This window comes from Simochromis diagramma, unplaced genomic scaffold (assembly GCF_900408965.1).
Source record: "Simochromis diagramma unplaced genomic scaffold, fSimDia1.1 OVJJ01000024.1, whole genome shotgun sequence".
NCBI classification, from domain to species: domain Eukaryota; kingdom Metazoa; phylum Chordata; class Actinopteri; order Cichliformes; family Cichlidae; genus Simochromis; species Simochromis diagramma.
In genome coordinates, this window is record NW_024387332.1 from 4,263,965 (window position 1) to 4,374,214 (window position 110,250).

Sequence of the window (110,250 nt, forward strand, 5' to 3'; positions counted from 1 at the left end):
CGTTTATTATTTAGTATCTACTGATATCTACTGCTAGCTAGTTTATTGTGATGGTGCTGTTTTTTTCATTATGTTGCTCTTTGTTGTTTGCTTTCTCTTCTGTTTTTTTTCTCCATACAGGTGACCCAGGTGTTTTGTTTGTTTGTTTGTTTTTTTTCTTTCTTCCCCCCCCTTCTCACCGTCTCTTCTCCCCTTTGGTTTTCTTTCTCTCCCTCTCTTTCTTTCATTCTTTCTCCCTGTCCTATCCCCCAGTCATGTCTGTCCCGTTTGTAGCAACTGAAAATAAAATAAATTCATAATTATAATAAAGGTCAATCAAATGGACCAATATGGCAAGGCCATGATGATCCACTTGGTAAAATAAATCCGCTTGGCATCTATCTTGGCCTTAAGACAACAATTCTGATGGCTAAAGATCCAAACGGGACAAAAAAAAACACCAAAAAAAAACCAGTTGCACAGTTGTTGATATCATACAAAGAAGAACACAAATGATTTGCTTCATTCTAATGTTTTTTTTATGGTGCAGATATATTTATTTCACAAATTCCAACTGGGCGATGGCTGTTTCTCGACTGGCGCTAGACTTCAGTGTACCATCAGAAGAGCTGGAGATTGCGGGTTCCAATATACTCTGCATTGACTGATGCCCCCAGAACTCCAAACCAATGGAACGGGATATATGACTAAGTAACTTGTAAATGGTGAAAACATAATACCAACAACAAGTTGCTAAATGGTCGGACGATAGGCTTTATAAATATATATACATATCAGCATACACACACAGGAGGAAGTGATTGAAAAACATGAATTAGGCTAAACTCATTGGGGTGGGGAAAAGCAATAACACTCTATTTGAGCACTCAGTTATTCCTTATTACAAACTTCATTCACACACACACACACGCCAACAGGAAGCCTCCTCAACCTAAACATGGCAGACTTTAACCTAAAAATGCAGCCTGGTCCCAGTGTAAGGACCTCCAGGACCTCCACAGCAGCCAGCAGTTGGCACTCACATTAAAATAAATAAATAATACATTTAAAAAATGTAGAGTCTAGAAAAGAAAGTGTTTTATCGTCTCTCCCTGGAAAAAGATTTTCACCCCAATGACACCTTTACATAGATATACAAAGGACAACAATAATAAATGTTATCAGCAGCATAATTATTATTATTAGTGTTATTATTATATATCTGGTCCCAATAAAAGTCCTGCTACTGATGATGTACTTAGAACCAAAGAAGGGGGAAAGGCCTCAAAAATGCAAAGGGATGTTGCTGCTGTAAACCACTTCCTGCTAAACTGTCATGCATGAATTACAACTTCACTATTATAATCTGATTTTATAGGAAGTGGAATATAGAAATAATGAATACCATTTTACACAAGAACATCAGAGAATAGCTGTGACTTTAATTATTGATCTTCTATTATTGATAGAATTTTACACGCTATGTTTAGTTTAAGTTTTGTGTCGAGTGTGACACCATTTTTAAAGCCTGTAGTTAGTCTTAACCGCACTGTTTATTGCACTTGGTTTGTTTGTGCGTCACAGATGTTTAAACAAATGTATTTACTTCTGGGCCACTAAACATGTCCAAATATGAATTCTGTTCTGGCTCGATATTTTACACGCTATATCCGTATCGGAATAACACAAGTCGTGTTGTTTTCGAACTTTCTTTTTGTTCATATTCTGCGCATCTGTTTCCCACCTAACCGCTGCACTGGAGCCAAAACTCGAGACGCCTCACGGACTCAAGCATCTGCATGTGTCTTTTCTTCCCTGAAAACCTCAAGGCCAAAGTTCACTTCAGTGTTAAATTCGGGAAGCAACAGTGTACACTTCCTCATTCACGCTGCTCGCAAGTGAACATTTTGGAAAGATCGGAAAGTTTTACAAAACAAAACTTTTATGATGCGCAAAAAACCCAAAACGTTTTACTCTCATGCGTATAACCAAGCCGACGAGCGAGGTCTAAAACTCGCACTGCCTGTTTGTGTTTGCTGCGTTCACCGGGCCTTGCGTAACGGACTAACGGAAGAGCCGTGAGAGCGCAGAAGAGTATTCTTGAGTAATGAGTAAATGAGTCGTATCCGTTTCCCTCAGCATTAATATCCGATTTAACTAGTGGTGTGCGATGCTGCATATTTTGGTATCGATCCGATACCAAGTAAATTCGGGCCAGTATCGCCGATACCAATACCAATACGATACTTTTCAATAAATAAAGTGGATGCCTCATTGAATTGCTAAATCGCAATTAATTTTCATGACCTTAAGTGTTTTTTGTGATGTTTCCTTTGGTATTATTAATTAGTTAAAACCCAGGACATAATTAGGAGAAATAATTTATTTATAATTAAATAAAAAATGTTTTATTATTGTGGTGGCTCGTGGTCTGCGATGCTGCTGCAGGTGAGATGGACTCACCTTCACTGCATCTACAATCATGCCTCACCAGCTTAAAACCTGTGCGCTGCTTGTACTGTTGTTGTTTTTGGTGTTGATGTGTACAGCTGGCAGCAGGAGGGCTGCAGCTGTTGAATGTAGGCTACTGTTACAGCAACCGGGTGATCACTGTAAGGGTGGACAGCTCGGGGCGAGCCGGAGGCTGGCGCGCCAGCGGGACCTGCCAAGCTGGAGATGGAGGTCGAGGTGCGCGAGGTGTGCTGGGGTCCTGCCTGAGGACGGCATGCTGTCCGCTTCGGCACGCAGGCTGCACGATCCTGCCGTCTGCCCAGCTGCCTCTGAGCCCTGGCTCACTTCCACTCCTGCTGCGCTGCCGCTGCTTGGCATATGGGTGGCCATCAGGCCACCTTCCGGGCTTCCGCTGGAGGCGCGGGCTGGTTTACACAGAAGCAATAGAGAATAACATTCTTCCGCCTACGTTTCGGCAGGCATCTATTACACTCTTATTAAAGAAGAATAAGGACCCCCGAGATTGCTCATCCTGTAGACCAATCAGCTTAACAAACTGTGATGGTAAAGTGTTCTCAAAAGCCATTGCACTCCGACTTGAGAAAATTCTTCCTCATATTATTTCAGGGGACCAGACTGGGTTTGTCCAGGGTAGACAATCCTATTTTTTGCAGGCCCCGCCAAGTAGCCACCGGGAGTGAGCTGGTACATACCTGAGCGCCCAGCCCCGGACACCAAGAACCACCAATGCACCGACCCCTGAGGGCATCAGTTACCGGCAGAGAGTGTGGTGAGGGGAGACAGGCCTTGGAGGGCCTGGGAGTTCCCAGAGAGGTGGAGTCTAAGACCCGACCTGACATATAGACACAGACAAACAGGCACACACAGACACAAACATGCATTCCCACCCTCATGCACACATATACAAACACTCAGCACTCACCCAACGTAAGGATTGACATAACTGGACATGTACACACAATCACACTCCTCAAACATACTCTATACCCCGGGTCCAGGTACCCTCGCCCCCAGAGGGGGAAACAGAACCCAGACCCAAGAGATGTTAGCCTTTCCCCCGGGGTGGAGGCAAGCAGACCGTCCCAGGCTCCGCAGCAGCAGGGAGGCCAATCGGACAGCCAACATCTCCTCCCAGCCCCCCCGCCCCGATGGCTAGCAGAGAACGGGGGTGTGTGAAGAAAGAAAGAAAATTCTTCCTCATATTATTTCAGGGGACCAGACTGGGTTTGTCCAGGGTAGACAATCCTATTTTAACCTGAGACGATTGTTTAAACTTTATTTTATAGGTTATTCAAAGGTCACCATCCCCCCAGACTGCTCCAAAATGGACCAAAATGGTCTACGTTTTTAGTCTTTCGTTTGTGCTGATTTGTGCAGGTAAAATTATCGTTTGTGCTGCTACGGTTTCTGACATATATTGATTTTAATTCTTACGGCCTACGCTATATAACAACAATCTCTGTGACAGTGAGTTTCAGCAGCTGTGGCGTTATGCACTTTTATAGAAGACTGTCCAGTTTTTTTTAGGCTTGCTGTGTATTTATGAACGTTTTGTGTGTTTCAGTACATTTTAATAAACCAATTTCGTCAGTGGAAAGGTTGATATTTCTGTTACCAGTGCAGAAACGTACACAAGGTAGGCTAAAGTTTTTATTTTTTTCTGCAGAAAACACTGAGTTACATGTGAAGTGATTCAGTTTGTCTGTATGATTTTGTTTTTAATTATATATGTTCATTATCAGGGGCGGTTCTATATGGCGTTATTTTTGTGCCACTATTCTGAGTGCACATACAAAAAATTTGAGCGCACATAAAAAAGAATTTCAGGTGCAAGTGTTGCTTTTTTTTTTTTCACACTTTATTTGTAGTTTTCCAATTATCATACATGGCATTCTTATTATTTTACAGATAACCACAAAACAACAATCCCCACAGATCGTAAAGACAGATAATACCAAGACAGGAAAAGGGAAACAAACAAACAAAAACACACACACTCACACACACACACACACACAAAGGGCGGTGCACCTCTCAATTGTTTTTACAGGACTGTTCTAGGGCAAACAAAAACATTCAAGGTTCCAGTTCCAGACCACGTAGATTGTTGACGTATGTTAACAGAGGGTCCTATTTTGTGTGGAATTTGCTGATGGATCCGTTTTTCCAGTTTGACATTTTGCATAACATCCCTTATCTAGTGGTGGTGTGATGGAGCAGTAGTAGACTTCCATTTAAATAAAATCAGGCGTCTCGCTAATAATGACAAAAAGGCAATGACCCTCTCTGTAAATGGGCAGAGGGAGCAGAAGTCGCTATACCAGAGAAAAAACCAAAAAATTGCCACCAAGGGGGAAGGCGAGATGTTATAGGCGTAGGCTTTAGAGATGACTTCAAAAAATGATGACCAGAAAGGAGCAATTTTCGGACAGGACCAAAACATATGAAGGGAAGTAGCTGGAGTCTGTGCATCTATCACACGATGGGTCTATGTTCAGAAATATTTTTGCTAGTTTAGCTTTTGAAAAATGAAACCTGTGTAACACTTTGAATTGTATTAGGGAGTGTCTTGGACATATAGAAGACGAATGGATCCTGGTAAGAGCCATATCCCATTCTTCGTCAGACAGCTGGGCACCCAAATCATTCTCCCACTGTTCTTGAATGTATGAAATAGACAGATTACAACTATCCATAATATGAGAGTAGATAAATGATATTCTGCCTTTTTTCATCTCATTGACCCTTAGTATAGAATCCAAACAGGAAGGAGGGGGGAAGTAGGAAAATTAGCAACCTTTTTACGTATAAAATCTCTGATTTGCAAGTATTGCATAAAAATGGTTATTAGTCAGACCAAATTTCCTAGATAGTTGTTCAAAGCTAGCAAACGTATCATTAATATACATATCCTCAATACTGTGAATGCCCCTGTCGTACCAAATTTTGAAGCCATTGTCCATTAGGGATGGTTGAAAAAGATGGTTACGTATTATTGGAGAGTGAATAGAAATACTCTGAATACCCAGATGTTTTTTAAACTGATTTACAATGCGTAGTGATTGAGTAACAATTATGTTATCTTTAACATTATTAACTAGAGGTGGTAGGGGTGCACAGAGTAAAGCTGGGAGTGAATGTGGCCTGCTTGTGACCCTTTCAATCTGTAGCCATGCAGGGATCTGATCATTCCAGTCCTTTAGCCATAGAGAGATGGTATTGAGATTCGCCGCCCAATAATATGTGTGCAGGTTTGGCAGTGAGAGCCGACCTATATTTTTTGGTCTTTCCATAAATTCTTGTCTTATACGAGGCATTTTATTATTCTATATAAATGAAGAAACCATTCAATTGAATGACATGAAAAAAGACTGTGGTATGTAAACAGGTAACGCCTGAAATAAATATAGAAAATATAGAATATAGAAATTTTGGCACAATATTCATCTTTACAGAATTAGCTCTCCCAATGAGAGATAATGGTAAAATAGACCATCTTTTAACATCAATTTTGCACTGTTTCAATAGAGGAGTGAGGTTACTGTTAAACAGACTGTAATAGGATTTGGTGACTTCTACACCCAGATATGTAAAGGACTCGGTAGACAACTTAAATGGCAGATTGGGGTATTCTCCTGCATTATTACTAATGGGGAAGTATTCACTTTTAGCTAAATTTAGTTTGTATCCAGATATGCTTCCAAATTCCTGTAAGACTGAGGATTTCAGGGGTAGAAGTGATTGGATTTGTTACATATAATGTTGGGATTCAGAGATTCTTTTATTGCTACCATATGATTTGCCTTATGAAGAATGTATTAATAACATGTTTCACAGTATCATTTATCAGTAATATTTCCTACAGGGTTTATATTGCATTGAATATGTCTGTCATCACATTGACCTTTCTATTTTTATAGGTTGAGTTCATTTTATACACAATGCATAAACGTGCTTGGTTAGAGTTGATGTTCCATTCTAGAAGGTTTTAAGCTTCACTGGTGAGAGTGTCCAGATGATACATGCTGAGGGGAGATGAGAACATAGCAGGTTAATTGCATGCATGTTTACGATACACATATTAATCTAGTAGCAGGTCTGAGCGAAGGCCTAAGCGTCTTCTGCTTCAGTTTGAGACTGGCTGCAAAGTACTCTACTTAGTGATTAATGACGAGGGTCCATTATTAGCTCTCAGAGATGCTGAGACCTGAAGTTATTAACCTAAAAGGCAAGTAATGAAGAAAGGAGAAGTTATATGTCAGTTTATAGTTATTAAAAGTATATGTGATGAACCCTTGTCTGTACGAGTTGAACCTTTGTCCGTCTGTCACCAAGTATTTTTGAACTGCATTGACGTAGGTGTGATATTTTGTCCTATAAAACCAGAACCCAATGTATTCTTGTCAGAGCAACACATTCTGTATGCTGATGGTTGGTTGTTCTCCTGTGATAATAAAACTCATCGTTTGATTGCACTTTTCCGGAGCCTCCGTAGTTTGTTGTCTGGTCTAAAGTTGATCGATCTCGCAACAAATCGTCCGCATACAGTGAGACAGTGTGAGTTATGCCACCACACGAGATACCTTGTATACTATTATTGCTTCTAAGAGCTATTGCAAGTGGCTCTATAGCTAAAACAAAAAGTAATGGACTCACTGGATCCCCCTGTTTGGTCCCTCTGTGAAGAACAAAAGGTTCTGATGAGGTACCGTTGGTATAGACTGAAGCAGTCCGATTACTGTAAATGAGCTTGGTACAATGATTAAAGTTAGGACCAAAACCAAACCTCCAAAGTGTGTGAAAACGATAATCCCACTCAATCCGATCGAACGTCTTTTTGGCGTTAAGCGATATTACTGCTTCTGGGGATGGAGTATCAGCCTCAGTATAGATGATATTAATATCTCAAAAACCAAAGCAGCACAAATGATAATTGTACCTGCACAAATCTGCAAAAACGAAGCACTAACCGCTCTAATGCCTCTCTAACGCCTATTTGCCTTTACTTTTCATGTTGGTGGGGCGTCAGCTTCACTCTGGCTAAAAAATCCCCTCTTGCCCCCTCCAGGCGGTCTTTATCCTTCAAGTTCAGGTCCGACCGTGGCTCAGGGGGTTGGGAATCGCATCTGTAACCGGAAGGTCGCCGGTTCGATCCCTGGGCTCTCTGTCCTGGTCGTTGTGTCCTTGGGCAAGACACTTTACCCTACTTGCCTACTGGTGTTGGCCAGAGGGGCCGATGGCGCGATATGGCAGCCTCGCTTCTGTCAGTCTGCCCCAGGGCAGCTGTGGCTACAACTGTAGCTTGCCTCCACCAGTGTGTGAATGTGAGAGTGAATGAATAGTGGCATTGTAAAGCGCTTTGGGTGCCTTGAAAAGCGCTATATAAATGCAATCCATTATTATCATTATTATTATTATCTATCAGAGGCCTGGGAGCTTGAAGGTCCTGCGCAATATCTTTTATTTTCCTAGGACTGCGCTCTTCTGGACAGAGATCTGCAATGCTATTCCTGGGATCTGCTGGAGCCACTAGCTTGCGGGTCACTGCACTGAGTACTCAGATTACCACTCGGACCACCGTTACCTTCACCCTCCAGATCTTCTCTTCTCTGAATCCTTAGTACTTCTCCAGCTTCTCGTGCTCCTTCTTCCTGATGTTGCTACGGCCCTCTTCTTCTGCATCTCTACCACCACTATGTCCAGTTGGTAGTGTAGATTCATTTAAAATAAATGTATGGCTATTTTTACAAACACTGTTATAAAATAGTGAACACCAAGTCACTTATCAAAATATCAAGTTTAATGTCTTAAATTGTTCAGACAAAAAGCCTTGAAAGTATCAACAAAAAACAGAAAAATGGAAACAAGAAAAGGAAAACAATCCACCAACAACAGTCTCATACATAAATATAGTACCAACAAAAACATTTTAAAACTCAACCCTTGCACAAACATGTATAAAATACAACGTGCAGTAAAATACTGTATTTACATATATGCATTAGTTCAATTTTCTCATCATAAATTGGGCTTTGCCCTACTGGTGAAACCATTACATACAAACACTTTTGGTGAATGTACAGCCTGAGGAAAGAAAACTCACAAACACAACAGCCATGTCTTGCTCACTAATGCAAATTGCGCAAGGGTGCACTGCCTCTTGTCACAATCTTCCTTATATTATAATGAAAACATTCTTTCTATTACTGTGCTTCCGCTTACTGTTGTCCTATAAGAAGTTAAAGTAGACAGATAACTTTTATCTCTTCTTATATCCCACTGTGGGTGGTATCACTCAGTGGTTTGCCCTCTGATAAATTAATGATGACTAATCAGGTGGCAGTGTGCGACAGCTGCATTCTGTCAAGTGTTGTTGGAGCACTGCAGTGTCTTTCTATCGTGGTTTCGATACCACAACATTCGTCATCTATTCATAACTACTTAGCTATTTCATAGCTTCAGGGAATCTTATAAAATTGCAACAGAAATAAAAAAAGCAAAGTTGTTATTTTGAGGGAATCGCTTTTCCAAGGGTCAGTTCAATCATCTTTATCTTTCATTGTGCCAAAGTAGAACATAAATAGTAACTCATATCTGTCTGTGATATTTATTACTTTGGTAGAGAGGTAAATGATTTCCGTGGTGCCTTTTGCACTACAGTGAACTCAGTCTAGGCAAACACTTTCAGTTTTGGAGATATATTATGAATCAAAGAGGCAGAAATTCCACATTAGAACAGTGGTAGACTGAGAGACTGTTTGAGTCAGACTGTTAATGCTAAAATTATATCTATATTCATATTCTTCAGTGTGTAGAAAATTTGTAAAAAACAAAACAACAACAACAACAACAACAAACAAACAAACCAAAAAGCAATTTCTGCAAAGAGCTGTCGGTTTCTCTCCACTAGATGTCACTAGATTGCAGCCAACTGAATTTTGTTTTCTTCTCTTCCAATTCAAGTACCTAATGGTAGCTATGGTGGCTGCTGTAGGACAATAAACTCTGGAAAAAACTAAATCAACAACTCAAGATTAGAAGAAGATTAGAAGAAATCTGCACTGATGTATTTTATTGGACTAATTCTAAGTTTATGAGACTGCATCATAATTACATAATAATCAATGTATATTTATAAGCACAACACTTTTTCTATTAAGTAACTTAAAAAATTACTGGGTGTATATTGGGAACTGACCCTTTGAAAGTAAACTCTGGTGGAACCCTTGAAGTAAAATGTATTTTAAATTAACTAAGAGCTGAAACCAGCAGCTCTTAGTTAACTATGCAGATAACTCAAACAGCCATGAGACTATGCCTACACTCACATTTAAACATATATAAGAAGAATTACATTCACTGAAGGTTGGGAGTTAGAAATGTGGGGGGAAGTAGGCACACAGGTTAATCAAGGGAAAAGAGATAAAGATGAAAGCAAAGCATTTTTAGACCCAGGTATTATGATGTCACTGTTTTCAGTGGTGTCCGAAATTACTTTCTCATTTACTTATAATCTATAATCTTCATTCATTTCAATTACATTTTGAAAGGGCTTCCAAACTCGTGAGCAGAAGTGACATCCCTGACAGAACTTAAAAGGTTTCATCTGCTGGTTTTCATCTAGAATACAAATTTTGGCTGGTGCATGCATAATATCCGATCTTATAGGAAATCTGTCAGAGCTGCATCTTTCATATCATATTTTCAGTCAATTTAACAAGCTCTCACTGCCTGACTTAGTGATATGCTGATGGCAGTGATGTCTCAAGCATTCATGATTTTCCAGTGTCCTTAACCAAAATAGAAGTGGACCCAGGGGACATACGGGAATGTTGGAAAACAAGTAAGCAAATAGAAAGAAAGGAAACAAGATCATAGATAAAGATGGAAATGCAGGACCCAAAGGAAGCCGTCAGGAGATGAGGCACAACAGGAACAGGCCAAGGTGAATCAGGCAACATCCAGAGAAGAGGAAGTTGAAGACAGAAGAAAAAGAGAAATGCAGTACATTACAGACTGTGATCAACACTATCACGTATCAGAAGAAAAAGTAAAGATAGTGCCTAATTTGCCAAAGTAGAAAAAATGCATTTACTTGATACATTATTCATTCGTTCCTCAAAACAAAACAGTAGTCACATTAAAAACAGTCTAAGTATGTACATATATATCATTTGATCATCAGCAGGCCAGCTTTACATTTTTCACATTTCTTTAAAAAACACTATTTACAGCATTTTTGTTGACTGATGGTGTAATGGTTCCTCTTAGCTTCATAAAATTTCAAATCTTTCTGAAATGAAAATGTAGATTTTGATGAGCAATGACTAAAATAAATAGGTAAACATTTTGAATGTTGATGTTATATAGTGTAGTGGGTTGGTTCACCCAGATTATGAATTTACTGTCACTCCATGACACTTACTCTGTTGTTTTCCAGTGTCCAGGGTGAGAAAGCCTGCGGTTGAGTTTAGGGAGTCTGTCCAGCATGCCTGCTAGCTGGGTGAAAGGTGGCCTGTCATCTGCCGTAAGGGACCAGCAGGCAGACAGGATCTCCTGTTGGGATGGTAGGTAACAGATAGAACATGGTGATTGGTTGGTAATCAAATTTTAATCAATATGAAAATAATAATAATATAATCAATATTAATACTTTTAATACTTTACACGTGTTGCTATCCAGAAGATGCCTTTTAAGAAAAGATTTTGCTTATTTCAAGACAATGCTAAACAAAATTTGTTGAGAACTGAAAACATTTGATGCATGGTGATGAAACTGAAATTTTACAAATTTATGCCTTTGCTTTCTTTCTTTTCTTTTCTTTACTTTTCTTTTTGATGTCCTCCGAAACCCGAGTGGCTGCTTCAGCTACCGCCTGAATCACATTTAGTTTGGCCTTTTGGTACCCATCAGCTTCCTCTGAAGTCCTACAGGCTAATCCAGCCTGATAGGACTCCTTTTTCAGCTTGATGGCCCCATCACCACCACGAAAGCCATCAACCACTTAGGAGCAACAGCTTGAAACAAGTCCTTGGCGGACGAAGTTCGCCATGAGTTCCAAAAGCCTATGGAAGCTGTAGGGCTGTCTTGGTTGACACGGCTCTACAAGCATCGCATAGAATTCTGGGGTGGTGCCTCTATATTGGCAGACTGGGGTGGCGGTTCCTATCTTTAGGATTGGGAACCAGAAGGTGTACTCCAGTTACAGTTACAGCAGTTACACTCCTCAGCCTCCCTGGAAAGGTCAATGCTATGGCACTGGAAAGAAGAGCTTGTCTGTTAGTTAAACCTAGGATACAGGAGGAACAGTGAAGATTTCATCCTGGTTGCAGAACACTGTACAAGCTCTTCAAACTCTTAAATATATTTGGAGGCAGGTGAGAGTTTGCCCAATGAGTCTACGTGTTTTTAGCAGACTTGGAGAAAGCTTTTTCCTGCATCCCTTGGAGTGCTCTCTGAGGGCCGTCTGGTCCGTAACTATGAGCCATTTGGTCTCTGTACAACTGTTGGTCTGCCTTACTGGCAATAAGCCAGAGTTGTTCCCCGTGGGTGTTGAACTCAGCTAGGCCTGAATTAGACCAGACCAGTGGTGAAAGTAACAGCTACATAGCCCATGTGTATCCTAGAACCGGATGTTGATGTAGTGGAGAAGTACAAGTAGCTGGGTGTAACATCAACAACAGTCTAAACTGGGAGACCAGCACAGAAGCTGTATAAATCACACTGAACAACTCTACAATACAACTGTGTGGCAAGGAAAGATGTGTTCGGTGTTTTATTTCTACCATTTGCTCTTACAATACTAGTAATGTCATTATGCTGTGCTGTGTTGATGTTGAAATGCAATACTTATGATTATTATGATGATTATTATTAATACTGCTGTTACATCAACAGCATTTCCCACATTAGGAACAAAGAAAATATATATTGTAAATTGTTGACAGTTACCAACAGGGTCAGTTTTTTCGTAGACATGATCTTCAGACTCACCGTGACCTCCTTGCCCAGATTGGACTCTAACAGCACATTCTTAATGCCTTCATTACGACCCACTAGCCAGATTATAGTTTCCACAGGCTGGTTGGTAATTGGCCAGTCTCGCATCTGCAGCTCATACCAGATTGTGCTGGAAATGACACAAGATCCTTTCATGTACTACATTATTTTACATTTTCTTACATCATGTGCTCAAATATGCAACATGGAGCATGAATAAAATAGAAACAAAGGTTTTAAAAAACTGTGTGCAGTTCTAGCTGAAAGTTGCACATCATGTCTGGATAGCTGAATTTATGATTCTACAAAAACAACTTTACTATGTTAGCTGGCAACAGTAAAAATCCTGATTTAACTTCGAGAAAACCAAACAATTGTTTAACAATTTGGTTATGTACCACAGAAAACACAAAAACAAGCTAATATAAAATTATAACAAAGTAAAGGTTAAGAACCTAAAAGGCAGAACTGCATAATATAAACTATAGCTTCAATATCACATTAATAGTTTCTAGTATAAATGGCACTAGTCAATACCCAAAAGCATAAATATCAGCAGCTTTGGAGAAAGGCAGCTGGTCCTCATCAACCTCTGGGCTCAATTTTCGAACAATTTCTGGAGCCAGGTAGCAGATCCAGCCCTGTGGTATCCGCAGCACATTCTTTCTTCTAAACACAGAAACACAGAGAAGAATAATTAGGAGAAAAAACATGGCTCACCATAAATTTATTGCCTACATGCAGTTTCTTTCACCCTTACCTGCCTTCTTGTACCACACCAGACATTCCAAACAGGCCAAAGTCTGTAATCACCACCTTGTTTGTGTCATAGAACACATTCTTGGACTTCAGATCCTTGTGAACGATGCCTTTAGCATGAAGATAACCCATTCCCTGCAACAAACAAAGATTTTCTGAACAAAAGATATTCCTACATTCACAAAAAGAAAATGAAGATGACCCAACAGTAGATATTTTTAGTTTATATGTTTAAAGCCTCGTTGTGTAGATTTTTATTTTACGTGTGACACTAAACTTTTTCAAATCGTGGCACTGGGGATGAGGGGAAGCACCAAAACATGCTGAAGTGCAGCATATTTCAATCTTGACATTGTATCCAAAACAGTACATTTTCCTACTTGTTATATAATGTACATAGTGTATGTTTGGCATTTCTTGGCTACAATTCCATCTTATTTATCAACCAATAGAATATGCAGGTATTACTTACCTTAACGATTTCCTGTGCAATCTGTCTGGTTTTATTTATGTCCAGCAGGTGACCTCTTTCTCTTACAACAGAATACAGAGTCAGACCCTTACAGAAACTGCAGAGGAAACACATGCAGTATGGTTACAAAATAAACATCACATCACAAAAAGTCAAAAAAGCAGCAAACAACTTTTTGTATAGAACTTTATATACAACAGTGCACATATGCACTTGTGGTTGGAACTGCACTTGAAATGGGGGGAAGCCAGCATGAGTGACAATGCAGTGTGAGCAGTCATGCAGCAGTACCTGGTGATAATAGCAAGATGAGGAGGAGCCATGCATGCACCCATGAACAGGATGACGTTCTCGTGCCTGGTCTGCCTGTAGTTCATAACCTCTTTTTTGAAGACTTTCAGATGATCCTGATTGTTGCCATCAATCTCTAGAAGGCGAATGGCCACCTCACCATGCCAGCGACCTTTATGCACCTTACCCCAGCGACCCTGGACATAAAGCCAAAATTTAAATTAATAATAATGTTTTTTCTTTTCATTTTTTGAACAGGATTTTATATTTCTACGATACAAATCTGCTTTCACCTTTCCAATAAGCTCTCCCAGCTGTAGTTGCTCATACGGGATGTCCCACTCCTGGAGGTAGACACTGGTCTGGCTGACCTTACGAGAGATGGGGACCCCAGAACGGCCAACAGCCTGACGGCGGCATATAGAAGAGGGTAGATCATCCAGACCATCTTCATCATACTCTTCCTTGGAATAACTCTTTTTTGTGTCAGTCTGGTCAGCTTCTTCTTTATCCATAGCTGTGTAATCTTCCTCTCCTTCCTCTCCTTCCTCTTCCTGTAACACATGGCAGAAGAATGAAAGTGAACACTTTGATATCTATTACTGGAAATAGCAGCACTTGGTATACAAATGTGAAATAGGTATTGCAGTCTTGTAATTCTCCATTCAGACCAAAAGTGTTTTGGATAGTTATACAATTCTTGTGGTTGCTGGAAGAAATATTTGATGGAATAAATAACATCCATCAGTATGAAGAGTATGAAAAGATTGCTCCACTGGGATGCTGCTCCCTTTTAGCCTGGAAAGTTCATCGTCATTAGGAGGAAATGTTTACCAATATCTTCAAAGATAATGGCAGGCAGGAAATGAGCTTAAGTTAAATAAAGAAATATAATAAACCCAACTAAACATCCCAGCAAATCCATTACAGGCTAGACCTCAATCCAATAGAGATACTGTGAAATAACCTCATATAGACAGTCACACTGGGTGTTGAATGAATCAGCTGGATCTGAAGCAGTTCTGCGAGGAATAAAAACGTCCCGAACACTGGGTAGGTCTGATGTTAATATAGCCAACACATCATTTAATGTTTCCACCAAAAAAGTACTGCTTAATGGGAATGTTCAATACAGGACCTCTGGTTATGGCTGTAGGATCATTAATGAGAAGACACGAGGATGGGTCTCTAACAAAGTACTAAATACAAGGTCTGAATATTTGGAATAGGATAATAGAAATGGAACAGTTTTTAATACATTAACAAAGCAGCCAAAAACTTGCTTTTGCTGAAGTATTGTGTGTAGATTTGTGAGACAAGAATGAATTGAATCGTTTGAACAAAAGGCTGAAAAATAACAAAATTTGGAACATTTGAAAGAAGCTGAAAAGTTACCAAATGGATATCAGTGCCAGAAAAAAAGGAACATGCTTTAGCACAGTGCATTGGCAAGTACTGTAAACCAAAGGAAAATGACATGAGTAAAATATACATGTAATGGAGACAAACCAGCAAATCACATCCTTTTCCCTTCATCTTTTTAATTTAATACACTGTAATCCAATCCAATCAGATTTTATTTATAAAGCACTTTAAAATACCCAACACAGGACCAAAGTGCTGTACAGAAAATAAGTTATGTGGCTTCTATTACTCACCAATCCCTGTTCTGTGGCTGTGATTTGTGTCTCAGTAATCACCATCCTGAAACCAAAGAAATTAACAAGAATTCACCAAAATTTGTAACAAATTAATTTATCTTTAGAATAACTACATTTGGAAACTTGCTGAGAGCTACTGGCTGCCAAAACAGCTCCTCTTTCTCCTCTTTCCATGTCCCGGCATTGTGCTGGGCAGCAAAACTATTTTGCTCCAAACCCTCCTGGAGCCTTATTTTATAGAGTTTGCACGTGAGGCTTTTATCAAAGTGCTCCAATCCAAAAACACCGGCCCGCATAAAGAACTATATTGTCAGTGGCTGGGTCTCTGACCCAGCATTTTGAGTGTTTTTTGGTAAATTTGTATTTTCTTAGAATAATATGTGTAGTTCTGGTGTTGCATTATTAGTTAGGTTTTAGTTGAGCCTATTCTAGTTTAGGTCCATCTATGTCCTCTTCTGTAAGTCTGTTCTGGTTTCCTTTATGTAGTCTGCCATCTATTTCGTGTCAGCGTATTTCATGTTGTCTAGTTGGTGCTGCCGTTTCTACGTCTGTGTTTCCTGTTGTATTTTGAAGGTCTGGCGTTTCCTCGTTCAATGTGCTTAGTTTTACACTTCCCCTCTGGTGTCACTATGTTCATTTGTGTCAGCCATTTCCCCATGTGATTCCACTTCCCCTGATCACCCCTTGTGTGTATTTAGTCTGCGTGTTCCATTCTCTTTGTCAGAACGTCTGTGTTTCCACGTCTAGTCATAATCATAGAACTCATAGTAATCTTAGTTGTCACCGTTATCATGTTTGATCAGAATTTTCAGTTAGTTTTCCCAGAATGGGTTCCAGTTCAGTTGTCGTTCTTGTTTTGGGCTCTGTTCATGTCTACCAGTCTGAATAAAACAGCTCGCTTTTTGTTCAAGGCTCCGCTCCGTCTCCCCCTGTGTCCGCACCTCATTTTCACACTCTCGCAGTCAGCTCCTGCTGACCGTGACATATATGAACAAATGGCTTACAGTGTAAGTGCCCTAAAGCTAGAAAAATGTGATGTAAGATTCGACTTTATTCTCCTGCAAGGAGGCAGACCCAGGAATGGAGTTTCCTAAAACCACAAATAAAGGTGGTCAGTATTTTGATAGGATGTAATATCAGCAGAAACTCAGATGCCATGGTAGGTTTGTTTCCAACTCATGTTATCTTATGAGTTTTACAAATTCAAGAAAATTTTGTAAATAAACTATTTTTTAGGTTTTAGTTTATGTTTTACAAAAACATTAACAATAATAATTTTGAATATCACCATAAATACTATTTATGTACAGTGTGTGCTCTCTACATAGCAATACTGGATTTTTTAAAAAGAGTTTAAAAGAAAAACCATAATGATATACAGGTCAATCTAACAATACTTTAAAAAAAAATCTTAAAATTTGCGTTGCTCTGGTGGATAAAGAGAGTGACTCACTGTGTCAATATAAAAAGAGGAAGAAGGCTGTAAAACCTTGCAAAAGAGTCCAATGCAAGTCAATGTCATTGAAGCTCACCTCTCTTTAATGACAGATGGTGAGTTGTCGAAGATATCCTCAAATTTTCTGCCAGTTAGTGCTGCCATTTTTGCTGTTGTTAGGTGGTGCTAACTTGTGTTAGTTAAACTTTCTTTTTAGTGGAACAAACACTTCAATCAGCTGTTGTTCACACAGCTCATAGTAAACTGGAAAGGGGAGGGTCGCATGTCTAATCTCGTGACAATAAGCAATTGTGACAATATTGGGGATAAATAAGTATGTTTATGTACACGTAAGCGTTCATGTGTTAGAGACTTCGATTGAGGTAAGGAGGAAGAGGATGAGGGGGAAATAAGGAAGGAGAGAGAGCAGCGGTGGAGGAGGAGAAAGAAAGAGAAAGGAGAAATATCAAACTATACCTACAAATGTTAAATGCTAATATACAGTTTGAAAGAGCCATTTGTGAACTTTAAAGTAATTTAGAAAGTGTAGTATGTAAGTGGACTGTTTGGTAAAGCACTGCTACTGTTTGAATTCCTACCAAATCTGACTTGAACTCATGATAGTAAGTATATGAATGAAATAAAAGTGCATCATTGGATCGCTACATGAATGTTGTATTCTCTTACCCAGACTCATTGTGACTGCCAGAATGCTGAACGCTGCATGTGGAGGCAGGAACATCTGTTGGAAAACTCAGCGTGAGAGCACTGCACTACTACAAAACTACTTATCATCATTCCAAATTGATGCTTGGATACTTGCAGTACATGACATGAGGACAAAGGATGTTAAATCCAACATAGTTTGAAGCTGTCAAACTATCACGTTTGAGCATTTAAAAATGTTTTTAACCAGTTTGACAATAAAACACTTTACAACAATTCTTTGAATGGTTCAAAGACAGATCACGATGCTCACATGCTCAATCATTCACTTGACACTTTTAAACATGAAAAACTGGTTTTGCCATACAGCCCAGTTTTAAAATAAAAGTTGGTTATTCTCAAAAATCTACATAAAAACAGATTACACTGATTTTCATATCATTTTAAACTTATTTGGAATAACTCACCAAATATTTTTTTAATCATATATTTTTTTAATCAATGTTTTTTTTAAACACAAAGGGTGCAGTTTAAGGTATACCTCGAATTCTCCAGCGTTTTTTTTACAACTGAAGAAGCCTCTTTGATGAGAATTGAAACATCTTCATAAATTAAAGATGTCCAGCTGTCATCTTTTTTTCAAGCTCTTAAGACTCACAGGGCTGTAAACATTCCCCTAGTCCCACATCTCAACAAAGTCTTCCTGACAACAAATGAGGCCTTATTTTCCACAAAAACACACTTTTCACTTTTGTTAGAGATGTAATTTCTACAACTGTAATATTTAATTGAATTTATAGTTAAATATATCGTTTCTAAGAGTGAAACAATGCTGTCTTTATTATGTTGCATACCTGGGAAGTTGAAGCGGTTGTCCCAGGAGCTCTGTGGTGATGGGTTAGGTGGGGGGGTGGCACTTACGCTTGGAGGGTTACTCTGCTGGAAATGTGCTGGAGAGGAAGGTGTGGAAGAGGTGGCTGATGACGGGTTACTGCTGGATTCCAGCTGGTTAATACTGGGGACAGGGTCCTCCAAACACACAAGGAGTCCATTATTTCAATTATTTCACATTATTTATTTCTTGCACACTGATCTCAACAATCTTCTCCATTTCAGTATTGAAGAATAGAAAGAGCTAGAGCAGACCTGAATGAGATATAACACATATTAGAAAGCTGCACTTACCCTTTTGGTTAGTGCCTTTGGTAAGGTGCCAAACTGCACTGAGACTTCGGCTGTGTGATCAATCCGATTGTTGATGTCTGATGGTACCGATTCTGCCCTACGCATCCTTGGCACTACCGGTCAGATAAAAATACAAGCTTTGAGCTTAAAATATTTTCAAAACTTTACAATTCCTAAAATAAAATAAACAGGCCCTAACATGTTAGATTCTTGCTGATACTATCCTGCCCATTATAATATCCTTCCTAATATGCTACTAGTGTAACTGTCAAAGCTAAAGGGAGTCCATTACAAAATTAATAGCATTGTTGCCAGTAATCGCTAGACTTGAATCACCTGGATGATTTGTCTACAGACATTACTAAGTACTGTCATGTGCCCTCATCTTCCCTTACTTCCCCAGGCTGGGTTTGCATCTCCTCCCGAGGTCCATGTTGTAGTGTAGAGCGCCACCAGTTGTGACCTGGCATACCCTTTGTTACTGATTTCTAAGAACTACAACTGACCACAAAGAAAAATATAATTTCCATAACAATTTTCCTAAAACTACAAGTTGTAGGATATTTTTCCCACTCATAGAACTGAAAAAAAAAACCTGTATACCCACTTTTATCTAACATATTTTCCCTTACCAAAACCCCCCCACATTTCAATAGAGTTATAAAACAAATCAGTGGTAATCCCAGTATGTTTACAAATTCACTAGATAACAGACTAACACTTTCTTTTTTTTACTCTCCTTTACTCATAGAATTGAGCAAATGATCAAGGACTGCTGGCTTGTAGGTAGCTAAATTTAAGTGGACTGGCTTTTATTTAGCACTATTCTACTGTATCCGAGTACTTAAAGCATTTATACAGCATGCCTCATTCACCCATTCATACATGTACTTTTTTTCTACGCAAGTGATTTCTATCTAACTTTCACACACATTTACACTCGGCTGACTGTATCAGAGAGCAACTTGGGATTAGTATCTTGCCCAGTGATATTTGGCATGTAGACTGGAGTATACAGGGACAGAACCACCAACCTTCTGATTAAGGATGACCTGCTCTACCTCCTGAGCTACAGCCCCACCCATTTCTGAGCTCTGGATAACGGTTTCATCACAGTCAGGACTTTTCATACTGATATATGTGCGGCTGTGAGTAAGCGCATAACTATTTGCCTGCACTGCTGTGCATGTGTTGCACATGCATGAAATGGACCAGGTAGTAAGTGAACATAGGTGAGGATGACCAACCGGTCACTGGTCAGGGCCACGAATGCTGGAAATTGGCCCGTTCCAATCTCTAACCAGTCTAACCAGATTTCTAATGTAGTCTTTAACACCACTAGACCAGTAAAGTCACACATCACTAAATTATTTTAATGTTGCTTACATGTGGCAAATGATATCCGACATGAAGGTGCATCTTTGGTACACTTGTTATGGCACTTTAACCTGTGAGGAGAAGAATACTCTAAATAGTACACTAAAGAAGTCATGACAAGTTGTACTGCAGTCTGACAGAGTGCACCATCTTATCTTTACAGTTCTTACTTGCAGTGTTTACACTTGACACCAAACATCATGCTCTTAGAACAAACTTGACATGTTTGGGAGAGCCAGGACTTAGTCGAAAACCTGCAAAAGAGAAGGAGAACAAATATGACAAATATATTGAGAAATATGTTTAAGAATTTAGTCAGGTGATAATAGATGATGAGTAAAACCCTAGCCTTAAATTTTGTGACTGTATATCTAAATGTAGAATTTTAATTTAATAATAATTTCATTTAGAATGACCGACAGTGTAAAGTCATATAGTAACTTCTGCATGCTGTGAATACAAAGGAATTCAGGAAAGAACAAAAAACATCTTGTTCATCAAGCTGTTCTTAGAGCTTTTTTTTCTTAAGCTAAAAAACGTAAATTTCTCCTGATGAAGCCAAAGGCCTGATCACAGGTTCAAATATCATTTCAGTCTGCTAATAAGAATAACATTTCATATGTAAAAAGGAGTATAGTATTACATGTAGTACAGAGGAGTCCAGTATAGTACAGTATGAAATAAACATACTATATGTTTACATAAAATTTCACTCAAATTGGACTCAAAGGCTATTTCATGGGCATTCATGGGCTATTCCTTCATTCCTTCAGATAAAATCAAGATCAACCTCAACCAGACTGACAGCAAGAAAAAAAGTATGGAGAAGGTGTGAAAGGGCTCATGAACCAAAGCATACCACATTATCTGTAACACGGCGGAGGCCGTGTGATGGCATGTACGTGCATGGCTGCCAGTGGCACTTGGAAACCCGTGTTTATTGATGATGCGACACAGGACAGAAGCAGCCGAATGAATTCTGAGGTGCTCAGAGACATACTGTCTGTTCAAATCCAGCTAGATTAGGCGGCCTTTCATAATACAGATGGACAATGACCCAAAACATATAGCCAAAGCAAGCCAGGGGTTTATTAAAGGAAAGGAGATGAATATTCTTGAATGGCCACCTGATCTTAACCCAATTGAGCATGATTTCGCTTGCTGAAGACAGAAAGGCAACAGCAACTGAAAGCTGCTGCAGTAAAGGCCTGGCAGAGCATTAAAAAGGAGGAAATACAGCATCTGGCGATGTACGTGATTGCCAGCAAAGGGTTTTCAACCAAGTATTAGCCATTGTAAGTAATTTATTCAATTACTTTTAAACCCCTGAAATTAAGGGATTGTTTTAAAAAATGTTCTAGTTCCTCACCTTGTTATGCAATCTTTTTGTTTAACCCACTGAATTAAATCTGAAAGCCTGCACTTCAACTGCATTTGGGTTGTTTCATTTAAAATCCACGGTGGTGATGTACAGAACTAAAACTAGAGAATGGGTTTCCTGAAATAATGCAGAGTGAATACTGACAGCTGAAAGGTTTGAGTTAGATTTTTGTAATTGCTCAATCTTGTACAGCAGTGTGTACACTGAATATGCTGACTCATTCACATGAAAGCCAAACTGCAGAACTGTTGAAAACTGAAGTTCACACAGAAGAAGTTTCAAAGTAGCCAAACGTCTTTACAATGTACACTAGAAAAAGCTAATGACAAAAGAAAATTTAGAATCATCAAATAAATCGGAATGAATATTGAAAGCTGATATTCTTTAAATCACTTGAAAAGTTGTCTTATGTGTTTTAAACATCTAAACCCAAGAATCTTAAAATCTTGAAAGAAAAAGCAGAATATCTGCATGTCTACTCTAATCTGCTGTGTGTGCAGATCAATGACTGCTTCTCAAACAGGAAGTCAGTAAAATAAAGTCAAATGGACAGCAGCATCTTGTCAGAGGACAATGTGACGAACACTTTAATCGAGGGTTCGTCAGCATCTTCTTAGCAGAGGTGGTGACATGCCACATTCTGCTGTTGTTGCTTCCTTTCAAACAGGAAGTCAGTGACCCACCTGAAAGTGGAGCTAAAGTTCACAAAAAGTAGCCTGTCATAAGATCCTGCAGAGTCCAGATTCTCTTTCACAAAAGGGCTTATTCAAATCTTTGGAAAGTCATCAACTGACACTAAATAACCTGCTGAGTGTGTGTGTGTGTGTGTGTGTGTGTGTGTGTGTGTGTGTGTGTGTGTGTGTGTGTGTGTGTGTGTGTGTGTGTGTGTGTGTCTGCAGGTAAAATAGTTTTTAATCTTAAACTGTTTTGTGAGTTTTATTTTCAGACCAGGTCCATGTTAGTGGGGAGATACAGACAGACATTATATTAGGTTAGATGAGTTGAAATGTGGGAGAATCCACTACAGACAGGCAAATGGTTTCAGCTCTAATCATCCAGCCAGAAAAGATGATTCAAAAAGTCATCTACTGACCCCAACTTCCCAGATTTGAACCACCTATCTGCTGAAGACAAATCCACCAATAAAAAATAAGCCTGGAGTTAACTGGCCAATCAGAACGCTTTATCCAGTTACTACTGCCATACTGTTACTCTGTGGCAAATTCCTGTCAGATTTCTCTCGGTGCACTGGTTGAAAAACTGCTTCTAAATCCAAAACCGTAATGCCTAAAAAAAATAAATAATTTTTTTTAAAACTAAAAAAAAAAATACAGAAGATGGAATGATAATAATCATAATAAAGATTAGGATAACAACAATACTGTGAATGGTTATCTGCATTCACACTTGCACAAAGATTATGCAGATGATATCACTGATATCAAGATATCAATTTATTGATAAATGAATGTCAAAAGTTTTATGGTTTTAGTTCACTTTAGCTTCAGTTTTCAGATTTTATGTTTTATGTTTTGAAAATGTGTAATTTTAGTTTAGTTTACATTTCTGTGTTAGCCGTTTGTTTTTATATTCTAAGCGGTATCTCAAAAAAAGCCTAATATAAGAACTACTGTACAGACAGACCACTTCATGTCATGTAAACATCCCAGACTCGACATGCACCAATTCCTCCTGATAGCTGTTGTGTTAACATTTCCTGTTTATTTTATTTGGCTTAAGTTAGATGCTCAAAATATCGTTTCAGTTAGTTTTCGAAACACAATATGTAAAATGCATCACCTGCAGTGGCCATAACATAACATGTGATAACTAGAAGTTTTTTTCAAACTGGTTACTGACCTGTGGGTTACAGCCAGGCCAATGTCTCTTCTTATTGTATGGGGGGAACTTCTCTGCATGGCTAGATCTGTGAAGAATATTAGAAACCAGCATATCAAAAGAAGCGATTTTGTCAAATTGATACAGAGAAGGGCCAAAAGTCTATGTGAACAGAAATCCACTCCGGTAGCTTTTATAGAAACTCACTGTCCAGTAAGATGGGGGCGACGGGCATCATGTATGGAGCTGAGGCTGGGACAGGGCCAGGTGTTTGGGCAGACAGCAGAGGTGATCTTAGACCTGAATCTTCAGAACTGATCCCAGAGCCGTTGATCTGAATAGCAGCCAACACTTTCTTCTTCTTACAGGCCCTGCAAAGACACCGACAAATTTGTAAATTCTACGGTGAAACCTCCTTACACTATAAATGTGATTCATGAATTACACTATAAGGATAGACAAAATGATTTTTTAAATTAGTTTTCACAATTGTGGAGATAAGAAATTGATTCAGGAAAGTACATAGAAATCTCCCTGTCAAAGTAGAGCTGAAAATGTATGACTGCAGAATTCCTTCTAAAACCTACTTGCGTGTCCCAGGATCCTCGTTGCGGTTGGTTGGCTGTGAGTCATGACTCTTGTTTTTCGTCAGTGCAATATTGGGAAGCAGTTGCAACAGTTTGCGAGAGGGTGGTGGTGGTGTGTGGGAGGACTTGAACGTGTGGGTCTTTGAGACCTGTGTTAGCGAAGGGGTGCTTGATTCCAAAGAGAACGGATCACTCATGTTCTCAGCTGGTACAGTTGGTCTCTGGTCATCTGAACAGGGTACCACTGATATAGAGATGGAGCGGCCATGATTGCTGTTGGGTTTTAATGAGGTAAAAGGGCTACCAGAGCTTAAAGAGGGTCTAATAGGAGAAAAGGGACTGCTGTCCTGTTGTGACTCAGAACTGCAGGAGCCTGAGTTATGCCTCAGATCACCTCCTAGAATTAAAGACAGTTTCGATCATTACTTGTGAAATACAATCAGTCTGATCAAACTTTTAACACCTCTGTAGGAGCTGAAAATTATACTGTATTATTTAGTGCCAATCCTCATTTCTTTATATTTTGCTTCCAAGGAATAACACTTTTTTCTGTAATTTTTTAAAGTGGTCATCAGCAATAGTCCTTTCAGATTTCTGTCTAAAGTTTTTCTTTTGACAGTGGCTGTTTCTTCACTCATTGTCAGTTCACTCCCTGTATCTGACCATTTTCCAAGAAGCATTTGTTTTGTTTGTTCAGCAACCTGAGTCTGGCCTGTGAATTACTGAATGGATAAAACAGTTTTTTGTCCAAACATAACAGGCAACCTAGCAAAAGACTTTTTTAAAATTTGAATCTTTTTAATTTTAATGTAATATAATGTAATCTTTCATTCACACATCTTTAGCATGTCACAAAAACACATAATTTGTTCCATTTTCTTTTAGCTTAATCTATGAAAAAATCCAGTTACAAAAACTTTGACACACATAAAATAGTATTTTTGCACCAACAAGTCCCTAAGAGTCTTATATACTATACTTCCATGTATGCACACATTTCAATAAATTGTTTCCCAATTTCCTTGCAAAAATATGAAGATTAGAGGAGAGACTCCTTACTTTTGAACAGTGCTGCATTTTAGTAATAAAACAATTAGTACAACACAAATGACAAGAAGAAATCCAAACAAAACTAGAGACAATGGGTACATTCAAATACTTAATTTTGCTAAAGAAGGCTCTAAGCAGAGTGAAGTGACCCTGAAGTCTCTATGCAGCAACCATAACATAAGCTGTTCAAAGGCTCCAAATGCTTAGGAAAAGAACTTCAATGCTTCACTACCTCCTTAAAAGAGGACACGTCAGCTGTCCTTTATGTGACGGCATCCTTCACAATATTACCCCACAATTCATAGCTGCGCACAATCTGACCATTCATGAAAAAAGTCAACATATGCTAGATTACATCTACCAGGCCACTGACAAAATTCATGGAAATGGAAATATATTAATTTTCTTCAGTGGAATTTAATAAGTGGGGTTGTTTTTTCAGCATCTAAAACAATGTCGTAGCCACCTCAGATGATTAAAGTATGAATTGTAGCACTGCTATTAAAAAAATTCTTGTATATACCCCTCCCGAAATATCCTCTGATGAATTATTCTACAAATGACTCATGAAAAACAAAACATAGAAGGGGAGGTTCTTTGGTCACCTGTTTCATTAACACTCTTTAGACAGGAGAGAGCAGTAGTGAGGCGAGAGCGATCCTCTGAGTTGGAGCTTAGGCGTCTCATCATGTCCTGCAGCTCAGAGCTGGACATCTGCAGCAAGCTGTCCACCGAGAGCTTCCCTGCTGCAGCCTGCATGACACAAGGATGACATATATCACCGACAGCTTAAGTTATCTACTGTTCACTTGCTTTTATTTATATGCCAGATTTTACCCAAAGTGTATTCCCATTGACTTAAAATCCAAGTATACCAAAATATAAGCAATACTGCAACCAGCAAAAATGTGTAAACTAGAAAACGAGAGAAACAAAGAAAAAATGATAACCAAAAAACAAGAAAACCAAAAACAGCTAAACAAGAAATATATATTTTTAAAATTCAATTAACTTGTATTTTGTGGACTTAGAGACATTCATCCCTCTGATCATCCTGTGGGCAGCGGTTCAGGAGTACCAGGTGACTAACGTGTTATTATGGGCCATTTAGTCACTGCAGTAAGTCGGACTCATTCCAGTGAGACCTGGACTCTGTCAAAACTGCCCTTTCTAAATGCTAAATGCTATCCATAACTTTTATGAAAAGAATTTGTGGGCCAAGGTCTATGAGAAAGCCCAGTAGCCTAGGGTTTCTGATTTGGTAGCCTCAGGATCATGTTCCTGGTCTTCACAGATGTTGTTGGCCTCACCAATGAGTGACCTCCAGCTTGCACTAGGGTGGTTTGCAGCTGAAGTGGCTGGGATGAGAATCTACACCTCCAAATCTAAGGTGTAGATTCTCAGCAAGGAAATGGTGGAATGCTCTCTCTGGGCCAGAGATGAATTGTTGGCCTGAGGGAAGGAGTTCGAGTATCTCAGGGTCTAGTTCACAAGTGAGGGGAGAGTGGCGCAGAAGACTGACAGACAGACTGGCACAGCATCTGCAGTACTGCAGATGTTGCACTGGCCTGCTGTGGTAAAGAGGGAGCTGAGCGTGAAAGCAAAGCTGTCAACTAACTGGGTGATCCATGTTCCTACAATCACAATGAACAATGAATAAATGAATGTGCTTCTCCCAAAGCGTGGCTACATCGGCTGAGGGGCTTGATCATTCAGGAGGGGCTTAGCGTACGCATGGAAATTGAGAACCAGTTCTTGTAGAGAACCAGTTCCCAGTAGTTCAATTCCTTGGAATTGTTAGTCTGCTTGCCTATCGATTCTGCTTATTGGTTTCACTTGTACGTATGCTACAATCAGCTAATTTCAGTTTGTATGCGGAAAGAGGCAAATAGTGGTGCAATCTAAAGTGTGGATATGAACATTACTTTTATTTTTATTGCAAAAAAGGACACGAGAACAATGATAAACTGCAAACTGCAACCAAGACAGGAACAATGCCATTTTGCTGCTAACACAACTTCAGCTCTTTGCAAGCATCTGTCTGCATGACTGCAAACATTTTCTTCCTCACCACAGTGATTCTACTTTAGAGTCACTGTGGCGATCACAGTACCTTCAGCTACTGCTCATTTCTGGCCTTTTCTGTATTCAGTTTTATATTTAATGATGAAAAAGCATGTTCCATTTAGTTGAGATCAGGCAACTGACTTGGTATTTGAACAATAATTCATTTCTAAGGAAGAAAGCAACTGGAGGCTTCTAAGAGGCTTCTTCAGTTCCGAAATGAAGAAGCCTCTTGGATGACAGGTGAAATATAAAGAACTTCATTCAGCTTCTTTCCAAGCATCTTAGACTACTACAGTCCCGATCAAAAGTTTATCACTGCTATCACTGCTGAATAATTAAGAATAAAGATCCAACCATGCAAAATATGATTTTTTTTTTCTTCCTATTTTTCAAGTGGTCTTAAACTTTTGACCAGACTGTATAACCTGATGACTTACACAGATAAAGACCTCATTTCATTACGTTGTTAAACTCTTAGGTTAGCTTTGCGGTATGCTTTCAGCCATTATCCTTTTACACTAAACAGTGCTATCTGTCCACTTTTGCAGAATTTGGCTAAATCTGGATGGATAGACAGACGGACGACAGATGCAGCCTGAACTAAACTGAAAAAGCCAATTGGATGACATGTGAAGAGGCTTCTTCAGTTCTGACGTCAAGCATCTGGCTAAATCTGGGCGGACAAACGGAAAAACCAAAAAATTTATTTTTGAGCGCAGGAATTTATAATTATATACAACAGTGATAAAAAAATAAAAAAAAGATTTCTTCTGGATCACTCCACAGTTCCCTGTACTCCAACTCCTGTCAGCCTTAAGACACCCAACCGCTGCAGCGCCATCAGAGAACTTCTGCAGATGGCATGTTTCACTGTTGTACTGGAAATCTGAGGAGTACAAGGTAAACCAGGAATGGAGTCCCCTATTGTGCCACAGTATTACTGACCACCACATCAGACAGCGTGCCCCCCACCCCTTCTCATTCAGCAGAATGAAGCGAGGGTATTATAAATCAAAAAACATGACTCTCACAATGCCACCAGTACCATCTAGGTGACAGTGAGCACACTGCAACAGGTAGGTAAGAGCATCATCCACTGGAAAGAAAACTGAACAGGTTCACCTGCAAGCTAAGACGGGCAAGAACCAGTCTCTTTAGCACCTTCATGACATGACATCAAGGCAACTGGTTTGAAGTTATCAAGATCAGAAGGACTGGCTTAATTTAATACTGGTACTAAACATGATGTCTTTCATAGCACTGGTACTTTTTCGTGCAGCAGACTCAGGTTGAAGAGATTCTGCAGGATGTCAGACAGATGGAACAGACGATTTACATTTTCTTTACCTCACTTTCACTCTCGCTCCAGCCCAGCACCCGTGACGTCTCTAAACACACAGAGCCACTCTCCTCAGCGTGACCCCCCCACCATGAAAAACGTAAGAAAGACTGTGAGACCATAGAAAAAAGGGTGGGGCAAGAGCATGTGACATTATACAAGTGACTGTCGGTGATCACATTGCGACAAGCATGCAAACAAAGAACTATTAGTTTGTAATGGAAAACCAGTGGATCCGAGTCTAGTCGTGTCAATCCTTGGCGAGTCAACTGGACAAGGGGTTTTTGATTGCTGAGGAAGTGTTGAGATTGGTGCTGTGTGAGGACGGGCAAGAGGGACTCCAGTACTGAACCTGTTGAAAAACAGATTCAGCTCATTGGCTCTAACCAGGCTACTCCCCTGCTGTTGTATGTCTTTGATTGAGTCTAGTGATAAGAGGCATCAATCTCCACACCGCTTTGATGTTATTCAGCTGGAGTTTGGTCTCCAGCTTCTCTCGGTATATATCTTTAAACCTGCTCAGTCCCACCATGGTATGTCCTTCTGAACTTGCAGCGGCTTTTTATCCATCCTGCATGTTTGCATACAGAAGGTCCAGAGTTTTATTGCCTCTGCCAACGGGTAGATTGCCGTCCAGACTGATACGGGTAAAATCACCACTAATGGTGATGAAAGCCTCTGGATGTTTGCACCGTAGGTCAGCGACAGTCACTTGTATAATGTCACATGCTGCTGCCCCTGCTGATGTAGTCAAAGACAATTACAGTGGTAAAGAATATGGGCAAATACTCTCAGTTAAAAGTTCAATGTCTAGCGAGCAGAGACATTCCTTCACAGTAACATGTCCTGGATCTTTCATCAACTAACCCTGCAGTCCCTCCACCTTTCTCCTTACTATTCAGCTTGGCGTCTCTGTCGCGTGAAAAGTGAAAAAGCACTATGGTCCAGGTGCAGCCATGTCTCTATGAAGCATAATATACTGCACTCCCAATACTCCCTTTGATGTCTTAACAGCCTACCATCTTATTAGCCAGAGACCTCACTTTTCCCATAGTGACCGATGGAACGGACGATTTATATTTTCTTCACCTCACTTTCAGCCTCTCTCCAGCCCGGCACCTGCGACGTCTCCTCTGATGTTCTTGCGGTATGACCAAGCTGGCTTTAGTCAACAGCGGTGTTTTGGAGATCACTAAAATGTGTATGTAAACACATAGAGCCACTCCGCTCAGTGTGACCCCCCCCCCATGACTGTGAGACCATAAAAACAAGGAAGAAAAGACCATGGTTTATAAAAACTGAAAACTTGGAGAAAAAAAGACTAGATTAGATACAACTATAAATAAAATATATAGAAAAACTAAACTAAACTGAAAAAACTAAGGGAGGCACTGCAACAGATTGCCACTCTCACAGTGAATGAAAAAATGAGGCCATTTATTGGACTGAACCTCTGAAAATAGGGCTATATATATAAAAATGTCTGTAATTTTATAACAGTTCATGCAAAATCTTAGTAAAATCCCTCAAACTAAGCCTGCAGTTTAATCATATTGATTGTTTTCAATTTACAGTCTACTGTGGTGAAGTACGAAGGCAAAAATTATGTCTTTGTCCCACACATTACAAAGGGCACTGTAGCTACAATATTATCAGACATTCCCCGGAATACAGAGTGAAAAACAAATTTAGGGAGAGGCAGAGGCATTTCCTTTGAGATAACAATGAGCCTGCACATTAGAGGATGAAATTAAGATATGAGGAGGCAATGTGATATCACAGGGATGTTCATTACAGTCAAACAGAATGGTTTCTTAAATCACACATATCACAAAGGCCACCAAAAGTAAACTTCAAAATGAAAAATGGTAGGAAGGGATCTTTCAGCCAGTTGTGATGTAGTCTACTTTGTTCTCATCATGGTCCAAAAGGAGACAAAACTTATTTCACATCTAGAAATCTAGAAATAGTTGACCTTCTAGAGCAGGGGTATCAAACGTGTGGTGTGAAGATATATATATTTATGTGAAAAGGTGAATTCAGCCTTTCACCGCCACTTACATTTTTTATTGCAGACTGAAATTTGAGGCAATATTTGCATATTACCATCCATCAAAATTAATAAAAAGTTGTCCTGTAAAATCCCATATTTGAGCAGACTCTAATAAAAACCTTCACATTTCAAAAGACAACTATTAATGCATAGTTATAGGTCACAAAAATCCAGAAGAAAACACGTAGAACATATTTTAATATAAAATCCTTAGTCACAAAAATTAAGAAAATTATATTATATTGTCATTCTACTTTCATGTTGAATTTAACAAATATAACAAGCTATATATTTTTTGTTTTACTGATAAAACAAAATATCAGTATATAACTATTCTGGATTTTCCAGATGGTGCTCTCGTTTTAACTAGGAAAATATTAAATATGTACATATTTTTCATTTTAGAGAGGTGTTGTCCTGGGGGAGTGAGGTACAGTTTTAAGCATACTATGGGGGATTAAAAATTCAAGCAGCAACGTAAAAAAAACCCATGCATAATAATTAATATAGCAAAAGAATTAAACAATTAAAAGTGATGAAAAAGGGATAATTTTACATCAGTACACTTGCCAAGCAAAGCTGCTGTGTCTACGTGACACATTTGGAGTCTCATACAAGATGCTAACCCTTAACGCTTAATCCTAACACCTAACCCAACCCTAATGCCTAAAACCACGACCGCAATCAGTAAGCTGACTGTCTAAATGAATGCAAGAAAAATTGCAATAATTTTTATATATATATATATATATATATATATATATATATATATATATATATATATATATATATATATAGATACAGATATATAGATATGTGTGTGTGTGTGTGTGTGTGTGTGTGTGTGTGTGTGTGTGTGTGTGTGTGTGAGAGAGAATAACAATTTTTCTTGCATTCATTTAGACAGTCAGCTTACTGATTGCTGGCTGTATATAACTGTATATATATATTTAAAAAAAAATTCCTGAAAGTGTTGCACAATTTGCACATTGTTTTGCAGACTCATCTCCACTTCTGAGAAACTGTGATTCTCTTTTTATAAACCACCTGTTTCTTTTAGTAATACTTACTTTTCTAGTCTTTTGTTGCTCCTAGCTTTGAATAAAATACATACACACTTGTGCACCCTGTATGGTTTAAAGTAAAACACAATAACTCTAACAATCTTTGTGAAGCACAAATAAACACATACACACAATATCTATGTGTACGGCAACTAATTCAGTTGCACAGGTTGAGTCAGGTTTCCAAATTCATGGCATGTGTCTGAAACAGGCATCTCCGAAAACGTTAGAGCACTTATGCAAATATGTGATGTCTTGATGAATCGAGCAGGTATTAGAAGTTTACACAGCACCATTCTCGCATGAAAATATCTTAAAAGTTTATTTTGTGACCCAGACAGAGTAATGTTTCAAACTCCGCCACTCTGTGTTCCTCCGCCACTGCCTCGATTGAGTTTTGGACGAAATGGATTCTGGGATATTGCATTTCTTCATTTCGAGCTAATTGGAGACCAGAACAGCCAATCAGATTTTTTTGCATCCAAGTCTGTGATTGGCTGGTTTTGTGGCACAACTATAACAGTGCAGAGAAAGAGTTGAGCGCGCACGGGCAGAAATGTTGAGAGCGCGAGCAACACATTGCGAGTGAGCGCAAATGCAAAAACTGAGTGAGAGGGGCTGCTGTTGTGTGTGTGTGTGGATAATAGCAAACACTGAAATACATTTTTTGCACGCAGCAATGAATTTTGTTCACTCAAATTCAGCTTTTCTTCGCTCAAAATAAATTTCTCCTCAAAATGCAACACTTGCACCTGCAAACTTTCTTTTACGTGCACTCAGAATAGTGGCACAAAAATAACGCCATAGCAGCACAAGAGTCCACATCTGGGTACTCTACAAGATTATTCCAAACAGCTGGAATACCTGGGGAGTAGATACACTGGAGAGGAGGAGAGGTGTGACGCCATGTTCCAGATAACTTGGATATTGAAACTTAGGAGTGATGTCACTCCTGAGTTAGCGTGTTCCCGAAAAAGCACGGAAAAACAGGTTTGTTTTGGTTCTTAAGAAGGTAGAGTCATTCAAATATCACTAACAATATAGTATAATGCTTTTTTGTTTCATTTAACTCTGGGTTGGCTGGGGTTGTTCTGGCATTCTGAGTAGGAAAATTGAGTCGAAAACTTGGAAATTCCAACTTTCAACTTATTCAGGAACACACCGTGAGTCCATAGCAAGTATGGAAGAAAGAAGCACCCAACTTAAAATATAACCATTAATCATTCTGTTTCTTTTTAAATCCACATTGCAGGGTCAGCAGTCTAAACACCTGGACACGTCTTACAGCTCTTTTGATTCAATTCAATTCAATTAAATTCTACTTCATTTATATAGCACCAAATCACAACAACCGTCGCCTCAATGCGCTTGGAGGCACACCAAGCCAGCCAAGAGATATAATCTCTCCAGCTCATCTTGAGTCTACTCCCAAGCCTCCTTCCAGTTGGACAAAATGACTCACTGCCAGAAATCATTCTGGCCAGATGCCCAAACCACCTCAACTGTCTGCGTTTAGTGTGGAGAAGTGCTCTATTCTGACTCCCTCCTGAATGACCAAGCTTCAGCCAGTTTCTAAACAAGAGTCTAAACATAGATTGACCGGTCAATTGACAGCATCAATTTCACAAAATATAAAATGCACCACACAGGTCCATCACTGGTGATGTTACAGCATTCTGTTTGTCAATCTTAAACTCCACTCTCCCCTTACTCATGAAAACTCCTCCACTTAAGGTAGCACCCCTTCACAAACCAGAATGTGCACTCCACCCTTTTGCAGCTGGGAACTATGGCCTTAGACTTGGTGGTGCTTATTCTCATCCAAGCTGCTTCACATGATTGCAAACAAGTCCAGTTTGACTTGGAGTTCATTGGCTTGATGAAGCAGACAGTCTTAGGACAAGATCCTAAGACTACCAAACCTCACACTTTCTAAAAACGGGGCTGTACCTAGATATTCTATTATGAAGAGAATTGGTGAAAGGGCAACCCCAGTCCAACACCCAACAGGAATGTCTGACTTAGCCCATACTTCCAATCTGAACTCTGACAAAACTTTTTAAAGCTCAGTATTCAATGTTATCACCAAAACTTAGGTTCAGAATAGATGTGTCATTTAGAAAGGATGAAGCGCCATACTCACATCTGTTGTTTATGTAAAGCATGTTGCTTAAGCCATTGTACTGCATTTCTGCAATATTACCATCTTTTCCAAACCTTAACCAGAACTCCCAGAGGCTAATCAGAAAACATTTAAACAATGATGCTGCTGCTAAAAACGAACAGAGTTTTACTTTGATGTTTTGGTGTAAAAAACCTGATGTTAGTGCAGTTAGTTGGTGCAGTATTACACTGTTCCAGAGCCTTGGCACCACAGACTGAGAGGCTCTAACATCCCTAGACTTCAGCCTTGTACAGGGGGAACTAATAGATATTAAGCTTGTCAGCGAAGACAGCGAGCAGTAGTCTATTTCACAAGAAGTTGGAATAAATAATCCTGATGTGATGATGTCATTTTGCATCACGAGCCACTTACAGTCCAATTTGACCTTAAGAGGCCTGGACCAGTGAATTTCCCTTCACTGAGATTGATTTTACATGTGATTCAAAGTCCAGAGAGAAATCAAATGTTACACCAGATTATGAACACTGGTCTTCACAAATAAGCAAAAGGAAGCAATCATTTCTAATTCTTGAATACATATCACGAGGAGTTATAATAATAGCGTCAGTCTTGTTAGAGTTTCAAACAAGGCAAACATTCAGCTACTCTGGTCTATCCAGCTGGTGAGACTTCAAAGATTGAATGATGCTGACTAAAGGAAGGGTGTAAAAGGAAAATTACAAAGGACCCAGAATTGAACCTTGTGGAACCCCTTTGGTTAGAGAAGCAGTGCAAGCTGAACTTGGAGAACTTGCTCGCCCTAACAGAGAATATCCTTCCAAATAAGTAGTAGGAAAACCAGTCTAGTCATGATATAGAGATACTAGCCAAAAGCTTGAGGCTGTTTGTGGTCAACAAGATGCATGTCCCATCACCAGCAAAGACTTTATTGTTTAAAACTGTTGCGAGTTCCTCTTTTAATAAACAACACATTACACCTCCCTGAAATTATCCCAACACAGCCACTGGCCTTCAAAGTATTACTGTAATGGTCAAAATAAGTATGCAGTGAAAGAACAACCTATATATTAAATGTTATTTGTGTTCTACACGTCTCATCCAAAAATATGGAAAAAGTTAAAAAGACTGGCGAGACAAGACAACATTTCACACTTCGCAAAACTGATGCATACCGATACCTGGGTACTGCCTGGGCATGCCTAAGCTGACTATGTTTAGGTGATGAAACCCACCCTCCAAAACAGAAAAAAGAAAAAAACAGAAAGAGGTAGAAACACTAACAGAGAGACACTGCAGTTAAAACTTTTCCTTTAACCTTCGATATCCAAATGACACTAATTACTGCTTACTGCCTTTTCGGACATACTTAGTCACACAGAAATACATTTCTGAAGAAAAGCCAGAACACCAAGACTGAATGACAGAGTCAGTACTGACAGGCATGTGGGTATTCATAGTATGTCAAAGGCAAACACAAATCTGTATTGATACCCACCACTGCCAATAACGACACACACACACACACACACACACACAACTGTCCAGAGTACACACGCACATTAAAACTGAGAACACGCAATGTGACTATCTGAAACAGCAACAATAAGGAAATGAAGGAAACACTTTTCCTAAGATCTGTATCACAATACATACGCTGAAAACCAGCAGACAGAAACAGCAGAGCTTTGATTATGTACATTACCATGAGGTTGACAGTATCTTTTAAACATTTGAGCCCCCGCTCTCATAATCCAGGCACTGTACCAGAATAATCCGTAAGCGCAACAGGCTGCTGGGAAACACACAGAGAGCCAACAAATCTTCCCACAGCTGTTATCACACTCCCTCTTTTTCTCCTCCCTCCTTCTAGCACTACCCTCCCCCTCTTTCTTTCTCACTCTCGCTCAACAAGGTTTTTCACACGTCTCCTGACTTGCAAACACGGTACATAAATGATCATTCACTCCCCATGCATACGGTTTCATTTTCATTTTTACTTTTATGCGCTACCCTTAGATTAACATTTGTAATACTGTAATAACTGACAGCAAGTGCTTTATCATTATTATCATTCTTATAGTTATTTTTGTTATATTATTTAATCTACACTGAAATGCACGCTAGACTTACATTCAAAGCAGAGCCCTGATTTTAAGAACCTTTTTTCTGGTAACACTCCATTCAAATGGTTATCTATTTGATAAGCTTTAAAGCATTTGTTATAGTTACATTTCCGAAAGCTACTCTTTTTGAGTGTATGTGTCTAATCAGTGCTAAACCCCACCCTGCCTCAGAAGAAATCCTCCAAATGAATAAGATGTGCATTAGCGCTGTATGGTAATGCTAACTCTGGCTAACTAACTCCTGCTAAATGCAGTTACATGCAAAACACCTGCACTGAAAATGTTACTTAAACTTAATTTACACACATTTGAAGGAAGGTAATAGGAGTTAGGAGTGTGCCACATCATATCATCAGCTATAATACAATTTTTATGGTATAAAAATGTGATATCATGATATAGGCTGGCATAGAAACGCCATGCATTTACATTCCCTGCTCTGTGCAACAATGAGACAAGCTTGGACATGTATAAGAGAGTTGCAAGTGTGACGCTGATTACTACTTCAACAACCTCCTACAAAGTACAGTACTTTGCAAGACAACTGCTCCCGCTGAAGGTGGAAACAACAAACTTGTTTTGCCAGTAGAAGATAAAATATTATCGCATACATATGGGCTAGATAGGAGAAGATGCTTGCAGCTGCTATTGAACAAATGGCTCCACCATTGGCCCACTCACTGACTGCACTCGATATGACAGGAAGAACAAATAGTGGTTACATGATGGAAATACAGGACTTTAAGCAGCTAGTCAAAAAGTTTGACACAAGACACACTACGAAAGTTCGAAAACATTTTTCAGTTTTATTGTGTGACAATATTACGTCACATAGTATTAGTTATTGATTTATGCTGTGTCACTGGATATAATGGTGTCTCACTATTATTGCACTATAATGCTGCTGGGACCTTGTTTCTATATATTCATACTCCAAATTAGGAAAAGTGTTATCAATAGCAATCACTGGAAAAGAAAGGTGGAATATGCCCTTCAATTACTTATAAATGCTGTTGCTTTCAAGCAGTAAGCATCAATAAATCATAATTCAGCATTTATTTTTCTATATATATATTCACAAATATATAATATTATCGCAAATGTTCTTGAAATATTCTGATATACATTTAAGTTACATTGCCAACACCTGATGACAAGCAAATCCTGTTTGTCATTAGCGTGGGCGATAAGTCAACATACAATAGAATACAATCCAAATAGAAAACAAGTAATATATAATTACTATAGATAGTCCAGATAATCCATACATATAATGGACACCTGGGTGAAAATCAAATCTCAGGATGTACCACATTTCACGGATCACATTAACTTGGTGGACCGAGACATCAAATTCACCAGGGAGGATAATGAAAAACGGCAGGTTAGCCTTCTTAGACTGTGAGATTTCCATTAGTAATGGGGACATCTCAAACCTCATGTGTACCAGAAACTTACACATCAGTATTTAAGGTTTGACTCTCATCATCCACTGGAGCATAAACTGGGTGTCATCAGGACGCTACAACACAGAGTGAACACCATCCCCACAGACACAGCGGCCAGGGAAGCAGAAGAACATCACATCAAGAAGGGCAAAGGGAAAGACCATCTCTGAATCGAGGAGGGGGCCTAAGGGTACGACTTTTCGCCATCGTACAATGCTGTGATTGCAGCCATTTCCCAACTTTCTGTGAATGGTACTCATGGCCATTGATCAGTGGGCTTTGATCAGTGGTTGTTGATCAACGGTCATGAGAAATTGCATAATTATGACACTTTTATTGTGTCAGCAGACTATTTGGGGTCATTGTCATGCCAGAAAAATGAGGCCTTTGCCAATCCAACACTTTCCAGATGGTATGGTATGGTGGATCAAAATCTGACAGAAGTTTACTGTTTTCATAATTCCATCAATTACGAATACAGTTTCAAACCATGACAGTTTTTACTTATGGCTGTAGACACTCCTCTCTATACACATTGATAATAACTTGATTCATCACTTCATAAGACCTGTTTTCTTGTACGCTCAAGTAATTTGAAGTGATAATAATTTACTTTTGCTTTGATGTAGAAGGTTCCTGAAAACAGATAAAATCTTTAATTTAATTTACAAGAATAAAAAGTACAATAATTAAATATAAATTAGAGCACAACAGGTAGTTAAATGCTTACAGCACTGAAAGCCTTTCCAGTTATTCAATTAATAAAACAGATCTGTTTTAGTTTAAAGTGAGAATGTAAGTACACCATAAAATAAAAAAATGCTATGTGCTGAATTATTAAAGCTGAGGTTCACTTCCATAGTTCATCAGGTAAAGGAGCCTTATTTTTTTCAATTACTGAATACAACAGAAAAGCTTTAAGTTGTCAGCTTACTAAGTTCTGCCTCCTCATGCATTTTACTAAATTGGCATAGTCCTGTAAGTGTTGTAGGAACATGCCTGATTCCAGCTATACCCCTTGGGGCAGTGCTTATCTCTTACACAGTAATAAATGACAGGAATGCACATGCAAAATGCAAACCCAGAGACAAACACGCACAAATATGGGTGGGTGTGTTATAAATCTTTTCATTAACAGTTTGTTCACATATAGATCAAAGAGCACGCTGCAAATGACAAGTCTAGTGTCCTTGGACCTCTCCCTTTCTAAAAGGAAATAAAAAATATAGAAATAAATAAAATAATATAATATAATAATTAAAAACCTGTAGCAGCTGGATAGCGTAGTGGTTAGACTACACTCCTTTGGAGCAGAGGATCAGAGGACAGCTGGATACTGGAATGCCTAGAATTGTACAAGATCAACAGGACCCTAAGAGCCTTCATCAGGAACTCAATGGGGATGTGACGTACAACACTAGAGGCCAACTCCAAGCCCATAGCACAAGTCACAAGTCAAGTGCGGGATCTGCATAGGCCTGAACCCCCTCAGTGAGATTATTAACAAGACTGGCTACGGATACCGACTACGGAACGGAGCAGTTGTCAGCCACCTCCTGTACATGGATGACATCAAGCTGTATGCCAAGAGTGAACGAGACATCGATTCACTGATCCACACTACCAGGATATACAGGATATATTCGGGCTGGAGAAGTGTAGTTGGATGATAACAAAGAGCGGGAAGGTAGTCAGAACTGAGGGGATCGAACTACCAGAAGGCAACATTGCAGACATAGAAGACAGTTACAAGTACCTGGGGATCCCGCAGGCGAATGGGAACCATGAAGAGGCAGCTAGGAAAGCTGCAACCACCATGTACCTGCAGAGGGTCAGGCAAGTCCTGAGGAGTCAGCTGAACGGTAAGAACAAGATCCGGGCTATCAACACGTACGCCCTACCCGTGATCAGGTACAATAAGTACCCGATCACCATATATATACATATATATATATATATATATATATGCACAGAAAACAGATGGCAGGAGCAAAACAGCACCAACTGGTAGATAGAGCAGTCGCCCGAGACTACAAGACCAGACTGACCAACCTGTGCACTGCCTGGATCGACTAGAAGAAAGCCCACATATGGATCCTGGAATGCCTAGAACTATGCAAGATCAACAGGACCATAAGAGCCGTCACCAGGAACCCAATGGGGATGTGGCGAACAACACTAGAGCCAAACTTCAAGCCAAGTGGCAGAAGTTACTGTCAAGGCAGGATCTACCAAGGAGATGCTCTCTCCCCACTGCTCTTCTGAATAGGCCTGAAGCCCCTCAGTGAGATTATCAACAAGACTGGCTACAGATGCCGACTACGGAATGAAGCAGTCGTCAACCAACTCTTCCACAAGAATGTCGTCAAACTGTCTGCCAGGAGTGAACGAGACATCAATTCACCAGTGATAGATGGCCATGGTGATAGATGTAGATATACTGAGTGATACCAACACAGGGCATACATGTAGCCAAGTGGCTGGCATAATATACAAGAACATCTGTGACCAGTATGGCCTGTAAGTACCAAGGAATCCTTAGCCTCCTGTGAAGACATTTCATTTCTAGAAGAAATGGAAGAAAACGTATGTATGTATATATACATATGGGATTGGCAACTCTCCCCCTTATTTAGAAATGTGTAAGAAAATATGGATTAATTTTTTATCCTTTTATTTCTCACCTTCACTATCTCTACTCCATGCAAGTTCACTTTTCCACTCTCCTTCTCATTCACACACATATATTCTGTCTTGCTTCTATCAACTTTCATTCATTTTTGCTCAGTCTTTCCATTTCTACATTCATCAGTTCCTCAAAGTATTACTGCTATCTTTTCGATAGAGGTACTCCCACTCTTTCATTTGTAGCACATTTCCATTTTCATTTCCTTAATAGCTCAATCTTTCTGCCTAGCCAATTGATACAAGTCCCCTTCTCATTCCTTAGTATCCAGTCTCACATTCACTACAAGCCTTTATCTTCGCCATCTCTCTTTGCTGTATGCCTGGCAATCCAGCACTCCTGTCTACTTTCTTTAACTCCCTGACTATTCTTTGCTAACCCCTTCATTTGAATACTTTCCTTCACTTCCTTATTCCGCAACTTCCACAACAAGTCTCCTTCTCCTTTTTCTCTGTGTGGAGGATGCACCAAATACCAAAAATCAAATCACCTTTTCCAGTGAAACAATATGGTACTCTCTCTGAGCTTTTAATCTGAAAGATCTTAATCCAAAAGTATGCATTAAAGAAATGTTAAACCGCCTGTATATGCTGGCGTCTTGTCCTACCTCAGTGTGCTACGTATGATTCCAGTTTGCTATGCAGCGCCTTCCATGCGGGCTGACTGTCAGCCTGATCGCCTCCTGCTATTAGCTCCTTAGCGCTTCCTTGTCCACCTGTCACTTCCTCCTCAAGCCAATGTCAGGGGAAAAAAACAAAACTGAGTCACCCTGAGGTTTGAACACTACCTTCACTGTTTGTGTGCACTTTTGTTTACAAAGTGCTTTCAACATGTGTATATCCTTGAATCACTGTGTGTGTGTGTTGGTATGTGGCTGTGGCTGGTTTGGGTGTGTATAAATAGCTCACTGGGGAGGGACAGAGGCTTACAAAGCAGCTGACTCAACACATTCTAGTTTGAGTGTGTGCTCATCACACAGAGCAGTATGGCTGGTGCTCTTGAAAACACTGCAAAACTCTGTCCAGCCAATGTACTACATACTTACTAACTATAAAACCTTACCATTCTGTTTAGACACCTGGAACAGTACATTAGAAAAATAAAACATATTCAGTATAATGACGTCAAGCTAAACTGTGAATGACAGTTATACATCTGACTAAACTAAAATAGCAAAACAATGTGAAATGTTAGGAAATACTTTTGTGTTTGTAGCATATCCAATAGCAAAGAAAAACCCACACATATCTCTGACATAGAATAACATCATGTTAGGAAATCTTGCTACCTTTAGGAGTATGTATCATTAGCCTCCATCTCACCCTATCCCAAGCATCTTTCTCTGTCACATCAACCCTTTGCATAGCCTCCTTCACTAAATCCATGAACCTTCTCTGTGGTCTTCCTCTTTTCCTCTTGGTTGGTAGCTCCATATTCAACATCGTTGAGGGCATGAGTTGTTTTTTTATAGCATGTTTAATGACATATCAGAATCTCAGAGATTGACAGAATATACAAAGGGAGATGCAGCAAGATGACAGTTTGACGAAAGACCTTTGGACAAAACTCTGCGAGTTCTTTGCTTCCATTTTGACTTTTTCTCATCCTATACCAGTGCTGATCTGGAGGTTTTTTCTGAGTGGTGACACTTATTGTTCAATGGAAATACTCTGTGCACCCTAAGCGAAGGTGCATGCAGAGCAGTGACGATGTCATTGTTGGCGTATGAAGAGATCAGTGCACTGGGGCCCTTACACCTATCTCCATCTCAGTTACACATATGTGTCGCCAGAAAACCACATCATCTGTAAAACACTGACATTCATTTCACTTATTGAAGACTAAACTTTGGACAGAAAGGCCCACAAAGAAACAGCAACTGAAGCCGCTGCAGTAAAAGCCTGGCAGCACATTAAAAACAGGAAACCCAACATCTGGTGATGTCCATGAAATCAAGACTTCAGGCGCCATTGCCAGCAAAGGGTTTTCAAACAAGTATTAGAAATGAACATTTTGTTTTCAGTTATTTAATTTGTCCAATTACTTTAGAGCCCCTGAAAGAAAGGGATTGTGTTAAAAATGCTTTAGTTCCTCACATTTTTATGCAAGCTTTTTGTTAAACCCACTGGAAAGTCTGCACTTCAACTGCATCTGAGTTGTTTCATTTAAAATTGACAGTGGTGATGTACAGAACCAAAATTAGAAAAAAAGTTGTCTCTGTACAAATATTTATGGACCTGACTGTGTCTTTGGACTATGAGAGGAAGTACCCAGAGGGAATAGGTAGAAATAAGTGCTTGTATGAATTGATGTAAATGAATGGGGCATGTTGTACAGAGCACTTTGCTATATATGAATATGTCCATTTACCACCTATGGTATCAATTTCAAAATCCTACGTTGCCTTGAACTAAGCCTGGAATGGCGCAGCTACATCTGCAGCCTGTCCACAGCATGGACACAAGCATTTCACTACATGTTGTACTGTGTATGTGACAAATAAAATTAGAATTTGATCTTTTAGTTAACCCTAGAACAAGATCATGGACAGAAATGAGCTTTCTCTGAAGGGTGAATGGGCTTTTCCTTAGCAATAAGGTGAGGAGTTCAGCCATTTGGGAGGCACTCAGAGTAGAGTCACTACTCCATATTGAAAGGAGCCAGTTGAGGTGGTCACCTCCAAAGTAAGGTGTACCAGTCAGGGTACATCCTACCGGGAGAAGTGCAGGCTACACTCTGGACACGCTTGAGAGATTACATGCTTCGGCTGCTGACTTGTGACTCAATTTCAGATAAGCAGAAAAAAATATATAGCTGGATAATGTATTTTATTTTAGATTTTAACTTTTATTAACGTGGCTGTCATGAATTTTCAAATAACATACACAACGTGCATGATTTCTAATGCACTGTACAATGCGCCACACTTTTTAGTCAGAATATATTAGTTATTAGTTATTGAAGTAACATGCTTTCATATCATATTTAACATCGGTTTAAGTAGCAAGTTTTTTGTTGTCTGTTTGGAGTATAACCTGTTGCGTTCATAATGCACGACCCGAGGTGCCCCACATAACCGGCATGATTCATTATTGAAGAAAATGCCTTTTTTTGGTTTTTGACATTATCTATGAAATAGTTTAAATTTAACTTAATATCTGACTGTTTCTTAGTTTGAGACTACTCAGATTAATTTTTTTTCTCTAGTTTAGTCGACTTGGAAATTAGTCACCAGCCATTCCTAGTTTAAATCGACCTCTGCTTCGTTTTTCCCCTTGACGCACTCGGGTGTGGACCAAAACAGCCACACCGAGACCCTTTGTAGGAGGTGGCCTAAGGTGTTCATTTATGGAATGAATGTGATCAGAACTGATCCAAACCAACTATCAGATACCCAAATTTGAGATAAAAAAAAAAGAAAAAGAAAAAAAAAAAAGAGATAAAAAAACATCCCGTTGCCACTTAGGCTTTATATTCAATGTTTTTAGAGCACTCTGTAACTATATAATTAATTGCCCATCCTATTTAGAGCATCTTTTCAGTGGAATAAGTTGCCTTATGCAATTAGAGAATTGGCTTCTATTCATAATTTTAAAAATCACCTAAAAGCCTATTTAGGCAGTTTTTAATTTATTTGTAAAAATTGTAGAGGGTAATGTCACTTGTAATGGAAATTGTGTATTTTGTTTGAGTGTTGTTTTTTTTTATAATTTTTAATATTTACATGTTTACATTTTCAGAATTGTAAAACCTTATTGTGGATGTAAGAGCCAAATTATGTGGACATTTTTGCATCTAACTCATTGTGTAACATTTTATTTGGTGGTATTTGATGGTTTGGGCCCCAGGAAGACTAGCAACCACTGTTGTGGAAGCTAATGGGGTTCCTTATAAATAAACAAATAAACAAATGTGGCAAGGTACTATAAATGCGCAAAGGTCATATGCAATGTTGCCTCTAAGCTGCGCGCATGCGCAATTGCGTACTGCTGGCACGGTCTCTGCGCACAGAAAATCTGCATTGCGCACAAAAAAAAAATCTAACCTGAATTGCAATTAAAATTAAAACTTTAATGATTCTGTTTTGCAGTGTTAGTCAGTAAGTGACTGGCTGCTCCCATATGGGATTAGAACGATGCCACCTTATCCCATAGTCCAGCCAATGATGTGATTCACATTCGTATATACGCAGCTAATCAACGTGGTTGACAGGCTACGACAGCGTCCTTATGTGCGACACCGGTGTTTTAGCTAGCAAAGCGGCGTGGCTGATGTGGAGTGAAGCCACGTTAATGACAACGTGTACAACCATTGGAGATGTGAGCAGGACAGACGGAACAATTGACGGAAAAAGTTTATACTTTATACCAGTTTTTAAATTGTGTTGATCGGCCACGTAAAACCAGAGTTATGATAAAAATATCTGCAATGTTTGTTTTTTTCCTGAATACTGTCGTTGTTTATATTTACTGCGGGAAGAAACGGTAAAAACGGCGTTTTATAAGGAAAATGCTTGAAAGCACTCTCCGCCTGTGAGCAAAAACAAAACCAAAAAAACTCCACCCTTTCCTATTGGTGGAAAAATGTACCATGTCGACCAATCATAAAATGATATGGCAACATGGCATTTAGGTGTTTAGGAAGGGGGGAAGTTTTGGAGTGACGGCGGTGGTTTGAGATTTGCAACGTTTAGCGCAAATCTTGTGTAGTTAGTGTGTAGTGTAGTCCAAGGGTGTAGATTTGGTTTTGGCATTGGTGGGGACAGATGATTCAACCACCAAACCCTGCCCTGTTTCTTTTTGTTTTTCCCTTTTTGACTTTGCTCCTTGATAAAAAAAAAAAAAAGGAGAAATATACTTGCCAGCATATGCTATTCTATATGCTTTTAAACCATTTAAAATTACAATTCATCTTTTTATATGTGAATCATATAATGTTAAATTACAAAATACACTCCTAAAATGGCGGCGCGTTAGCTAGACGCACACTTCCCTCCTCCGTGAATCTTTGCCAAGACACCTAACATAATATCAACTTTTGAAGTTAAACTCTAACGGTATCCACGCTTAGGACTCTTTTATGTCGTCTGCACCAGGTAAATCGGGCAGGGGTCGTGGTAAACCCTCACAACCTAAAATTGATTTCGGACCAACTAAACAAAGTGGAAAAGCTAAAGCTAGCGCCATGTCGGAAGAGTCAATTAGCGCTGAAGAGGAAGGACCAAGTCACGCTCCGATTCTTGAAGCTATCAAAGACTTGAAAACCGACTTCTCCAACAGGTTTGACGGAATAATGGCTGCAATTGAGGGAGTGAGAAACGAGGTCGGAGAGTGTAAGGAGCGTATTGTAAATGTCGAGACACGCATTTCCGACACTGAGGACACGGTCGATAGCCTTCAGAGAAAAGTCCAGAGTCTCGAAAAGAAAACCAGAGATATGGAGGACAAAGTAATGGACTTGGAAACAAGGGCCAGGAGGGCTAACCTGAGACTGGTGAATTTACCGGAGAAGGTGGAGGGAACGGATGCTTGCGCATTTCTGGAAACCTGGATCCCGGAGACGCTGGACATCCCTCTGCTGAAATCAAAGCCATTCCTGGAAAGGGCGCATCGAATCGGCCCGAGAAACGACCCAAACGCCCCCCCAAGAACACTGATCATGAAATTCCTGAGCGATAGGGATAAGGCAATGGTGCTGAAAGCGACCAAAATCAAAAAGCAAATACTCTACGAGGACAAACCGGTACGTTTCTACCCGGACATGGCAGCCGGCATACATAAGATGCAGAAAGAGTTCGACTCCGTGAGACGACAGCTCCGCAGCATGGGGATAAGACACGGGATGCTTCTCCCCGCCAGGCTCCTGGTGACCTACAAGGATAAAATACTGACTTTTGGCAAACCGGAGGACGCAGAGACTTTTGTTACGCGGATCCAAGCAGAGCGGGATGAATAGCGATACGGATAGAGTTGGTAAAATAATTGAACGTTTTGCTTGGCAGCTAATTCCTGGGGCTACTGTGAACTGATCATTGAAATATATTCACACTGAACATCTGTACATGCCTCCGTTATATCTGTACGGGGGTTAAAGACGCTGGTGATTACCTGCATTGTGAGTATACCCCCCCCCCCCCTTCTTTTTTTTGGGGGGGGATCGATTACTTTTTGTTTTCCAGGAGGACTCTCTGAGTTATAGTTACATTTAAATAGAGTTAAAGCACAGTAGACCCCTAACATTTAATTTATTTACATGGGTATATTTGGGATAGCAATAAATTCATGGCAAAGCAATTATTATTTGTATGTAAAAGCTAACAATGGAGGGAGTGTTTAAGTTTAGGATAAGTCAATATCAATAATGTTGGATCATTCCTCAATAACTGTGGACTGGTCATTAGCATTACCGGAGTGTGTAGTAAGGAGAAGGGGAAACTGGCCCTCAGGTCAGAGGGGTTGTGTTCAATGGTTGATGCAGTTAGAAGCATCTGTGTTGTCTGCATTGTTTTGGTTGTTTAAAGGTACACTTCTATATACTAGCATGAGAAGATCATCTGAAAATTGCAGCTATGTCCAATGTTTTAGAAATTAAGATGACATCGTGGAACTGTAGAGGGCTGCAAAAACTTAAAAAAGTTAAACAAGTGATGAGAAGGTTAAAAGATATGCATTCCAAAATAATTTTTCTCCAAGAGACTCATCTTACTGGAAAAGAGGACTTAAAGATTAAGCGGAGATGGCAGGGAGAGGTATTTTCAGCACCATTTAACTCCCAAGCGAGAGGGGTTTTGACTCTAATACACAAGTCCGTCCCCTTTAATGTTTGTAAGGTGATTGCAGATAGGATGGGAAGGTATTTGATTGTTCAGGGTACTCTCTATACAGAACCTCTGATTTTAGTTAATATTTATGCCCCAAATAAGGATGAACCATCTTTTTTTAATAACCTGTTCTGCACGCTGTCAGCACTTAGTGGTCAATATATTTTAGCGGGAGACTTCAATTGCACTCTGAACCCAAGTATAGATAAATCATCACATTTAGACAAATCTCATAGCCAGAGTAGGGAAACCATTCTTCAGTTTGCTAAGGAATTAAATCTTATGGATATATGGAGAGACAGGAATCCTGGTGTATCGACATATTCATGTTATTCAAGCACACATAAATCATACTCACGAATAGACTACTTTTTAATCTCAGCAAGTCTGTCCTATAAAGTGAACGGTTGTGATTATGGCAGTGTCCTTATCTCAGACCATGCCCCAGCCAGTCTGGTCTATTTGGATCCAGGGCTAGTACGAGATCCCCCAAAATGGAAATTTCAGCAAAAATGGATAAAGGACAAAGACCTACTGGCGTACCTTGACAAACAAATTACTGATTACTTTGAGCTCAATACTTCTGAAACATCTCCGTGTATTAGATGGGAAGCATTCAAAGCCTTCATTAGAGGCCAAATAATTAGCTTCACAAGCTCAAAATCTAAGAAGGCCAGACAAAAGCTGAAATTATTGGAATCGAAAATTAAAGCTACTGAGGATATGTACTTTAAGAACCCCTGTCCCAAGCTGCACCAAAGTTTGCTGTTATTAAGAACCCAATATAATGAAATCTCAGCTTCAAAAGCTACAGCTAACTTATTAAAACTTAAGCAGTCCGTTTTTGATCAAGGGGAGAAATCAGGTAAAATTCTGGCTTGGCGTATAAAACAATTCCAATTGGAAAGATCAATCACTGCACTTAAAAATGATAAAGGGGAAACGATCTCTGACCCTGCTGCAATAAGTGACTCTTTCAAGGCCTATTATGAAAGGTTATACAGTTCTGACTTAAACCCAGGTGAACCAGACCCCAATTTTTTCTCTTTTCTTGACAATATGAATATCCCCAGAATAGAAGAAGAGGAATCCTTGAGACTGGGGGCTAAATTGACTCTGGACGAAATCTCAGAGGCAATAATGAGTATGAATTCTGGAAAGGCTGCAGGGCCAGACGGTCTGCCAATTGATATCTATAAAAAGTTTGTATCCAAATTAAAGGCACCCCTTTTGGAAATGTTTTCTGAATCTGCTCAAAAGGGGATACTCCCACCCACTCTGAGAGGGGCCTTAATTACACTTCTTCCCAAACCTGGAAAATCGAATGATAAATGTGAAAACCTGCGGCCAATTAGCCTCTTAAACTCAGATTTAAAGATACTCTGTAAAATTCTAGCAAAGAGACTGGAGGGCCTTTTGCCAGACATCATCAAGGAAGATCAAAATGGGTTCATGGTTGGGCGTCAGGGATTCCACAATGTTCGACGAGTGTTAAATATTTTACACGAGCAAGGGGGGTCTTCAGATACAGCTTTCTTGGCACTAGATGCCGAGAAGGCTTTCGATAGGGTGGAATGGCCCTATTTGCTTGAGGTTCTTGGTCGCTTTGGTTTGGGAGTGGGATTCTGTAACTGGGTCAGGCTTCTATATAATAACCCATATGCAGAAATAATTACCAATAATGTTATCTCAAAACCAGTTGAGATTGGAAGAGGTTGTAGACAAGGTTGCCCCCTATCCCCCCTTTTATTTGTAATTGCAATTGAACCACTTGCTATTGCTGTAAGAGAACACGGTGTGATCACGGGTATAGAGATCGGAGGGCTCGACCATCGAATAGCTCTTTATGCTGACGATGTGATCCTCTTTCTTAAAAATCTGGGAAAATCTATTCCAGCCATTTTAGACCTAATTGGAAAATTTGGACATATTTCTGGTTATAAAATCAATAAATCAAAATCTTCTATAATGCTTTTGAACTCAGAAGAAAGGATGAATCCACCTAAATACACCTGCCATTTTAGAAATGTGAATCAGTTTACTTATCTAGGTATTCAGATTGTCCCGAAATTGGAAGAGGTGGTGAACCATAATTATAGTCCAATTATGACTGACGTATACAAATCAGTGGAGAGATGGTCGAGTCTCCAAATTTCACTGATTGGTAGAATAAATATACTAAAGATGAACGTGCTCCCTAAGCTTCTGTATCTGTTTCAGAATATCCCCTTGCCACTCCCCTCAGACTTTTCCTTAAAATAAGAAAACTGTTTAATCAGTTTTTATGGAATAACAAGCGTCCCAGACTTCGCTTATCACTTTTGTACCTGCCCTTTGATGCAGGAGGGCTGCAGTGTCCTAACATGGTTTGGTATTACTGGGCAGCCCAGTTAAGAACTATAATGTTCTATTATGCTGCAAAAAAGCCCCCCGCATGGAGAACTATTGAGTCTCTCTCTCTTAGGCTTCCACTTCCTACATATGTATACTCTGATAAATATAATAAACTCAAAGACATTACGCTTAATCCTATAGTTAAAAACATGATATATATCTTACATGTCACTCAAAGATATTTAAACGCAAAATCTCCCCTCTCCGTTTTTAGCCCGATTTGGGGCAACAATTATTTTGCCCCGGGTAGGGCGGACGGTGGTTTTAAAATGTGGGCAGACTCGGGGCTGGGACTGGTGAAGGATGCTTTCGGGGGTGATGGAAGACTTTTAAGTTTTGAACAACTAATCTCTAAATTTAATATTCCCCGAAAGCACTTTTTCAAATACCTACAGTTTAGGAGTTTTATCAGGTCTTATCATAATGATTTTACACATATTCCCCCGCTGTCCACATTAGAGAAAATCCTAACCAAAAACCCCACTGGTAGAGGGATGATATCTGAATTATATAACTTGATGATGACATCCTCTCCTGATTCATCTGCTGCTAAGCTTGAAGCTTGGAGGTATGACTTACAGGAGGACTTGACAGTGGAACAGTGGAGTAGAGCATGTAAGCTAGCCCAAACACAGACAGGGAACACACGTCTAAAATTGCTACAATTTAATTGGTTGATGAGAGTGTACATAACACCAGAAAAACTTAACAAATTTAATATGCAGATTCCTGATATCTGTAATAGATGTGAAGAAGATAAGGGCACATTGCTCCACTGTTTATGGTCATGTCCAAAAATAAAGGAGTTTTGGGAAGAGGTTGGAGCAATGATAAAGGAGATTTTGTCAATTAAACTTGTGATGGATCCCAAACTTTTCCTACTGGGATTATATCCTGTAGGGTGTAACATAGATCATTTTGAAAAAATCTTCATAAACATGGGAATACTACAAGCAAAGAGAGTGATAGCTCTAACGTGGAGGAGTCTTGGCAAACCAAGTATTTCACATTGGTTCAAAGAATTGTCTTTATGTTTACCATTAGAGAAAATTACATATACTCTAAAAGATAAACAAGAAATTTTCCAGAAAATTTGGGGGCGCTACATCCAGTATATTGGGAATAAAGATCTATCTGGTTTACTGTGTGAGACAGGGACAGCCTAGCTATTCTCTGTACAGGACCACAACCATATGCTGCAATGTGAAAATTATTCTTTAAAATCTGTCAGAGGTCTCATGGACTCAAGTGCTTTCATTGAATGTACCTTGTGTTTCGTTTATTGTGTAAATTTGTTTGTGTATGTACTTTATATATGTATATATGTAAAACTTTAATAAACATAATGTTGAAAAAAAAAATAAAAATTACAAAATACATGCAGTCACACATGTGCACCACCAAGTCATCATTAGGGATGGGTACCGGTATCCGGTGCCATGATGGCACCGGTTTTGACATAAACGATAGTAACCAGACCGAAAAGCAGCGCACATTTCGGTGCTTTCTTTCGGTGCTTTTTTTTCCTGAGATGTCATACACTTTGGATTCCAGCCAATCATTTTACCTTTGCAAGCGTAGTAGGCGGGCCCAGGTACGTACGTTCTTTTAGAGCAGAGCTACAGATTAAAAATGCCCAAGGCGAAGCGGTCAAAAGTCTGGCTGTACTTCACAGCAAAAGATGCAAACTCAGCAGCCTGCAACAAGTGCTTTAAGCTGATACTGTGATACTGTGCAAAGGAGGTAACACCTCAAATCTGATGAAACACCTGGCAACGCATAGCGTTTTTTTTTTAAAAGCCGAGAAATGCGCCGTATTTGATAGCTTGCTGCGAGACCTCACACCGAGCACATCTACTGCGGGTGTGGTGCCTGTTATCGGACCCGGATTTAGCAACATCCCCCAAAAACCCGAAGAGGAAAGTCCTGGCCCCTAGCCCTGCCAGTGTAGCAAAAATGATGACGGATGATGATGCAGCAGCAGCCGTTCTTCTCTGGGTGAGTAGCTTAATGTTGTTCGTGTGTAATTTACGCTGAGTAGGCTAACCACGTTATTACATTAATGCACATAAGGTGAACTAGCAAACACCGTCGTAGTTACATGCGGATGTCTTCTTGTTTGATGGCAGATACTCCCTTCACCCTGGCAAAAAAAACTTAAATGACCAAAGAAAAAGTGAGAAACAGCTACACATGAGAGGTTTTTGGACAAAGTTTGTGTTCTTCATTCTTTAACCACCGGTACCGTTTCAAAAGTACCGGTTTAGTACTGGTATCGGATAAAACCTAAACGATACCCATCCCTAGTCATCATCCAATTTCACCTGTGATCTTGTGTCACCATTCCTCTCTGAGCTTTGTGTTGGTTCTTCTGTCACCTGACAAATAGGACATACATGACAATAAGAATAAAATGTGCAGCTGCTTCAGTGTTTCTGTCAGTTTGTGCAGATCTTGACTCATCAGTAATGTTTGTAGGGTGAGTGCATTTTTAACTACCTCATGATATTTTGTCTCAAAAATTAACCCTATGAATATGTCAGTGCAATTAGGATGAAATTATTGTGTGACCAAAATTTTAACGTTAGACGTATAATTTCAACAGCCTCTGTAAACTAATATCCTGGCTTACTCGATGCTGCCGTTTTCTCTGACAGTTTCAATCAAAATTAGAAATGCTGCTCTGAGACTGAGATAACTAATACTGCTGCCTGTTGTGCAGTTAGTTTCCAAAACACGTTATTCATGGTTACATACAATTTTAGACTGATGTGGGCCAAAGCCTAGCATAGCCTGTAACGTTATTATGACGGACAAATTTTATGAGTGAACTTGACTTTAAGCGACTTACAGGTTTCTTTGAAAAATACTTTCTTATATCCAGGTTCTTCCTTTTTGCTGTCATCCTCCGCTCCTCCTTGCAGGTCCTTGCAGCGCAGGGTTGCTGCTGCTAAAACTAAACAGAGCTCCCTGAAAGGCACAGCCAATCACATTGGCCATATTAGTCACATGAGGTAGGACTCCAGTAGAGAATGTAATTTAACTCTTTCTGCACCGCTGGGTGAATGAGACGTTGACAGATCTTTTTTTTTCCTTTCTATCGGTTTTGTTTTTCTTTACTCAAAGAGACCAAATTATTGGTGGGGACATGTCCCTTCCGTCCATGCCAAATCTACGCCCTTGGTGTAGTCAATAGTTTTGTTGTGTGTGTCAGAACAATGAGGCGACTGCTGAATGTTACAGGAGTGATACATCTCCTGTTGTCAGGTCTGCAGGTATCAGGCTGTTGTTCTCCTTTATCTCATAGTGGACAGAAATTATTTTTTGGAGTGGCACAAATAATTTGTGTGGCATCAAATTTGATGCAGAACAGCTGATTGTTCTGTAAATAGTTTGAAATGTTTATTTAAAAAAACGTCTTGGCTGCATTTTTAGATAAACAGCTGCAAAAAACTTTTGTTGTGGCCATTTTTGTTGAATGTTCATAAAATGCAATTTGTATTCATTTTTGTTTTTTCTTTAAAGGTGTTAGAATATTCTGACCTGGTTTTGTTATGTAAATTTGTAATTAATTTAATGGAGAAGCTTTTGGAAAGTGATTGGTTTATTAGCTTATGGACCCTCCCATTAATCAAGAGATTAAGAGCACCCTGGATGGGTGTGGTAAAGAGGTTTTTCGTTTTTTGTTTGCCAAATGTCAGATGGGAAGATGGGAGGGTTAGAAAATGATTTTTTGACCACTTTTGAAGTTGTTAAAGCAAATTAAGTTAACTTTCGTTTAATTTTAAGTTTTAAGAAGTTATTTGGCTGATTTTTGTTTATAATTTTCCACGAAATAAACGGCATATGATTTTAAACAATGGAGTCAGAAGTGCGTTCTAAAACAAACCTCCCGTTGCCACCCACGGCCTTTTCTTGGACTTTTTTGGTGTTTGGAAAGTAAAAGGCCGCGACATTTAAGTCAAAAAATCATTTTGACTCGCTTGGATGTCAACTTGGAAGATGGAAAAGCTTGCAAGATTGGACTTGGAAGATTGGATCTTCGCAGAATGGACTGAAAAAATAACGCAAAGTTCGTGAGTAAATGCGAAACTTTGTTTGAATCAACCGAGATGCTGAGCTGCAACATGAAACATTTGTATTAAAATATTATCTTTTGGACCTTGTGAAACGAATTTTCTGGTTAAAATGGAGGAACAAGAAAGAGAGCTTTTTAATTTAATTAAAAAACGCAGAGCGAAGCTTGGCGTTCTGACAAGAAAATGAAATGACATTAATGCTCTCATTGATGCTGGAGAATCAAAAGCCTCCATAGATGAACACATGAGAACATTTAACGATTATTTGGGAGAGTTTATGGACTTACAGACTTCAGTTCAAAAATTGCTGAACGATGATGAAAAGGAAACAGATCACAGCGATTGGTATGAACCTAAGCGGATCAGTTTTAAAGACTTTCTGCATGAAATCGACACTTGGATAAATGCAGACCCTGATCCACAAAAGGATGAAGTTGCAGCCTCTAATGTTGAATCAAAGGTAGCATCTCATGACAGTGACATTGCGCCGCATGATAGTGTCTCACAAGTAGCGCAAGAAGCGAGCGACATGATTTCTGAACGAGTTGCTAAACCTGTCAGCAAGGGCTCTAGTAAAGCGCCCAGTAATGTTACTGCAGCCTTAAGTTTAAGGAGTAAAAGCTCGCGTGCAGCTTCAATGGCGCTGATGGAAGCTGAAGTGGAAAGAGCCACTTTAAAACCGGAGGTGGACGCACTGCAAGAAAAACATGCGCTCGAACTGGAAGAAGTTCAATTAAAAGCAAGAAAAGAAGCATCGGCTCTTTGGCTGATGCAAAAAGGCAAATTCTCACCTCTGCTCAGGATCGGCAGAGCCTTGCATCCAGGGCTGAGGTTGAATCAGAAGGCGGGATTACAGCGCCTTCTGGAACATCTACTGAGTTCATACCTGCTGCTACAGCTCGAAAGGCTCCAAGAACAAAGAAAGCCCCTTTAGTTCATTCTCCTTTGCCAATGCCCCTAGAGACACATGCACCTGCTAAGGTCAAACCAGAAGGGGAAAGCCCAAGGCCAATCTCTTCACAGGTTGATGTTCACAGCAGTGCCCTAATAGAGATTATGACAAAGCAAAATGAAATTACTCAGATGCTTGTAAACCAACAGAGGTTGTCACTGCTTCCAGCTATAGACATTCCTGTTTTTGGTGGTGATCCTTTGCGTTTTAGATCCTTTCTTAAGGCTTTTGAGCAAGGAATAGAAACTAAAACTGATAATATGCAGGATAGGCTTTATTATTTAGAACAGTTTACTACAGGACAGCCCAGAATTTTAGTGAGAAGTTGTATGCACATGAGTCCACAGACAGCTTATGTTGAGGCAAAAAGGCAGCTTGAGTGGAACTTTGGTAACAGAGCAAAGATAACGTCTGCATTTATAGACAAGGCTCTTAACTGGTCAGTTTTAAAGTCTGATGATGCTTCAGCATTACTTGCTTACACATTCTTTCTAAGAAGCTGCTTCAACACAATGGATGAAGCTGGGTTTCTTGATGAGCTGGAAAATTCAACCAATATGAGGATTCTTGTTTCAAAGTTGCCTTTTAGACTTCGTGATAAATGGCGACTAATAATCGTTGATATAACAGAAAAGTGCGATCGCAGAGCAGGATTTAAAGATCTTCTTGATTTTCTTGAAAAGCAAACAAGAGCTGCATTAGATCCTGTTTATGGAGAAAGTCAAAACACAAAAGAAAAGATGGCTTCAAAACCATCAAAGACACCGCTTAAAACTAAAAGCAGTAGCTTTGCTACTTCCGTTGCTGTAGTTTCAGAACAGATCAATGACAAACACAAACCGGAACGGACTCAGATAAGCCATGAAGATAAAGGGTTAGATCAAACTCGGTGCTTGTTTTGTGACCAAACTCATTTTTTGGACGTATGTGACTCATTCAAACTAAAAGCCAACAAAGAAAAGGTGACATTCCTTAAGAGTAAAGGTTTATGCTTTGGTTGCTTAAAGAGAGGCCACATGAGTAAAGCTTGTCCACATCGTTTGACGTGCCACACCTGTAACAAAAATCACCCTACTGTTCTCCACATAGACTCAAAAGAACGGCAGTGGCAAGCAGCTAAAGCTGAATGTAAAGAATCATCAGTCTCAAATGCTCTTGTTTCTTTGAACTTTGGTAGCTATACTGGGGCCGGGTCTAATGAATGTGCCTTGTCAGTTGTTCCAGTAAAAGTGAAGTTGGAAAATGGGACGAAGGTTGTGGAGACGTACGCCTTTCTTGATCCCGGCAGCTCTGCAACTTTTTGCACTGAGGCGTTGATGATGCAGTTAAATGCATCTGGAAAAAAAGTGGAAATCATGTTAAAGACTATGGGTCAGGAAAGGCCAGTAAGTAGCTATAAACTTTTTGGTATGGAAGTAGCTGCTTTGAAACAGAATGAGTATTTGAGGTTGCCTGATGTGTACACTCAAAAGTTTATTCCTGTCACTAAAGAAAATATCCCTAAAGAAGAAAACTTAAGAAAATGGCCTTACTTAAAGGATATTGAGTTGACACCGATAAATGCTGGCATTGGGCTGCTTATTGGTGTAAATTCTCCCAAAGCGCTGGAACCTTGGAGAATCATTAACAGTGAGGGTAATGGACCCTATGCTGTGCTAACTCGTCTCGGTTGGGTTGTCAATGGGCCGCTCAATCAGGGTAGTGAAAAGGATGAGTATGATGCTAGTTTTGTCCAGGTAAACCGCATTTCTATAAGTAGTTTAGAGGAAATGCTGGTTAAGCAGTATAATCAAGATTTTGTGGAGAACCAGTGTAATGAGCGTGCAGAAATGTCTGTAGAAGATAAACAGTTCATGAACATAATGTCAAAGTCAGCTGTACTTAAGGATGGCCATTATTACTTGAAATTACCCTTTCGTAAACCTGAAGTAAGAATGCCAAACAACAAGCAGGTGGCTCAGCAGAGGGCGCAATATCTGCTAAAACGGTTTCAGAAGGATCAGTTATTCTTTGAAGAATACAAAGAATTCATGCACAATGTTAGTATGGAGGGACATTCAGAAATCATACCACAAGAACAGTTGAAGAATGAGGAAGGAAAGGTGTGGTATATACCTCATCATGGGGTCTACCACCCCCGCAAGAAAACACTGCGCGTTGTGTATGATTGTGCTTCAACATTTTCTGGAACATCACTGAACAAAGAGCTATTACAAGGCCCAGATCTGACTAGCACTTTATTAGGTGTGCTGATTCGCTTTCGGCATGGTCCAATAGCGCTTATGACAGACATTAAAAGGATGTTTCATCAGGTCAGAGTAGCTGAGGAACACGTAAACTTTTTACGTTTTCTCTGGTGGCCCGATGGTGACATCACAAAACAGCTGGTGGAACATAGAATGCTAGTCCACATTTTTGGTGCAGTATTCCTCCCCCAGCTGTGCCACCTATGCACTACTAAAGACTGCTGATGACAACCAACATCTGTACCCAGAGGAGGTTATACGTACAATCAGGCATAGTTTTTATGTAGATGACTGTCTTAAATCTGCTCAGTCTGTTGAGCAGGCCATCTCACTTTATCAGCAGCTTACTGAAGTGTGTGCCAAAGGGGGATTTAAGCTCAATAAGTGGGTATGTAGTGATCGCTCTGTCCTCTGTCAGATCCCGGAGGAAAATAGAGCCACAGGTGTAAAGATGCTGAACCTTAGTCGGGATCAGCTACCCACAGAAAGAGCTCTCGGTGTGCAATGGGATATTGAACGTGATGTTTTCACATTCAGTATTGTGAACAAGAACAAACCACTTACAAGATGTGGTATTCTGTCCAATGTCAGCTCCATTTATGACCCTTTGGGTTTCTTAGCTCCAGTCATTCTGCCTGCAAAACAAATTCTGCAACATCTATGTAAACTGAGGTTTGGCTGGGATGAGACAATACCAGCAGAAATGGCACAAACCTGGCAAAAATGGGTTGAGGATTTAGTTCTTCTTAACAAGTTTAGTATTAGTAGATGTGTCACACCCAAAGGATTTGGGGAGATAGAAAGTGCACAGCTGCATCACTTTTGTGATGCCAGTGAAATTGGGTATGGTGCCGTATCATATCTTAGGCTATCTAATAGCAAGCAGGAAGTGTGTGTTTCCTTTATTATTGGTAAAGCAAGGGTGGCGCCGTTAAAACAAGTCACCATCCCACGTCTTGAGCTGGCTGCTGCAGTTTTAGCTGTGCGCTTGGACAAAATGCTATCAGTTGAACTCAATCTTAATCTGAGTGAGTCAGTCTTTTGGTCTGACAGCACAACTGTGCTACAGTACATTGCAAACACAACCACACGGTTCAAAACGTATGTAGCTAATAGAGTTTCCACCATTCATGCTTTGACAAAAGTTGAGCAGTGGAGATACATCAGTTCAAAGCTGAATCCAGCTGATGCAGCCTCTCGAGGAATGACAGTTGGCTGTTTCCTGAAATCTTCCACCTGGATCAATGGTCCAGAATTTCTCAGTAAACCTGTTGTTCACTGGCCTGTAGGCATGAATTGTGTATCTGTCCATCTGGAAGCTGACCCAGAAGTAAAAGTGTTGTGTGCAGCTGTGCTGAAAGAAGATGTGTGTCCCACTACTAAGCTGCTGTTGTACTTCTCCAGCTGGACAAAATTAAAAAGGTGTGTGGCATGGATCCTGAAAGTAAAAGAAAGACTTAAACTGCAAACAAGGAAAAGACAGAAGTTGCTGGGCACGCACTGTGGAAGTCAAATATGTGTTAAGCAAGATGATAAATGGAACACTCTGCTCAAAACTGAGGATTTGTCCAAGGCTGAGGAAGCTATAGTGAGCTTTGTGCAAAGAAAACATTTTGCTGATGAAATGACTGCCCTAAACTCTGGCACTGTAAGGAAGTCAAGTCATCTGTATAAGCTTGATCCTGTAGTTGCTAATGGTGTCTTGAGAGTGGGTGGAAGACTGAGCAAAGCGGATTTACCTGAGGAAACAAAACATCCTGCAATTTTGCCAAAAGAAAGCCACGTTTCAAAGCTTATTCTTCAGCATATTCACGAAAAGATTGGTCACAGAGGAAGAAATCACATGCTTTCAACACTTCGCCGTCAGTACTGGATTCCTCATGCTAATTCAGCAGCTAGAAAAATAATCAGAGATTGCATAGTGTGTCAAAGACAACGGCAAAAGCCAGGTGAGCAGAAAATGTCTGATCTTCCTATTGACAGAATCTCAGCTGATCTTCCACCATTTACTTATGTTGGTGTTGATTATTTTGGACCAATAGAAGTAAAGAGAGGCAGGAGTCTTGTTAAGAGGTATGGAGTTCTCTTCACATGCCTAACCTGTCGTGCAGTCCACCTTGAGGTGGCACATTCTCTTGATACAGGCTCCTGCATTAATGCCATCAGGAGATTCATCTGCCGCAGAGGACAGGTCAAAGAAATCTGGTCAGACAATGGAACCAACTTTGTCAGCTCGAATCGTGAGTTAAAACAAGCTATGTTAGAGCTAAACCAAAGTAAAATCCAAAAAGGTTTAGCACAGGATGGTATAAAGTGGACCTTTAACCCGCCCTATGGGGCCCATCATGGTGGAGTATGGGAGCGCTTGGTGCAAGAAATAAAGAGAATATTATGCTCTATCACAAACCAACAAGTACTAGATGATGAAACCTTGCATACAGTTTTTTGTGAAGTGGAGGCTATACTGAATGACCGCCCAATCACACCTTCTTCTGACGATCCCAATGATGTAGAAGCTCTTACTCCAAATCACTAGCTCCAGTTAAAAGGCAAACCTGTGCTGCCACCAGGTTTATTTAAAAAAGAGGATCTGTATCTGCGAAGACGATGGAAACAAGCCCAGTATATTGTGGATCTATTCTGGAAAAGGTGGGTGAAAGAATACCTTCCTATGTTGCAGGAACGACAGAAATGGAACAAGATTCGTAGGAACTTTTGCATTGGTGATGTTGTGCTTGTTGTTGATGGAGCTGCACCAAGAAATTCTTGGCCCATTGGCCGCATCACTGAAACCATGGCCGATGCACACGGAGTAGTTCGCCATGTTAGAGTTAAGACACGAACAAATGAGCTGGAGAGGCCAATCAACAAAATATGTCTCCTGGTGGAGGCCATCTAGAGGAAACAACGAATGTTTGCCTCCAACTGAGCCAAGTTCTGGAACCTCTGGCTCTACATTTACACTGACACTCACTTTGCTCTACACTCCATTATGCAACATACACCTTTTTTGAATACACACAAAGCAAACACATGAACAACAGAGACTTGAAATCATAGAACATTGACCTTTCCTTTTGTTTGGTTTTTAAGACTTATATGGATGGACTACTGAAGAAAATTATTGATATTGCATTTTGTGATGGCCACTTAGACAGATATAATTCATGTTACACAGGAATTAGGGGCCGGAATGTTGTGGCCATTTTTGTTGAATGTTCATAAAATGCAATTTGTATTCATTTTTGTTTTTTCTTTAAAGGTGTTAGAATATTCTGACCTGGTTTTGTTATGTAAATTTGTAATTAATTTAATGGAGAAGCTTTTGGAAAGTGATTGGTTTATTAGCTTATGGACCCTCCCATTAATCAAGAGATTAAGAGCACCCTGGATGGGTGTGGTAAACAGGTTTTTCGTTTTTTGTTTGCCAAATGTCAGATGGGAGGACGGGAGGGTTAGAAAATGATTTTTTGACCACTTTTGAAGTTGTTAAAGCAAATTAAGTTAACTTTCGTTTAATTTTAAGTTTTAAGAAGTTATTTGGCTGATTTTTGTTTATAATTTTCCACGAAATAAACGGCATATGATTTTAAACAATGGAGTCAGAAGTGCGTTCTAAAACAAACCTCCCGTTGCCACCCACGGCCTTTTCTTGGACTTTTTTGGTGTTTGGAAAGTAAAAGGCTGCGACAACTTTTTTGCAAAACTCAGTTACTTTTTTGAAGAAGTAACTATATAATTAATTGCCCAACATTGGTCATTATATACTGTACTTTGCAGACAGAGTTACAGACTCTCTCCCAGACCACAGACTCATACTCAGAATACAAGTCAGAGCTTTATAAAAAAAAAAAAAAAAAAAAGAAAGAAAGTTTTGTTTTCAAAATTGGAGTTCAAGTTATTTTTTACTTCCAATAGTGTTAACATACTACACAGGTCATGAACAAGATTTTTTAAATTTTCATTGTAAGTGGGCTAAAGCAGTTAATTAAAAGTAGTCTAACATAAATGTAAACGCTGTAATTTGATTATTTTAATAAACCATGTAACTTGGATGGATTCGATGCTGGTGTGACCACAGTGCACACGTCTGCTGTCGCTCACAGTGGTCCAAGGGACGCTCAGGGAGTTTGTGTGTTTGCTCAGACACATGAAAAATTAGAGGGAACATTGGTCAAATGGCCTAGCAGCTAGCTGTGAAATGAACATAAATTCTCTGTTTTTCAATAGTGTTATTGGGTAATACCCCAATAACACATCGATCTTTTGTGGCAGAGGGGTAAAAATATCAGTAGGCAGAACAAAATTCTGGAGTTTCCAGATGGTACTCTAATTAGTCTACAGCTGAGAAAAAGATTTTGTGAAATGTATGGATATTTTTTATTTGTGACACCCACGTTGTAGGTATGGAAGTAGGGGTGGGTGATATATCAAATATACTCAATGTATCACAACCTTTTTGACGTATGCTGGTTAAAATGGTTTTATCGTAACCATCCACTATAAATTTCAATGACACTATTAAGCTGTCTGCAGGTAATTCACTATCAGTTTTTTCCCACATGCTGTGAATGCATCATTAATCCTCTCCCAACTGGAAATATTTCTACCTGGCATGCATGTTTATATACTACCAGATAGGGAAAAATATGTAGACAGCGGGAGTTTCAGGGAATGAAACTCGCTGTAATTTGGATTTCACAAAGAGGACGACAAACAAAATGTGGTAATTTGCAAAACATGCTGTAATACTACTGCCACTAAAGGTATAGGTACCACAAATTTATCCCAACAGCTGAAAAGTCATCCACTGTAAAATGAAGAATGTTTTAAAGTCCGCATATCAACCTCTCCCCACACACCAAAGAAAACATTAAATAATTCTAGTAATAGTTCTTTTGTTTCTGTAATTTGAGACATACTGTGACAGTACTGTCATTGTGAAAAACCTCTGTGTGCAACTGATGGTTAAAAAATGGTTAAAATGAAACATTTCAATTCATTCAGATTTTTAGTATTCAAAGTAGGAAAATAATATTGAATTTTTGATTGAGTATACCAATCCATTTTAAGCACTATATGATTGAAAAGAAATAATTATTTTAACATATCGTGTATCATGATATAGCCAAAAAATATTGTGATATTAGATTTTCCTCATATAGCCCAGCCCTATATGGAAGTTTAAAATAAAACAGCATATAAAAATATTTTATATATTTTATTTTCCGTTACTGTGAAATACAGCTAGTATACCATTCAGAAATTGTCCTTGGATATCTATTGCAATGCATTTTTTTTTTTTATTAGTGTTTAAATATGGAACTTTAGATTATGGCTTTTTTAACATATATTTTAATTAGTCAATACACAAGCATTTAGTGTATCTGTCCCAAATTCCAGATCCAGGTTCAATTTTGAAAAATTTCAAACTTATGTTTTTCAGTTTTGTTGAGTTCAATAGATGAAAAAAAGCCTGAAAATAGATGAAAGGCCCATTGTTCAAAGTATTTCATATAGGAAGCTAAAATTTCACAGCAATCGTTATATATGTCCAAATTTTAAACCATAAAATTTACAGGCAAATCAGTGACGGGACCAAGAAAATGTAATGATTTGAGATGGATTGACCCTAGAAATGTGATGCAAGGTGAAAAAGAACCAGCCTTGAATTGTGTATAATAAGATGTGCTCTAGTAGATAAATAATGTGTAATAATAATGTGTGTTTTTCCATATACAAGACAAATTGTGTTCCACAAATATAGTCAGGTCAAAAAACTAAATAAAAATACACATACAGACCTGTATGAACTGTGGCGTAAGGTCAGCTGTGAGGAGCCAGTCCTCCAGTCTTGGGTATTGAGCGAGAGCTTCAGGTCTTTCTCCTTCTGGTATCCTCTGCCTCAGCTGTAGCTGTGTCCACATGTACTTGGTCAGCTTCACCTATAGTGGAAGGCAACAAATACAATGTTTCACTCACTAAGGCACATAAAGAAGAGGATAAAGTCTGATAAGTATTATGCTCCAGTGACATAAGCAGTATAATGGAACAACTTTAACCTCCTAGGACCTGGTGTCCACATATGTGGACGTCACATTTTGGGTTGTCTAGACCAAAATACTAAATTTTGCTCTACAAGGGCCTGATATCCACTTATCCTGCCACTGTTCTATCGAAATTTAAAACGAATGTCCTCATATGTGGATCTCATTTTTCTCAGAAACAAAAATCAGGTAAAAAAATAAAACTCAGGTAATCCTTGTTTTTACATTCATCAGGTCCCAACCAGCCCAAATAGCAAAGAGAAATTAAAATGCATGCCATGAAAGAGTTCGGGTCTAAGGAGGTTAATGTACAGTTGTGTCAGTGTCCAAATATATATGACCTAAGTGTTGTTGTTGTTGTTTTTTTTGTTTTTTTTTTAAACCTGTTTACTGAAAACATATTCCAATTACAGCTAGATAATTCACACTGACATAATGTGTAGACTCTCAGCTTTCATTTAATTGTATCCACATTTAAATTGGATGAAGGGTTTTTAGGAGTTTCAGCTCCTTAACATGTGTCACCCTCTTTTTAAAGGCACCAAATGTAATTGGATAGTTGACTCAAAGGCAATTTCATGGGCACGTGTGGGCAATTCCTTCATTATGTCATTATCAGTTAAGCAGATAAAAGGCCTGGAGTTGATTTGAGGTGTTGTGTATGCACTTGGAAGATTTTGCTGTGAACAGACAACATGCATTTAAAGGAGCTCTCCATGCAGGTGAAACGAGTCACCCTTAAGCTGCAAAAACAGAAAACACATCTGAGAAATTGTTACACTATTAGAAATGGCAAAATCTACAGTTTAGTACATCCTGAGAAAAAATAAGAAGAAAGAGAGAAAGTGTTAGGTTTTGTATTGTTGATTGTCATTTATGCTTAGAAATATTTAACCATATATGCTTAGAGGTGTATAATCAATTGTGTAGTGATAGGATGTGTGATCTTTAGCAGGCTGCAAAGGCCTACATCCTGGGAGCATGGGAAGAGGTCGTACCTTGTTTTATTGTTTTACGGTAGGAACGTAGCTATGTCAGTTTTAGTCTAAGTGCTTTTTTACATATAGATGAACTGTTGGATTTTCCAGACCAGCAGGTTAAGGGAAGTCGTTTATGGGGCCACACTCTGACCCCACACACACACACGCACGCACACACACACACACGCACACAGGCAAGGTACTCTTTGTTTGTATGTAGACGTCATATGTTAATGAACCTATGCATATTCATGTAACCTCAATAAAAGAGCAGTGTTACGGGGGAGCGGACGAGAGCAACTGGGGTCAAGCGAAGGAACGGCGTTTGTCCGGTTCTCTCCCGTGCACGAGAAACATGAAGAACTTTGCCTACTTCGTGTCTTGCTTGCTGTGTAATTATATTGTCTTCAACGTTCCAGCGAATAGGTTCAAGCTACAAACCTATCATTAAGAAAGAAAGAAAGAAAGAAAGAACTGGTAAACTCAGCAACACAAAAAGACAACACCAGTGGATGATCACAGAATCATTTATGGTAATGAGAAACCCCTTCACATCAGCCAGCCAAGTGAACAACACTCTCCAGGGGGTAGGCTTATCAATATCCAAGTCTACCAAAAAGGAAAGACTGCATAAAAGTAAATACAAAGGGTTCACCTCAAGAATAGAAAGGTTAGACTGACTTTTCTTACAAAACAAACAAAAAAAAGCAACATCTAAAAAAGCCAGCACAGATCTGGAAAAACATTCTTTGGACAGATTAAACCAAAATCAACCTCAACCAGAATGATGGCAAGAAAAAAGCATGTTGAAGGTGTGGAACAGCTCATGATCCAAAGCATACCACATCATCTGTAAAACACAGATGGCTTGAGCTTGGTGCTGGCTTGAGCGTAGCACTTGGTGCTCCTCCCAGCCACCATAAATGAACTTGTGTTTATTGATGATGTAACACAGGACAGAAACATCCAAATGAATTCAGGTTGGTGTTCAGACACATACTGTCTGCTCAAATCCAGCTAAATGCAGACAAATTAATTGGGCGGCCTTTCATAATTCAGATGGACAATGACCCAGAACATACAGCCAAAGCAAACCAGGATTTTATTAAAGCAAAGAAGTGGAATATTCCTTCCTTACAAAGAAATATGGAATATTTCATATTCCTTTGTAACTACACCCAATAGCTTGGGTACTCATTTTAATGAAATTAAAATAAGCAGTAACTAAAGGGCAGGTAGGACATATTTTAAATTTAGACCTGTGTATCATATCAACCAGAAATGTCAAGTAACGCACATATGTAAAGCAGTAGTAAGAAATGACACAGACCAGCCTGAGGAAATCCCCCTGACTAGTGGTCCACACCAGACATCTGCTCTTTAACGGTCATATCAACTGTTAAACCGAGTGTGAAGTAACTGATGTCTCTGACATCACTGGCACACAGCTGATGATGCCCACCAGTACTGTTCCATTGGAAGAGACACCTCTTTGGACGCTTACCCTAACCCTTAAATGTTGCTTGTAGTGAAGCAAAACACAAAATATAATAGCAATCAGTGAAGCGAGCAAAAAGCGAGTTTTATTATACTAAGCAAGAAAAACGCAAAGAGTGACAAATAGTAGAAATACAAAATGCAAGAAAAACAGGGAAAAAGTACTGTCTGCTTCAGGCCCAAATAAAAGGGAGAGTTTGATGCACCATTTGATGCACTGATCAAGTACAGGAGAAGCAGGTGATTATGTGACAGAAGGTCTACAAAAAACACGCAGAGGTGGTACAAATGCAAAAAATCCAAAACGTTTGAAGTCCAGTGCGATGTTTCTACAGTCTGTCATCTAACTTGTAGAAGATTTTAGAGCACTTTACGCCTACTGACATCAAAATGCTGACATTCTTTTCCAGCAGGACTTATAAGATCCCACCTTCGCGGTTCCAAAACTATTAGCAAACAGTTTACTGACCCCTTTATTACTGTGCTTAATTGACAAGAATCCCATGAAAAACACCCAATTCAGATTTTAAACAAGCTAAAACCACTATAAGAGAAAATTGGGCTTAAATAGTACATTTCCAGTGGCACAAGCTGATTACCTGCATCCTGGAATATTAGGGGCCACATTAAAAAAAACATATATCGCTCATCTTAGAGATGAAGTCGAAATTCTGAGATTAACGTCTAAATTTTACTTGAGAAAAAAAAGTCAAAATATTATTTCGCGAAAAAAGTCAAAATGTTGCTGAAAAAATGTTGCAGAATCTGCATCTGAGCAGAAGAAGAAAAAAAACAAAGAAGAATTGCAGGGGACACAGAACGATGAAGACAACGATGAATTAACTTTCTTATGAGACCTAGCCTTAATCTAAAGTCTAATCATTTTACGTCAACAGATCTAATACACCTACATTGTTCTAGGATAAATCATCTATGTGGTTTTGTTCACACATCCATCTGTGCACTCTGACATCTGACAATATTCATCTGAAAAGATACACAAAAAAAGAGGGGGGTGTGCAAACGAATCTGTTCAGACAAGATAAAAGAAAAGGTACAAAAAGGTCAGAAGGAGGAGGAAAACTTCTAAAAGGAAACAGAGTGGAGAGAAAAATGACAAAAGAGAAAGCAAGAGACTGCAGTTGGGAAACCACATGGGGCTTTCCGAACTCTAATCAACACTTTACAGACTACCCTATTCAGCCGCAGAGAAGAGCCTTGCTGTGGCTAAATTGTTCCACTATATTAACTGTGTTCAAAGTCCCCTCAAAATCTACCTTTGCAGAATTATTTTAACTGAAATTCCAGCAACAACTGTCAACTGTGATCTGTATATTGGCTTGAACAAACAATAACTTGACTTCAGATAAATAAAAACCTACCAACAATCTTATACACGTTGTATATCTACAATGTAAAGTGCCTTGAGGTAAACGTGTGAATTTATGCTACATAAATAAAATTGAATTGAAATTGAATTCAGTATTCGCCAAAGGAAAGGGAGAAAGAGAATGACCAAAGTGATGAACAGACAGCGTTACATCAACTGTAAACACCTTTGCCCTATAACATGCAAGGCCAGCCAGACGAGGAACACGTCCTTCTTCTCCTCCCACTGTCTTCCAAGTCAGTTGACTTTCTTGCCAAACAGGCCTTGCTCATAATGCGTGGGGAGAGCCACAGCTAAATTTAGCCTCCTGCTACACATACACACAAGAAGCACTTGGTGCTCCTCCCAGCCCCCAAGAGAGTGAGCAGTAACAGCCACTCCTCAGTTGCACCGCATATCAACATGCACACAAAATATACTGAAAAACTCAGACCAGCCCATCTGGTACCATCTTGATCTTGAGCTGGTCAGTTAAGTACCAAAGGGTTTTTTTAATCAGTTTAACTGCTTTGGTGTTAATGAAATCAACAGGTGCACTAGAGGGGCAACAATAATATAACCCAAACCAAAACAGGAATGGATTTACTTTTCTGACTGAAAGGGTCAGTGTCACTACTGCATGAGGCAACACCTGGACCCTACAGAATAGGTAGTCCAGCGGCTCCAGGATGGCACATCAATAGGTCCCAGAAGATTTGCTTTGTCTTCCAGCACAGTCTTAAGAACATGGAGGAGATTCGTGGTAGAAGGTCATTAACCCATCAGCAGGACATCTGCTCTCTTTTATGCAAGGAGGAAGAAGAGAAGCACTGCCAAAGCCTTACAAACATCCATTCTATTCATTTTATATAGCGCCAAATCACAACAGGTGCCTCAAGACACTTTATATTGTAAGGTTAAAAACTTACAATAATTGAGAGAAAAAATTCCCATTTAACAAGAAGCAAACCTCTAGTAGAACCAGGATCAGTGAGGGGCAGCCATCTGCCACAACTGGTTTGGGTGATGGGAGAGAGACAAGACAAGCGGTGTGTTAGCAAATAGACAGTAAGCAAGCAAGCAAACAAGAACCATTCATGGGAAGCCGCCAGCAGCTTACTGTGAGCTGGTTCCACAGACAACGGGTCTAAAAGATGAAGAACCTGCCTCCTAGGAACCACAAACAAGCCAGCAGTCTGAGACCAAAGCACTCTGTTAGGTGTTGAGCCCTATGCACATTAAAAGATGACGGGACCTGGAGGAACGCACTGCGGAGTGGTAGAAGCAGCGCAGAGCTAGCAGGGCCAATGAGAGAAAGTGACTGACTGGTGTAACGACTACTGTAAAGAACTCCCAACAAAGGCTGCCCTATGTGTTGTGCTCGTTCAATAGTAACCCATACATGTTATAGTGGTAGCCACCTGTCTAGCACAAGCCTTGCCGTCAGCGGAGGCATCAACTGGGATGGTGGCTGACCTCACCGCCATGCATGATACAGTGCACCAGTGCTAGCTGGAGAGACTACGATACCAGTCCAAGTGCCAGACAAAAACACTGGAAGGCCTGGTTGCTCGGGCTGGCTCCTCTCCGGCACCTATGCCGCTCCCTCCAGAAGTGACAGGGACACTCCACAGGATGTGGGAGGGAGATGATCCCGAACATTCTGCTAACATTCGCTACACCCGCCGGGACATCGGTGACCAGTACCAGATATCTGTTTCGTGTGTCTTTCATCACATGCATAACATCCCAGATTACATAGCGAGACCACCAGGCTCTCCGTGGATTGATGTTGGATCTAGAAGGCAGCACAGATGGAGGTGGAAGAGGAAGCAAACAGGCGTCGTGCTATGGCTAAGGAAGGAATCACACAAGCCACCTCTTCTGAGCCTATATCTCTCCAATGCCAGATCCCTTGTGCATAAAATGGATGATCTGGAATTGCAAAAAGCGGGAAATCGCTAAATTCATGACTGCTGTGCCTTAATCGTCACGGAAACCTGGTTTCACCCGGGAATACCCAAAAGCTTGTGCAACAATGGGGCAATTATAAACAGACACTGCTCCTCGAACCTCAAGTACATGTCCGTAAGATGCTGGCATTTTTTTTTCTTTTTTTACCAAGAGAACTAACAGTAGTGATTATCACAGCTGTGTACATTCTACCTGATGCCAATGTAAACATCCATCCTGCTGAATACCATTAAGGAACACCAGCGTCCCACCCTGCGGTGATTTTAATAAGGTCGACATGAAGACTGTATTCCCAAAATTCTATCAGCATGTCAAAAGTCCCACCAGGGGAGAGGACACTCTAGATCATGTTTACTCCAACATTAAGCACACTTATAGAGCCAAACCCCTCCCCCAGTCTGCCCAGCTCTCCCTCCTGTTCTCACCAACCTACACCCCTTCAGATGCAGTCCAGGCCTACCACAAAGACTATTACAACCTGTCCTGGCCTGCTTCACAAAGACAGACTAGAACATATTTGAACACCAGGACCTAGAAACATTCACAAAATCAGTACTGGACTATATCAAGCTCTGTATCGGAAATGTGACTGTGGACAAAAACATTTGGGTTTTCCCAAACCAAAAACCATGGATGACCAGCCATGTCCGCACACTACTCAAAGCCAGTACGCTGTCTTCAGGTCGGGCGACAGAGCTTTGTACAGGGCTGCTCAAGCTGATCTGGAAAGGGGAATTAAAAAAGCCAAGACAGACCATAAAAGAAGCATAGAGTCCCACCTGTCCAGCAACAACACATGGGAGGTGTGGCAGGGCATAAACCACAGAGGCTGTGCTGTGAAAACAGAAAACCTGAGTAGCTGGCAGAAGATTAATTGCTTCTTCGACCGCTTTGAAACACCACAACACCAGCCCTCATCTGCTTCAGCCATGCTACCATCCTCACCCGGTTCCTGCACCACTCCACTCACTGTAAAGGAGCAGTGTCCTCAGGACGTACAAACTGGACTCCAACCTGCTGCTGACCTTCTACCGCTCGCCCATTGAGAGCCTGCTGACATACTGCATCACAGTAGCACAGCTGCACTAAAGAAGATAGAGTGAAGCTTCAGAAGTTCACCGGCTGCCCTCTCCCCTCCCTGATAGACATTTATTCCTCCCGCTGCCTCAGCAGAGCAACAAAAATCATCAAGGACAGCTCCCACCCTGGTTTTGACCTGTTCAACCTGCTTCCCTTAGGAAAGCGCTATAGGTGCATCAGCCCAAAGACTGACAGACTTAAGAACAGTTTCTTCCCAAAAGCCACAACCACTCTGAACTCACACACACACTGACAACACGGTTTCACCCCCCAATCCCAATGTCCCCTATACAACTACCATCACCACTTAAGTTGCATGCAATAGCCCACACTGTAAATATATAACACTATTTTTTTCCCAGTTATTTGTATATTTGTACATTTAATATTTTTGATCAATATTTTTGTTCATATGTATATAGTGCTGCAGAACTGTGCACCTGTGCACCCACTTTCTTTCCCACCTGTCTGCACTGAGTAGGAGGATGCTCTGTAATCTTATTGTACATGTGTATAGTGACAATAAAGACATTCTATTCTATTCTATTCTTCTACTCACACCCAGCTGTTGGTGTCAAAATGCCACCAAGAAATGATTTTCCAGACAGCTCAGTACAACCGGATGGCTGACCACATGGGATATGATAAAACTCCAGCATGAATCATAGCCTGATTCTATTGGCCAGGTATCAGGGGGAATGTGCACCCCGGCATATCCTGCCTGACATTAATAGTATCTTTGTGCTTGTTACCATTAACGGAGGTTCCATATTTTTTTAATAAAACAAAAGTTGTAGATTGGCCTATAATTACCTAAGACAGGTGGGTCAAGTGATGGTTTTTTAAGTAACCATCACAGTAATTAAACCATTTGGTTTAATTACTGCAGTGTTAAAGGCCTGTGATATGTAGCCCATTAATAGAAATAGACCGATCATATTTAAGGACTGGTAGGACATCTTTTAGCAGTCTTGTACGAGTGGAGGCCTAATAGACACACTGATTAATTGTAGGAAGTGATTATGAAAGTTACTCAGAGAGATCAATTGGACAAAAAGTCTAAAAAAATATCAAGAGTATCAACAGTAGCTGTACAAAATGATACATCTGTAACACAGTTCTGAATATATTTTACTCTAATGGTTAAAATTTTATTTGTGAAAAAAATTTATGAACTCATTACTAGTTAAAGTTAACCTCCAAGGACCTGGCGTCCACATATGTGGACATCACATTTTGGGTTGGCTAGACCACAATACTAAATTTTGCTCTACAAGGGCCTGATTTGCACATGCGAGGCCATTATACTGCCACTGTTCTATCGAAATTTTAAACGAATATCCTCATATGTGGATCTCATTTTTCTCAGAAACAAGAATCAGGTAAAAAAAAAACAAAAAAAAAAAAAACTCAGGTAATCCTTCTTTTTACATTCATCAGGTCCCAATCAGCCCAAATGGCACAGAGAAATTAAAAATGCATGCCATGAAAGAGTTCAGGTCTTAGGAGGTTAAAGGAATGCTTGGCTTAACAGAGCTCTGACTGCAGTGCAGTGGGAAGAAGCCTAGGCGTCGTTCCAATTTTCTTCAAATTTAGTAATGAATAGTAAGATCTTCGATCTATACAGAGGTTTTTATAGAGCAACAAAACTATTCTAAATTAGTGAGACCCCATTTCCTCTTCAGATTACAGGATATCTGCTTTGCACGTTTGAGAATTATACCAGGGAGTCAAGTACTTCTGATTTGAGACTTTTTTCCCGAGGTGCCACATTGTCCATGGTTGTATGCAGTAAAGAGGTAACACTTTTAACAAGATAATCGACTTTTGTGGGAGTAGAGTTTAGGTAGCTGATCTGCACTGCTTTGACACATGGTACTGAAGTAGGTAATGGTGGAGGAATTATATTCTTAAATTTAGTTACAGACACTTTCAGAAAGATATCTACTATAATGAAATGTATTCCCAACTAAATACAATAATGTATTGTAAATACATTATTGTAAAAGTAAATGTTATTAAGAAATGATTAGACAAAAGAAGGTTTTCAGGGAAAAGGAAAAACAAAATGACACTGAATAGGCCACTGGTGCAAATGTCTTTGAACAAACAAGCAGAAACAGACTTCATTAGGATGGCCTGAGGGCCTGATGTCCTCCAGTTGGCCAAGTGCTCACTGCCCAGCACTATGGAGCCAAGCTGGCATTTGCCATAGAATAGCAAAATGGTTAGGTCCACCCTGTGCTTTTCACAGATGACAACTGGTTCATTTTGAGGATCCGACACTTTCAGGTTGCATCTATGAATGTCCAGGAGCTCCCCCAGGACACAGACTGTCATCTCATTAAGAGCATGCTCCGACGTTGTCTGGCATGCATGCAAGTACACAAGTATATGGGGGCAATAAACTAATGAGTACCATTTTGAGTTGCTGTAGTGATATTTTGACAAAAGACTATTGTGTGTGTGTGTGTGTGTGTGTGTGTGTGTGTGTGTGTGTGTGTGTGTGTGTGTGTGTGTGTGTGTGTGTGTGTTAGTGTGTGTTAGTGTGTGTTATACCATGTGCTGTAGAATTTTTTATACAACCCAAACACTGTAAGAGGATATGAGAGATGGACATAACACAAAATAACAATGCTCAGTGGCTAGTGCAGCTAAGAGCAGGCCATAGCGACCTCCCTGAACAGGGTCCAGTAACCATCACAGTGGCAGACATCCAAAAAACAGGTCTCAAGTATGAAAAATTGGAAAGCACGATGCCCAGATATTATTCACAGCTACTGGCTAAAGAAGTTAACTGCACTCCATGGATGAGATGCAACCAGAGTGGGCAGACAGTCCTGATCCCTAAGAATCCTCAGAAGGCACTGGTCTCATCCAACTATCAGCCAATAATGTACCTCACCACAACACACCCACATAGCAAAATTGGTATGGCCCAGATCTGGCCCACACAATGTGCTTACACATGGCCCACATACCGCAAAGAATGACGGCCCTTTGGTGGCCCAGATCTGGTTTGCCAGATGTGGCCCACACATGGGCCAGCACAAGGCCAGTTGCAGACACACTGGTGGTCCTGTGCTGGCCCAGAACAGTTTCAGCTCTGGCCCCAGATGACAGCCTAATGTGTACCTTAATAAAGCCATGTAATAACAACATGCGCAAAACTAACATGACAAAACTCTATTCAGACAGGGAATGGACTGATTCTTACATAGTGCTTTTCTAGTCTCCCGGATTACTCAAAGTGCTCCATACAACATGCCACATTAACACAATCTCTCTAAACTGAGTGCCTCCTAACTACATTCATACACATTCACACTCTTGACATGCAGACTAGCAAAGCCAGGGATTAAACCACTAACCTTCCAATCAGTAGGTGACCTGTTCTACCTCCTGAGCTACAGTCACCCTCTGGCAATGATGAGTAAACCCTCACTAGGTTTTGGATAAAGTGTACACTCACAAACCAGTCAATCCTGCATTTAAAACATTGGCTACCATAGCTGTATAGTATTGCAAAATGGCATTTGGGTGTTCTGACTAAAATAGGAAAATAGGAACTAGGGCTGGGCCATATCATACCGTTCACGGTAATACCGGTATAATGTTGGACAATGATAAGAAAATGAAATATCGCGATAGAATATGGGTAAAACGCGCATGCGCAGTGCCTTTCTTTTCATACGCACATGGCAGCAACGGAGAATGAGAAGGGGGAAAGTGGATCGTTGAATGAAACGGATGAACCAGAACTGGTTTGTAAAAATGCTGCAACTTCAGTGGTGTGAAACTGGTTTAGCTTTCGTCTGTCAGATACACAACAAAGCACTATTTTTGGTAGAGCATGCTAGCGGGCCGTCGTTATTACCGTGTTTTTTTTTTTTTGGAAAATACGGCACACTTAAAATCAATGCTTTGATTTTTCTTAAAATCGACAGTGCCCCTTATAATCCCGTGTGCCTTATGTATGAATTCTGGTTGTGTTTACTGACCTCAAAACGATTTTATGTACACGGCGCTCGAAAATCTGTCAAATGTTTCAGTACGACTTTGCTAAGCTACGAAGCCGCTTGATGGATTGTCGGAGCATTACGGCTATCGTAGGCAGGAGCCTCGCGGAGTGATACGTACTGTGCTTCAACATAATATTACAGTATTGTGTGTGTATAACCTCTTTTTAAGTTTTGTGGATATTATACATGGTTATGCTGAGGATACGTCGGCCAATTTCCACTGGAAATGTCTTTTGGTTAAACTGTCAGCAAGGAATTTGCATTTGCACTGTTAAATTTTTTATATAACTTTAATGCACATAAAAAACAGCTGCTTGTTTAAGTGAAAATACATTGATGGGTTTTTTTGGGTTTTTTTGCACTAATAAAGTTGCAGAGTTGTAAAGTATTTTGTCTAGTGTCAATTATAGCGTCAGTTATATCGTTATCGCAAATTTTCAAATGTATATTGTGATAAATATTTTTGGTCTTATCGCCCTGCTCTAACAGGAACATAAATAATACCATCATTGCCAGACCTGGCCCATATCTGGTTGACATACACCCTGCCATGACACCAGTCAGTCCAAAGTACCAGCTTGATGCCGAATCCAGGGAAGACCTGTTTTCTATGGGCCTGGACCACATAAACAAAATCCCAATCGAGCTATAGATGCCATGCCATTACATAGACAGTGCCATGTATGCCAAGCCTGGCTCATATCTGGATGACATACGTCTTATCATGCCAGAAGTCAGCCAGCAGTGCCGTCTTGATACCAAATCCAGGCCAGACCTGCTTGCTATGTGGGCAGAAGCTCCTGTCAGGCATCATACTAGCTAAGATGAACAGACATAAGGCAGGGCTCAGAAGGGAACTGGCAGAAACACCTAGAGGGGCAAAACATCAGCTACTGGTAAACAGAGCATTCACTGTAAGACCAGACTAACCAACCTATGCATCACCTGGATTGACTACAAGAAAGCCTATGACTCCATGCTCCCCACATGGATCCTGGAATATCAGAACTGTACATGATCAAAGGACCATAAGGAATTCAAGGAGGAGGAGCAAGAAGAGGAACATCATGAAAGGACAGGCCACTGCACGGTATGTACCACTAGCAAATAGAAGAAGTGACTGAGATCGAGTTGCAGGAAAACACTGGACTGTCACACAGCGACACCACTCATGGCAGCACAGGAACAAGCGCTAAGCAGAAAAGCCATAGAGGCTGGGTTCTACCGCACCAGGCAAGACCCCAGGTGCAGGCTGTGGAAAGATGCCCCTGAGACAATCCAGCACATAACAGCAGGTTTCAAGATGCTAGCAGGTAGCACATAAATGGAACGTCATAACCAAGTGGCTAGCACAGTATATAGGCATATCTGTGCGCCTAGTATGACATTGAAGTCCCAAGGTCAAAATGGGAGATGCCCCCAGGGTGGTTGAGAATGACTGGAGCTAAGATCCTGTGGAACTTTCAGATACAGACAGACAAACTGGTGATGGCAAACAACAGACACTGTAAAGGTGGACAAGCAGAGTAACGAAGCGTAATGATACATGTAGCTTTACCAAGTGATAGCAACATCAGGAAGAAGGAACATGAGAAGCTTGAGAAATACCAACAATGTGGAAAGTTAAGGCAACGGTGGTCCCTGGCATCCGAGATCTCTGTCCAGAAGAGTGCAGTCCTACGAACAGCAAAGATACTACATAGCAACACACAGCTTGAGAGTCCTATGTGTGTAAATATACACATGTACAATAATCCATTTTATATATGGGAACCTTAAAGACTATGAGGAACATTGTTATGCTTTGTTTAACCTCTGATAAGATTTTAAGAGTCACTGATGGTCTGTCTATTCTAACTTTCTGCACCGTACCAGGTATGAGCAAGTAGTGCATTTATTGTGTATCTGGTATATTAGCAGCTCATGCAGCCATATACTTAGGTGGTAAATGGACTGGTTCTTAAGTAGTGCTTTTCTACTATATCTGAGCACTGAAAGCACTTTATCATACATTCACACACATTCGTACTCCAATGGATGCGTCGCAGAGAAACTCGGATTTCATATCTTGCCCAACGATATTTGGCCTGCAGACTGGAGCAGCCAGGGATCAAACCACTAACCTTTGGATGAGTAGATGACCTGCTCTACCTCCTGAGCTACAGCCATGATTCAACATACAATTTTATATGTGATTTGATGTACACAAATAATAATACAAACCTAAGAGCTAATTGCTGTCAAAATATTCACTTTACATCTTCAAGGATTTTGAGATCATTTTCAGTAACCAAAGGCAGCTCACAGTCACGTGAGCTATTAAAATGTTAATATTAAAGTGATTCCCTACTATCGAGTGCTAAAGTGCTAACTCAAAATGATTCTTTCTATAATATTATAAACTTTACTTTTTAAAAAAAAAATTACTATGTAAAAGGCCCAGTGATGAATTATGTCATTATTTGGTGCTATGTAATGACATTTTATTTTTCCTTAGCTTAACAGAACTGAGCTGTGTTGAGCAAACTGGAATGCTGGTGGCAAATGCAGGAATGGCTTTGCAGAAAATAAACAATAAGCTGCATATTGAGATATTGCATTTATTATCTGGGACACATAATAACTTTTTGTACCTTGGGAGGAAGTGGAGGAGTGTAGGAAAAGTACATGTTACAAATGCTAACCTCCTGAAGAGTCCTAGAAAGCCACAGTAGTGAAGACAGTGAGAGAAAATGACTGACAGGAGCAGCCTGGACCCGAAGAAGCTACATTCAGTTCATCCTCATAATTTTTTGTTTGTTTTGAATCTGTGCTTTACCGTCTGTGGCATATGTCTTCGAAGGTTTTAAGAAATCTGCACTTGAAGCTAAAGTTAACTCCTGTGTGACTGCCCAACTTTAAATTCGAGAGCCCCACCCCATCCACCTCGCCCTTTCATAGTTATTATAGTCATATTAAAATATAATATGAGAGGGTAATTTAAAAAAATAAAATAAAAATAAATAAAAACTTGCTGCAAAGTGAACAACCTTTTCTATGTCACGGAATCTAGGAGATAACATGGCGTAGCATGTCTTTAAATCGCGAATACAATACAATCATTCTCTTGCTTTCAAAGAAGCAAAAGACTGGATAAACAGCTGGTAGAAACCTGGGTCACCTCTGGATCTTAAACTTACCTCTAAAGTACGGATCTCCCGCCGGGTGAAGTCGTTGGATGCGGCGCATCTTGTCCTAAGAGACAGGAGGCTGCTAATCGAGATGTCCACCAGATTCTGGATGAGTCGGCACTGGTGCAGAGCTTCCTGAGCTCCTGTTGGTTTCGACGTGCTGCTGAGGGCCGACCTGTCTCCTCTGTCCACAGCTCCGTCCATTCCACCACATTGGCGCGACTTGTGTCATAAACAGCGACCTGAAGACGTTTCGCACACTGCCGTCAGCGCTTCCTCCAAACACTGCATGCTTTGACAAGTTTCCGTGTTTGTACTTCAGCTGCTACTAGTGTTCAGTGTCTTTCACCAAGATATGTAAGAATAAAACAAATGCAGCAGCAAAACCTTCTCGTTTAACTTGTGTCTGTGTACTAGGAATAATTAATATAAAGTAGCCGAAGCTGCAATATGTTTTGAGTTTATAGTTTTGAGTGTATGTATGAGTTGGTTCTTCAACAAGTTATGTTTCCCAAATAACATGAAAACTTTCCCTGTTTTATTGTTGATTTGAACAAAAGCACACCTAAAAACCAGCTTGTCTCTGTAACCAGCTTGTTCTTAAGGATAAAATTAAAACGAAAAAAAGTGGAGCAAACCGGAAACTGAGACCCTTCGCATTCAAAGTAAAAGTTTCAAACTTTTAACGTATTGCAACCTGACACATGAAAAAATAAGAGGAGCTACCCCCACCCCCAAAAAAGTACAACTACCTTAAATATTAAATATCGTTCAAATGTTTTCGTCACTTTTGAAAAGCATGAATGACAGCGGAGTGTTGTCAATGTTGTGATTTGGGTGGAATGGCCATAGACTGCAAATTAAAGTACCCACCATAAGCTCACACAAGCGATGTGTCGTGTCGGTCAGGAACAAAACAGCTCTAGAGCCGGCACTTTGAAGTGAACGATAGAATCCGGTTCCTGCCTAGGAATCGGATACGCTTTTTTCCCCTCCCCGCCCCCTGATTTTTACCCCGTTCAAGTCGTATGTGATTGGTCAACTACGTGACGTCGAGTGTCCGCTGCAAACAGGTATTGGTCCACTGAGCAGGAAGGGGGCAGGGGTTACAGACCCAGCACATGCACGCACACAGAAGCATAAGGGAGGTGCCAGTTTAAGAGAGTGAGGGTGAGAGAGAAAGAGAACAGCCACTGCACAGACTTTTTTTTTTCTTTCTCTTTCTCCATACTTTAATTACATTTATGCACATATTACAATCTCTCGTTGGGAGACAACATTAGTGCAACAACATCTTGAAAAGGTTGAATAAGAAACCAAACGAAAAAAAAAAAAAAACAAAACAAAACAAAACAAAACAAAAAACAAAACAAAACAAAAAAAACCCCAAAAACACATATACATAAATATATGAAGGCCATTTTTATGACATATAACAGTTTCCTTTCTGCGAACACTTTAACATACATGTGGCTTACTTAGTACACCAAAAACACAATCATTAAAAGGATAGAGATTGAGTCCCATTGTCACATATCAAAGCAGCCTCTTTACATGAATCCCTCAGTAATTCTAAAGATGACAAAAAAGATTTTAATTCAATTTTCAATACAGTTAGGGAAGGTCTTTTACTTTGCCATTTGCATTTGTGTATGTGGTATTTGCCCATAATTATCACCACCTTGTGTAGCATGGACAGTTCCTTAGATGGATCACCATTATTATATAAAACTTGTGTTAGAGTCAGTGGGGTCATCCCATCTATTCTTATACTCAACCAGTCTACTAGATCTTGCCAAAAATCAGTTGTTACTGAGCAGGAAAAAAACAAATGATACTTTCCACATTTTGTGAACAAAATCCACATGGCTCTACCTCAAACCCAAACCTTTTTTTAAGCATTTCAGCTGCTGGGTAATATCCATTAATTATTTTAAATTGCATTTCTTTGACTTTGGGGGGGATAGGCCATTTTAAAAAGTGCGTATATTTGTTCGTTATTTTAATATTACTCCCTTTTAGTTTTGTGTTACTGTTAAAGTTGTGAAATAATTTGTTTTTAAATATCTTGTTCATGGTTTTATTATTACAGTTTTTATCCGTCAAAGGAATCTGGTTTAGATGTAAAGAAGGTAGACTAATTTGTGCCTTAGAGTAATACAAATAACCTTGAATCAAACTCAACAGAGGTAAGGGGATTGCCTTACAAACCTTGTCATATTCTCTAAGGGAACACTGAATGTTAAACTTAGCATTAAAAACACCCACTGAGAGAAACTGACCCCTTTCATCAAGTAAGTCTGTTATGAAGATTATGTTTTTTTCAAACCACTCTTTAATAAACAATGACTTCTTATTAATTGTAATTGTTCTGTTATTCCACAAGGTGGAGCAATGTGGTGAAAAGTTATGGGCAAACACCATCTTCCAATAAGACAAGACCTGCTTATGATATTCTGACAGTTTCACAGGCAACTTCAATATATCAAAATCACATTTCAGGAGAAAATCCAACCCTCCCACCTTTTTGAAAATATTTTTTGGGATATGGAACCATATGGAGTCAGGTTTCAAGAGGAAGGCTTTTATCCAGTTTATTTTAAATACTCCAACCATTGATTGAAAATCAATTGACTTTATACCACCTTTAGCGTAATCTTTGACGAGTTGTGATTTTTTAATGTAATGTGTTTTATTGCGCCAAATGAATTGATAGATTATAGAGTTAATCTTTTTAATACTTTTCGGGGTAATGTATAGTGAGTATGTTGGATAAACCATCTTTGAGACGCCCTCTGATTTGGATAATAGATTGCGTCCAAAAATTGTAATATCTCTCGTCAACCAATGATTTAGTGTTTTGGACATGCCATCAATTTTGTCTTTTAGGTTTTTTGATTCTCTAGTGTTGATGTCTTTGTCTAAATAGATGCCTAGATACTTAACTTCATTTTTCACTGGAATCGTCCTCATGCTATTTTCCAAACAATCATAAAGTGGCAAAAGTTCACACTTCTTTAGGTTCAGACACAAGCCTGAAGCTTTAGAAAAAATTGAAATGACATTCAATGCTTTCTCGAGTATTGATTTATCCTTTAAAAATATTTCTGTGTCGTCTGCAAACTGACTTATTTTCAGTTCAATATCAAAAATGTTTATTCCTTCGATGTCTGAATGGTTCACAATGAGGTAAGCCATTAATTGAGTGCAAAGAATAAATAATTTTGGAGAAATTGGGCAACCCTGTCGAATTCCACAGAATATGTCTATCCTAGATGTTATGCCTGGATTGAGCGAAACATAACTATAAATTTGCTTGTAGAACAGTTTGATCACTTTGCAAAATTTGTTTCCAAATCCAAAAAGTTCTAAAGATCTAAATAAAAAATTATGGTCTATTGAATCAAATGCTTTAAAAAAGTCAATAAATAGTATTAAACTTTCTGAATTAATAAAGGATCGATAGTCAATCATATCTAATATTAATCTTATGTTATTATGAATCTGCCTTCCTTTAATAAACGCTGATTGGCATTCATCAATCAATTTGGTTAGGACGCTTTTAAGCCTATTTGCATATACTAAGGCTAATAATTTGTAGTCGTTACATAAAAGTGTTATGGGTCTCCAATTGTCTAGCATTTGTAAATCTTTGTTTGGTTTGGGTAATAAGGTTATTAATCCTGTTTTCATTGTTGGGGATAGTTCTTCATTTTTTAAACAATCCAAAAAGCCATTAAATAACAAATCTTTAATGTCTTGCCAAAAGGTTTTATAAAATTCAATCGTTAAACCATCAATTCCAGGCGATTTTCCATTTTTCATTTGTTTTAGAGCTGTATCTAATTCGGATATTTTCAAATCTTCTTCTAACCATGTTTTATCATCCTCTTCCAATTTTTTAACCTGATCTTTAATCATATCAAAAAAGATATCTGCATTTTCTTTTTCAGTTCTTGATTTATACAGATTACTATAGAACATGTTAATTTCCTCACTTATTTTGTTTGGTTCCTCAATTATAGTACCATCCTTACTCAATTTAGTTATTTTTTTCTTTGTTTGTCTACACTTCTCTAGACTATAGAAATAAGATGAATTTTTTTCTCCATGCTCAATCCACTTGGCTCTAGACCTTACATATGCTCCTTTAGCTTTAATCAAGTACACCTCATCTAGCTTATTTTGTAAAGATTGTAAGCGTTCTGACTCTTCCGCAGTCATACAGGGTTTACCACATAATAAATGAATTTGTTCAATTAGATTTTTCTGTTCACATACGCGTAGGGCAGACACTTTCTTTCCCGTTTCTATAGCTAATTGTTTCACACTATATTCAAACCATTCCCATTTACTGACATTAGTCATGCTCATATTGTTAATTTCTGATTTAAGTTCTTTAACTTGTTTACAGAAGTCTTCGTTTTGTAATAAACTATTGTTAAATTTCCATATGTTGTCAGATCTTTGTTGTTTACGTAGAGATAATAAGAGACTTATCAGACAATAATCAGTAAGTGGGGTTGACTGGGTCTCACATTTCGTAACATATGATGATACTGTTTGGGAGACAAGCCAATAATCTAATCTTGAACATACGTTTTTATTTGATGGACTAAACCAAGTATATTTCTTCGTATTTGGGTTTGTCATCCTCCAATAATCGATCATATTGGTTGTCGTACAAAAGTCACAAATAATGCTATCGTGTTCTGGTTGATTTCCTCTTTGTGGTTGTCTGTAAAGCCATGAGTTAGGAGCCAGGTTAAAATCACCTCCAGTTATTACCTGGGTAGAACCATATGTAGTACTCCACTTTGCAATTAATTTACTTAAGTTAGACATCATATTTCTATTTAGCGACCTGTTATTGTATCCATACACGTTAATAAGAATAATTTTCTGTTCACAGACTTCTACCAACACCATGATCCAATGCCCCATTCCGTCGCTTTTATGATCAATAACTCTCCCTGCAAATTTGTTGAATAGGATCATTACTCCTGCTGAGTGAGTAGTACCATGTGAATAAAGAATACTATCTCCTCATTGATGTTTCCAAAATGTTTCCTCTTCCTTACCAGAATGTGTTTCTTGTAAAAACAAAATGTTTGCCTTAATTTCCTTGCAGAATAAAAACATGGCCTTACGTTTGACATTGTTTTTTAAGCCTCGAACATTTAAGGAACTTAATAGAACAGCCATCTATAAGATAAAGAAAAAACAAAAACAAAAAACGCAAGAACAAAATACAAAACAAGAACAGTAACGACTTCCTTGGCACTTACTAGAAGAAAAAAAAGTGCTTGAAGCAGGAATAAGCCTAGTGTCCTACCTATGTAATCATAACAGTACTCCGACCCTATCACAGTACTACCCCTTTATATATGCGGCAATTTTAGCTCTGGATAGCCCACGTTTAACTACGACTTTGCTTTTTGACCCTCTCCTATTTTTTATTTGTGTATTTTTAACAGATATGTATATATAAACATATATATACACACATACATACCCACATTTTATGGTTAACTTGTAGTGACTTCTTCAAGTGCATCTCACAGATCGATCCTTTTACCGTCTATTATTGCATAACCCTCCTTTAGGAATGCTCTTTTGCCGTTGTTTCGAGCTTCCTGCACCTTGGGCCACAGCTTGATCCGAGCTTCACGGTCTTCTTTGGAGAAGTCTTCTTTAAATTTTATGTTCAGTTCTTTGCAGACCCTGGCCTCTTTGGATTTCCTCCATACTTCATCCCTTGCCGTCCTCATGCTGAACTGTATGATGATTGGTCTTGGCACCTTGTTGCTCACTGCATTGTCTTTCTTCCCCAGTCGGTGTACTGTATCAACCATGAGCTGCAGTTTTTCCACTGATACAGGAACCACTCTTGTTAGAATGCCGATCACTGTTTCACGTGTATTCTCGTTGTCCTTCTCTGTCAGACCCAAAATTCTGAGGTCCCATCTTCTGCGGTAACGTGCACTCTCCCGACAGCTCTCCTTTAATTCTTTGTTTTCCTTCATCAGCGACTCCACCTTCGTCGTCAGCTTGTCAATTTCCTCTCTGTTTTTTTGGGTCGCCTGTGTATTTACTTCAATGCGTTGTTCGAAGGCTTCCAACTTCTTTTCAAGCGAATCAAACCTTTCCTCGCATCTCTTTGTGAAGCCAAGTAAAACTTCATATACATTCTCGATGCTCACCTGCTTCTCAGTTATTTTGCTTTTCATTTTTTTGGGATTGGGACTTGGTAACGGAATGTGGTCACCTATGGGTCTTCCGATCTCTTTCTGAAGTTCCATCTCTTCTATATCTTCATCCTCACATGCTTCCCGCATAGCAGCAAGGTTGTAATCATGGTCGGAGAGGCTACCTGTTAGCTTGGGGTTAGCCATTTTTATCGCTCTAAGTTTATCTTTGTGTCTGCCTGAAGGTCTGTCAAAGTAACTTCCAGGGGGTTTCGCTTGCGTTCTACTTCCTTTGGAGTAACAGTTTGTCAGTAAAGTATTTTACAGGACATCAAAATCACGTTTCTTAATCAGACCCGCAGATTGTACAACCGCTTATTCCGCCATCTTTCTCTCCCCCCCCGGATCGGGTAGTGACAGTGGCAAACGCCACTGCACAGACAACAAGCTGGGAAGGTGAGAAAATGACAACAGGAAATTATTCTTCTCAAAGAGAATTTTTTCCAGACAGGGATATATTAAATATTTTAATCTCTTTTGTTGCGTGATTCTCTAAGTTGTTTCACTGTGAATAGTTACGTTTATAAATATATATGAGGTAGAGCTATGTTTTGTATGTTTTTTTTGTAGCACTCTGTTCCATGTTGAGTATAATAAGCCATATAAATATTAAACATTTGCTATTATATATGTTTTGTATATTACTAATTCAAATAAATTTATTACACATAAGTTTGTTTTTGGTAATGCATTTATTTAAGAATTCTCCTTTCTAAAGCACTAGATGGCTATATTTACAAAACAGACTAAATTTTCTATTCAGTATGAGTTCACAATTGTGCTCATTTATGTGTGCATGGAAATATTCTTACACAAAATTACAATCCGATTCATGAAACAGCCACATAAGTTTTTTGGGGTTTTTTTTTTTACCACAAAAGAACAAAATAGGGTTTTCTTATATTAGTAAGGCTGAAATATTCTGAACCAAAAGGCTTGTGCAATCTGGCTACATTGTGCATATTATCTGCATATTGACAAGCCATTTCTCTGTATTATAAAATACATTTATCTTCAGGTGAATCTGAGAAAGAAGTGAATATCTTTTTATTGTCACTATACTCATGTACAATGAGATTAAAAGCAACTCCTAATAGGGCTGGGCCATATCATACTGTTCACGGTAATACCGGTATAATGTCGGGCAACGATAAGAGAATGAAATATTGCGATAAAATATGGGTAAAACGTGCATGCGCAGTGCCTTTCTTTTCATACGCACATGGCAGAAAAAGCATGGTGGCGACGGAGAATGAGGAGGGTGAAAGCGGATCGTTGAATGAAACGGATGAACCAGAATTGGTTTGTAAAAATGCTTCAACTTCAATGGTGTGGAACTGGTTTTGCTTCCGTCCGTCAGATACACAACAAAGCACTATTTTTGGTAGAGCATGCTAGCGGGCCGTCGTTATTACTGTGTTTTCTGGAAAATACGGCACACTTAAAATCAATCCTTTGATTTTCCTTAAAATCGACAGTGCCCCTTATAATCCCGTGTGCCTTATGTATGAATTCTGGTTGTGTTTACTGACCTCGAAACTATTTTATGTGGTACGCAGCGCTCGAAAATCTGCACCGCACCGCTTGATGGATTGTCGGAGCATTACGGCTATCGTAGGCAGGAGCCTCGCGGAGTGATACATGCTGTGCTTCAACATAATGTTACCTTATTGTGTGTGTATAACCTCTTTTTAAGTTCTGTGGATATTATACATGGTTATGCTGAGGATATGTCGGCCAATTTCCACTGGAAATGCTTTTTGGTTAAACTGTCAGCGAGGAATTTGCATTTGCACTGTAAAATTTTTATATAACTTTAATGCACATAAAAAACAGCTGCTTGTTTAAGTGGAAATACGTTGATGTTTGGTTTTTTTGCACTAATAAAGTTGTGGAGTTGTAAAGTATTTTGTCTAGTGTCAATTAGATCGTCAGTTATATCGTTATCGCAAATTTTCAAATGTATGTCGTGATAAATATTTTTGGTCATATCGCCCTGCTCTAACTCCTAACTCCTGCAGAGGGGAAGGAGTTGTGCACAGTTCTGCGGTGCTGTATACATTTTCAAGAATAAATAAGGATTTTATATACGGTGTGGGTTATTGCATGTATTTAATATTGCATAGTAATGATGATCAAATGCAGTGGGTAGCAGATATTTGGACAGAGAGAGTAATGGTATTGCACAGTACACATATTATACAGTACTTTCACAAGCATTCAACAGATTAAATATTGCATAGTCTGTCTATAGAGGGAAGTCCTTTGGTTGGCGGGTTAGACCAGCGGTCCCCAACCTTTTTTGCTCTACGGACCGGTTTATGTCCGACAATATTTTCACGGACCAGTCTTTAAGGTGTTGCAGATAAATACAATAAAATAAAACCAGTACCGGTACCAAAAAACAGAATATTTATTCATAACACATGGGAAAAGACCCAGGGAAATCGAGTTAATGATAAAAACGATTAAAAAAAATAACGCTGAAAACCGATAAAAACCATAAATTTCACACCCAAGCCTCAACTCTCGCGGCCCGGTACCAAATGACTCGTCAGCACCCGGGAGTTGAGGACCACTGGGTTAGACTGTGTAGTCAGTGCATGTATGAGCTCAGGGTGGTTATGGCTTTGGAAAAAGCTGTTCTTGAGTTTGTTAGGTTTTGTACTGATGCACTTGTAGCACGTCCTCGAGGACAGCAGGTTGAACAGGTCAAAACCAGGGTGGGAGCTGTTCTTGATGATGTTTGTTGCTCTGCTGAGACAGCAGGGCGGGGGGTGGGGTATAAATGTCCACCAGTGAGGGGAGAGGGCAGCTGAAGCCTCTCCCTGTCTGCCATGATGCACCTGCCGTACCATACAGTATGTCAGCAGGTTCTTGATGGATGAGCAGTAGAAGGTCAGTAGCAGGTTGTGCTTCCTGAGGACCCTCGTGAAGTTCTTGACCAATGCTGTGGTGTTGTTTGTCCATCTCAGCAGAGATGAGGACGCAGAGAAACGGAAGATGTGGACCCTTTCCGCACACTCGCCATTGATGTACAAGGCGGCTAAGTGGGTGCTGTGTAGGGACGGGTACCGGTATCTGACATAAACGGTAGTAACCAGACCGAAAAGCAGCGCACATTTCGGTGCTTTATTTCGGTGCTTTTTTTTCCTGAGCTGTGATACACTTTAGATTCTAGCCAAAGTCATTTTACGTTTCCGAGGATAGTAGGCGGGGCCAGGTACGTACGTTCTTGTAGAGCAGAGCTACAGATTAAAAATACCCAAGGCAAAGCGGTCAAAAGTCTGGCTGTACTTCACAGCAAAATATGCAAACTCAGCAGCCTGCAACAAGTGCTTTAAGCTGATACTGTGATACTGTCAAAGGAGGTAACACCTCAAATCCGATGAAACACCTGGCAACGCATAGCATTTTTTTTAAAAGCCGAGAAATGTGCCGTATTTGATAGCTTGCTGCGAGACCTCACACAGAGCACATCTACTGTGGGTGTGGTGCCTGTTATCGGTCCCGGAGTTAGCAACATCCCCCAAAAACCGGAGGAGTACAGTCCTGGCCCCTAGCCCTGCCAGTGTAGCAGAAATGATGAGGATGATGATGCAGCAGCAGCCGTTCTTCTCTGCGTGAGTAGCTTAATGTTGTTCGTGTGTAATTTACGTTGAGTAGGCTAACCACGTTATTACATTAATGTGCATAAGGTGAACTAGCAAACACCATCATAGCTACATGCGGCTGTCTTCTTGTTTGATGGCAGATGCTCCCTTCACCCTGGCCAAAAAGGCTAAAATGACCAAAGAAAAAGTGGGAAACAGTTAAACATGAGAAGTTTTTGGACAAAGTTTGTGTTTTTTCCATTGTTTAAGCACTGCTTCCAACCAAGAGTGATACCATATATGCCCCATAGCTGCAGAAAAGGCTAACATTGTTATCTTTTTACAAAAAAACAGCCGAACATGAGAGGTTTTTGGACCAGTTTTGTGTTCTCCATTCTTTAAGCACCGGTTTGAGCACCGTTTAAGCACCGGCACCATTTCAAAAGTACCAGTTTGGCACCGGTATCGGATAAAACCTAAACGATACCCATCCCTAGTGCTGTGCCTCCTGAATATACAAGGATCTCCTTGATTTTCTTGGTGTTCAGTGCCAGGTGGCTTTCTGAACAGCAGGCTGCCACCTGCAGGACTTTCTCTTCGTAGGCTGCCTCGTCTCTCTTTGAGATGAGTCCAGTAACTGTAGTGAGAAAAATATAACTGCCAGCTTTGCTCGTGCACGTAACTCCCACACCTGTCTCCACCTAGTGGGTGTGTTTACTTAGGTTTCAACATTTTATCTCTTTTATCAAGTGTCTATTTCGGTTTTTAGTGTGCTTTTTTCAAACAGGAATTATTTTTATTGACGGAGGATCCAATTATTAAATGTTGCTGTATCCTACTACAGAGAAGCCTTAATAAAGGAAGACCTACTTGTTTTTTTTAGACAATGATCTAAAAAGTAAATTTTGTTCGTTAGAAGCAGCCTTGTTGGATTTGTTTTTTAACTTGGTAAATGGAGAATAAAGCATTTTCATGTCTAATTGTGGAGTGGAAGACCTATTTGGTTTTTGCATGTTAGAAGTTGCTTTGTTGGATTTGTTTTACCTTGGGAAAACATAATGTGACTCTTTGACTGTGACCGTTTAAACAGCATGTCTTTTTCTCAAGTAAAATGTTCTTTTTATGGTTGTTTACTTCACCTGTTCTGGTTGTGAGCTTTGCATGAAATACTGAGGATCATGCGGGAAAATATACAAGAAGATAAAAAAAGAAAAAACAGAATACATATGTGCAGCGTGTGTAAACTCTGTGCAGAGCACATGCTACCCAGTGACATGGCTCATGAGTGTTTTATTCAGCCTACTGAAATGAAAAAACCTTGTTAAATTACATAATATATAATTTTGAGACCAGGTATCCCTGCTTTAAGCATGAGGCCAGTTTTGTCACGGCTAGCAGAGTGAGCCATGTGGAGGAATGAACCAGGACCCAAATGCAGGCTATCATGAACCAAGCTGCCAGGAACACACAGGCACAAATGTAATCTTCCAAAAAAATGGGTTTTATTATACCCCAAAAAGGACAAGGTGATTACAAAAATTCAAAATGACAAAAGTAAACTTTTTTTTTAATCAATCAATCAATCTTTATTTATAAAGCACTTTTTATACAGAATGTAGCACACAGTGCTTTACATGGTTAAAAGCAGCCCGCCCCGCCCCGCCCCACCCCATCCCGCCCTCCAATTCACTCCCAATCCTCTCATTAACATAAGCGGTCATGGATACATACACCCCTCCTGGGCCATCTGACCTCAGGAATTCGCATGATAAGGTGGGGCCAGGTTTCACAATGAACTCACCCGAAACCCTGGCTGATTGGGACCCACACCCAGTTTCACACCTTGGCTCAGGCGATTAGAGGATCATCAGGGGGTCCTTTTGTCCCTCTGTGGGGGGTCACTCCCACTAGGTTTATATCTGGGACTCTCCACCATTTGACCTTAGAACTGAAGAAGCTTCTCGGATGAGAGGTGAAACGTCTTCAAGCAACTTAAAGAAGTCCAGACGCTTTTCTTTGCAAGCTCCTTTGACTATGTAGGACCTAATTTAATAATATAAATAGAATAACAGGATAACATAGAATAAATAAACATTAAGTAAAAGCTAAATTAAAAAGGTGGGTCTTGAGCCTGTTCTTAAAAACATGTACGTTCTCTGCGGCCCTGAGCTCCTCCGGCAGGCTGTTCCACAGACGAGGACCATACCACTGAAAAGCTGCCTCTCCGTGAGTATGTGTCCTGACTTTAGGAACGATCAAAAGGCCAGTACCAGAGGACCTCAGGGTCCGTGAGGGTTCATATGATAGAAGCAGATCTGAAAGATAAGAAGGCCCAAGACCATTAAGACATTTAAAAACCAATAAAAGAACTTTAAAATCGATCCTGAAACACACGGGGAGCCAGTGCAGCGATTCTAAAACCGGTGTAATGTGGGCCCGCCCTCTGGTCTTCGTCAGCACACGAGCTGCCGAGTTTTATAAAAGTTGTAAAGGAGAAATATTCTTTTTGGGAAGACCAGAGAGCAGGGCATTACAGTAATCAATGCGACTGGTAATAAAAGCATGCATCAACATCTCCATGTTGGCCTGAGAGAGAATAGGGCGGACTCTGTCTATATTTTTTAGATGATAAAATCCAGTTTTGGTTACATGTTTAGTATGTGGGATAAAACCAAGCTCAGAGTCGAAAATAACACCCAGGTTTTTCACTTGTAGCGAAGGGCATAGTGAAAATGCCTCTAATTTAGACAAGAGTATCTCTCTCTGAGCAACAGGTTCTCACTCCCAACTCGTCAAATGTGTGACGCATGGTCAGGCTCCCTCTGCTTCACTTATCGACGCGCAGGGTACCCCCCTCGCGTCGAGAATTGACGTGCAGGGTCCTCTCATTGAATACTATAGAGCTCCCTTAACGTTGCTTATTGACGACAAGAGATTGCCGCGGAAGAGCCTGTTGTCCGTATATTTATATATTTCCGAAATCACATCGTAGTGACGTATACTGAACACAATAAATTATATAATGTAAACAACTACCTGAAAAACAGGTAGAATGATGCTTTTGTATCGTTTATTGCATTTATTGAGGGAATGATGTATGTTGGGTAATGGCACAGCTAGCGACTGGGTGACTTTATTCACCCGCTTCGGCTGTTATCAGTCCATACAATGGGCGTTATTAGCACAAATCAGTCCCATAGATATGGGCCATCTCCTGCTAGATTGTTCAGAAGGTTGTTCTCATCCATCCAGATGGAGGATCACTAACAGGAGCGTGGAAGACTCCAGAATCCACTCTGGCTGGAATCCGGTGGATATGCAGTGTGTACAGGTAAGACCATTTAAACGGACAGCATTTATAGAATGACCATTAAAAGTCAGCGAGTGTCAGTAATGTTAATGTGGTTATGTTAGTAATACACCGAGTGCTAATATAACAGCTTTAAGATGCATTTGTAGATGTTATTACGTGTTTTACCGTCTTTATGGTGCTAGCTTAAAGTTACGGTGTAAACGTTAGCTTATATTGGAGTAAAGCTGTTACTGTTTAAACGATGTTAGCACAGAAATATTAGCTTCTGTCATGACTGATGAAGTTACTAGTTAATAAAGTTTTCAGTAAAGTGTCTAATCGCAGCCACAGACTGACAGCAAATATCTCGATTAGCTTCAGTGCATCTATAATAAATATGTGCAAGTTTCAGTGCTTCCTTTAAACTGTATGATACGTACAAGGGAGTGCAGAATTATTAGGCAAATGAGTATTTTGTCCACATCATCCTCTTCATGCATGTTGTCTTACTCCAAGCTGTATAGGCTCGAAAGCCTACTACCAATTAAGCATATTAGGTGATGTGCATCTCTGTAATGAGAAGGGGTGTGGTCTAATGACATCAACACCCTATATCAGGTGTGCATAATTATTAGGCAACGTCCTTTCCTTTGGCAAAATGGGTCAAAAGAAGGACTTGACAGGCTCAGAAAAGTCAAAAATAGTGAGATATCTTGCAGAGGGATGCAGCAGTCTCAAAATTGCAAAGCTTCTGAAGCGTGATCATCGAACAATCAAGCGTTTCATTCAAAATAGTCAACAGGGTCGCAAGAAGCGTGTGGAACAACCAAGGCGCAAAATAACTGCCCATGAACTGAGAAAAGTCAAGCGTGCAGCTGCCAAGATGCCACTTGCCACCAGTTTGGCCATATTTCAGAGCTGCAACATCACTGGAGTGCCCAAAAGCACAAGGTGTGCAATACTCAGAGACATGGCCAAGGTAAGAAAGGCTGAAAGACGACCACCACTGAACAAGACACACAAGCTGAAACGTCAAGACTGGGCCAAGAAATATCTCAAGACTGGTTTTTCTAAGGTTTTATGGACTGATGAAATGAGAGTGAGTCTTGATGGGCCAGATGGATGGGCCCGTGGCTGGATTGGTAAAGGGCAGAGAGCTCCAGTCCGACTCAGACGCCAGCAAGGTGGAGGTGGAGTACTGGTTTGGGCTGGTATCATCAAAGATGAGCTTGTGGGGCCTTTTCGGGTTGAGGATGGAGTCAAGCTCAACTCCCAGTCCTACTGCCAGTTTCTGGAAGACACCTTCTTCAAGCAGTGGTACAGGAAGAAGTCTGCATCCTTCAAGAAAAACATGATTTTCATGCAGGACAATGCTCCATCACACGCGTCCAAGTACTCCACAGCGTGGCTGGCAAGAAAGGGTATAAAAGAAGAAAAACTAATGACATGGCCTCCTTGTTCACCTGATCTGAACCCCATTGAGAACCTGTGGTCCATCATCAGATGGAGATTTACAAGGAGGGAAAACAGTACACCTCTCTGAACAGTGTCTGGGAGGCTGTGGTTGCTGCTGCACGCAATGTTGAGGTGAACAGATCAAAACACTGACAGAATCCATGGATGGCAGGCTTTTGAGTGTCCTTGCAAAGAAAGGTGGCTATATTGGTCGCTGATTTGTTTTTGTTTTGTTTTGAATGTCAGAAATGTATATTTGTGAATGTGGAGATGTTATATTGGTTTCACTGGTAAAAATAAATAATTGAAATGGGTATATATTTGTTTTTTGTTAGTTGCCTAATATTATGCACAGTAATAGTCACCTGCACACACAGATAATAATAATAATAATAATGGATTGGATTTATATAGCGCTTTTCAAGGCACCCAAAGCGCTTTACAATGCCACTATTCTTCACTCTCACATTCACCACACTGGTGGAGGCAAGCTACAGTTGTAGCCACAGCTGCCCTGGGGCAGACTGAAATATCCCCTAAAATAACTAAAACTAAAAACAAACTAAAAACTACTTCCAAAAACATTCAGCTTTGATATTAATGAGTTTTTTGGGTTCATTGAGAACATGGTTGTTGTTCAATGATAAAATTATTCCTCAAAAATACAACTTGCCTAATAATTCTGCACTCCCTGTATAATGACCCAGGGTCAGTGTAAAATACAATCCTAGCTGTGTGAACAAAGCCTGGCTCCTTTAATCCTGCATGACAAACCTCAGGATGCAGGTTATTATTATTCTTTCCTGCTGGCACACCTGTCACACCTGAGAGTCAGCTAGAAATTTACAGTGACGTGGACATCATGCAGAGACTGCCAGACACTGTAATACTGCAAATGATCAGTGACTCAGGTTATCACTAAACTTTAAATAGTACCTCTGTGTCTCTGTGTGCTGAGCATCTAGGATTGAGTCAGGCTGCATCAGCTGAAGCTGTTATTTGTATATATCAGTATTTTTTTAATTTAGGTGTGGGGAAAATACATAAGACTGCAGTGAAGCGATGCACCAGATTAATCCCTGGCCAAAGGTATCGTACTTAAATCAGACTACTGATCCAGCCACATCAGCCTTTTGTGAGCTCTGTTTAAAGTTGACTAAAAGTGAACTGCAGGTTCCTGAGAGGTGGACTGTGAGCACAGAAACACATGTTCATACATACAGCTGCAGCAAACTTACATTAATTTTAAATAGATTTGTTACTCTGATGTCTGTCTCTGTGTTAGTCCTCTGACAGACTGGTGACCTGTCCAGGTGTGCTCTACCTATGACTACTGGGACAGGCTCTAGCCTCTGTAAAATAAATTTTCTGTTATTCTCATTTAAAGTATTTAAGTGCTTATGTGACATTGTTATAGACTGTTCAGTGAAAGTTTCTAAAACTAGATGAACTTACTTCAGCGTCAGCAGTTTGAGAAAACAACTCCCTTTACAGGTGGTGATAAGGCCAAGGGCACAAAACAGCTTAACCATTGATCCGTTAGGTTTCATAGCGAGACACGTGAAGTGTGGTAGGATCAGTTTGTAACTTCCTCCCTCTTCCTTGGAATGCATAAAGGAGGAGGTGCACCACTTCTGTGGCAGCGCTGACATGACTGAACTGTGATGTTTGATGTGTGTTGGCGCAGTAATAAATAGCTTGATCACAGCTCTTTCTGTGTTGCAGACTTTATTTTAAAAATTCCATGACACCCCCCCTCCCACTGTGAACATGAACTGAATATTCAGAAGACATTTGTTTAAATAGTTCTACAAATCTGAGCTGTTGGTGTGTCCTTGGATTGTGTGGTAATAATATTAGAGCCTGCAATCTTTCTTACTGAATCTCTACTATGAGTCATGTTACCTGAGATTAATTCTATGTTTACCTGTCAGCCTGGACGAATGTGCTGTGTGAAGGAAATTACATTAAATCAGATCTGAACTGTTTACATTTAAGGAACCTGTTCATATTTAATTGAAATATGAACCAGTGTTTTTTTTTTTTTTTGATTGCTGATTCCAAGAGAGTCTTTGTGGAAATCCTGTTTGGCTTTTTGTTATTTTAATTCTCTTTTCTGTTTTCCAGAACAGTTCTCCACAGTCGCTGTCCACATGGGTCAGTGGGACCATGAAGCACTCTGCTAATGTGGGACTCTGACCAGCAACATCCAGCAGGACCCAGACAGCGTTTTCTATCTCCCAGCTGGAGTTTTTGTTTGTCTGTGACTGGAGAGTCAGATTTTTGTTGAGCTTCACACTTGCAGAGGTAAGTCAGTTTGCAGAGATCCCTCCCACCCTGGCTTTTATGTGCTAGATTTCTTATCTGAAACAGTAATATTTCAGTGACTGCTGCTTATACCACAGGTTAATACACGCTACTGATCCCTGATAGGAGAATCATCAATTTTGGGCTTTGTTGTCCTCGGTCTTTTTGCAGGATCAGAAAACAAAACCAGGAGGCACGTAAATGTTTCTCTCCATGATGTTTCTTCAAATGTTTCTTCTGGATGATGAGAAGACTGTGACACGGGATGCCACCTTTGGTCTTGTGATGAAGCAAAGCTCAGGAAGAAGTGTGATTAAATGGTACCCACATGTGTGCTGCTGAGAAGGATGTACAGGGGCACCTGCAGCCAAATCCAAGCCTCAGGTTAGTTGTAGTTGCAGAACGCTATAGGACTGAGACAGCTGAGGCATCAAATGTTTGATTAAACGGATGAAAAAGAGAAGTTTCTTCCCTATAATTATTACTTTTTAAAATCTGTAGCAACTTCACGTCTGTCAGCATGCTGAGCATGCTCAGAATGTGACAATATATTTTTGTTCAATATTTAATTTATTTCAGTTGCAATTGTTAAATGAAAAAAAAATATATATATATTCTTATAATTTAGCAAACTAATTTATCAAAAAAATATATATACATATATCTGTATTAGTTTTAATAAATTAATTTGACACCTGTATTGAAAATACCATATTGTATTCATACAGAATCAGTTTGGTATCATTGTTTGTCTGCTCACTGATTGTTGAAGCTAAGAGCTAGTTTGATCTGTTTAGATCTAAAGTATCCAAAGTTGAGCTCTGATGTTTCTTCACCCCTGTGTGTGTGATATGTGATTTCCTACATGCTGGCAGAGCAGAGCGGCAGTTTGTGCTCACAGATGGTGACGGTGTGGAAAAACGGTGGTGTTTCCTCAGAAGAGAGTCACAAAGGACACCAGTCCATCTCACCACCTTGACTTGCTGACTGATGCTCGTCTGCACTGCACAGAGGAAATCAACTGACCGAGGTTTGTCCAGTGACGTGTTATGAAATGTATATTTGTTTTATGCTTACAGATATGTTTTTCTTGACAGAGGCTCTGCAGAGGTTAGACAAAGCAGAGAAAATATGTGCTTTACATTTTACTGTGATTTATTGAGATATTTGTTGCCTGATGTTCAGCAGGAATGGAGAAATAGAATCAAAGGGAGATGTTTTTGATGTTTTTGTAATGATGTAAGTAAATCTTCAATATTATTTATTTGCTTGGTTATATTAGGAGTGTTTCTGAGTGAGGGGGAGAGGAGTCATCATCCAGGTAAAGTGACGTGGATCAGTGGATACACTTGTCTCCCCTTTAAAGGAGACGATCCAAGTCATCCTTAAATGTTAGTGCTTTCAAATACACAAACATTTTTAAACGACAAAAATGAACATCCAACTTTGACTGTAACACAAAATAAATCTTTGCATGTGTGTTTTCAAACTCTCAGATGGGCAGCATATCAGTCTTGGACTGTCTAACCTGCCGGAGCAGCACTGAATGACCACCACACATGAGCATGTTCCTGCAACATTCAGCATCTGATCCTTCATCTGTGTGCTGCTGCTTTTGGTAAGTAGAGTTACCCAACTCCAGTAACTCTAAACACATGCCATCCATTTCTAACAGCCTGGTTACTTCCTGTCAGTTACTTTAGAAACCATGTGGTCACCTGACCTAACACTGTTTCTTCTTCTTCCCCTTAATGTTCAAGTGTCACATGTCAAACAGCTGGAGAGGAAACTACACCAGTGTACTGGGATGTTTCACCAACACGTGCCAGATGCTGTTCCTTCATGGTGACATCACCAGAGACAGCCCCGCCCACCTCAGGACCTCGCCATTGATCATGATGATTATAATGATGACAGCGAGCGGAACTAAGACTGTAAAAATCCATGACCAGAATGTTTAGATGCTTTCTAATTATTAATGAATACTGAGTTTTTGTCTCTCTCTTTTTTTTTTTAACTCATTTGTTACTAACAAAGTTCACCAAACTCACACAGTTTACATTCTGTATGTTTCCATCAAGGTTTATTTTCTTAGAAATCATCGTTTTTCTCCTTTTCTCTTTTTCTCTTTTGTAATTGATGATAATTCAGTGAATATACTGCGCTGCTTCCTTTTATTGCGTCACACATTGCTTTATGTTTTTCAGAGTCCAGTTATTTTTTACTGCTGTTTGAATTCTCTGTATGTTTGACCCTGTAGACTGTTTGATGGACTGCTTGTCTTCCTGTTTGTAACCGCCGCCTGTTTTTGACTAAAGATTTGGATTTCTGACTTTAACACAGCCTCTGCGTGTCCTCCCTTTGTGTCCTCTTCCTCTGTGAATGTGTTGCATGTGTCACAGATTCCTTTTATTAACAGCTTTCCCACAGTGAGTTGCATCAGCATTCATTCACAGCACATTTCAGAAGGATTCAGATTAATACAGTGATCTTATAGTCAGAATTATCCTGACAGAGTGCCACTGTAAATTATCTTTCATCAAGTAAATTTTAAAGTTCAGTATTTCAAAGCAGGAGTTATGAAGAATCATGCTGGCATTAGGACTAATAATATGTACTTACAAAGTCAAAGTTTTTTAATTATGTTAGAATATTGGAAGACAATCAACTTTTAGTGTTTTCCACATATTAATTATTCTGAAATAGAGACGGTGACTCTAACTGTACAGAAGCACTAAACAACTGACAATCTAACAGACATCATCGGCCTGAGCCGTCATGCACAGTGAGTCTGATCCTTTGCTGTGAGAGTCTGACAAGCATGTTTCTGGTCAGTTTGGAAGAAATAATATCACAATGTTGATCTTTCTTTCAATATTCCTTTTACAACATAAACTGTGATCAAAGGTACTTATGTTCACAGCATGTAATAATACTGACAGTCCAGGGCATTGTGGTCTGTTGAGCTAGGGTTAGGGTTAGGGTTAGCAATTCAGACATATGTAATCAATATTAAACGTCTCTGACGTGGGCCACTGTCCGCAGTGTTGGGAAATCCATACCAGGCTGGAACGAGTCAAGGTAGGTGAGCATCCACGAGAAGACACAGCAGATGCATCCTACTAATACTGACAGGACCAGGAGATTCCAGAAACCGAGCATCTTCTCTTCAGTGCCATCCTCGCCTGTCACCCTCTCTGCCCGCAGCTCTTTGAGTATGGGGTAGATAAGGGCGCAGAGAAACCCTTATTACTAATTTGTATTATAATTCAATTTTCATGAAATATTCATATTCAGTATCGGTCCTTTTATATTATAACCACGTATCCACCCAGGCTCATGGTGGGGCAGGGCTCTGTCCTGGGATGCTTGAGTACAAGGTAACGTACACCTGGCCATGTATCCAGTCTGTCAGAATTGTTTTCAATATTTGGTTCAAAAACATGAGTGACAACAAAAATCCAACTAGGATTCTTGCATATGATGAATGAAGTCTGTCTTTGACTGTATTGTCCAGCTGATCCATCAAACCCCCAGCAGGTGAACCTTATTCATGACATAACACGGCAACAATGTAAAAAATTAAACAGCAACAGTCTAAATGTAAAGTACATTCTAAACTCCTCTTCAATAAATTATATGCAAAGAGTCATTCAGGACTGTAAAACGTGAACTACAGAACCCAGAGTCTTCATCATTAAATCTCTGGTTGCTTCATTTTTCTATCCTATATCAAATACTTTAAAGGTTAGTTTAGGTAAAGTTGCATTCTCATGGTGAGGCAAAGTGCTTTATGTGTGTGTGTGCGTGTCATGAACGGCTATAAAAGGCCTATAATTAAAGAACAAAGTGGGGTTTGAGTTCGAGTTACGGCAGACTGTCACTACTTGTAAATGGAACGCAGCCTTCCTACGGCGGACAGCTAATAACAGGAATCGGACGCGGTCCACCCAAGTCCACAGCAACCACCATAGCAACTGCCTAGCATGACCTTAAAAACATATTCTGTCTTCATAACTATCAAAAACGTGAAATGATTTGCAAAGTGTGAAAGTGTTACAGCTGCAGAGAGCTATGGCAGTATCTTTGGAAGCTGTTTACATCGCTAATAATATACGATGTAACTATGGAGACAGTCAGTCACGTGAGCTAGCGGTGCATGTTCCGTCCATCCATCTTCATCCGCTTTATCCGAGGCTGGGTTGCGGGGGCAGCAGCCTAAGCAGAGAGGCCCAGACCTCCCTCTCCCCAGCCACCTCCTCCAGCTTATCCGGGGGAACACCAAGGCGTTCCCAGGCCAGCCGAGAGATATAATCTCTCCAGCGTGTCCTGGGTCTGCCCCGGGACCTCTTCCCGGTGGGACATGCCCGGAAGACCTCACCCAGGAGGCATCTTTGTCAGATGCCCGAACCACCTCAGCTGGCTCCTTTCGATGTGGAGCAGCAGCCGCTCTACTCTGAGCCCCTCCCGGATGGCCGAACTTCTCACCCTATCTCTAAGGGAGAGGCCAGCCACCCTTCGGAGGAACCTCATTTCTGCCACTTGTATCCGCGATCTCATTCTTTCGGTCACTACCCACAGCTCGTGGCCATAGGTGTGGGTAGGGACGTAGATCGACCGGTAAATTGAGAGCTTTGCTTTTACACTCAGCTCCCTCTTCACCACGACGGACCGGTGCAGCGTCTGCATTACTGCAGCTGCAGCCCCAATCCATCTGTCGATCTCCGGCTCCCTTCTCCCATCAGTCGCGAACAAGACCCCGAGATACTTGAACTCCTCCACTTGGGGCAGGAACTCATCCCTGACCCGGAGTGGGCACTCCACCTTTTTCCGGCTGAGAACCATGGCCTCAGATTTGGAGGTGCTGATCCTCATTCCCGCTGCTTCACACTCGGCTGCGAACCGTTCCAGTGCGAGCTGGAGACCCGATGAAGCCAACAGAACCACATCATCTGCAAAAAGCAGAGATGAGATTCTGAGGCCACCAAAGTGAAAGCCCACTCCGCCACTTGGCTGCGCCTAGAAATCCTCTCAATAAAAATTATGAACAAAACCGGTGACAAAGGGCAGCCCTGGCGGAGCCCATCACCCACTGGGAACAAGCCCGACTTACTGCCGGCAATGCGAACCAAGCTCTTGCAAGCTCTTGCAATCTCTTGCAACCGACAACCATTGCAAGAGATTCTGGCAAACCGTCAGGCGTCTCAGGAGGGGAAAGCGGTGCTCTACCTGCACTGTGTATAGTGCTGGCGGAGCGCTGCTGACGTCGACTGAGAAAATTGTCAGGCGGTGGAAGGAATACTTCGAGGACCTCCTTAATCCCACTGACATGTCTTCCGAGGAGGAGGAAGAGTCTGGGGATGAGGGGAATGACCCGCCAATTTCCGGGGGCAAGGTCACTGAGGCAGTTAAACAACTCCTTGGTGGCAGATCCCCTGGTGTTGATGAGGTCCGCCCCGAGTTCCTGAAGGCTCTGGACGTTGTAGGGCTGTCCTGGTTGACACGCCTCTACAATGTTGCGTGGAGATCAGGGGCAGTACCCCTGGACTGGCAGACTGGGGTGGTGGTCCCCATCTTTAAGAAGGAAGACCGGACGGTGTGTTCCAACTACAGGGGGATCACACTCCTCAGCCTCCCTGGGAAAGTCTATGCCAGGGTGCTGGAAAGGAGAGTTCGTCCGCTAGTCGAACCTCGGATACAGGAGGAACAATGCGGTTTTCGTCCTGGTCGCGGAACACTGGACCAGCTCTTTATCCTCTCAAGGATACTTGAGGGTGCATGGGAGTTTGCCCAACCAGTCTACATGTGTTTTGTGGACTTGGAGAAGGCATTCGACCGTGTCCGAAAGTCTTTTTCCATGGCCTCTCCGAACTCCTCCCACACCCGAGTTTTTGCTTCAGCCATTGCCCGAGCCGCATTCTGCTTGGCCTGTCCATACCTGTCGGCTGCCTCCGGAGTCCCACAGGCTAACCAAGCCCGATAGGACTCCTTCTTCAGCCTAGTGGCTCCCTTCACCTCTGGTGTCCACCATTTGGTTCGGGGATTATCACCACGGCAGGCACCAACCACCTTGCGGCCGCAGCTCAATGCAGCAGCTTCGGCAATGGAGACACTGAACATGGTCCATTCGGACTCAATGTCCCCAGTCTCCCTCGGAATGCTGTTGAAGCTCTGCCGGAGGTGTGCGTTGAAGATCTGGCGGACTGGGGCCTCTGCTAGACGTTCCCAGCACACCCTCACTACGCGTTTAGGTGCACCGGGTCTGTCCAGCATCCTCCCCCGCCATGTCTCCACTCTAATTCTGTTGTTTTCATTCAAATTCCATTCTTGTCATTCGAATTCTGTTGTTTTCTTTCAAATTCTGTTGTTTTCCTTCTAATTCAGTTCTTTTCATTCTAATTCAGTTCTTTACATTCTAATTCCGTTCTTGTCATTCTAATTCTGTTGTTTTCGTTCGAAATCCGTTGTTTTCCTTCTAATCCAGTTCTTTTCATTCTAATTCAGTTCTTTACATTCTAATTCCGTTCTTGTCATTCTAATTCTGTTGTTTTCGTTCGAAATCCGTTGTTTTCCTTCTAATCCAGTTCTTGTCATTCAAATTCTGTTGTTTTCTTTCAATTTCCGGTGATTTCATTCCGATTCGGTTGTTTTTATTCAAATTCTGTTGTTTTCATTCTAATTCTGTTGTTGTCATTCAAAATCCATTTTTTTCCTTATAATCCAGTTCTTTTCATTTAAATTTTTTTGTTTTCATTCAAATTTTGTTGTTTTCATTCTAATTCTATTGTTTTCATTCAAATTCCGTTCTTGTCATCCTAATTCTGTTGTTTTCGTCCGAAATCCGTTGTTTACCTTCTAATCCTGTTGTTTTCATTCAAATTTTGTTGTTTTCATTCAAATTCCGGTGTTTTCATTCAAATTCCTTTCTTGTCTTTCTAATTCAGTTTTTTTCTTTCAAATTCTGTTATTTTCCTTCTAATTCAGCTGTTTTCATTCAAATTCCATTCTTGTCATTCTAATCCAGTTCTTTTCATTCAATTCTGTTGTTTTCTTTCAGTTTCCTGTGTTTTCATTCTGATTCTCTTGTTTTTATTCAAATTCTGTTGTTTTTATTCTAATTCAGTTCTTTTCATTCTAATTCATTTCTTGTCATTCAAATTCTGTTGTTTTCATTCAAATTTTGTTGTTTTCTTTCAACTTCTGGTGTTTTCATTCAAATTCCATTCTTGTCATTCTAATTCTGTTGTTCTCATTCAAATTCTGTTTTCTTCATTGTAATACTGTTTTTTCATTCAAATTTATTTCTTTTCATTCCTATTCTGTTCTTTTCCTTCTAATACATTAATCTAATTCTATTTCATTTGGTTTTTGTTCAAAATCCGTTGTTTTCCTTATAATCCAGTTCTGATTCTCCTGTTTTTATTCAAATTCTGTTGTTTTCATTCTAATTCAGTTCTTTTCATTCTAATTCATTTCTTGTCATTCAAAATCTGTTGTTTTCATTCAAATTTTGTTGTTTTCTTTCAACTTCTGGTGTTTTTTTTTTTGATCAAGGTCTTTTTATTGAACAAAGAATTGCTTCCAACAACAATTATGGCAAAATTAACAAACAGAGAGGAAAGATGAGATAAAATAACATAAAATAAAATAAAATTACAGATACAAAGTAAATAATAAAATAAATGAACAACAGCAAGAGAAAAAAAACAAAGCAAAAAAAACCCAACAACAACAAAAAACCCAAAACAACAACAACAACAAAAAAAAACCCCCACTCATACACACATTAAGCAATAGTATCCGGACTTAATCTTTCAAAGTAAGTAAGAAAAGGTCGCCATGTGTCATAAAACCTCCGAACCGAACCTTTTACAGTGTAGCGGATCTTTTCCAGCTGAGTATAGTACATGACATCCTTAACCCACTGCCCATATACAGGTGGAAGTGGCTCTTTCCATTTCAATAATATCATTCTACGGGCCAAAAGAATGCAGAAGGCCAGAAGATCAGAGTGTGATTTGGAAAGACTGGCATCACAAGGCGTCACCCCAAAAATAGCTATAAACGGGCAGGGTGCAATTGGAACACCAAATATGTTGGACATGGTTTCAAATATGCTTTTCCAAAAGCTACCCAGTTTTGGACACGCCCAGAACATGTGAAATAGGGAAGCAGGCTCTCGTTTACACCGGTCACATGTGGGGTCAAACCCATCCTTGATTTTGCTCAGTCTAGTTTTAGACCAATGGAGACGGTGAACAACTTTGAACTGAATCACCACATGTTTAAGGCAAATAGATGACGAAGAAATTCTATTGATTATCTTATGCCAAGTCTCATCAGTAATCCGTTGGCCAAGATCACTTCCCCATCGTTCCCTAAGTGATTGCAATGTGGACAGCCTAAAATTACTTAACAGCTCATAAACATCACTTATAACCTGCTTAGCATTTGGTTTAAAATCAAAAATATCATCCAAAAGGGATGGAGGTGGACAGGACGGAAAGCAGTCAGTATTAGAAGCAACAAAATTCCTGAGTTGTAGATACCTGAAAAAGTGTGACTGAGGGATCTTGAACTTGTTCACCAGCTGTTCAAATGAGGAAAAGATATTGTCCGTGAAAAGAGCAGTCATTGACGTTATTCCAAGCTTTGTCCATATGTTAAATGCCTCGTCCGTCAAGGATGGGGAGAACATGCAATGTCTATGCGGTGGTGCATTAAGAGAGAGTTCAGTCTGTTTAAAGTGCCGTCTGAGCTGATACCATAACTTCAGTGAGTGGACAACAAGAGGATTCGTGGTGAAGCTGGAGATCGGTCCCGCCAGAGGTAATCTGGCACACAGCAAAGACACCAGAGAGGATTGACTCACCGACAGCCGCTCCAGTGTTACCCATGATGATTATAAATTATCATGGTCTCTTATCCAGTACAATAATGCTCTTATATTAGCTGCCCAGTAATAAAACAGAAAATTTGGGAGTGCTAAGCCTCCTGCGCTCCGCGGTCTTTGTAATATACTCTGTTGCAGCCTAGGTGGTTTTTTGTTCCAAATGAAGGAGGAGATTTGACTATTTAGATTATTAAAAAATGACTTGGTTAAAAAAATTGGAAGACACTGAAAAAGATATAGAAATTTAGGAAATATAGTCATCTTAATGATATTTAATCTACCACCCAGCGAAAGAGGCAAGGACTCCCACTTTCCAAAATCCTCCTTTAGTTTAGACAATAAAGGAAGATAATTAGTTTTATACAAGTTTTTATGGTTCTGCGTAATCCAAATGCCCAAGTATTTGAACTTGTCATAGCTGAGCTTGAAAGGTGCTAAAATAGACGAAAGTTCCCCGGTTATTGTACCTAAAGGCATTGCCTCACTTTTCCCGAAATTCACCTTATATCCGGAAATTGTCCCGAATTCCTTAAGTACATCTAAAACTTTAGGAAGGCTATTTGAAGGGTTGGAAATAAACAAGAGCATGTCGTCGGCATAAAGAGAGACTTTATGCTCGATATCCCCACGACGTATTCCCTCAACCTCAACACAGTGTCTTAGAGCAATAGCTAGCGGTTCAATTGCGATGGCAAAAAGGAGAGGTGACAAAGGGCACCCCTGTCGTGTGCCACGCTGAAGCTGAAAAAAGGGGGACAGACTATTGTTGGTCCGAATGGCCGCTACAGGGTCACAGTACAATACTTTTATCCAGGATACAAAATTACTCCCGAGGCCAAATTTTTCAAGCGTATGGAAAAGAAAGTCCCATCTCACCCGATCAAACGCTTTCTCAGCATCAAGTGAAATAACAGTTTCCAATACAGTACCTTTGACATGGCTATAGATTATATTTAATAAACGTCTAATATTAAAAAACGAGTACCTGTTTTTGATAAAGCCTGTCTGATCAGGTGAGATAATGGAGGGCAGATGTTTCTCTAAACGGCGGGCCAACACTTTAGCAAGGATTTTGGTGTCCGTGTTCAGCAAAGATATTGGACGGTATGAGCCACAATCTAAATGATCCTTATCCTTTTTTAGAATTAGGGAGATCACTGCTTGACGCATTGTTGGAGGCAAGGATTGTGAGAGGAAAGATTCTTCGAAAGTCGATTTTAACAATGGATTCAATTGGTTAGAAAACTTCTTAAAAAAATCAGAAGGATACCCGTCGGGGCCAGGTGATTTTCCAGACTGCATACTCCGTATGGCCATTTCAATTTCAGCATCAGAAATGGGCTACTCCAAACTGGTGGCCGCATCTTCTCCTAAGGAAGGGATATCAAGTTTCTCAAAGAAATTTTCTAGAGCCAGGTCATCCTTAGCTGGGGGGGAGCTGTATAAAGTCTGATAGTATCTAAAAAAAACTATTATTTATACCTTGGTTATCCGTGCATCTTATTCCCTGGTCATTCCGGATCTCAGGGATAGCTTGCTTAGCTGTTCTTTGTCGTAGCTGATGAGCTAGCAGCTTGCCTGTTTTTTCTCCATGTTCATACGAGTAGCTACGCAACTTCGAAATTAGATACTCAGCCTGTTTTGTAGATATAAGATTATATTCAGTTTGTAATTTCAGCCTACGTTTATATAATACCGGATCAGGGGAATGGCTATATACAGCGTCTAGTTTAGTAATTTCATCAGCCAATAGAGAGAGTTGCTTAGTATCCCTCTTCCTTTTGTTCGCACAGAATGAGATTATCTGGCCTCTCAGATATGCTTTTAGGGATTCCCAAACAGTTGATGGTGACATCTCTGGAGTTTGATTGATAGCAAGAAAGAAATCTATTTGAGACCTAATATAATTAACAAACTCTTCGTCTGCTAACAATACTGGGTTGAACCTCCATGGCCGATAATTGGAGTAGGCATTGGGAATACGCAGTGAAAGAACAACAGGTGAATGATCTGAAATCACCATGGCCTTGTAATCACAGTCTGTTACCAAAGGGAGGAGTTTTTTGTCCAGAAAGAAATAATCTATACGAGTATATGTTTTATGGACATTAGAAAAAAAAGAATATTGACTTGAATTTGGGTTACGAAATCTCCATACATCAGCTAACCCGTAGTTATGAAGAAAACGCTGTATAACACGTGCTGATTTTGAAACAGGCGTGCTTTTGTGCGAGCTGTGGTCCATAGCAGATAATGAGCAATTTAGGTCCCCACCAAGAATAATATTATGTGTTGCCATGTTGGGAAGCCGTGCAAAGACGTTAGTGAAAAAACTATGATCGTCCCAGTTAGGGGCATAGACATTCGCTAAAATCAAGGGGAAACCATATAAATGTCCTACAACTACAACAAAACGGCCTGCAGGGTCTTCATCTACAGTTGTGGCTATAAATGGTAAAGTTTTGCTTATCAATATTGCTGTCCCCCGAGCTTTAGAATTAAATTTAGAGTGATATATCTGGCCTACCCATCCAGACTTGATTCGAAGATGATCAGAGGTACGCAGATGTGTTTCCTGGAGAAATGCTATATCCGTTCTAAGTCGTTGTAAATGAGTAATAACCTTTTTCCGCTTGACTGGATGGTTGAGTGATTTTACATTCCAGCTTACAAAATTTACCACCCGATCACTAAATGATCGCGCTGTACTCATCCCTGCTCAAATAGTAAAATATGAAAGCTCCAGATGCACAACAGGCATAGGAGAAGAGGAAAGAGAGTGGAAGAAGAAGAAAAAAAAGGGAAAAACAAACAAATAAAAAACACAGTGATAAGTAAAATAAACATATCTGGCTGAAGCCCAAACCAAGAACACAATGAGCAATTACACCAGATCGAACATGGTGACTGCCAAACCCCCTGCAAACAGATCCACACATATAGCCTAGTGCTTGTTTGGGTTACTATAAGCCAGACTCTTAGGCTCCCGCTGGCCGCTTGACATAACATATCCTACAAAAAAAAAGTCAATAAAATAGAAAAAGAAAAATACATACATATATATATATATATACATATACATACATACACACATACACATACATATATATATATATATATATATATATATATATATATATATATGCATATATACACATACATACATATATCGACATCCAAACAAAGTATAGAACTTTTCTAAACCCAATGGTATTGCCATGAAATAAAATGAACCAAAATGTGTTTATGAAATAAGTTTAAATGTCTGAACAAGAAGTGTCTCTTCAAACTTTTCATCACCGTGCGAACGCTACAATAAACAGAGTCATGTACACTCAGCCATAACTGAGACAACCAACCGTATGGCGCTCCCACATAGAGCAACAGGCGCAGCCTCCTCAAACATTGATAATATGTTCTTTAACATATTCCATTGCCTTCGCCGCATCCAGAAATTCTTTCTCCTCCCCGTTGTGCGTGATACAAAGTCGCGCTGGGAACCTGATCCCAAAACGGATACCTTCCTGCTCACGGAGAAGTTTCCGGACTTCTGTAAAAGCAGCCCGAGCTCGGGCCACCGAGGTCGTAAAATCCGGGAATATTGCAATCGGTTGTCCATTGAACCTCAGCGGAGCTTGGGTCCTGGCACGGCGTAGAATTTCCACACAATCCTGGTAGTAATGAAGCTTGGCTATGATGGCCCGCGGGTTACCACCCGGCCTTCTCGGGGCCAGACTCCTGTGTGAGCGGTCGACAATAACATCTTTATCCATACCCAGTGCTTCACGTAGTAGTGCGGATACGGCCGTGGTGGAGCTCGAATCCGGGCCCTCCGGGACCCCTATAATACGGATATTAGATCTCCGCATCCTGCCTTCTATGTCATCACATTTATCTTTCAGGTCAGATAGCTCCTTCCTCAAAGTCTTCACTGTAGATTGCAAGGTGACCACCTCATCGCTCCACATTGACAGCCCGTCCTCTACTTCTTTCACCGTGGCCTAAACTCCATCCATTTCAGCGCGCTCTGCCGCCGTATTGTTAGCAATCTCATTTCTCACTTCTTGCACGTCAGCCCTAATGTTATCAAAATCTTCTTTCAGTGCATTCCTGAGTTCTTCTTTTAACACCACGCTGATATCATCTTTAATGGATTGAAGAAGCTCCAATTTCAGGGCATCAGTGTCCTCAAAGCGCCCATCGCTCTGCTGAGCCCGTTCCTCAGTGGTCGCTGAGCCGGGCGCCGCCCTTGGGCCACCAATGGTATTCTCGCCCGAGGATGCGCCGGGCTTAGCCGCAGTTCCTCCGGTGTACTTGTATTTCCTTAGGTTAGATGCCATTTTGTCTCGAATGAAGCTTTAATATAGTATATAAAACTGTTAGCTTCCCCTGTGACATAAAATGAGACTTTGTAGGTTGAAAAAAAACTATTTCTGGAACTCTGTTAGCGGGAGCCTTCAGAAACACGTCCTACTCCATTGCTGGCTCGCTAGCGCCCCCAACTTCTGGTGTTTTCATTCAAATTCCATTCTTGTCATTCTAATTCTGTTGTTCTCATTCAAATTCTGTTTTCTTCATTCTAATACTGTTTTTTCATTCAAATTTTGTTCTTTTCATTCTTATTCTGTTCTTTTCCTTCTAATTCAGTTCTTTTCATTCTAATTCAGTTCTTTTCATTCTAATTTGTTTGTTTTCATTCTGATTCTATTGTTTTCATTCAAATTCCTGTGTTTTCATTCAAATTCCGTTCTTGTTATTCTAATTTTGTTGGTTTTTCTTCGAAATCCGTTGTTTTCCTTCTAATCCAGTTCTTTTCATTTAGATTTTGTTGTTTTCATTCTAATTTTGTTGTTTTCATTCAAATTCCATTCTTGTCATTCTAATTCTGTTGTTTTCTTTCAAATTCTGTTGTTTTCCTTCTAATTCTGTTGTTTTCATTCAAATTTTGTTGTTTTCCTTCTAATCCAGTTCTTTTAATTTAAATTCATTTCTTGTCATTCAAATTCTGTTGTTTTCATTCAAATTTTGTTGTTTTCTTTCAATTTCTGGTGTTTTCATTCAAATTCCATTCTTGTCATTCTAATTCTGTTGTTCTCATTCAAATTCTGTTTTCTTCATTCTAATACTGTTTTTTCATTCAAATTTTGTTCTTTTCATTCTTATTCTGTTCTTTTCCTTCTATTTCAGTTCTTTTCGTTCTACTTCAGTTCTTTTCATTCTAATTCTTTTGTTTTCATTCTGATTCTATTGTTTTCATTCAAATTCCTGTGTTTTCATTCAAATTCCGTTCTTGTTATTCTAATTTTGTTGGTTTTTCTTCGAAATCCGTTTGTTTTCCTTCTAATCCTTGCTGATGCCGAATCAATGCAAAACAAACAGATATCGTGGATCTCAGTCCGAGAAAAACTCTGCTCGTGCTGTGAGAGAAGCAGGTCCTTACGACAAGACTACTTTACAAAATGGTAAAACACAATGATTGTGTATATCCTGGGGCAGGGGTGTAGTGCGAAGAAATAATAGGAGGTCAGGCAGGACCCAAATAGTCGGATCGGCATGTTTCCGCTTCACACTTTATTTCATATAAATACCATTCCTGTTAAAAAAGATAAAGTAGAAAAACAAATGCACAAAGCACAGTAAAAAGAAATGGAACACTAAACAGTTTAAACACGAGAACGTGATACAATATTTACCATTTGAGAACAAGAAGGGGGAAACATTGTATATTATAAAAGGGGTAGGAGTAAAAAAAAAAAGACAGGGGAGGAAGGAAAAAAAAAAGAAAGAAGAAACGGTAAAATGGGAAGGAGGGTGGGGGAGGAAGGGAAAAGAGAAAAAAAAAAAAAAAACACTTGTATAGATAAAAGTGGGGGCGAATAGGGGGGAGACCGGTGTAAATAGGTAAAAATATTATCATAGGTGTAAAACGAAAGATAATGCAGTAGTTGAGTGTCTTGGTTATTGATGTTCATATGACGATAAACAACAAAAAAAAAAACAGGTGCATGGTTCGCTAAAAAAAGGCCAATGTACATTAGAGGAAATTAGTGGCCTAAGCAGAAAATCGCTTTCAGAGGTGATTTGATTATTTCAGAAGGTAAGTCATATTTTAGAGTAGTAATTGTCAAATTAAGGCTTCGTTGGATCAAGATGACGAACGGGCGAAAAGGGGGAGGGGGAAAAAACATGCATAGTAATAAGAAAAAGCGAGAGGTGGATTTGGGAATCTGTGGTCGCAGAGCAGAGGAAAAAGGAAGTGAATAAAGTTAGAGAAAGGAAGATCTGTCGCAGCAGCCAAATGTCCTGAAGGCTGTCCGTATAAGGGAGGAAAAAAGAAAAAAAAAAATACGCGGAGGGAAAAAATGAAGAAAAAAAAAAAAGGGGGGGGGGGGGGAGAGAAAAGGACCGAGGGACCCGAGGGGCGGAATAGGGGGGGTGGGGAGGGAAGTTCAGGTAGAATTGATGAACGGAAAGAGGGAAGTGTGATTCAGAAGTGCCAGGACTTGGAGTAAATTGAACAGGATAGGACAGAAAGATCCGTGTAGCTCAGAAAGGGGGCGCGACAGATGGGGATAGTACTCGGATAGATAGGATAAAAAACTCGTAGTGGTTTCCGGCAGCGGCCGGTGTGGAAGAGGGTTATTATTTAAAGCCTTAAAACCAAACTTGTTGCGAGAGGGGTGGCAGAAAGGGGAGGGGAAACGGCGAGCCAACATAGTGCTTTTTTTTGATTGCTCGCTGCCCGGGGGTTGATATCTTGCTTGGTTGCTGGTTTAGTAGGGAAAAAACAAACAGAAAAACAAAAGGATTATGTTCGAGGGGGGGTGCTTTTGTCACCAAGAACTAAAAGCAATATAGTGAGAAATATTACCAAATTATGTGAGAGAATAGTTCTTATTAAAAAGATTTCACGTTTTCTTGTTCACCAGGGGGCCCAACGCGAGCAGACCCCGCCGGGGAGAGGGGGCCAGAAGCAAATAGAGGGTTTTCTGTTTCATAGTGGGGGGGGAATCCCTGTTGTGGGCTCTAATGTGAAACAAGAGATATAATGTACATCTAATTAATATGATCATGTAATTATAATATAATAATATAATATAAGATAATTAAAAAGAGGAAATGATGTACAGGGGGGGAGATGTAAGGTTAATATAATGATTTACCCTACTACCGCCTACTGGTGTTGGCCAGAGGGGCCGATGGCGCGATATGGCAGCCTGGCTTCTGTCAGTCTGCCGCAGGACAGCGTGGCTACAACCGTAGCTGCCTCCACCAGTGTGTGAATGTGAGAGTGAAGAATAGTGGCATTGTAAAGCGCTTTGGGTGCCTTGAAAAGCGCTATATAAATCCAACACATTATTATTATTATTATTATAAATTACTTACGAGTTTAATTTGTCAGCAACTTTCTGCCAGCCCTCTCTCCTTGCTTTTGCAGCCTTTGCAGTGTTCCCTGCGTTTTAATAAACTCTGAAACCCCTGAAATCACTCAATCAAGAGTTCTTGCTCTGCTGCCGAAAAATACTGAACGCGCTCCTTCGACATTTTCCGCCGACTAATCAAAGGGTTGCCGATCAAGTTTCTCTACTATCGATGCGTAGCCCCTGTTAAGCCACCCAGTAATCTCACATTACTTCATCCAGCTATACTAATCGTCAACAACAGGTGTGTCGGAGAACCGGAATAGCGAGCTCAAAGTTGGCGCGATGATTTGATCTTTGGATGTGTCATTTGATCTTGGATGTAGTAAGCGAGTACGAAGAACGGACCCCT

The 110,250-nt window shown here is 40.0% G+C and overlaps 1 protein-coding gene and 1 long non-coding RNA gene across 9 annotated transcripts; one reads left to right on the top strand and one right to left on the bottom strand.

Annotated features, from left to right (window-relative positions):
* Positions 1-8,229: 8,229 nt before the first annotated feature.
* Positions 8,230-77,654, bottom strand: LOC120718052 (kinase suppressor of Ras 1-like). Of its 5 annotated transcripts, XM_040006369.1 has the most exons (21): positions 77,563-77,654; positions 76,699-76,931; positions 62,355-62,495; positions 25,760-25,907; positions 24,105-24,501; positions 23,725-23,888; positions 23,539-23,605; positions 20,468-20,551; positions 20,307-20,368; positions 18,921-19,033; positions 18,590-18,764; positions 17,757-17,811; positions 15,632-15,677; positions 14,267-14,527; positions 13,974-14,170; positions 13,683-13,779; positions 13,212-13,345; positions 12,989-13,120; positions 12,446-12,581; positions 10,877-11,007; positions 8,230-10,744 (listed from the first exon to the last, which is right to left on the bottom strand). In XM_040006369.1, the coding sequence occupies exons 2-21, from the start codon at positions 76,891-76,893 to the stop codon at positions 10,735-10,737; spliced, it is 2,745 nt and encodes a 914-aa protein (XP_039862303.1). In that variant the 5' UTR covers positions 76,894-76,931; positions 77,563-77,654; the 3' UTR covers positions 8,230-10,734. The 5 variants fall into 5 exon arrangements, with proteins under 5 accessions (XP_039862303.1, XP_039862304.1, XP_039862305.1 ...); XM_040006370.1 differs by lacking the exon at positions 77,563-77,654 and having other exon boundaries at positions 10,873-11,007; positions 76,699-77,495; XM_040006371.1 differs by lacking the exon at positions 77,563-77,654 and having other exon boundaries at positions 14,267-14,521; positions 76,699-77,493.
* A 12,165-nt stretch (positions 77,655-89,819) lies between these two features.
* LOC120718100 lies at positions 89,820-95,922 on the top strand. 4 transcript variants are annotated; one of them, XR_005692376.1, is made up of 7 exons: positions 89,820-89,861; positions 93,405-93,584; positions 93,756-93,968; positions 94,460-94,614; positions 94,867-94,975; positions 95,081-95,202; positions 95,345-95,922. It is a non-coding gene; the product is annotated as an uncharacterized LOC120718100 (long non-coding RNA). The 4 variants fall into 4 exon arrangements; XR_005692377.1 differs by having other exon boundaries at positions 89,847-89,861; positions 93,410-93,584; XR_005692378.1 differs by lacking the exon at positions 89,820-89,861 and having other exon boundaries at positions 93,309-93,584; positions 94,465-94,614.
* The last annotated feature ends 14,328 nt before the right edge of the window (positions 95,923-110,250 follow it).

Bases quoted from the DNA above. Each gene is read 5' to 3' on its own strand.
- LOC120718052 (XM_040006369.1), bottom strand. From the start codon at position 76,893: ATGGACGGAGCTGTGGACAGAGGAGACAGGTCGGCCCTCAGCAGCACG. The intron at 17,812-18,589 runs GTATGCAACATA...GTTTTCCAACAG, and splicing joins CAACCGCTTCAACTTCCCAG to ATGTTCCTGCCTCCACATGC. The intron at 12,582-12,988 runs GTATTGACTAGT...TGTCATTTCCAG, and splicing joins GCTGATATTTATGCTTTTGG to CACAATCTGGTATGAGCTGC.